General features: G+C 45.3%; 2 protein-coding genes across 2 annotated transcripts; one reads left to right on the plus strand and one right to left on the minus strand.

The window, feature by feature from the left end:
* Positions 1-20,957: 20,957 nt before the first annotated feature.
* Positions 20,958-102,183, plus strand: UNC5A (unc-5 netrin receptor A). Its single transcript, XM_054977739.1, has 16 exons — positions 20,958-21,060; positions 85,740-85,961; positions 88,065-88,208; positions 88,797-88,900; positions 89,355-89,535; positions 90,189-90,356; positions 91,090-91,254; positions 92,679-92,867; positions 94,307-94,606; positions 95,019-95,106; positions 96,932-97,100; positions 98,387-98,620; positions 99,331-99,480; positions 99,971-100,135; positions 101,576-101,754; positions 102,018-102,183. Exons 1-16 carry the CDS (start codon positions 20,958-20,960, stop codon positions 102,181-102,183), a joined length of 2,727 nt encoding a protein of 908 aa, XP_054833714.1.
* Positions 102,184-103,550: 1,367 nt separating this feature from the next.
* On the minus strand, positions 103,551-133,848 carry HK3 (hexokinase 3). The gene is made up of 17 exons (XM_054976370.1): positions 133,212-133,848; positions 127,066-127,205; positions 125,843-125,962; positions 125,369-125,467; positions 124,298-124,397; positions 122,753-122,936; positions 116,288-116,443; positions 110,413-110,646; positions 109,494-109,795; positions 109,005-109,153; positions 108,686-108,805; positions 108,039-108,134; positions 106,877-106,976; positions 106,383-106,566; positions 106,144-106,299; positions 105,249-105,482; positions 103,551-103,695 (listed from the first exon to the last, which is right to left on the minus strand). Exons 1-17 carry the CDS (start codon positions 133,846-133,848, stop codon positions 103,551-103,553), a joined length of 3,156 nt encoding a protein of 1,051 aa, XP_054832345.1.
* Positions 133,849-144,179: the final 10,331 nt, after the last annotated feature.

Raw genomic sequence — 144,179 nt, forward strand, 5'->3', positions numbered from 1 at the left:
GAGTCAGAGGAGGATGACTGACTGACAGCCCTCAGATCCTGAAGAGAAGCAGAGATAACGAGGCTTCCTGAGAAAACTCTCTGCCTAATCCCATCAATGCCTTCCTCTACCTCCCCTCTCCCACTCACCTAAGCAAAGCTATTCAGTACATCTCATAGCCTTCCCATCCATTACTTAACCAGGTCATCAAACAATATTTTTACCTATAGACCATCCCAGATAGTCATATCAAACTCTTCCCAACTTATCGTCCGGACAAGCCACTAAAGTTATTGTTTTGGGAAACAAGACATCAGCATTGCCCCAGGGAATGTTTTCCCCTATAATTGGGCTTCTAGCCATGTGCTCTGTATATGTACATCTTGGTACCCATGCACACAATCCCAATTCATTTGGGATTCTCCTCTCCAGGAAACGCTGGTTGTTTTGCTGCTTCTCCATGGAACTCTTCCTCTCTGAGACTGGTAATTATTGCCCTTCCAACAAAATTGCTTTCCCATTTCCTCAGTTAACTCTGCATATATGCTGTGTGTGTTTTCTGTTTGCTTACTTTTTATTCCTCTGTTAATAAAAAACCCCTTTCCTGTTGAACATCTGCCTGTTTATTTGAGAGTTCTCTAAGGTAACAATCCCCATAGGAGATCTCCTATTTGGGTAACACTTGGATCCTCGTTGCTTCTGAGTAATGAGAAGAGAAACAATGGTAGATAATTTCAGGTAGGTCGACGTGTTGGTCTGCAGAAGGAAAACAGGATTTAAGTCCAGTGGCACCTTAGAGACCAACAAGATTTTCGGAATATGAACTTTCAGAGTCAAAATTCCCTTCTTCAGAGTAGAAGAGAGGAGCTTTGACTCTCAAAAGCTTATACCCTAAAAATGTTGATGCTTTCTAAGGTGCCACAGGACTCAAATCCTGCAATGGTAGATAATGACAATGAATAGTACTTTATGTTTATCTGCTACTCTGCTCCATAGTTTCATGGTCATGGTAATTTCAGACAGGTAGCCATGTTCATCTATAGCAGCAAAATAGAACAAGTCCAGTGGTACCTTAAAGGATTATGCTTATTTCAGTTTATGCTGGAATAAATTTTGTGAATCTTTAAAGTGCCACTGGACTCTTGTTTTAATATGGCCATGCTCAATAACTGAATAAACTGGAAACCTGCCATGGAGCTGTGCCATCTCAGGTCCATCTGGTTCTTGGTGCAGAGACGGGAGTCTCCAGATCTTTTTCTAAATGTGTTGCATCTGCAAACTGCTAATCTTTGTCAAGGAAGCCTCAATGCAAGAAAAGGAGGAGAGAAAGGAAACAAAGTGCCGTCTGATGAGGATGAACAAAATGGCAGCAGAGTGCCAGAAACAGCTGAAAAATAGTATTTTTGTCCCAAAGGTACTTAAAATATAATGTGAGCCCAAGGACAGATTATGTGTTTCCTCACCCTGTCTATTTTTTGCTTCTGGAGGAATGACAAATATCCAGTTTGTGTCCTTTCCCCTCTAGGCATGTAAAAAGTTGTGGGAAGGGGAGACCTCTTACTTTGCTACATTGGTGTTACTCTAACGCCTTCTGAATTCAGGAACACACAGCGCAGTTGGTGCCAGGTTATCCAGCCTATGGCAGCCAGTCTGCCTGTGTTTGAGAGTGAGACTTTTGTTCACACTTATCTCTTGCTAGGCCTTTAAAGAAACTTACACTATAATTAATTTGTTAGTCTTTAAAAAGTGCTGACAGATTCTGTTGTCTTCTTGGTATGAATTTACTGGGGGAATCTCAGTCTTGTGTACTGTTGCCACCAAAGTCAACAAGGACTTAGCAGAGTTAAGAGGAGGGGGACAGAAACAGTGCAAAAAGATTGAGTGGGGAAATGGGGACTCAGAGATGTGGGGGTGCAGAGAGGAGAAAAAGAACACTATGGGAAAACAGAGAGAAACATGGGTGAGACAGGGCACAGAGTGATGTAAAGGGGGCAGCTGAGATATGGAGGTGCAGAAAGGATTGCGAAGGGGGGAAGATACCTCTGGAGCTGCCAATAGAATAGTGCCATTGCATGCAGAGAGAAAAGAGTGAGAGCTGGTAGTGAAGAGTGCTGGGTGAAGTACAAAGTGAAAAGGAGTTAACAGAGCATCTGAAGTTAATATGAATACAGAGGCTGAGTTATTGGAACTGTACACTTCAAGGAGGAAAGGGGAGTCCAAGGAGAGTTAGTGATAAAAACACAATTACAGTAGCAGCCCTTGAAGGGCTGGATGCCTAGTTCAGCCCAGCAAAACCAGAGAAAATCCAGGGGGAAGAAGCTGCCTGATTTTCTTCTGAGAAACTTGCATATCAGCAGATAAAATTTTGTTGACTTTGAGTCAAACATGTAGTTCGAAGTGATTTGTACTTCAAAATTCTCTACATGTAAACCAAAGCGTTCTCAGAATATACAATTGTTTAGTAGACAGAGTTTACCTATGAAGAGATGCCTGTGAGTTCTCGATGCCATTTGCCCCGTAATCTAATATTCTAACTTTTGATGGAATTAATTTTAATACACAGTTCCTCACATTTTGTGCATAATTTGCTGATAACGTACAAATATATTTCTATATGCTTGTATGAGATTTTTTTAAAAGTGCCTGGTTTGCACTGGTTAGTCAATATATGACCATCAGAGTCCATAACTGCATGTTCTGTTTGCATGAAGATGAAAAACATGGCTCCGTGGTAGAACTTCAGCCTCTATGGATGAAGAGCAGCCCTGAAAAAAAGACAGAAGGAGGATTTCCTTCTGAGGATCCACGGCTTGGTAATATTATGACCTTCTGTAACTGTGTGTAAGCCTGCCTCATTTTTTAGCCTTCAGCATTTAATCTAGGACAGAATGTCAGTGAGAATGCATTTTAATGTTGCCTTAAATACCTGATTTTATGTTCTGTTTTCACTGAATAAATATTGTTTTCTTATGGAAGATTATCCATTTTCCCCTTGGAAGTTCAGAAATTATGTTCTAAATCAACAGATGCCTTACATTCCTTGGTTCTTTGTTACTTAAATAATAGAGTTTGAGTTGTTAGATGGTAAGAGTCATCTGCTTTAAATGAAAAAGAGGTACTTAGATATTAAATGTGCTCAGCTCTTCTTTGGCTTTTTCTGAACTTGGAAACTAATATGTGCTGAAGTAGCAGCAGAGGCGTGGAATGAGGGGCCAGCCCTTTAAGGATGGATCAGCCTTGTGTGGAAAACTGCTTAGGTTGAGAGGACATAGGATGAGAGGTGGGGTAGAAATGTTTTCAATAATGAAATGAATCAGCTTCTGGTATGTATTTAATTGCCTTTCCACTTTAATTTGTTAATACTACATCAAGAAATGCTTGGAGCCTGAATTTAGCAAGGACAGAAAAGTGCACAGCATCCAATATTCTCTTTCTAGAAAGTAAGATTTTTCTCTTCCCATCACAGCTCTGTGTATCTCTTGCCCAACAACCTGGCAGGGGATCTGAGCACTTGTAGGCCATGCTACTGAGAACACTAAATTCCAGTCTCTTGACAAGAGATAGTAGCCCCAAGTGGCAGGGATAAGAGTGAAGCAAAAGAAATCTTGAGGAGACTGTCACCTCTCATGGCCCTTAAGAAAGCCAGCAACACAAAACTATGCTGAGTTGACGGGCCCCTGGTTAGATACAGAGCCACTGCAGACACTACAGCCAGCGTCCTCTGCAGCTTTTCAGTAAGAGGGAGAGCCAGGGAAATTGAAAGTGATCTCCCCAATCTGTATTAATTAGAGTCTATTAACTCATCACAGCGCACACAGGCAGCTACACAGGCTGCTTCTCCCATGAACGGAGCTGCCACCATGTCTTGGCAGAGAGGGGAGCTGAGCCAGGAGAAGAGTTCTCGCTGTCGTGCTTAGGACATGACCTTGCCTTCAGGTATCTGTGCCAGGGCATGTGACTTGGATGGGGTGGGCCAGGCAGATCCCATGACCCTGTTGCACGAGACTGAAGGAAAGGATGTGAGAGTGCAATAGGAAAGAAACACAAGAAGAGTTGTGTTGTGAGCATTTTTGTCCTACAAATGTGAGTAATCTATGCTCACAAGGGCATTCCTGGGGAATGATACATGATGGGAAGTGGTAAAATAATAGCAAGTCTGGCTTAGGAACAGCAAATACAAGCCCTGCACATGTGAACTGCTCAGCACATTGACAGAACACAGAGAGGGAGAGCAGGAACAAGCACGCTGGCTCTGCCCCTGCCCCCTCAGGATTGCTGGCTCATGAGTCATAAGCATATCATCTCCACGTGGAGGCAATGTCCGTGTATCGATATGCTCTATTCCCCATGATCAGGGATTCTGTTTTCTGTTCATGGACAGGGAGTGTACATCCGTAGACACCATTCTCATGAGCCAGTGATCACATGGAGGCAAGGAGCAGAGCTAACGCACTCATGCCCTGTCTCTCCCTCTCTCTCTCTGCACATACAGTCAACGTGTGGAGGAGTCGTGTGTAGAGGGTGACAAAGGGACCTTCACAAGTAGTGGCCCATTGCATGTGGAACGGCCTCCTCCTTGAGGCTTGCCTGGCACCTACACTACTGTTTTTGGTATCCAGCCTAAAGGTTTCTTTTTACTCAGACTTTAAATTAAGGGTTGAACTTAAAAAACAAAAAATTGCTTTTAACCTGGAACTGCCTCAGATTTGTTTTAAGCTACTCAGTGTTTTGTGTTCTTATACTCTGGCTGGGTTTTTAATGTTGGGTTTTAATTAATAACTTATGGTGTTTTATGTTTTTATTATTTTTATTTTATAAGCTGCCTCAGGCAGGTTCCCTGGAGAAGCAGTATACAAATTTTATATGCCTGAATAAGGCAAGTGGCTCTGATCAGAAAATGCTGCCTTTGAATCTTGTCCTGAGGTGGCAATTATTGTGCGCTGGAGGCATCAGAGCAACACTACCTGGAAGAGGGGCATAAGGGAACCTTCATAGCCTAGAGAAGAACCAAGTAAAATTTAGGACCCAGCTATTCTTTCTACACTGGAAAGAGCCAAGTTGCTGCTGTTCAGTTCATCATTCTGTGCCTCTTCTGTTTCTTAAGGTCAAAGGGTCCTCTAGAGCAGTAGAAACTCACTGAGAGCCAAACTACAAGTGACGTCTTACACAGGTTGGACACTAGTCGGCTTCCCTCAAGTTTTGATGGGAAATGTAGGTGCCCTGGTTTTACAGCTTGGCTCTCCATTACAGCTGCAAGACCAGGATGCCTACATTTCCCATCAAAACTTGAGGGAAGCCGACTAGTGTCCAACCTGTGTAAGACGTCACTTGTAGTTTGGCTCTGAGGTGCCCTGTTCCGCTATAATGGGGGCGGTGAAACAGTGCTTGCCTTCTTTCCAGTTCAGCTTTGCTGCCTTCCATCCAAGACTGATTTCATTGCCTTTCCCAGCTTCTTGAAAGCCCTAGTGAAGAGTAGCCCTTTTTGTTTCCTGACCCTGTCCCTTCCTAGTGCTTTCTCAAGTGGATAAGAAGAGGGAGAGGCAAAGAGAGTGTGTATGAGCGAGCATGTGGCAAAAAAGAAAAGCACAGGCCATCTCCAGCAACTTGGGCCCTTTCCCCTTCTCCGTGTACAATGGCTTCTGAGAGTTGCTCACAAGGAGTGAAGGGGGGGGGAAGCACCACTGGACCCCTTACTAGTAATGTTAGGAAGATGGTAGGGAAGGATGTTGAGTGAACAGTCTGTAGTTAATTGACCTCTTCTTTGTAAGGAGAACTTTTATTTATTTATTCATTCCCCACTTTCTTGCCAATGGGATAAAGGACACTTTCTCCAAAGTGGCTTACATCATTCTCCTGTTCTTCATTTCATCCTCACAACAATCCTGCAAGGTAGGTTAGCTGAGAGAGAAAGGTCCCTCAGCAAGTTTCCATGTCAGCGTAGTGATTTAAACCTGAGTCTCCCATGCCATGCTGATTCCCTGTGAAGCAGAGAGTATTTAGGAATCAACAAGGATGAAGAAGGGACTTCTAGCATTCTAGCATCAATATTGATTGGCCTGTTCCCAAATGAAATTTAAAAAGTCAGCAAAACTATTTTCTATTAGTAAAGAAATATGCAACTTAACTGTTCCTATAGCTTTTGCGCTGCTTGCTGATAGTTCTGTGCCAACTTGAAAGCTTGCATGCATCAGTGGAAATTGATAAGAACATCATAGCTACCTGTTGAGTTAGACCAAGGAAGGATATAGGCTAGTGAGCCAGGGGCTAGCTCAATGCTCCTGGGACAGTGGCAAGCACAGCATATTTGTCATCAGTGTCTGGCTGTCAGTTATACTTGCTCTGAACAGGGAAAATCCATTTTAAAACAAATGGTAGCTATGGCCCATGAACTTGTCTAGTCCTCTTAAAGCCAGTTAAACGTGTGGTCATCTTTATCATATCTTGTGGGAACGAAGTTAATTTTGCATTGCGTGAAGAAGTGTTTTCTTTGGTTTCTCCAAAAAAAAAATTCTCTTACCTATTTTGTATTTCTTAATTCACAGAACCAACACAGCATCAACTGACTACAATGAGCAAAATCAAACTGAGAGTAAGAGAAGAAAGCCAAAGCCTTTGGGCCAGAGCTGGCATCACTTAAAGCATCAAGTTGCTTTTCCCAACCCAGCCTGCACTTGGATGCTTCTTGTCCCTCACCCACCTGTGCTAGGCCAGCAAGACTGTGCTGCTATCCAGCAGGCTGAGCACAAAGGACTGGTAATGGAGCTGTCAACCTCTGGTGGTGTCTATAGTAGAGAGCAGGCACCCGGCCCCATTAAAAGTAGTGGTAATTATGGTAATGAGATGAGTGTAAAGGTTCCGTTTTCTTGATCAGACACAATGCTGTCTGAAGAAAGGCTCGCTTTACTTTGTGAGCTGGCCTGTTGTCCTAGTGCACTCTTTTTTTTTTTCTTGAATGCTTTAAAGGCTGCCCCTTGCCTCCTAGCCAGGCAGGGTTAGAGGATAAAGCAGAGTGCCAAATCTGCAACAGGGGGCTGGAGGCTGGATTCTTACACTGATATTCCAGCTTGGCATGAAGAGCCTCACCCCAGAGGGATATCCACATAAGGCTGGCACTATTGTGGCATGTCTTTCAAAGCAGAACAATTGCCAGCTTAGAGCCTTGCAGGATTGTGGATAGAAAGCTTTGGTTTTAAGAGTTGCCAAAGCAACAACGATGGGGCCAGACTGAACATGAATTGTTGTCAAGGAACGCCTGACATGTTGGCTGGGCTTTTTCTATCCCTGCCCTTGCAAGGATAGAGGGAGTGACCCAGGCTTAACTCTATGAGTGCTGATGCTCACCAAGCAGGAATATGGGGTGGAGGGGTTAGAAATAAATTGCATTCACTTTTCCTCCAGGTAAATCTTTCTGTGTGAAGTGCCCAAGATTCCATTTGGAAATGGTGTGGTGGCAACATTTGAGTTTCCTTCTGTGGTCTAGATTTTGAGTCAAAAGTCAGATTAAAGTTTCATGGCACAGAAAACTGTTTTGCACCCAAACCTCAGGGTTCTGTGAGAGTCCTGAGCATTTGCAAGTGCTCAAAATTGAATTAAACGCTTGCAAATGAGGGGAACTAGCTGGATTTTGAATCCCTGCAATGTTTTGTTTAAGCACTAATAACAGTCACAGACTTTGGAGGTGTAGGCAAGACTGCTCCTGGGGCCCCTCCCCTCATCCCTGCGTGGGGAGGTTTGGCCAGCTTTATACCAAGCTGGGTGTATTTTTCCTGGCATCAGATTGGCAGCACCAGAAGCCAGAGCTGGAGACCATCCTGATCAGGGAAAAGATAGAATAATAACAGAGGGGGTAACAGATGGAGCGTGTGAGCGCTGGCTGCTTTGGCAAAGGAGAGAGATACCAAGGTACACTGCCCTAAGATAGCCCCACTTTGCAGTTTATGTGCCTGCATGGGAGGGGTGTATGTGCACTGGGTGTCTAATGTTTGCATGCAAAATATACACTTTGGGCATATCTGTGCAATGCTTTGATGAGTGTATCTGCATGCAAAGCCTGTTTCCGTTTGTCCTTTTATGTCCGTATTTAATATGTATGCATTTACAAGGAAATCGGTCTGTTGTCATGTTCCCTGGTGCCCCCTTGTGGAGGAAGAAAGCAGTGGGATTGGGTTTGCCCTCTTCAGCCCTTGTATGCCGCCAGATCTAGGGTGGCTTGAAAGCATAGCTATATGACAACTTGAGGTCCCTCTGGATGACATACTTGCTCAATGTTGTCTGTACTATAGAAGCATCAAGTGCAGGCCAGGCTGTTCTGTTTCGGCTGCCACCTGTGTGCTTTATACAGGAGCTAAGCTGGTGAACAGCTGCATGTTTCCCTCATGGCCTTTTCCTCAACCCAGTTGTCTTTGATGGTGCTTTCTCAAAGGCCAGGCTCAGCTGCACACAGCAGGAGCAGGCCCTGAGGCCTGCGGCCTCCCCCTGTGCACATTCTGTGCTGGAAGATAGCGATCAGCTCAGTTTTCACACTGCCCAGTCTCTTCTGCCTTAGCAGCAACTTTCTCCAAGCAGTCAAAGAACATTGTGCAGGGACTAAAGAGACATCAGAGCCAAGATGGTGGAGTTGGAATGAGGATGCTGTCCTGCAACAAACAGACAAAGCAGGGGACTGTGGATATATGAACAGACAGAAAAGGGATCTTTGGTGCTGATTCGCTGGTTGAAGAAGACTGATGGCCAGATAAGGGCCAAATCTCCCATATGTGAGGAAAATGGTACTTTGCAAAGGGGCAATTGCTTCTAGGTTCTGACCACAGAATATACTGCACTTGAGGGGGGAAGCAGCACTGCCACAAATTCCCACACTTTGCAGTGGCCCTGACCAGCTACAGAATGATGGCCCAGCATGCAATGCAGTGGGCATGGAAAGCTCATGCATGGAGGTTTTTGAAGCCTTTGGTTATGACTGTAATTTATGATGGAGTGTAAGGAAATAGAGAAACAGCAGCACACAGATAGGTGGTTCAACGGCTGTAGAGGTCTGCCTGAACAACATGTTCAGAGAAATGGTTCAGTTGCTTCTGTCCAGCTGCCCCTGGGGACATTCTTGCCATTCTCCCTGTCTAAAAGTTGCATTCTTCCTTGTGTGAGATCACAGTTGTTTCCATAGCAACCTGCAGTGAGCTCATGTGCAGGGGCTGTGACTTCAGCAGGAACAGATGGAGGTAAGAGGAGCAAAACATCCTGTTTTTATGCAAATTCTGTTACTAATACTTTTTTTTTCAAAAATGGAGGATGGCTTGTGCCAAACGAGGCTCCCCCCCCTCATCATGTGCAGCTTGTGTGTGGCATAGGGGGCTGCTACCCACATTGTGGGGGGGTTGTAAACTACTCATCTTCCTCCTTACAAAAACAAATTCTGGGTGGCAACAGTCCCGTCAGGATGAGGCTAAGCAGGACTTCCCTTGCAAGAACTTGGCAGACTGCAACCCATATGTCATATTGCTTATAGCTGGAAACCAGGAGCCCTTTAATGCATCTTTTTAGGGTGGTATTTTTTGCTTTCATGGATCTCAGCTTTATCCCTCCACCTCCGGTCTTTAACTTTGTACAGGTTTCATTCACATTCCAATCTCACAGTTGCTGCTGATCAGATAATTTCAGGAGAGTTTAATAAGCTCCTGTTTATTAAAATCAGATACAAAATCTGTTGCTGACCTGATGTCAGAGATGCTATCCTGGTATCTCAGAGCCAGCTTAGTTTCCCAGCTGTGCACATTTAATTGCCCTCTGTCTAGCAGTGTGTTTAGGGTCATTTCTTCAAAGAAGGTGTCGTTCTCGGGATTTGGTTGTGATTTGAGTTCATCTGTGAGTTCAGGTCTGTTATGTTTCCATATAGCTGGGAGAACAACCTGGGAGTCCCAGTGCTCAGATTGCCACTAGTAAAGGCCAAAGGAGTTCAGGTTAGAGAGATGCATTTGATTCTAGGATTTCCTTGTAGGGCTGGAGAGTGCGAGGAGATCTGCTTGCCTGGTCAGAAGAGCATGAGGAAAGCCCGCCCAGATATCACTGCTTTTGGAGTGACCTCCTCTAAAGCTAGAGTGAAATTTCACACACAGTTGAAAACAGGTAATTTTCAGAAGTGGACCTGGAGATGCTGAGGTGATGGTTTTAATATGAAAATTCAAAATTAGAGAATTTGAGTGAGAGGTTTCTTTGTTTCCATTCTAGACTGAATATGGGAGGGCGCTAATAAATCACAGTCAAGAAGAGCTTGATGCCTTTTTTGGAAGAAGGAGGGTTAGCAAGATTACAAATATATGCTCTCTGGGAGCATTTGGTATTTTAAAGCAGAATAACTGGGTGTTTCAGCTGCCAACGCTACCACAATATACAAGCTAAGCCTCTCAGAAATGAAAATCCAAATGTCAACTTTTGACAGTGAATTTTTAAAAATTATAATTTGATTTCAAACAGTGGAAAACAGTTGCAAATCTCCCCCATGATTTATTTCAGCTCTATCCTCCATTGAACTACAGCAGTAGGGAGAAGATAAGCGCCTCTCACCACTGCTGGTTTCGTTACCCCTTCCTGGTGAATAACCAGCAGCAAATCTTTCTCAACCCCCAGAGACTGACGGGACTCACTGAAGGTGGCGCTCACGGATGAGGCAGCGGGTGGCAGGAATGTGACTCTCGTGCACTCTCACTAAACCCAGAGAGAAACTACACATGATGGTGGACATGGGTCCAACCTGTAGACACCAATGCCATTTTAGAGGAGAATTTAACTATTTAAAAATGGCCATGAGGGCCCGATCCCACAGTGTGGTGACACCATGAGTTCTTGTTCTACTTCCCATGCCTTTTCAAGTGCTGAAACAACCTCCCTTCTAGGCTTACCAGTTGCCCGCCAATCACTGGCAATTGGCAGGAGGTGGCAAACCCCCTGGCAATCGTACACCACTGGTAGGCAATCTGGAAAAGTGTGCACCAGGTACACTCCCAATGAGGCACAACAAAGTCACTTCATGATGTCATCATGCTGGCCATGGGAGTGTTCTTGAGCTTCGCTGGGGCCAATTTTGGCCCCAAGCGGGCCAGAAATTGCCATGTGCAAAGTGTGGGAGCATGCCCATAGCCAGCGTGATGACATCACTTTCCAGAAGTAACATCACCAAACATTTCTGGAAGCGCATGCAACATGCTTCGCGCACATGCAAAGAGGATCCAGCCGGCAAGTCCTGAGTCCCCCACCTCCCACCAGGAGGGTATAGGGGCCTGGGATCTCTATCCCCTTCCAGGATGGCAATTTTTAAATGGCTAAATTATCCTCTAAAATGGTGTCAGAGGCCATGAGTTGGACCTGTGGACTCCATAATGTATAGTTTGGCTCCCAAGAGCACAGACCCACAATGCCCCCAGGCTCCTGGCATTCTCCCCCCTCCCAACAACATTAAGGGTTTGAGTGTCTCTACTCTCTGCTGCAATATTAAAGGAGTAAGAATTCATGCCCAACACCCACAATGATTGGACTAGATCAGATTTCCTCCCAAGTCATACCTCTTGTGCCAGCTAATACTTAGCATAACAAAGAAAGGTTTGATTTCACTCGAAACTTCTGGACAAGAATAAAGTGGATTGGTTACGGGTCTATAGTGGGCTTCTCCCAAAGGAAGAGACAATAGGAATTGTATGGTTAAAGGTGGTGGGGAGAAGCTGGAAAATTCAAGATTAAAAACAAGCCACAGAGAGAAAACACCCTTTCAATTTGAAATTGTGGTTGCCAACCTCCAGGTAGGGCTTGGATTCCTCCCATAATTAAAACTGATCTCCAGATTACAGAGATCAGTTCCCTTGGAGAAAATGGCAGCTCTAGCCTTGGATAATGAACTGTCTGCCAATACATGCCTGTTGAGCTCCCTCTGCCTCTCAAACTCTGCCCTTATCAGGCTCTGCCCCCAAATCTCCAGGAATTTCCCAACCCAGAGTTGGCAATCCTGTTTGACATAGTTGCTGGGCAGGCATCTTTAAAATAAAAAAGGGATGCCATCTCCTTCATTCAGTATATTTATTCTAAAAACCAAATGTAGGCTACAACTGCATTCAGTGTGCTTGGCAATCATTCCACTTTCACTAAATCTTAACCATCTGTTTTCCCCATCACTGCTGATTTCATTTCATTTACACCCCGCTCTCTTCCAGAGAATTCAAGGCGGCTCTCACCTCCCCCCCATAATAGCCCTGTGAAGTAGGTTAGATTTGAAGGTTGTAACTGTCCCAAGCTCAGACAGTGAGCATCAAAGCTGAGCAGAATTTGAACCTGGGTCCCCCCAGCCCACGTTCGATATTCTATCTGCAGGCTGCTACTGTGCTGTAATAATAACTGGATGTGAAATGTGGAGCAGTTACCAACTGGGAAGCTGAGATAAGCCAGTAAACTTTAGAGAGGTTTGGCACTATTGATCCTTTTCTAATTCTTCTTAAGCACTTTGCAAGGCTCTGGGTTGGAGGCAGTTACAATTGTGGTTCCCCAAGCAGTGAAGGCCAGGCTGGTAAAAGCCTTGTGTGTTTAAAAAAATTAAAACTAGCATATGGCAAGTACATAAAGAGGAACAGTGACTCACAAATAAATTCAGTAAACAACTTTCTACAAGCACTCAGCATGACAGGCCTTTCCTCCTTCCCTAATCACACTGTTCTGCTTTACCATTAAGCCATACCAAGGCTTAAACCATACCAAGGAGCCAACTTGTGGTGGGTCAAAGTAGCTGGGACTGGAGTTCTTAAAGAAGAGAGGTCCATCAATGGCTACTAAAGGGAACCACCCTATTCAGAGACAGAATACCTCTCAACACCCGCTCCCAGCCTCCTCCCCTCATCACCACTCATGGGCCTGGTGGGGGGAAAGGTGTGACGACAGGCCTACCGGGGTACCCTCCCCTCATGGCACAATGGCGGCACTCCCAGGAGTCACTCCCAGAAGCAACGTCACCATGCTGGGCTGGGTGCGCACACGCGCCTTGTGCATGCGTGAGAAGAGACTGGAGGAAAGTGCTGAGTATCCCCCTCCCACTGGGTGGCTAAGGGGACCTGGCCAGCCTAGCTATGAGGCAACATCAGCGGAATGCCTTGGCCTCTATGCCCTGTTTGTGAACCCTCCAAGATGATAACTGGTTGGCCACTGTGAAATAGGTTGCTGGACTAGATGGGCTACAGGTCTAATCCAGCAGGGCTCTTCTTATGTTCTTTTTAAATCCACTTCTTTTGCAAGTGGCAATTTCCTTGTGTTGGTTTTTGACCTGGACCTGGGGAGGACCCAAACAAACATAAAACACAGTCTGACCCTGAATCCTCAGAGGAGAGGTCCAAAGTCCTGTGCTAGATCTTAAGGGAACCTGTATCTAACAATTTTAGATGGTTAAGAAAGGCAGCAGCTGTCCCAGTCTTTCCTCACCCCCTTCAGGTCTTGAAGGCATCAGAGCATTTTGCTAATTGTTCATTTCCTGGAGCTACAAATGAAATTAACTCTGCAGAGCACACAGGCACATGGCAAGAAGTAGATCACATCCCATCTCAGTTAGGCTTGCCTTTCCTAGCCTGTTCCTTGTCTACTGAAACGTCTTCTTCCTTATCCCAACTGCCTTGACTTCACATAGTCCATAATAATCTGCCATAGAATTCTTGTGCCGCTTCTTTTACCACCAGCACCACCCTCTACCGAAGCTAAACAGGTAAGACTCCAGCAGGTAGGCCAGGATTAGGCCAGAACAGACTTGTAGATTTTTTTGGTTACTTGGAGAAAACAATGCGGGAGCAGAATAGGAATGTGAGTTTTAGCTGAAGAATGTAAGCTGTTTGTTGTGAGGGTAACTCAGAGGACAACATTTTAGGGGCCCTCATCACTCCGGGGCCTCACGCAGTTGGGCAAGTTCCAAGATTTGTTATTATATGATATTTGGGTTGGGTCTGGGTGGGAGGCAGGCACAGGGAATATTTGTCTGGGGACTGAAGGTGGTTTATTTATTTTATTTATATATGTTGTTTATAGTCCACCTTTCTCACTGAGACGCAAGATGTATTGCACGGTGTGAGTCAGTACAATCAATTGCAGAGACATTTCAATGAATTTTCAATTTGCAAAGATTTGAAAACAAGCAAAAATCCAATACAGAAGTTTTCAGCCTCTTTGGTGGACAAGCTTTCCTGAGAGTTTTCCTTCCCCGTGGATCTTCCTCTACAGTGTCTGAGGGCTTAACTAGACAATACAGGAGAATTCTGTGTCAGGAGATCCTAGAGTTCTTAAAAAGTCTCTTACTGGATATTCAGGGCCCTGATACAGTTTGGAACCATGGCATGAGTGGAGGAGAGTACCCTCCCCACGCCATTTTCCAGATCTAAAAGGGCGCGAGGGACATCATTTGCCATACTGTAAAAATGTACATGAACTGTACTGATAGCACTATATGCCAGTTTTCACAACAGGACAAAGAGCATTCCACTGGAGCCATTTCAGACAGAGAAAGCTTAAAACCCACTGCCTTTGTTCTGTGGTCTTGATCCAGTTTGGGCCTCATGGTACTGTCAGACTGACAGAGCTTCTGGTGTCTTGCCTAGTTACAGCCTTATCTGAAGGACAGTGTCGGGTGTTTTCTAAGGCATAAGATGACCTCACAAAAGGCTCAGTAAATGGGGTGGGAGCACCTGATGCTGCAAAACAGCAGGTATGGACCTGATCTATCCCCTGAAAAACAAAGTGCACACGGTGGTTAGGTGTGGCTCTTGTTTATTTCCAGTGTCTACAATGAATAGTAAAGGTATGATGTTTTGCCAGGATCAGTAGTGAAGACAGGTGGGCTCTATTGTCTATGAGCCTCTATGAGATCTGCTTCTTCTGCTGAGTTATTGCGCCCAGAGTCAGCTAGTCTACTACATAGCGCTTCAAATAGATGTTATAGTGTAACATCAATAAGCTTATCAAAGAAGATATGAGGTAATCTGGGGGTGGCAAGAAGAAAGTGAGATAGAAAACGGCTGTACAGAAACAAAATGCCAAACAATTCCTAACTGAAGACTGATTCTTAATTTATATTAATTCTCACCAGCACACTAAGAGACCTTCTTGCGCAATACCTGTACCAAGGAACTGGATCTTTGCATGAAGGACACCGAGGTCCAAAAGGAAGAAGGCTCCTTCTTGACTCCTAGAAGGACGTTCATGCGGTCCCTTGCATCTTTGCTAAGAAGGAGAGAAAATCCTGAAGACCGGCTCCTCCTGCCCTCTGTGCCCAACTTTACCCACCAAACATCTTTAGCTCCCTATTCAGGACTGCTTTTAGGATAGGAAAAGCATGTGGAGGAGGGGATGGTTAGTAGACGCTCCCACCCATCAGATTGCAAACAAGTCACAATCACCATGACACCTTCCTTTTACCAATGCTAGGAACAGCAGCTGCTGATTTCCCCATTGTACAGAATATTCCTCCCCTCTAAATGGTTGTTGGGGGTGGGGGGGTGGGGGCTGAGAACCAGAGTGGGCTGCAGGAGCAAAACAGAGCTTGATTCATAGGCTTTAGGTGGAAGTGTGCTGTCCCAGCAAGTAGTAATTTAATAAGGGAAAGGGAAATGGAGAAACCCCCAGCTCCCCAAGAACCAGGCTAGTGCTTGTGGCCTATTTGGTACAGTATGCCATAAAGAAAAAGGAAATGAGGTGGTGAGATGATGGTAATTAGCAAGCTCCATCTCATGCAGTGACCTCAGGAAGCCTGACTGTCAAGCTGTTGTGACAGGTCTTCCTGCAGCCGTATGGAATAAGGGTTGGCAGAATGATGAGAGAGAGAGAGAGAGAGAGAGAGAGAGAGAGAGAGAGAACAGCAGTGGGGATCTGCCACTGCATCTGCAGAAGCTTTCTACTGGATCACCTGTTCTGCTGGATCACCCTTGGTTCTGGTAGCTAAGACTTAACACACCACAAACAAGAGAGGGCAGTCCTGCTCTTTGGCAAAGTGCTTTCACCGTCATTCTCCTGTGGCCAGCATCTAGGGAACCGCTTGGGGAGGCAGCCCCATGACTGGTATAAACCAAGTCCTTCTCGCCACTAAGCAGCCTGAATAGCCCAGCTTAGCCTGAGCTTGTTGGAACGTGGGAGCTCAGCAGCATTGGCCACTGACATGGGAGACTACCAAGGAAGACTGTGGTTGTTATCCAGAGGAAGGCGATGGCAAGCCACCTCTGCTTGTCTCTTGCCTGGAATGCCCTATGGATGCGGTTGCCGTGTGCCAGTTGTGACTTGGTGGCATGTTCTTCTTCCTCTTCTCTTGTCGCTGCCAAGGAGGAGCAAGTGCTGCTGGGCAAGCCAAATGTGACATAAGCTATCTCCTTTAGGGTCCTTTATCAGCTGCATGCAAACAGAAGAGGCTCCAGTTGCAGGCAGCCAAGTGGATGTGAATAAATATCCTAAGGAGCGGAGGGGGAAGCAAACAGAACTGAGTTTCTCTCTTGCCAACCACAAGAGAGCTCCAGGGCCGCAAGAAGCCTTGCTGTGGCCACATGAGTTGCACAAGTTGGTTTTGGTTAGGAATTCAAGACCCCTGGAAAACATGTAGTAAAAGTAACAAACATTGGAGAATAGGAGCTAATTTGGGAGCTGGGCAGAGAGAGAGGGTTCTGGGCATGGTGAATGAATACCCCTCAGTGGAACACCCTTTACCTACAGCAACTGTTGGCTAGAGAAATTCTTCTGCAGAAAGGAAAAGATGTGTGATTCTAGCATGTATAAAAAGGTGTTAGTAACTATGATTACAAGCAGTGAAATTTGCCCCCACCAGACAAAGGGACATCCATACACTTCCTCTGTTCTAATCTGCCTAGGGAACACTTCACAGTATGGCTATGTTAACAATGGTTCTTGTGAAACACATTCTTGCTAAGTTCTGCCCTTGCAGCATACATTTCTCTGGCCCCATTCATCCTTAGTCCACTAGGAGGCATTTGCAAAATCTGCAACCGCCCTGGAGTGGCATGATTGCGGTGCCCATGGCTTATGGTGACTTTGCAGTAGTCTGATTTGCTTGGTGGTGCCTGGACTTTTTATATTATTTGGACCAATGTGGTTATAATGTTTTTATTGTATTTTTAACTGTATATCCTGCTGGAAGCCACCCTAAGCCCGCTTGCGGGAAGGGTAGGGTATAAGCTGAACAAAATAAAGAAATAAAAATAAATAACATTTGAAATATTTTGGCAAGGGCTTCAGTGGTAGACAGCCAGCAGCTAAGGGGAGGTGTAGATCTGGAAATGAAAACAAAGGGATTTGGGAATCAATGGGGGAGCACAGCAAGGTGTTCAGAACCCCATTTCATTCTGGTCAGAAGTCCTCCTGACCAAGGATCTTTGGGTCACGAAGCTTTCAGGCCCGCATGCTCATCTTAAACTTTTCCAGTAACAATGACCGCGGGAAACATGTTCTCCCCCCACCCCCCTCAATTTATATACCAAGATTGCCTGCAAGTCAAATCCAACACAGTTTCCCATGAAACAAAGGGCATGCTTGCACTGGCTACAAGGGGAGAAGTGTTTTACTGTGGAAAACGATGCAGAGTTACTCTAGTCTAAGCCCACAGTCTCTCCCTAATGGGGCTAGGCTCAGCCACACTGACCTTCATCCCTTGCTCTTCCATAAACAATCCTTGACCCAAGTGAAAAAAATTAATTTTCTCTGATGCTGGCTGCTTTCACTAACCCCAGGCTTTCTGGCTGCAGGCCAGCAGCTCATTACAGTGAACGCCAAACTGCCCCCTCTTTCACAAGGCAGTGTGTTGCGTGTGCATTTTGCCCCATGTCCCAAGCTGCCTCCGAATTTCTCTGTCAGCAGGGTGGGGATGAGCAGTGGCAGCTCACTCGTGAGCCCATCAGCTGCCACCATTCACTGGCATTGAGGAGATGAGGGGAGCAACTAAACAATGGAAGAAACATGACCTCAAGCAGGCATCAGCTGTGTGTTCACATTTGCTTGATACAGCCCAGTACCTGAAACTCCTCTCCCCAGTCAAAAACATTCAGGGGATGATGAACACCTGCTGGCACATGGCCAAGCATCCCCCTCACCCTCCCATCAGCTCATGTCAGTGTGTGCTGGAAAGGGGGGTTTCTATGGAAACCCCAGTGCTGGACTGTCATATTGTGCTCAGTGCCTCACACAACTGGGGCCTGTGGTTGCCACAGTGGATATCCCCTTGCAGAGCTTCACCCCTTTTTATCTGGCATTTAAACTGTGCACATACATCGCTGGCTGTTTACATGATGCTGAGACCTGAGGTGCCAGAGGTTTGGTGGTACTGCAAAGTGAAAGAAGGTCACACTCAGAGCCATGGGGTGGGGGTGTGCACTCCAGGAAGAGCCTGGAGGGCATGGACATCCCAATGCAGAGAGATGCAATGTGGCAAAATGAGCATGGCATAAGAACATTCTGTAAGAGGTTGTAAGATAGATTTATTCAAAGTTCAAAAACAGACAATTGTGATTTTTTTAAAAAATCCCAGTGCTTATTGGGCCACAGAGGAATTGTGTGCTCTAATACACACACATGTTTAAAATAAGCAGAAGGTTTTTAGGTGGGGTGGTGGTGGCATGAATTGCCTGGTTTTGAACTTTAAATAAATGTGCTCCTTTGAGCAATTACAGCTTGCATTTGTGTTCCATATGGGCATCCCCCCCTGCTTGAAGAGCAGAGGCTGAGAGGGTTGCCTCAGCCTTGCCTTCTTTCATGGCATGTTAGGATTAATGTGCTTCTGATGGCTGCAGCTGGCTGGCACATAACACTGTAAAGGCGACAACTGTAGGGGAGTCTCCTTCTCTGTAAAGTTGGGGCAACAGTTGGGGAGCTGGTAAGCCGTTTGGTGACAAGTCTAAGGAGTTTTTAATGTCAAATTTTGCAGTGCTTCTTTCTTCCAAAGCACAATATTTGTAGGTAGACTTGGCCCACGGTACCAGCATGTGTGCAACACACACAACTCCACCACAAGTGTCAAATTCTAGAACACATAAAGGTGCTGGGTGTGTGTGTGTGTGGCTATCTAAAGAAAAGGACTTGGTACTCATTTCTGGGTGTGCCTTTAGCTTGGTGTGGGTCTGAATGTGCTGGTTGTATGTGGTGGTGTTTTGAGCTCTTGACTATGATTTTGCACATAATGCAGCACTGTGTGTGAGGGTCTTAACTGTGTTAAGAGCATATCTGTTCTGCTTGGTCTGGGCAAGGGTTTGTGGTTGTCTGTGTGGCTTTGTTTATCCATGTTTGTCTGTATAGTGTGTGTGTGTGTGTGTGTGTGTGTGTGTGTGTGTGTGTGTGTGTGTGTGTGTGTGTGTGTGTGTGTGTTTTTGCTTGGTGTGCTTTCCTCCTTGTTCTGTATGCCTAGCCTTTAGATGGGTGGTCTGAACATGTTTGTATTGTTCTGTGTGTTTTGTCTTGTCTTTGTGTCTGTCTTCATGCTTGCTGTATGCCTCTGTGTTGGACGAAGGTTTCTCCTCGCAAGCCCTGCCAAGCCTCCTTGTTTGACCCCAGCACAGCCTCCCACCCCCACCCCGTGGGCTCATTCACACCCTCCGCCCTTCCTCCCCCTCCTCCTCCCCCTGCTGCGGCAGAGCAGAGCAGAGCAGGCAACACAAGAGCACGGGGGTCCCAGGCAGCTCCTCAGGGGACGTTTGTCCAGAACATAAATGCTGATGATTGGCAGCCCCTGCTCCAGACAAGCCCAGGACTGGAGTGGGATCGAGACAACAGCCAGACTGGGTGCCTGACCCCCTGGGAATCCTTGCTCCCCATGCAAGGTGACTGGGGCGCGGGGTGGAGAGTCTTTGAAAAATGTGCCTGTATCTCCCACAGCAGGGGGGTCCCCCTTCCCCCAGCTTTCCCTTTCGTAATGTGTGAATGATAACTAGGTTTCCTCTCAGGAACTATGTGGAGGTGTGATGTCTCTTAAAATACCAGAGATGGCTGGTGTGTGTGTGTGAGAATCGATGCAGGGTAAGGATAGTGGGCTAGAGGGCCGTTAATCTGCCCCGGAGTTCGCCGGGGCGAGTAGCAGACTGACTTTAGCAGCTGGCATCGTGCATGAGGGCAGATTAGAAAGAAGGCGTGTGTGTGTGTCTCCGAACCGCCTGTTGATTTGCCGGGGTTGTAATGCCGGAATCCTGGGCTGTCGGCCTGCTGGTCTGCTCCGGGGTAGCACCTGGGCGGAGAAAGAACCCCCTGTGGCGGAGGTACAAAGCCACAGGGTCGGGCGCTCATGGGTCGGGCGCAGCCGTATATACCCTATCCCCTGCCCCCCAGTCGGGCAATGTTGCCCCCCTCGCTGCAGGCGGCTTTTCCTACCCGGTGGCGCAGCGAGCCGAGCGAGGCAGGTAGGTGTGCGCGGCTCCGCCTGGCGGCTGCGGCTCCTTTTCCCTCCCAGCGGAGGGCTTGTTTGCGTCTCAGGAGCTCGTCAGTCTGGAACCAGCTGTTGCTCCGTCCCTTCCCGCGGCGGATTCCAGTCCGGGTTTTGCAGCCCCTCGCTGGCTCTTTCTTCTTTCTCTTCTGCATTGCCGCGGACAAGGTGCTCGCAGCCAACCCAGCGCTGCCTGGCAGTGAGAAGGAGACGGAGACACACACACACACTCGCGCGCACACGCACACGCACAGTCGCGCCGCGGCGACCGGCCGGCACGGGGGTCTATGCGGCTGCCCGGCGCGCAGCACCAGAGCGGGCTGTCGGGTCGAGCCCGCCTCCCGCCGCCGCTGCCTCCCAGACCGCTTCCCCTCGGAGCCGGCGGCGGGTCCGTCCGGCCATGAGCGTCCGATGGAGCGTGCTGGGAGCCCGAGGCGGGCTGGGGCGCTGAGTGCCTCCGAGGTGCCCTGAGTTGTTGCAGCAGCGCGAAGCAGACTCCAGCTGGGACCTTCCCCCCGGCCGGGTCCCGTCCCGTCGTTGCTGCGATCCTCCCCCCTGCCAAGGGATGGCTCTACGGCAGCGGTTCGGATCCAGTGCCCGCGTGGGCACAGGACTGTGGCATGTCCTGCTGGCTGGCACGATCCTCACTAGCCACATTCAGCCCAATGGTGAGTCACAGCGATTTTCACGCGCGGCGGCGGCGGCAGTCTCCTTGGGCAGCGTCTCTTGCGCTCTGCTCTTGTACCTTCCTTGACGGAGAATTGGAGGGGGGCGGGGGGGGGAGGTTGATAGGGGAACGGTGCTGGAGGTTCAATGGGGAGCGCGGCGCCCAGTGGGGAACTAGCTTTGGCGGAGGGTGCATACTTGGCAGGGGACGTGGAGGCTGGCACAGGCGGCAGGAGATACTGAGGTTCAGCAAAGGGCATTCGATTGGGCAGACGGCGTCACAGTAGGATTGGGCACGAAATGTGCTCTGTGGAGGCAAGGAGCTTGGCAAGGGGGCATCGTGCTCCACGGGGAGCACTTGGCACCCTAAAGTGTATCGGCAAACTTTCCAGCATGGTTGCATCCCCTGCTCTGTCTAAAGGAACCATTAGGCAAAATGCCAGGTGGAACTCTCCCTCTGCCACCCGCTACCTTGGCACTGCCAAGGGCTGTTATTGCAGCAGAAGCCTTTTCTAGGACTCCATCCTGAACTCTCACGTGTGTGTCGAGTAGACCCATTTCTCTTGTTCTTCCACTGAGTCCGTTACCAACTGCAAAAATTGGGGAGGGCTGCATTTGTGCCCCCTCTCCACCCACCCCATGCTTCCTGCTGCTTCTCTTGGTTTTGAAGATCTTTGGCTCATTTTTCTCAGATCTGGATAGCTGGATGAAATAAGGATTTTTGTAGCCAAGGTACAGCACTGCATGACTTCTGGTCTCAGCAGGACAACTGGAACAGCTGCATGTGAACAATGCCGGGTGGGACTTTAGCAACTATTGTATCCAGTTGTCGGTGTGGAAGCATCTGGCCATGTGTGAGGCTAGGGGATGTAGATGTCCATCCTAAATGCCCTGGGTCTGTGATGGGCACCCCAAGATGAGGACTGGAGGTGGGGACAGGGCCTGTGATGTAACGGTGTCTGGTTACTGTGTGCCAAGGACAGGAATACCAGTGTGTGGAGGGGTGCTGCCAATCTACAACTGGATTATCAGAACGACAATGTCTTTCTAGAGGATTGGCTAATCAGTGTTTCACGTTTCTCACCAACAATGACACCCATCACCTGGAAACCATGGGCCAGCTGGGATCAAGAGCAATTCACTCCTCGCAGCAGCAGGGAAGCCTTGATGAAACAAACAATGCAAGTGCCCAGTCCCTGTGAGGCAGAGCAGATCTTTCATTCCCAGAGCAGAGATGTGCAACTGAGGCCCAAAGCCATGGGGACTTTGCCCAAGGTCAATCAGCAGGTCAGTAGCAGAGCAGGGAACAGGAGCCCAATGGCCTGGTACAGTCCCCCCTCTCCTTCCCATCAAGGGCCCAGTGAAACTGACATGGCACACAGGTGTTTCTGAAATTATTCTTAGAGCCACAGGAGCAGAAGGATTGCTAAGCTGCAACCCTAAATTGCTCCGTCATAATGCACCAAACACACATACAAGGTGCGCACGCACACACACAATCATACGTGGACTCACCCATGCACATACACACACTTTGTAGGATCTCTCAAGGATTAAATGGGTCTTTCACAAATGAAGAAGCTGCACATACACAGATTCAAGCATGTCCAAGGAACTCATGCACACATGGTAACAGCACACATGAAAGAGATAACAGACACGTGTGGTGGTTGCATGTACAACAAATGTTCACATAGACCCTCACATTTATACTGCGAATCCCCATGGTAATAACAAATCCTCTCTAGGCAGCATGCCACCAGTCCCTCATGGCCGTACTCTTGTATTCCACAGAGCCACTCAGTTCTGTACATAGGGAGAACATCTGGCAGTAAGGGATATTCCCTCTCCACAAACCAACCCTCCCCAACTGCACAAACAAATCCCCTATTGTATGACCACACAATGATTCTTTTAAAAAACTCCTCATGGCACTGGCAGCTCTGAAGGATGAGGACCTGGTCCTGGCAACAGAGAGGTCTGTGAGTGGACAGGGTTTGCCTTTTCTTTCATCTCTTTCCCACTTGTCTCTATGCCAGACCCCAAAGGGCCAGCCTACTCGCCAACAAAGCTGGTGTGTGTGTGTGTGTTTGAGTCTTCCTGCCTCTGGACACAGCCACAAAAAGGGGACCCATGAGGGGGTCAGTGTTCCCCCAGCATTGCAGATCCCACTGAAGGAAGGCTGTAGAGTGCATTCCCTGTATCTTCAGGGTCTGGCTGGCTATGATGCCTGACTTTCTGGGTGATGGCAGCCTGGTTCAGCTGCCTGGGGGCTGCACAATCATAAAAGGCAGCCAGCTTGTTCCTTGTTGTTCCAAATTCGCAGGAGCTCAGGCTCTTCAACTTATTGTGTGATTCTGGGGAAGAAGGAAGCCACAGTGCCAGACACAGGCAGGCTCAGTGTAGGAACTGAAACAAGCTTTGCAAGAACTGCTTGGCTACCAGCACAATCCTCAGCAGAGTTGCTCCATTTTAAACCCACTGTTGTCAATAGGTTTAGACCAGAGTGACTCTGCAAAGGATTGTGCTATAATCCCCCCTCCCCATTCCTCCCAACTATCACCAGTTCTAGCTTCTGGCTTTCCTCAACCCTCTCCTTTTGGATCCTAGGATTTGAGTCCAGTGGCATGTTGGAGATCAACAAAATTTTCAGGATCTAAGTTGTCGAGAGTCACAGCTCCCTTCTTCAGATATCTTCAGTAGACTATTATGGCTACTTTCCTGAAACTTCCTTTTGGATCCCGTAACCCAAGACTGGGTTTCTCTCCATATGTCCACTACCACCACCACCACCACCACCCCTTCACATTTTGTTCCATGGTGTTCCTCACTCACTCCTTCATGTTACTTTAATCCAAATTTATGACCCTCTGCTCTTTCAGTGCTCAATTCCCACCCCAGTTCTGCTCAGTGTGGGTACACAATGGGTTCCCATAGATGTGCATGTCCCTGTCATTAAGGGCAGATAATTATCATACCCTTGTCCTCTATGTTAATTGATCCAGAATAACTACAACCCTCTGCTTGTGCACTTCAACATAGATCAAAATCCCTTCTGCATGAGCATGCACTGGAAAGGGGAAATAAATTTACCTGTTTGCCTGTATTTAAACAACTCTGATTGTTAATAAAAAGATGGGGGGTGGGATATAAGGTGGTGAAGGAGATTTGTTCTGCATTCATATGGATATTGCGTGTTGTGGCCTTAGGGGAAGGGTACATATAGCCAAAGGAGAATCCCATTGGAAATCTCTCACTGGACAGGAGAGTTTTGTGAAGAAACAGCTGAAGACAAAGGATGCTTCTGAGTTGTGCCTGTGGTGGGATGCAGGAGGTCAGCCATTGTGGGAAAACATCTGGATCCTGTAATTCAAGTGGCACAATACTGGAATGCTTCTTTATTCAGCAGTCAGCACTATGATCTTCTCTGTGTATATACCAGAGGTATATCTGTTCCCTTTGCACCCGTGTACAGCCCCAAGAGCAGCCCTCTGTTCCCTTCCATAAGGTACTCTACAAATCAAGCTGAGTGGAAACAGAACATCCCACTAATGGGCAGGGGAGAAGGGTAAGGTTGTCAGATCAAAAGGCTAGAAGTAAAATAATGTGAAATGAAATGAAAAGGATGTTCTCAAGATGCAGCTTGAAAATGTGAGAATAAGATAGTAAAAGAGCATCCCATTCAATGTCCTTGATTTGCTCTGAACTAAGGGACATTCTTTATAACTGATTTTTTTAAAGTGACATCTGGCAACTTCGGGGAAAATGCATTTCCCTTCTCTCACTCCATGTTATATCCTACATGAAGTTCCCAACAGTGGGGAACCCTTTCAATTATTACCTAGGGGTGCTATAACCAGAAGGATCTTTGAGTCAAGTTCTTTTGTTATTACAGAGCGAGAAGTGGGAGAGGCGATTCTCTGCGTGGAATTTATTTTATTTATAGTCTTCCTTTCTCACTGAGACTCAAGGTGGATTACAACATTTAAAAACAATGCAATAAAAACAGTATAAAACATGCAATAAAACTGTATTACAACCTTAGAACACCATGTAGTAAAAACAAGATAATACATACAATAGAGAAATGCATCACAGCTCTATACCCATTATAAAAGCACCCTCTTGAGCAATTCTAGGGAAGGCAGAGGGATGAAGTTCTGGAAGGAGAAACCTCTATACCACACAGCATGTCCCAAAGTTCTGGAATTATATTAGTTAGAAATCATCCACAAACCAAAGACCTCCTACTGTACAAGTACCCAACAAGCAATCAGATGCTAACCCTGAAAGCTCTTACAGACTACCTCGAAAATATCCAATAAATACTGCAATGAGGGAAGGAGAGAGGGATAGCCCAAGGAAAAACCCCAATTTGCAGTTTGGTTTCACCACATCAGATGCCCCTCACATACTTTATGTAGCACCTCTGTGCTGAAAGGGTATAGCATATACTGCAAGACTTGTATTTAAACAGAAAGTGCCATAACATGGGGGTGGGTGAAGCACACATGCTGCCCAGCTTCCTTCGAGGTTTTCTTTTTTAATGTACTGGATCAATAGATTTCCAAATATGGCACAAAGTCTACCTTTTCCCCATCCACGGGAAAAAACCCCCATCCCCAGAAGTGAAGCTTTCTATCAGCTAGGTGTGTATTAATAGATTTAGAAGCCTTGGTTATGACCATGTGTGTATTATGTATCTTAGTTAGGATGGGACAGAGATTACAATAGGAGATCCATCAAATCTGAATTATAAATATCTCGTATCTTTCCAGTACAGTAGTAAAAAGAGGGGGAAAGCAACCATGCAGTATAATGGATTATACTATCCTAGTATGCTGGCTTTCTGCAGCCTGGATGGGGCCCTTAAGCATTCCAACATCTTGGTGCCTGCTTCTGGCAGACAGAAAAAAAGCATCTATATTACGGTTCTCCTTTTAAAGTGGGGAAAGGAAAGGGGAGTGTAGAGCTAGGCCTTACTTGAGAGGTCTCCAAGTGTCTATGCAAAACACCCAGAGAGGATTTAAGGGCTAGCTGCATGATAGCACCCTTTTATCTCGGATTAATCATGATTACCAACACCACTCTGCCTTTTATTGTGTGTTCCCAAGATGACTTAACATTTGCTATCCACTCTTTGTTGGCATAATTAGAATGGCTAAAACATGGTAACACGATAGATTACATCCTCCCTCTCTTTCGATGCATGTTTAAAGGCACGTTCTACAATTCTGTGCTAATCTATGTCTTTGGTTAGGAACTAATTAACCCAAGTGTTCCTTACCATCATCAACAGGTATGACAATCATATTCCATTCTTGGAGCACTCTTTGGAAGAGAAGGGGAGAATCCATCCCATTTGGGGCTTCTAGATTATAGAGTGGTTGAATAATCTTAAAGTGTATGCAGGATTACATTACATTATCTGTAAACATCGTCTTAAATAACCAGGGGTCATCACAACAGGGATAGGAAAGGACTGTTACCTTTGTGTGTATTTTTTTTAGAGACCTTTGCCATGCTGCATCCACAGCTTATGCTTATACTGCAAAAATGTGCTGGTAAAAAATGTGTTAATAAACCATAAAAATGTAGCAAAACTGTATGAATGACTAGAGGGCTGGGAGCCCCTTCCTTACCAAAGCAGTTCGATCTGTTTAGTCTCTCCAAGAGAAGGGTAAAGGGTGACTTGATCACAATCTCTAAGTACCTACATGGTACGGAAAGCGATTTCTGACAGCAGACGGCTCTTTAATGCAGCAGACAAAGGCATAACGAGAGCCCCTGGCTGAAAGCTGAAGGCAGACAAATTCAGACAAGAAATTAGGTGCAGATAAGCTGTACCCTCTTAGCACAGAAAAGAAAGTAACCATTGGAAAAATCTAGCTAGAGAATTGCCAGAATCACCACTGCTTGTTACAATAAAGCCCTCTTTCACAATAGCTCCTTATGCCAGAGGTATTCATAAGATCTCTTACCCTCACATTCCAAGCAATGTGAACACCAAATGCTGCGGAGTGTCTTTGGGGTGATGTCAGTTGTGTAACTTATGCTAAACTCAGTGTGTCCTCCCCCCTTTTTTTTACTGGGTCATGCTGGTGCCAGATTTAGCACCCCCTCAATAGCATAGTGAAGTAACAAGGTGACAGAGGGGATCCTTTCTTCTGTTCTTGTTCCACAGAGGCAGGCCTAAAAGTAAATTGATAACATGTTAAGAGCTTTGCCTAGTTTATGCAGGAATTCAAAATTGGTACTACTGATGTTACAGTTTCTTGATCTATAACCCTAGGATTTGGTTTTAGGTCAGTAGCTGTGTTGGTGTGCAGTAGAACAGCAAGATTTGAGTCCAGAGGCACCTTAGAGACCAACAAAGCTTTCAGGGTATGAACTTTCGAGAATCAGAGGGATATCAAAAGCTCATACCCTGAAAATCTTGGTGGTGTCTAAGATGCCACTGGACTCAATTCCAAAGGTTTGGATTTACCCGTTTCCAACTAGTTTGGGAAGGAGGTGCTTCAGGACATGCCCTGCTATACAGTCTGCTCAGGCCCCTTCTTGTAACCTATGCTGTTCTGTCCCATGCCATTGGGTGTTTGCCTGTATTACAACTACATGGGCAGATGCAGTGTGGTTCTTTCCTGCCTGGAAGCTTCTGTCCAGTAGAGTGAAGAACAGGTGGGAAAGACCCATGCAATCAGCTCTGTACCCACAAGTGATATTCATACGCATTCCCCAGCAGTATGTTTTTGCCAGTTGATGTGTATGTAAAGGGGCTTCAGGAGACACTCTGCTAGACACTCTCGACTGGTATAGATTTGGCTTTCATTCTCAGTATTTCCTTTGCTACTTGAAACTATATGTAATCTCCATCCCACAGCCACAAACCAGAATAATTCTGATCAGACAGTAGCAGTTACTTTGGGGTTGACCAAAGTATAAAGTTCTTTAAAGCCACCATATGGTCAGTGTAGCCACAAGAGCTTAGCAACAGAACTTCTCTTGGCCTTCTCCCACACAGCCTTGTGACAAAGCCAGCCTAGGACTGGGGCATTTCTGCTTCTCCCAGCTTGATATGAGCTGCTGGACCTCACTTCTTCCACCCAGATCTACAGCACTGGGGTCATTTTGATACTGATATCATTTTTTTACACAGAAATGGACTCCATCTTCCTCAATCCCACAGCTTCATTTGCGCACCAAGCTCCCCACCCTTTCAAATACTAGGTCTCAGGAGATTCAGATATCAAGAGTGGGCCCAGCCACTCTAGGTCAGACCAGACATCCAACATTAAAAGGTATGGGCTTCAGGCAAATGGTCTTGAGGTTTGTTCACACAATTGGTTATTTTAGGATAATAATCCCATATCTTTCTTCCTTCCCTGGAGGATCTTCAGGCAATGAATCAGAAGCCAGTTGAAAGAGAGGCTGGGAGAGGGCACTGGAAAATAAAGATCTCTCAGCTCATTTCTCTTTCAGCTCCAAGATAAGTAATCATGTAACTGTACTGGAGTTTTATTTTATTTATGGCATTTTTAGTTCACTTTTCTTCCAAAGGAACTCAAGGCAGATTGCAGTTTTATGTGTTTCCACATCTTACTTGCAAAGGTTGATGAAGTGCAGAGGTCCTTGTGAACCTAAGTGACCTATGAATGACCTAAGACTGCAGACACACAGGCTGTGGCTCCCACACCCTCTGATTCCTTGTCCAGCGAGACTGCGATGGCTGAGTTAGGACAGTAACACTGATAGTAACACAGATAGTAACCTCTGAAACAATCAAAGGTGTTCATGTACATCTATAGAACTTTGTTAGTATCATTCTGTTAGCCTACATCTGCTGGGATCTCAGTCTGGGGTCCCTTCCATTAATGCTTTACCGATGCTCCCCAACCCGGTCCGTACCGTCCATTGTTCTATAGTTCCAGCTGCATCTGCTGTCCCACTTTGTCATCACTTTTTTGAAGATATGTGAAATGTCTCAGGGTCATATCATTTGAAGATGTGAATATAAGAATGAATTTGCAGATCCACCATCTCTACCATTGGCAAGTCAGATGCCCCTAGCAGTGCCATCTTAAGCAGTTACACTCTAGTAAGTCCACTGAAGTCCATGGGCTTAGAAGGGTGCAATTCTGCTTAGAATTGCCCTGTAGGATGTTCACAGGGAGGGCATAATGGAGATGTGTTTGTCCCCAGCATGCAGGACTTGTCTCTCCATATGGGATTCTGTTCTTAGTTCTCATGGCTGAGCCCCTTTAATAAAATAGCTTCTGTTAAATTGAATCAATCCTTTTTAAGGCATCTAAGCTAATGACCATCACCACATTGTGGCAATGAGTTCCATGAGTTAATTTGATATTGCATGAATGTATTCTTTTGTTTGTCCTTGACATCAATCCATTTAATTGAATGTTCCAAAGTTCTAGCGTTTTGAGCAAGGGTGGGGGAGGGGAAACCTTTATAGCCGCCCTGAGCCCATCTGTGGGGAGGGCGGGGTATAAATCGAATAAAATAAATAATTAAAATATTCATTATCTTCACACTATTCATAATTTTAAAACCTCCATTATGTTCTATGTTAGTAATCTTTCCCCCTAAACTAAAAAGCCCCTGCCATTTTAGTATTTCTTTGTCAGGAAGATGCTCCAATCCTGTGATCATTTCAGTAGCCATTGCTGCCTCTTCTCCAGCTGGGGTGATTAATGCCTTTCACCAAAGTCTCAAAGCCTGCCCTGAGCCCCATGTTCAAACTAAGCAAGCTGCCAGAAATGAGTGGCTATTTCTTCATTATATGCAAATATTTTATTTTATTTGCTTCATTTAGATCCTAGTCCAAGAATTGAATTGCTACACCCTGCTGGCAAATATTGATTGGGATTAATTTTACTCATTATTTCAATTATAAACATGGGGTCATGTGCATGTTCAGCACACAAGCACACACATTCTTACTGCTCAGGTTTATTATGTCTAAGCCTATCACCTTGGTATCTTTCTCTTCTGCCTGTTCAGAAATACCATGTGATACAGACTTCCTGAACCACCATTCAAAATACTGGGGGACAAAAACAAGGTTAAATGCTTCCTGGCATAAAAAACTCTGCACATAAAAAAGAATACAAGTACAAAAAAAGAGTCTCAGTGGCTCAGACCAAAAGTTTCATCTAGCCCAGCATTCTCTTCAATAGCGGCCAGCCAAGCAGCTCTGGGAAACCTGTAAATAAGGTTGCTGACTTTGGCTTGGAAAAACTCATGGAGATTTGGGGGCAGTGCCTGGGGAGGGGAGGAAGCTATGTGGGGATGGAAGGTGATAGTGTCTGGCCTTTGAAGCTGTCATTTCCTCCTGGGGAACTGACCTCTGTAGTCTGAAGAGAACAACAGGCCCCCACCTGGTGTACAGCACCCCTACCTGCAAGCGAGGCATGACTGCAACAGTCTTTTGCGTTGTGCGTTCCCCTGCGACTGGGATCTAAAGGTACGCTGCTTCAGAACATGAGGGAAAAGGTTAGGCTACAGTCCTTCTCTCTAACAAACTGACTTTTCACTGGCATGGAGAGATTTTTTGTTTAATGATGGGAACCATTCACCAATGAGATCCACCATCACCCACCTGCATCCTGAACTGGTATAATCCAAGACAGTTGTGCCACATGTTATTTCTGATCATATAATTCAACTGTGAACTCTTCTCTTGTCTTTCTTGGCCTGAATCAATTCCACTGCTTGAAGGCCCTTTCAAGTGCTAATCCCCTCCTAGTCTAGGCATTTTTTTGGGTTGTTCCTGCATTAAATGACTACTGACAAGGGGATAGTGCTTTGCATAATTGGTGGGTGAGGGATAGCAAGATGTTATCTAAAATTTCCTGGCCTTCTGCTTGCGGGGTGGCTTGACATCAGGATGCTCAGGCAAGCTGGCAATCAGTCCTACTAATGTGACTCTGGTCAGTGGCAAATGCAGCCCCAGGTTAGAATTGGTGTCTAAGGGGTCTCCACTGCCCAGTAGGACTCCTACTACTGATTTTTCTATGATTGGTGGTGTGAGAATCAGGGCAGGTGTGCCAGCACAAGTGGGTCTAGCAAGGTAGATTGCTGTGCTTTCATATGTGTTAGTATACAAGCAGAGAAAAATTAATCTCTGTTGGTTTATGCCAGGGGAGGGACAGTCTGTAGTAGTAGTAGCAGCAGCTTGTGTTTATATCTCTGGGCTTTGGATTAGCATGTGGTGTTTAGTGGCAGCCAGGACAGGGGGCTGGGAGTGACAAATGGAAACAGGGATGTCTTTTGCAGTTTATTAGCAGAATCTACATTCTCTAACCCACGTCATAGCAATCCAGGCACCCTATATTCAGCCATAAATTTTCATTGGATAGGACAGAATCGAACAAAGGGACACTTAGAACATCCCAGATTCATATCTGACCTGTCCACAGAATTACCAAAGAAGGTTGTGTGCAGACAGGATCCTTTCTTTGTGTGCACATATGAGGAAAGCAATGTAGAGGAATCTGTGCCATCTGGCAAGATGCCCTGGTAAAAAGAGACCCCTACTGGACAAGTCTAGACTAATATGTCATGGGGAGCTCCCTTTTTGAAGTGGGCCCCACATCTAAACTTACTGTAGTGTTCAAGACCCGTTTGCAAAGTAACTCTACACCACTTTTCTCCTTCCCAACATAACATGCAGGAATCTCATGTCAGTTAACAAAGAAAATGTTGGGATATAGCAATGTCTTGTGTACCAAGAGTGAAGAAGATCCTGCAGAGCGCAGCATGCTCTAGCTAGACAGGACTGTAGGGGTAGTACTTTCTTTCTCCTTGTCTGTCTGCAGAGCTAGTTTGGTGTAGTGGTTAGAAGTGGCAGGAGTCTAATCTGGAGAACCAATTTTGATTCCCCACTCCTCCTCTTGAAGCCAGCTGGGTGACCTTGTCTTAGTCACAGCTCTTCCAGAGCTCTCTCAGCCCCACCCACCTCACAGGGTGATTATTGTTGTGGGGATAATAATGACATACTTTGTAAACTGCTCTGTGGGTGTTAAGTTGTCCTAGAGTGGTATATAAATTGAATGTTAATATTATATTACTACTACTACTCTCAGGGCATCTTCTCTTTCTTCTCAGAACTCTTGAGAATTCTCTCAACTATCAAAGCAGCTATCTTTAGATCTTCTCTTTCTATCCAGTTTGTTAGTTCCATAAATAAAGCTTTTGTTACTTTGAATCAATTCAGTCTCCTGACCACTGCTTAAGCATGCTGCTAACAGAACATTGATGTTTTATTCTTCTTTAGTATTTATAAATATACAACATTACTGAACAACAGATTGTTTCATGAATATTTCATACATTAAGCAGAGGCAAAATCCTAATTTTATTTACTTCATTTATACCTCCCTCAATGGGGAACCCAAAGCAGTTTACATCATTCTCCTCTCCTCCATTTATCCTCTCAATAATCCTTTGAGGTAGGTTTCACTGGCCCAAGGTCACCAACTAAGCTTCCATGGCAGAGTGGGGACTTGAACCTGGTTTCCCATATCCTAGTGCCACACCACACTGGCTCTGGTGTGCCATCCAGCCTCTTCTCCCAGTTCAATTTCCCCTTCTCCCTGGTTTCATGATTCAGCTGCCAGAAAGTCACAATCCTCTTTGGCATCCTGACCCACCACCTGAAGACTACTGTTTTAGGGTACTTTCACAGGATAGGAGATGAAAAGCTATTTGTGTGCACGTGTGAATGGTGCTTATGCAGGACAGAAAGTGAATGAGAAGCAAGTACATTTGAATTGCAGAAATGAGAAGGGCAAACCAAACTGCGTATAAAAGCAGCCTTAGAAAAGGCTGGCTGGTTTTTTGCTTTGGAACGGAGAGAGAACGAGACACCTGCATGCCGGCCCTGTCGCTGGCCAGAGATTCATTCGAGCTTGACCTGTCCCAGCCACACATAATATATCTACCTGTTTTGGCTGTAAACATTGTTGTGGTTTATAAGACTGTGGACTGAAGCAGATCGAAGAGATGAGGGAAAGTCAGGAAAGGTGCTAATTGCACAAGGACTTTACTGTCAACATTTCCTTACTTTACAAGTCTGCCAGCTGCATGAATGCTCCATCTTCACAGGGTGAGTTTTGTGAAGCAGGTCAGGGAGGGAACAAAGAAAATGTGTCAGGAGCTGGAAGATGACCCACTGGGATCCATGGAGCTGAAGAGCTCTGAAATGAAGACAAGTTTTTGAGATCAAAATTGACCCACATATAGGGAGCAAATGTCTCTTCATCCTACTCTAACCAGTTCAGGCCCCTTATCTGGCATCCCATATAATTAGGCTCCAGGCACAGACAGACATATGTGTGTAGTGAGGGAACTGAGAGCCCTCATCCTCTCTCCCTGATGTGGGGCAAGGCAGAGAACCCACTCCCAGGCACTAGCAGTGGGTGGAGGGAACCGGCAAAGGCTGCCTCTGACTACTGCAGCAGCCCCCTCCTCCTCAAGGCCTGTGTCTCCTCCTCCTCTCCATTCTGCAGCTGGAGGGACCAGGACTCAGGGTGACCTTGAGGCTCCAGCAGGAACGTTATTGAATCCAAGCGTTTGATCCTCAGCTGCAATTAAAGGAGAGGCAGAGAATTTGCTTGGCCTCCCAGAGACATGGACGGCAGCACTCTCCACCGGAGCAGTCACCGTGTTGTGTGTAGCCAGCCGGGAGAGTTTGTGAGGAAGGAAGAGGTGATGGCATGGGGGGGGGGAGTTGGTGCCACAGGAGCTCCCAGCTGAGCAGCCCTTCCTAGCCAGGTTCCCTTCTCTCCCCCAGCCTTGCTAATACTCCTTAACCCCACAGGCAGTTCCTCACTACAACAGCTGTACATGCTCTCTACACAAAATCTTGTTCATTCTTGACTCCTGCTCTGAGCCGACATCCCTTCTGCCCCCTCCTTTCCTCTGTGATTGCAACTGTGTGCTCTGTCTCCCACCCCAGCCCCTCTCCAACTCTGCCGCTGCCCCTAAATCTGGGACAGGTGGAAGTTGCTGTGGCAAGCGGTTGCTGAGGTGAGTGGTTGCCACGGCAGCGTGGATGATGCCTGACGACCGGGAAGCATCTGCCATTAATCAGGGCAATAAGTGGGTCTCTCAAGGCAGGATGCATGGTGCAGATCAGCAATTAGCAAGGGCAGCCTCCCTGTAATGAGCAATTGTGGTAACAAGGGGGAGAGTATAGAGCGGCAGGAGGACGGAATACCCAACAGACCCTTCCCCTCCATTATATGCCAGTATGTGAGGGAGCTGTTAGCTTCTGTGATGAGCTTGTTCAAGCCCAGCAGCCTATTCCCCAATTAGCCCAATGCCCTTTCCACTATGTTGATGTTACCAATGTTGGTTTCAGCCTGGCCTTTTAAGAAGCAGCTTTTAATGTATTCAGTTGTCAACTGGGGAGCTGAGATAAGTTCTCACTGTCTTGGGTGTAGTACATACACAGGGATCCTTCACTCAGACACCATCATGCACCTCTGGTGAACAGGTTCACGCATAGGGATGTTAGATACTGGGGATTTATAGGTTATCCGACTCTTCTTCCCATGCCCAGGCTCCAGTTCTTCATGGTGCCATTCTTGCTACATCCTTTCTGCCCCAGGATTTAGCAACAATTGACCAAGCGTCTGCAGCAACAAGCTCTGCTCCATGCTGCCACCTTCTGAATACCATCAGTCTGCTAGTACCCTTTGTTAGATGCCATCCGTGCTGAGACTTAAGGCTGTGAGGTGGTAATGTGTCTGGGCATTAGACTGTAGGTTATGATTTACATAAATAAACTGCTCCTCCATACAAAAAAATGCCCTTGTCAGAACATGCACTTCTATAGACCTCCTGGTGGTTTCTTGGTTTGATTGGCTTGGCTGGATGTTTACAGACTATCACTGGCACCAACAGGTCAGCATCATGGGATCCTCAAGGAGTAGCAACATCAGCAGTTTCCTGTGTCAAGAGGAATGCCATAGCCAGCAGAGGGCAAAATATCGACATGAACCCAGGAACTGATCTATCCAAGGATACATGGCAATGACGTGAGCTCCTCTTCTCAGGGTCACCTGAGAAGAGTAGAGGAGTTCAGTGCCTGCTATTTTCAGTTCCAAGGACACAGTGGTCACAACCCACCACATATACAGGAGTTTTGTAGCATCTGAAAGACTAACAGAATTTCATTCCTGCCTGTGGTATTGAATAAGAGCCAAAGAAGTGGTTTCCAGTCCACAAAAGGTTACACTGGAATAAAACTGTTCAGCTTTAAGGCAGCATAAGATTCCTGCTTATTTTTACAGCAACAGACAAATACGCCCCTCCTGGAACTGACTACAAAGATAACTTGATACTAGGAAAAAGGGATCTAGCATCACCTTCTCTCTGGATGGAGGAGCATTCAATCATAGCGAGCCCCCATCTACATTCTGAAGTAGTATAGCACAGGCATGGCTGTACCACCTCAGAAAGAACTAGGTCCAAGGAAGTTCAGTGGGAAACAGAAATTGGAGTTGAGCTCCTCATTGGGTGTGAGCATATGATGGATTAGTGGGATGCACTGGGATTCATGGTCTCGGTTCTCTCTGCTATGACCTTGTCCAAAGCCACAGCCTCTGGCTTCCAACTGGCACAGTAAGTCATGGGTGAGCTTTTAATTTGACGGTGCCTGCATGATCTAGTGACTAAGACTATAACTTGGGGAGAATACGCATCTGGCTTCCTATGATATTTAACTTTTGCAGCAATCAGAAGGTGAACTTCCATGGCATGGAGCACAGCATAATTATCTGCTAACTAATGCAGATCAAACTGCTGTTAAATGGGTAGCTACAGGGTTGGGTTCACAAATTAGTCATCCTATGTTCAACAAGCTAAAAATAACTCGATACTACAGGACAGGAGATCAATGGCCTCCTCATTCAGTAACAATGGAAAGATGTGTGGTGTAGTGGCTAGACAGTCATACCTGAGAGACCCAGTTTCAAATCTTCATTCTGCTATGGAAGCTTTCTGGGAGACAGTGAGCTAGTCATACACTGTCAGCCCAACCTACCTCACAGGGTTGTTGTGAGAATAAAATGGAAGAGAGAAGAATGATGTAAGCCACTTTGGGTACCAAATGGGAAGAAAGGCAGGGTAGAAACGAAGTAAGTAATGAATATAAATACCCAGAAATAAGTGCATTAAGTCTGGCATTGTGCCATGGGGTGGGATCTGCTCATTTTAAGGCACGAGTGCCAGGAACTGCTGAACATCCACTCCGTTGGGGGGTTTCTGGGTGGCCTTTTGTAGCCCAACCCAGCCATTTGTTTGTGGCTGGAAGGAAGGGGCCTGGCATAGATCTTCCCAGCCTCTAGTGCTCCCTAATTGCATGTAATGGGAGAAGGGTGTTATCAGCTGAAATACTTAATTAGCTAAATTCCATTGTGATGCAAAACCACCACTGACAAATTCATTTATAACAATCACTGACTTAATCAGCACTTGGCCCGTGCAATTTATTGTGTGTGCAACAGGAGGCTGAGAACCAACTTCACCCTCATGAGCAGAACTCAGCTTGGCTCTCCCAGCCTACTGTCTGGTGGCAAGAAGTGCCACATGAGCCCCGAGAGAACCACATGGACTGTGGAAAGAGGCCCCCAGTTCCTCCAAGTGGCCTGAGAAAGGAAATGAGTGGAGGGAGAAAGGATACTTTGGTTGGGAAACTGGGATTTTATTTATTTAAAACATTTATATGCCATGTTTCTGTCATACATCAAAGCAGTACATTCATATTTTAAATAAATCATAGAGTCAGAGACTGCAACATCAAAGGTGACCACATGACAGACCATGCCTGAAGTGAGGGAAAAGTGGACAGACGCATTCTGATAGAGGATAAGAAACTAACAGTCCCATCCTAAAGAGAGTTATCCCTTTCCATGGAAGTCAATGGACTTAGAAGGATAGACCTCTGCTTAGGATGGCACTATATGTGGACTGAACAATGGGTCTAGGGCATGAATCCAACATGATGTCTGACCAGGGCTTAATTTCTGTTAGGGCTCCAAATAAGTTTTGAATCCCAGAGATTAGTCCTGAGAAATAATAATGCAGAAAAGCATACCTGAGTCTCGTCCCTTCATCAAGTAACCCTAGTTTGTTCCCAGCCACTGAAGAGCAAAGAGCAGAGCTTCCAGGGCATGTGATACATGACATCCAAAGAGGCTTTAGCCTTGGCACCTCTCTTTTTAGAAATTAAGCATCTGGTCAAATCTAATTCCGATCTGGGTGGGCCTCATTCACCCTCAACAGGCAGCTCTTGGGGACCATTCGATGGAAGCAATACACCATGTCCTATCAGTGAGGTTTCTGAATTGAATTTGGCAGGTGTGTTATGTCTGGCCCAACTTATACATGACCTCTGTTATATGGAGGCTACTATAATAATGCTTCCCTGTGGTTAGTTCCCACTCTGAATTGGTGGCATCTAAAAGAGCCAGTTTCTTTGGTAGCCCATGCAGTCTACATAATTGGTGTTTTTTATACATTACCGATACATGGAGGGGGCAGTAACTTACCATCAGCAAACTACCAAGAAGCAGACCTTTGTGGTAACCAAACAACAGAGAAAACGAGTCAATCTGGGCCCCTGGGGAATTTCTTAGTGAAGAAGATTGCAGTGGTTGACGATTCAGAAGCAGTTAACCACGGGGGTTGTTTAGCTTGACATGCCAGAAGATTACTCCAAGCAGAAAGTAAGAGACAGTGAGCTGCTTTTCTGTAAACCTTTTCATGGCTGATACGTCCTCCCACCTCTTTGCTGCTCCTGGCTTCAGACTAGCTGGTGGGCATCATTCCAGTACTGCCAGCCAGGACCTTCTGCCAGATCATTTTGGCCCAGGTGTGATGAATGTGAATTGCGGCTTATGCAGAATCAATGGCATGAAGAGGGCACAGAAGATGTAACAGAAGCCTGTTCAGAGTGTGAGAGGATGAGGGAAACCAAGATGCCTATTGCAGAAAGATGCCATTGCAATGGAAAGAACATATTTTAGAGGTGTCTAATCTTTCCCAAGAAGCCTCAGGGTGTATAATATTCTTTCACATGCTGCTCTTCGCTGAGCTATAGGAAGTTCCAGAACAGCTTTCTGTTGTCTTGTGAGGAAAGAGGATTGGAGATTTGTGATGATCTGTTTATTTACTAGCATACAAGTAGAAGAGGTGGGAAGCAAGCCAGCCAAGCACACAGGCAGTGCTAGTCCCAAAGCCCTCTCAGCAGCCGCAGCACCTGCAGTCTTTCTTCCAGGCTGCTTCTCACCAGCCCCTTTCCAGAATTTCAGCCTATTTACCTTTCTCCCCACATTCAAGAACTATGTCACCTTTCCCCTTAGATCAAAATCCAATGTTTATGTCTATACTCCCACCCCAAAATATAGCTGTGACATTTGTAACTACCCGCACCCTTTCACCTTAGCAAAGCCCAGGCCATGTCAAAATGTGGACTTTGCAAAATGAAATAGCATTATTTCAATGCTACACAAAAGAGAGCCAGGAATGTTTGCTTTCTGTTTTTGCGAGGCAAAGTTCTTATAGCAAGATAATTTCAGAATAAGGCAGGTGCCACAGTGGCTCACCTTTTATCTGCCAGGGCAAACTCGCTTCCTTCTCCCATTTAAGTGAATTTAACATATTTATAGTACCATTCTAGGCAGTCTAAGTGCACAGACTGGAGTAATTCTGCATAAGATTGCACTATTGGAGCACACACTTTAGGCATCTCTTTGTCCCCCCACAATATTCTGATAATCCCATCTGGTACAGTCACCTCAGCATTTATGCAAAAAACTGTAGATCTGCCATCCACATCCTCTCAGAGGGGACTTAGATGAGTGGCTTAGAAGTGGCAGGACTGTGACCTATCTCTGGCTCTTGAATGGCTCAGCCTAAGGCACTGGAGGCTGAGACTCCTGGGTTCTGTCTTAGTTCTGGGGGTGTTTCTTCTGCAAAGATCAGTTACTTGGCTTGTGTCTGTTTTGTAAAGCACGCACAATGCCTTTTTGTTGATGTAAAACTGAGAAATAGCTCCAGAGGTTTGTACAGTGAGGAGTAGATGTCAGGAGCTCCTCAATGACAGGGTGGGATTAAAAATGCAATCGCCAGATATGACACCGGGGATCTTTTTCTGGACGATGTAAAATGAGGAGATGTGTGGAGGGAGTTCCATTTCTGATTTTGTTCATGCTTCAGCCTCTTAACTATGTGAAAGAGCCACCAGCTTCACTGTAGGGAGAACATAAGCATTGCTGGATATATTCCCTCAATAGGTCCCCCACACAGGGCTTTGGAGCAGAAACATGCTCAATTTTTCCTCTGTCTGTGTCTTCCCTACTCCTGGGATCTTCCTCCTTTTTTCTTAAAGGGCATACTTCAGAATATTATCAGCCCCCTTGTACCCCACTATTGAAAGCAGCTTCAAGAGCTAGGGTCATTTCCTAAGGTGCTTCTTCGGTGATCTTGTGTAAGCCAGCCCCTTCTGGTGGCTGCTCAAAAGTCCCCTCCTTCTAGCAGGCTGGTGGCCAGGGTGGGTGGGTAAGTGGAGAATCAGTAAGGCTTAAGACTTTTTAAGCCTAGACAGGAGTGGTAAAACTGCTTCTGGAGTGTACCACTTCATACTGTAGGTAGGGGTACATGTTATAGAATGCATGCACCTTTAAGTAAAACAAGCTCACAAAACTAGCATGTCAGGTCACCAACCTTCAGATGGGGCAGGGCATTCTTTCTGGAATTGCAATCCATCTTCAAATAACTAAGTCCGGTTTCCCTGAACAAAAAAGCAAGCCGCATCAGAGGGTGGCCTCTACTGGCATCACATCCCTGCCGGGCTCCCTCACTTCCCTAAACTTCTCCTACCTCTGCCTTAAATCCCTAGGAATTTCCCAAGCAGGTGCTGGTAACCCTGTGTCAGGAAGAACACAAAGACAGAACCCTTCCCCTAATATCATTGTTTTCCACACAGAGATAAGCATGTGTGTTTTCCCAGGTGCTGCTGCATCTGCCAATACAGCACAGCAGTAATGGGGCTTCCCCATAATTTCAGTATAACAACATAATGTTATACCTATATGTGTAACAGGTTCTATGAATTTCCAGCCTTTATTTTTTTTAAAAAGTAAGCCTCTAGCCTCTTTCATTGCAGACATATGTCTTTCCCCTTATATATATGCAATGAAAGGTGCTAGAGACTTGGGTGTTTCCCACAGGCATACTTACACTGTTTTTGGGAGGTGTATTGAATCCATGAGGATCAGATCTGCTTTGGGCCTCTGTAAGGAGTTGAACCAAAGAGGTGTCTATTTTTTTTCTGCACTATAAAAATGCCACATTTTTGCTGTGGGCTTGTGTTTTGTCAGTTGATGGGCTTAGGAAACTTGGAAGGTTTGGGCTTTGATGCAGTATAGGGCCAGAACAGATGAAAAAGCCTAGTGTGAAAAAGACCTTACTTTTAAAAAAATGAATGCTGGGCTTAGGAAACTTGGAAGGTTTGGGCTTTTAAAATATAATATTGTTGTTTAAAAAAATAGAGATGTACTTCTTACTGTGGAGGTTAGCATGTAGACACAACACAATTTTAGTCCAGTCTTAAAATTTTTGTTAGCCTTATTGCAGCTGATAGGCTGAGGAAACTTGCAGTTTTTTATGCACCAACATTGCAAGGTTGTTGTTCTAAAAATGTTTTTTAAAAAGAAAAACTGGATTAGTTGCTGTTCAGCCAATCAGGAGGACTCCGGGGGCTAAAGGGCAGGGCGAAAGGCAGGGCCAGGGTCAGGCCTCACAAAGCCATCTGCACTTCAAAAAAAGTTGTGGTTTGACTTTGCTAGAGAAAAAATTCAGAGTATGAGTGCAGGGAGAAAAAAACACAGAAAATCCAGGGGGAAATCGATTCTGCAGCTGATGCAGCCTTTCACCATGCAGAATGCAAAACAGTCTGGAGACTGAATCAGGGTATTTTGACGGTGCATGCAGGACTCTGGAGAGAAACTGATGCAGTATAGGGCCAGAACAGATGAAAAAGCCCAGTGTGGAAAAGACCTTACTTTTAAAAAAATGAACGCTGGGTATTCAAAAAAAGAGTTACTTATATTACTTGTAACATTATATTGATATAACAATATCCAGTTGCTGATGAAAATGAAAACAAAAACAGCCTTCCAGTGGCAGGGAGAAGAAATTGCTGCTGTGGGGAAAATGGCTGCCCTGTGGGTGGGAAAATCTAGACTTTCCCACCCGCATGGCAGTCATCCAGGCTTTGACTAATCATTCCCAAAGCTTTGAAACAAAGCAGGTTTGAGAAAGATCAGGAAAAACCCAGGGAAACCCTGGAAAGTGCCCAAATGAACCATGATGCTGTGGGGAGGCAGAAAAAAACCATTTCACAACAACAAACCTGGGGCAAATTACCTGTATGGAAATTGTGCTAATTTTCTACACGGAGGGATTATTTTTAATTGAGGAGCGTTTAAACAGGTGAGCTCTTGTCTGCAGTCTGAAATTATATAATTGCAACACAGTGTTGACCGCGCAGATGAAAAAAAGCTCCCTGGATCAGATATTTCTGTGACTGGCAATGCCATTGCATCCAGAGTAGATTAATACTCCCCACTTCTATCTCTTCAGTCTTCCAAGGATGGTCTCTTTGCCTATCTCATGCCATTATCTGCCTGGTAGCTTGGCATGAATATGCCAGGAAACCATACTTCCTTTTTATTAGGGACATCTGGCTAACACTTTATGCCAGCCAGCTGGGAGAATGAATGACCTATACTACATTCCATCTATCAGTTAGACTCACCTCAAAATATTTGTCACTTTTCAATAAAAAGGTGCTCCCAAAGCAACTTATAAAGTCACAGCAACCATAAAACGCATAGAGCCATACTAAAAACCAAGCAACAAAACCCAGTAATTTACCAGCAACAGGTCAAAACATCACAGCAGCCCAATTAAAATACATTTACAAAAAACCCACAGCCCCACAGACATAGTTAACACTGAGGCCTTCATTGAAAAAGCCTAGAACTTCCTTGCCCCTTTGAGCTTCCTTTTCCCGAAGGCAAATTTGCCGAGGCACCTCCTTTTACTTTGTCTAGAGCCATGGAAAACATTAATCCTTGTGAGAACCTGGCTCAGCCCACTTTCCGGTGGCCGAGACACCGGCCGCAGTGTGCCAGGCAGAGCCCGCCTTTGGCTGCTGACCCACTGGAGCTCTGCCCAGGTAGAATTGGTACTTGACAACTCCAGCTGGCATCTCCCAGTCCTTTAGTGTTTGCCCAGCTGGATGCCCATCAATGTGGCATTCCAGAGTCATTAGCAGTAATGAGCAGGACTTGCTGAGCGTATATGTGTCAGCCCTCTTCTTGTCAGCCATTTATTTATTTATTTACTTCAGTAACACCCCACTTTTCTCCCCAACTGGAACCCAAGGTAGCTTACATAATTCTCCTCTCCTTCATTTTATCTTTACAACAACCCTCTGATGTAGGTTAGGTGGATAGCATGTGACTGGCCCAAAGTCACCCAGCAAGCTTCCACAACAGAGTGGGGATTTGAAACTGGGCCTCCCAGATTCTAGTCTGACACTCTAACCACTGCTCCACCCTGGCTCTCATGTGGCTATGTGGACTGCTCTCCGTAGGTGTTCTGTCCTGGACGAGTGTTATCATGAATATGTTGTGGAATCTGATTCTGCAAATGTTACAGACACCTGTTGGCTAGCGCTCATGGCAAACTGCATTGCTTGTGACTCTATTTCCTACCCCTTATCAAGACGTTTTTTAATACTTGTAAATGGACAGTTTAGAGAAGGAATGGTCACCACTGTACAACTGCAGTGGGAGCAGTTATCTAGCCCTTTAAATATGGTACACACCAGCATGGTTATTCCTTTTTTCTGCACCAGTACTCATTATTACATGACACAATTGGTTCTCCACGCCCTTTCCCATTTAGAGTTGCATTCTGGAGCACATTTCCCACTTGCCTAGAGAATGGCCGTCTCCTCTCCAATCCATTATGTTTGCATGCGATAGCGCATTGTTGGCTTTGGATCAGCACTAATGTCCCACTAATAGTAAAATGCAAAACTGGTAGTTGTCTGGGAAGCCTCTAAATTCTGCACAAGACAAGTTCAGGGTGCTTAGTGTCTTCCTCTCAGTTTGTGCCACACCCTTATCTAGATTACGTGCATCAACGAGAAAGGGAAGGATCTGTATGTGGAGTATTTTGTTGGGGAAAGGAGCAGATTTCTCACTTCTCCCAGCCCTAGGATTCTAGGCTTAGCACATATTATGCAAAACAAGATATTTATGCAAATATCCTTAATTAGAATCACTTGCTCAATTGGCATACTTTATTCTTAGCCAAATATTTGAGTATTAGGAGAATTTGCAGGGGTGCGATGGCAGGGAACAATGCATGGGTTGGTGGCAGTAGGGGAACCAAATTGGAGACCACCAAGGAGGAACAGGTGACCAGGCAAAGTGCAGGTGCCAGGAAAAGAGCAATGGCATCCCCCCACTGCTCTGATCCAGAAATATGTTAGAGGTGAAGAACCCTGGCATGTTCAGAGGCTGGCAGGTTCCTCTGAGCATAGTGGGACAGCATGTGCTTATGTGAATCCTCTGCGTGCATCAGAATGCACAAAAGTCTTTATCTGAAGGTTGTTGCCTACCAATTTTCAAATATTTTTTCCACTACGAGAGCTAGTCATACTTCTTCAAAAAAACAATTGAATATATCAGAAATCCACATTATGCACCAGGCACCACACCGAATTCTCTGCCTACAACCTAATAGGAGGGAAAGCTCTACTTACAGTGGATCACAAACTGAACAAAACCAGTAAACTTCATTTAGAATTGTACTAACCACAGAATTAAGATGGTGTTATAGAAATATCAGTCTGCTTGGCACTGGATAGATTGCAGCTGAAGTACTCAGAGTCCTGTTTCAGCTCCCATGATGTAGACAAACTAGGGAAAGTTCAAAGGAGGGTCACTAAGATGATAAACAGTTGAGAATGCAAGACATATGGGGAAAGGTTGAAAGAATGGAGGATATTCAGCTTACAGAGAAAAGAAGATTAAGAACATGATAACGGTCTTCAAATATTTAAAAGGCTGCTACAAAGAAGATGAGAAATCATTGCTTTCTCTCACTAGTGAAAGCAGGACAACAGAAAATGGATTTAAGATGCAAGAAGGTAGATTTTAAGTCAAATATTAAGGGAAATGCCTTACTGTATGAAATATTGAGCACTTGAAAATCTGGAGGGAACCAAGGCAAGGAAAGTCATGGAACTGCCATCACTTGTGTGTTGGCAAGAGAAACACCAGTCAAAGATGGCTTACTGGAATTAGGGTTGCCAAATGTGCATCACTCTGTATTTTGAAATCCTTTATCCTAAAATAGGAACAGTCCTTATTTCAAAACCCCTCCCCAGCTCTTTGGGGAAGAAGCCCCACCAATCCAGAAGCTCCCTTCTTTTCTAGACTGGGATCTGACACTTGGGTTCTCCTTCAGCATGCTGACAGTTAGCTGGATACTATCCATGGTAGTACTATACATACTACCATGGGATTCAGTTTAATGATTCTGTTTAATCTCTATGTTATGTGCAGTGGAGAGGGGAGGAAGTGTTTCTTATCTGCTGTAGTAAAGTGGCTAAGATACTGACAGCCAAGCTACAGGTGAAACTAGGGATCTGTGACTGGATAGCCAGATGTACAAGTTTGTGGCAAAAAAACTACAAGAGTGGTGTGTCTAGTGGTTAGAGTGTCAGACTAGGATCTGGGAGCTCCAGGTTCTAACCCCGTCACACACATACTCTCTCTCTTGTAGCCTAGCCTCCCTCACAGGGTATGAGCTTTTGAGAGTCAAAGCTCCCTTCATCAGATATTTGTATTCAACGAATGGAGTTTTTATTCTTGAACGTTCATACCTTGGAAATCTAGTTGGCCTTTAAGGTGCTACTGGGCCCGAATCTTGCTCTTCTGCTACAGACCAACACAGCTACCCACCTGAAACTGTAAAAACGATTCATCTAGAAACTATCATGAGTTAAAGGAGTGCATAGCTAGCTGCAAAACCTATGCTGTTTTAAGTAAAATAAAATGTAGATACTCCCTAAACACATTTGTTGGGCTTTTAACTCTGCCTTCTGGCACATGGTAGAAAGCACCATGAGGGTTTTTTTTCTTTCTTTCTTTTAAAAAATCACTATTAGCACGCATCTTACACCATCGCTCCACGGAGAGGGCGTGTGTCTCATTTCAACCCCAATCCGTTTCGTATACGCACTGATACCTTCGCCGTCGCACGCAGATACGCAAAGAGAAGTGTTCGCTCGCAGACTCACGTCCAGAGGCGCTCGCAAGCTGTAAGGACACGCGGGCCTCCCGCGGAGGGGCGGGGTGTCTGGCGCTCCAAGCCCCGCCCTCCCAGCGACTTGGCCCACAGCCCCCCTCGTCTCGTTCCTGCAGGGATAACGCCAAAGTTTCCTCGTTTAGGAAGCGCCATCAGAAGCAATTATTGCTTTAATTACCTGCTGTCGGCGCGGGCCGGGAAGGTTGTAAAGTGCGCTAAAATCTTTCATTGTAATGGAGTGTCAGCCCCGCGGCGGGGACTCGATTTATACGGCTCCAGATGGTATCTTTAACGCCGCCGTGAAAACCCGCTGACTCGAAAGGGACCCCCTGGGAGTGGGAGGGCGGGCTAGTGCCTGGCGAGGGTGGCCCTAGCAGATAGTAGAGTCCAGGGGCGGAGTGGCCTCCGAATGAGAAGATCCTAGTTGTAGTAAGGGGATTACTAAGGGGGAGACACGACCCAAAAGAAAGGGTTGGACGAGGAGGAGGAACTCGGGATTCTTTATTTTCCAACTCTTTGGCTTTCACCTTAACCCTAGATACATGTATGTTGCATCAATGGTAGTTAATCATCGGTGAGCCAAATGCACTGTCAATATGCTCAGAGTTATTCCTTTATTACTCAGTCAGTTTCCAGGTTAGGTCCTGCGCTACAAATAGGTTCTGCGGTTATCTTTTGTCATTATAGTTATACCAGTAATCTGAAAACTAAAGAGAGAGGTCCTGTTCTAACAGGGAGCTTTGATGCACAAAAGTCTCCAACAGTGTAGAGAGCACTCTCCCATAAGTGCCACCCAAGCGTTTGTCTACAACACCTGCTGAACTCTTATTCTCCCAAACAGGCATGTTGATTCTGTTGGTGGATACCAGAAATTTGGCCAGAATGTGGCTGTCTATGGGCTGTTAGCAGGATGTCTCCTAGGAGACTTTAGTTCATACCCCCTTGCACAAGTTGCTCTCTAGACTTAAAAAGTACCATTATGCCCCCCCCCCATAGCATCCTGAGGAATGGCAGGAGCTGTAGCTATGAGTAGAGGAATATAGGGCTGACCCCACCAGAAGATGCTTCCTTCTGGCAATCTTTTTTTAGATGACAGAAGTTACATTCCTCTTACTAGAGCGCAAGATAGGCAAGATGAACTCTTTCACAAAATGTGAAAGTATATTTTACTAAAAGTGTATTTTACTAAATAGGTATGTGTCAGGCCATTTCTGGCTGTATTAAAAATAACCTTTGCACATGAGTGGGAAAACTACAGACCTTGCTAAACTACAAATCTAAATGTGGACTGTATCTCATGATGGATTCTTTGGTTCTTGAGCCTGAGGCAAAATAGGTAAATTGGTAATGTGCTTCATTTTCATCCCACCCTCTGTTGATGTAAGAACATGCCATTTTTTGTAGTTACTCCATCCTTTCCCTCGGATCCTTTTCCTACTTCATTTCAGCTATCCAATGAAGAGCTCTGTGTAGCTCAAATGTTTGCATACACTAAGGTATGTTAAAACAGACCATTTTATGGGTTGTTGGGGGTTTTCCGGGCTGTATTGCCGTGGTCTTGGCATTGTAGTTCCTGACCCCACCCCTCCTGAGTAGATACAAATGACCTACATCTTTTCCACACTGTGACACTGAGAGATCTCTGTCTTTTGGTGCTACACCTCTGAAGATGCCAGCCACAGCTGCTGGCGAAACGTCAGGAACTACAATGCCAAGACCACGGCAATACAGCCCGGAAAACCCCCAACAACCATCGTTCTCCGGCCGTGAAAGCCTTCGACAGACCATTTTATGTATTCAGTATTTTCCTCCTAGGAAACCCAGCTCTTGGATGCTTGGATTCATTCTGTTGGTTTATTATTTGTGAATCACTATTGTCAAAGAACAGTGGTATCTTATCTAATCAATTCTTTATAAACAGGTTTCCACAGATCTTTTAAATGCAGTTATTGAGAATTTACAGATCAGTCTTTGAAGCTAGTGACTCTGTTATCTTTGTACCTTCAGATTTCAGTTAAAGCAACTGAAAAGTATCAGGCAATGCAATTTTCCACATAACTGTGTCCCTGATTTAGCAACTGCAGCACATGCCACCCAATAAACAATTTTCCCATCAACACCAATAAACAGCTATCTGCCCCCCCCCCCATTGTTGCCAGATGCTGATTTTTGAAAATCCTCCAACTAAAATATGAGCAGTTGCATTTGGAGATCTACCGGTTCTGTGTCAGCCTCATGTCTAACTGTTTTGACATTACCTTAAAAAATGAACCTACAGAAGCTTGAAAGTTATTTTTTTTAATAACAAGCTTTGTACCCTATACCCCCCCCTCACTACATACCAGGTGCAAGTGGAGAAATATAACAGACATTCAGATATCCTGTGTAATCCTAAACTGAGTTTCACCTTACCAATCCCTCTGAATGCAGATAACTTAGAAGAGTGTAAGTCTGTTTAGGATTGCACAGCCGATATTTTGACAATGTATTTTCCTCCCCCCAAAGCCCTTCCTTCCCCGCCTCCCATTAAATATAGCAACGGTAACATTTATCTTCCGTTTGGGCTCAGCCCAGAACCTGCTTTCAGTGCCTGGACTGTGTGTGTGGGGGGGGGGGGTGAGGTACGGGAGGAAATTAGAGAGCAAAGTGCCTCTGAGCATAAACAGAGCGCCTTTCCCTTCCCTGTCTCCATATGATCAGAAGTTACCCAGATGGCTTGACTTGCAAAGACAGCTTACTGAGGGGATGGTGGAAAGACATGCTCTCTCTTCAGAAATTAAGCACCAGTTGAAGTTCTTGTTAATTAAAATCTTTTAAAAGAAAAAATGCCAACGGGGACCCTCACTTTCCAGTTTCTACAGAGCCTGCAAAGTTAACGGCGCGCCCCCGTCCGGCTGGTAAGGCAGGCCAGGCGAGGCCGGGCGGGCGCAGACCCCGCCCCCTGGGCTCGCCGCTGGACGGTTGCGCTTCCTTCCACCCCATCACTCTTCCGCCGCCTGACGCTCCGGCAAGCTAATAGATTCCCCCGTGCTTGTTAGGGGGCGATTAATTAAAGCGTCTCGCCCGCGGGGCTGTCCCCGCGAGGGTGCTAGCGGGAATGGGCTGCCAGGAGAGCGTGCGAGAGATCTGGGACCGACGGGGAGGGGGAAAGGCTGGGGAGTGAGTGGCAGCCCCCGCTCCCCTCGCCCCCCTCCCTGCCCTCGCCCCTGGGGAGGCTGTGGCTGCGCTAATGGGCTTCCCAGCTCCAGTGTCGCCGCTTCCTTCTACCTGTCTGTGCGCATCGCATCAGCCTCTTTCTCCAAGTCGGGAGGGGGAAGGCGCGAGGGCTGCTGCTGTGTGTGTTTCGCAAGTGGCATCGGAATCTTGCTGAGTCTCCAGTTCCTAGCAAACTGCGAGACTCTCCCGTTGACTTCCAATATTTTTGGAAATCGACGTGGCAAGGAGCGACCTGCTTAATAATTCAGGGCGGGGAGAAGCGTCTTTTATCGAGGGAGTCAGTTGCTCCTTCTTTCGCGTCAGGGGCTCCGCGAGTCGGGACGCCTTAGCACGGACCCCTGAACCGAGGGCTCCCGCCTTGGCAGGCAGGAGGCGAGAAAAGCAAAACGGGGAAAGAGCGACTGCTGGCCTGGGGCGCAGGCGGGGTTTCGAGCCTGTTCTGCGGAGCTCCCCCCCCCCCCCCCGGCTCTCTCTCAAGCTGGTCGGCGCGGCCTAAAGTCTCCGGACAACAGGAGACAGAACCGCGCAGCGCCGGCAAACGGGCGCGGAGCCTCTCTCTTCCCCTTCCCTCGCGCTCACAAACATGGCGCTGTGCAGCCACGTGCCTGTCTAGGCCGGGCGGGGGTGGGGCAGTATTTGTTCTCAGTGGTGGCTGGGGGGAAGGTCGAGGGAGGAACGTTTTCTAATAGAGTGTATACTGTGGAAGCCGTCTCTGGCACACGGGAGAGTTTCAGATGGGCTGCCGTGTTGGTCTGCAGTAGCAGAGCAAGATTGGAGTCCAGTAGCACCTTAAAGACCAACTAGATCTCCAGGTTATGACAATCAAACTCTCTTTCTTTCTGCTTAGTCATAGATGAGGAAGTGCCCCCCAAGGACAATTAAGAGGACAACTCCACACTTCCCATTGGCCTAGTTAAGCGCAACAACTGGAACCACAAAAACTCTCTGGGAAGCAAGCATGTTTGCGCCTCTTTCTCCCACCTCTAATGCATGTTGTATGTTTGGGCTGGAAATACTTGAGCCCTTCCAGAACCTCCTGGACTGCTCTGGTAGCCAAACAGCCCAGCACTTTCTCAGCCATTGTGAAAAATGGGGAAGGAGCTCCCCCTGCCTAGCAGATAGTGAAGGTGGAAACAGGGCCAATTGTTAATAGGTGAAAGTGGGTAGGAGAACAAACTGCAATCTGGGAGTAGAAACTTAATATAGAACTTTCAGAGATGGGTGAATTATTTATCCTGGTTTTCCTCCAAGGAGCTCAGGTGATAATATGAAGTTTATCCCACCTTGTCCTTATAACAACTCTATGAGATAGATGGGGTTGAGAGACTTAGAGCTGAGTGGGTATTAAAAGAAGGCTGATGACCAAGTTCAGGCCCCACTGAGAAATGCACAAGGAAAGGAGCAAGCTGGCAACTCCAGCAAGGGACAGCCACCTGGAGGAGTCTGGGGAATATTGGAAAGGGCTCATTGGGGCTCAACAAACCAGTGAAGAAAGGTAAAATTAGCAAGGAACTTCAGGAACTGATGGGGGGATAGAGGATTTTCAACAAGGCCAACAGAAAAGAGTTGGCAGCAACATCGAGCTTCTTACAGGTATGAAGCATCCTATAAGACTGAGATTCTGTGCACATTAAATAATATTGTTCCAGGGACAAGGGGCCTCAAAGTGTTTGCACAGACCATCAGGTATATATTTTGGTGCATGACAGAGCAAGGGTAAAGATCACACCTGAGGTACATGCAGGACAAAGAATGTATTTAGTAACTTCTGGAAAAGTGCCTAATGCACTTGTTTTCTTGAGCATGTTTGGCATTAGGACAGCCATGTGTGTAATTTGTGCTTCAGTTTGTGGTTAGCCTGAATGTATTTGCCTGTTTTTTCTCTCTCATATCTTTTTAAAAATCATACATTCATTTATTCTGTGTCTCCCCTTGTGTGCACTCTATGGCTTTCCCCTTTGGTGTGTGGCTTAATGGTCTCTTTCATCTGCAGCATCCTATAAGACTGAGATTCTGTGCACATTAAATAATATTGTTCCAGGGACAAGGGGCCTCAAAGTGTTTGCACAGACCATCAGGTATATATTTTGGTGCATGACAGAGCAAGGGTAAAGATCACACCTGAGGTACATGCAGGACAAAGAATGTATTTAGTAACTTCTGGAAAAGTGCCTAATGCACTTGTTTTCTTGAGCATGTTTGGCATTAGGACAGCCATGTGTGTAATTTGTGCTTCAGTTTGTGGTTAGCCTGAATGTATTTGCCTGTTTTTTCTCTCTCATATCTTTTTAAAAATCATACATTCATTTATTCTGTGTCTCCCCTTGTGTGCACTCTATGGCTTTCCCCTTTGGTGTGTGGCTTAATGGTCTCTTTCATCTGCAGTACCCCATTTCCTGCTTCTTAAGTGGGCAGGGTCTCAGTACAAGGTCTGTACTGAGTTACATTCTTTTCTGGCACTCTCATGGATTTCCACAACTCTCCTCCTTGAAAATTTGGTCTGTTTGCATGGGGAGGGGGCATTGAAAGAATTTCCCAACCTATTGATTTATTTTCACATAATCTCAAACATACTACTTGTGAATCCAGCTAGGTTCATTTCTTATCGCTTATGGAGCTTGTATGGATCATGCAGTTTTTCAGAATTTTCTGAAGCTTCAAATGCCACATGACATCCCACATGGTTTTAAGGTCTTGCTTCCTTACTTGCTACCTGGATTTGTCAGCCCGTGTGCCCTTGCACCAGGGGAATCAATTTCAAGGCAATCAATACAGATTGTGAACCTCAGCTGGGAACAGCTCCTTTCATCCATCCACTTTTGGCTCCTAGAAACTGGTGTCTGCACAGTTTTCTGCATTCTCAATTGTGCTTTAATGATGAACTGCAAACAGATTGAGCCAAGTTCCATGGAGGGATAGCTTGGAAGCCTCTTTGCCTGATGCTCAGCCAGCATGCCTGAGCCATAACCTAAAGGGACATTCCCTCTGTGTACTCTTGGCTGGACTCGCTGTGTGTGTCCAGTTGGCTGCTTCCATTGACAGTGGAGCTGTTGTGTGCTGGGGATCTGGAGGGCTCAGCAAGCCACTTAGTGGACAATAGCCCAATCACACAGATACAGTGTGGAGACGCATGCTGCCAGCCCCAATGAGCCTGTTGGGGGACAATAGCCCTCCAGTAAAGAGCCATGCCAGACAGACCTCTTCTCTCAGTGAAAATGTTTTTTCACAGACAGCTTCAGAGCATAACAGAAATGGATGGAGTCTTAAATAAAGGTTGCACCAGACAGCACGTTGGGAACATGGAAGCAGTAGCTCTTTCACTAGCTTAAACCTCAATTATGTGGACTGAGGCCAAGAGTTCCTTAGACAGTCAGAGGAGGCATGGAGCAATCCAGCACCATGGATAGCTCAGAGTACAATTAATAGTACAAACAAGGATCACTAAACTATGAAGGAGGTTCTGTGCCAACTGACTACACAGTGGCTGCCTAGGATAGCCCTATGGGAGAGACTGAGCTGAATATGGTTTAGGTGAATGAGGAGGCTGTAAGAATCTGAATCAGTTGTAGCCTGGAATTCGTTGAAACATAGGAGGCAGTCAGTGTGTGGCAGCCTGAAAATCTTGCAGCATCAGTGAACCCTTTCACACTCTTATCCATGCTCAGAACAGTTGCCACCCCCATCCTCACTCTGATGAGGGAAATCATAATTTTAAGCAGTCATAGAGGATTCTAGGAGATTGAACCAAGTGTTGTTGGATGTGTCATGAATGAGTAGTAGTGAGAATGAACTGTTTAAAGGAATGATTCCGGAAACTGGGTTTGGAAAAGCAGCTCTATGACAAGGGCTATGGGAAATCAGCATGTATGCGATTCCATTGCACAAGTGTAGACATTGGTGTTAGGCACAGAATTCTGAGAGTCTAAGCTTTATTTTTAAAAGGATCAAGTTTCTAGTCCTTAAGCCTGCAAAGATAGGTTTGAAAGTGCACGGGTGATGCTTTGTGAACTCAGGAATTTTTTATGTCAACAGAGAGTAAAGTTTCATTGCCCTGTATTGCTACTTGCCTCTCCTCATGACCAGAAGAAACAGAATAAATGATCCAAAATAAATATATCCAAATTTGTGGATGCACTGACACACACTGCAAAATCTAGCATTTCTAGGTACAGAGCTAGAGCTACCATGGGCTAGATTTTTAATGTTTCCTCAATATACATACACCCTCCATTTAAAAAAATGTGTAGTGTATGTACAGCCCTGCCTATGAACTACATGGTAGGTTGATGAAAAATGTTTTGCTGCCATGACAATGTGTTACTACTTGGAAATCTCCTCCTGGGAAATTTTTTAAAAAGTATTTTGCTTATATGGCCTTGTGACACAGGCAACATGGCCTCTTTCTGGACCTGAATGATGGCAACTTGGACACAAGGGAATAACAGGATCTATTTGATGGCAAACTCTCTACTACTCCCCCTCCATCCAGACCCTCCCCCCCCCACTGGCTCCTAGAACAGGGATGATTGCTAGCATCCCCTCTTATCCATTGCATCAATCGTAGTGTACTAGGAAGTGTCTGTCCATTCATAAACGGAACATTCCTGCAGTGGTTAATTAGGCTCAGCAGCCAAGGCTAGCAGTGTGTTCCAGGCCTGATCTTTTGTTAACAAAGTCTGAGGGGACTGTAACTGTGGAGTGAGTGATGGCCATGTGCCTTCAGGTTATGGAATTTAGACATGCTGCTGCAACCACCGCCATCAACTTCAGGGACAGACTTTAGAGGAGCCAGAGAGCCAGCTCTTCTTTGAATATGTAAAATTCTAAATATGCCATGTGTTTCTGCTTGCAGCTCCTCCTCCTACAGCATCACTGTGGACAGATGCAGCACCACCAGACATCATTGAGGCTGGGGGACAGATGAAAGGGGAGGAGAGGAAATTTTGCTATCAATTGGATCCTGTTATTCCTTCATGCCCAAATTACCGTCACTTTGTCCCAGAGAGAAAGGAAGTACACCGGTGCTTTGGGAAAGGGAGGAAGGTTGGATACGCAATGGCTTAACCAACCTTTTCTCCCCATGTTGCCATTCTTCTGTGAAAGGGTGTGTTGTGTGCCCAGGTATACACATGCAAGTAGTCCCAGAACATTATGGCAAGAGGGAAAAAGTTCCTCCACTATCTAGGTCAGATCAGAGTTCCATGCAGAGCAGCATAACCAGGGTGTCACTTGCAGCAGAAAAGTCTTGATAAATGGCTTGTGTCAGAGTTACTCAGCTCCATGTGCTTACATTGTCACCCAAGTGGACATGTTAGCCCAGGATGCTAATCTCACCCATCGGAATAAAGCCCAGCAAGCAGCCAGGACCTGTCTGCTTCCAGCAGCCTCACATGCCAGGATCTTTGGGCTGCAAACTTCACCTTTCTTCCTTCTGGAGAAATATGAAACTTCTTAGAGCTTACTTAGGGAACATCCCAGGAGGCTCTTCTGGTGAGCTTTGACCACACATACTGACAGCCCTTTGTATTCTCAGGCCAAGGGTGGCTGGCGACTAGTTTGTGCAAAGCTTGTTTTGTTGACAGCTCTGTATGTGTTCGGGATATTCATCTTGGTTTCTGTCTGGGAAACTCGGTGCCAGAGTCCCATGCTCTCTCAGAGAGGGAGGCTGCATGTTATGAACTCCCCACCGCAGCAGTAGTCCAGTTTGCTCATATTCCTTTATTTCAGCTTACATGACTGGATAAGCCAATGAATTCAACCATTCCTGCTCAGACTATGGGAGAGCGTCCAGTCTGACTCTTTATGAATATTGTACTTCTATGGATGGTGCTAAGCTCCAAAGGGACAGTATTCTGTGACATACCTATTATGGGAAGGGGGAGAGAAAAGTAGATAATGAATCTAACCCAGTGCAGTCTTTGGCACATGAGCAGAGTAATAGCTGAATTTTCAGCCCATATTTTCTCCGAAGAAACCCATTGGCAGGTTTAGCTGATGGCTTAGAGTAATATGAGAAGGGTATTTTGGTTCTGGAGCACCAGATGTATTTCTGGAATAATGAATATTTGTGAATATTGCTTAAGATGTGTTTCCAGATCTGGAGTTTCCTGGGGTCTGAGTCCAGAGTTTAGCATAAGGCAAGGGCCTTCATTACATTGTCCCCAGGGATGTGTCTGCATTGGATGAAGAGATGTGTTCTGAAGCTCTTTGTTTATCAAGCATGTGCGGGCCCAGTTTGAAGAGAAGTATGGCACACAGAGGGAGGGGGCTTCGACCCCACTCCTGCCCATCATTTTCCTGACCTGAAGTGTTCCTAGAGGATGTGTTTGCCCAGCTAGAGGCTGCTCGTATATAGATGATACACCTGTTTAATGCTTCCACAACAGCGTGGAACTTCAGAACATGCTTCTCCACCCAACCCAAGGCCATCTCCACGGAAAACATAACATAGTTAGGCTTGAGCAGGGAACCTGGAAATCCCTGGTTCAGATCTTGCCTCTGGAATGACATCACTACGAGGCCTTTGGCAAGCCACACACTCGGTCACAGCTTGCAGTGGGGGTTATAAAGATAATGATGCTGGCCTGTTTTACATTGTCATCATAAAGGCTATTGAAACCGTTGCTGTGAAATTACTTGAACTCTCCAAACAGTAGTTAGTGTGTATGTGAGTGGTTCTATAAGGCTGTGTATAGGAGCATCCAATCGCTGTGGGGGCCACCATACAACATGAGGTATGAAGAGGCAGCCACCCCGTACTATTGAGGACAACTGTGCCAGCGCTTCTATACAGGCATCAGTGGATTGTGGAGACCTTCTGTAGGGGTAGAGGGGGCATTATTTTGGGGCTGGGTTGACTGCTGTGTTAGATAAATGTGCATCTGGTTTGTTAACTCTTATGGCTGCAGCTCACTGGGGCCCAGCTGATGTAAAGTAATAAGCCAATGCAGCCTCTGGGTCTGAAGCCCATCCATCCATCCATCACCCTTGCTCTTCCTCACCTCCAGTCCCTTCTAAATGCTTCACATGGGCTCGTTGAGAGCTGGCTGTTGTGCTGGCGACAGGAGGGGTTGTTTCTAAGGTTCTGCAGCAACACTGATGGCATTGTGGTTTCTGTCTGAACTGTTGCTATGTGCTACCCCCCAATTCCACTAGCTCAGTCGTTCATTGTGACTTGGTGAGTTGTTTGACCTTGCCTGTCTTTCACTTGCCCTTCTGTGGGAGGAGACAGGAGCACTCCTAGAAAGAAAACAGCCGCCCTTCTTCAGCAGGCAGGGGGAGCTACTTCGAGAGGCACTCATTCACATCCACACACACACTGTGCCATGATAGGGAGAGTCTCCTTCCTTTGATAGCCAAGGGATCTTTATTTCTATCAGAAGAGCTCTCTTGGTGTGTTTGCATGCACATGTGTGCACCTGGCAGCGCCTTCCCACAGTGTGTAACTGCACATAATATTCATTCCTCTCACAATGCATCCATTTCCCTAAATGAGCTCACACTCTGGCTGGCAGTTCCCTCCCCATATTGGGGCTGTAATAACTAAGCAGGCTGGGAAGAGGTGAGCTTTCTGATACTTGTCTCCTTTGTAAAGATACATAACATTACCATTGATAGAACAGTCATGCTCTGCACTTGACCTGGCAGGCAGGTCTCTGGCAGGCACTGGGGCTGCCATTCCTTTGCCATCAGCAGGGCACAAGCTGAGTCCTTGCATCCTGAACATCCTCTCCATTCCTCTGAAGACTGGATCTCTGCCCACCAGGGTCAGCATAGCACCCACAATACTTATGGCTTGTCTACTTTTCCTTGGAATTAGTAGGAGAGGGGCTGTTAGTGACACCATGACATTAAGGTGAGCTGATCCAGAGAAGTGCACACATTCAGAGCACATGGTGTGTCCTTTTCCATGTACCTGGTCTGTCCCTCTGCAATGCTGCCAGTTCTTTTGTGAAGCAACCCAGAGAGACAAGCCAAGTACACCACTGTCACCCTTCTGGTTTGCTTTCCCTGGCAAGATGCACAGGAGGAGGAGGGGTGGCGCCAGCTGCACCCTGCGGTGGTGGCTTTGTGACAGCTGCCTCACCAGAGTGGCAGACAATACTGCACGCCTACTTAGATCACGCCGATGCCAACCCAGACTTCGTTCTGGAGCTAACCGATAGACCACCAGTCTGCCAGCTCAAGAACAGGCAGAAGGCCAGGCTGGCTCTGCAGACCACAGCTACAGAAGTAGAGGCGCATAAGGAAGGGGAGACAGCGAGCTGGAGAGGCAAGCTAAGGGCTTGGAGAAAGAGCTGCTGGCTGCCCCAAACTACCTGCTGGTCTTTGTATTTTGGAAGTTACTTTGGACCCAGAAAAAGCCCACACAGAGATGGGAATCGGGTTTGGTGGTGATCCCATCCTGTGAGGCCTGTCAGTCTTGAGAGCCAATAAATGGTCTTTCTGGAGAGCTGAAAGGAGACGAGTCTGGAACAAAAATGTACAAAGGCACAGAAGGTGCAGAGAGACGGGGGAGAAGCAGGGAGCAAACAGACATTACAGGATGTACCAGTAGAGTAGACTCTGAGCTACAGAATGACCAGAAGCTAACGCTAACCCCTACCTCTATTCACTGTGATTTTTGAACACGCACACACCCCCAATAATTAATATAGGGTTACTTTGCCTCCTTGGACTTAGACGATACGCTCAAATCTGGTTTTGTCCCTAGCAGTGAGAGGCTAGCAACCTCTTTTCGCCGTGATGCGTAGAGCAAATTCAGGTGATGCCTGGTGCAGGCAGCCAACAAATAATCTAAGAAAACCTTAGTGTCACTATGAAGGTGGCAGTGAGCCTGCTGAACATGTGTGTGTGCAAACCCTTATACACACTTCACTGAGCCCCTAACCCTGGAATCCTCAGCAGCAGATACATCGAGGCTCCTGTAGTCTCATTGGTGGTAGAGAACACCATCAAGTCATAGCTGATTTATGGTAACCCCCACTGGGGTTTTCAAGGCAAGAGACTAACAGAGGTGGTTTGCCATTGCCTGCCTCTGCATAGCAATCCTGGACTTCATGGGAGGTCTCCCATCCAATTACTAACCAAGTCCAACCCTGCTTAGCTTCTGAGATCTGACAAGAGTGAGCTTGCCTAGGCTATCCATGCCGTATTCTCACTGCTCATGTCAAAAGAAGTGCATACATAAAAGTGGCTTTATACAGAGTTAATAGCAGTGCCTGCTTCATGCTCAGGGTGATGATACAAGTTAACACTAGGTAAAATCATTCACTCTCATGAAGAGGGGGAAGGGGCAAGCAAGGTGGATTTGAGGAAATAAGTTTCTTTTAGATCTGCTATTATATGCTTATAGGATACTTTGTTCAGAAGTACAGATACCCTAGTTCAAAATCCCTGCCTATCTAGGGGCAGCTGAAGAATTTGGGACAACAGAGGAAGAATGGTCTTTGGCAGCCCTTCAATCCATTATGTCATCTGTTTACCCATTTTATGCCTGCTATTTAACACTATCTCTTGCTTTTGAGATAATGCAGTTAAATTATCTCAAAAGCAAGATAATACAAAATGAAAAACTTCTCAAAATGGCTGATGTGGTAAGGGCGCGAATGACAGGACATGGTCCACGCAGTGTGCAAGGTGAAGCATAGACAAGATGTGTATTGGAAGGATGTACATCTGTTATTTGGGAATCTGGTCCAGCTAGTTGCAGTTAAATTGTGGTCAAAATGTTCTGAGCCTTGCTATTTGGAGATTTTGTAAAATATCTTAATGGTTTTGCTATAAAAGACAGGTTTGCTACTAGGAGAGGTTGAAACAATGGGTGCTTCAATAAAAAAATAAGGCTCTCCCTTTTCCTGGCAGAAGGATCCTGTCAAGATAAGCTAGCATTAAGATGGATTGGCTATATGATCATTGTTGTATTTTATTCTCATCTGCTTGTCTAAAAGAACCACATATTTGTATAGCTAGGCAAAAGCAATTTTGTTGTCTGGTAACCAGAGCTGGCTCAAAAGGTGATGAATTTATACCGAGGAGATGAAGTTTGGAAGATGCGCTTTCCCCAAATTTGCATGTTAATTGAGCCTTACTGCAATGAATTGTGTAAGATGAACTAGTGCCATCAATTAGGGAGGGAGGAGCAATCCCCAGCCTGAATGAATTTCAAAAAAGACAGTCGTGGGATGCCTTTTTATTAGGACACATCAAAATACCATAAACAGCAAGCATTTTAGTGCTCCTAAACTCTCTGTCAGGCTGGATTTCAGTACAAAATAAAGGATGGGGAGAGATGCCTCTTCTCCTGAACACCTTCCGACCTGGGGGAGGGGGCACATTGTATTGAATATCCAGCCTGGTGAAGAGATCTGAGAAACTTAAAGCTTGCTGCATTTGTGGTACTTTGCTTGGTCCCAATAAAAAGGCACTCGACAACTGTTTTTGGAATTTTTCAATGCACCAGCATGGCTACCTAAAATCTAAGAACAGTGGAGTATCTTAACAAGTAGAAGAGCACTTTTAATGGGAAAATCAGCCCATCTCTGTCCTTTCCGTGATTTCCTCAATTCCTCCTCCAATACCCACTTATGAAAAAAATGTGACATTTTGGCAAATGCACTTACCTAAAATTTACATATTAATTTAAGTTTTAAATCATTCGGTAATTAGTTTTAATATCCACCTGGCCTAGTGCCAAAAGTGGATGCAGACACAGCATGGGTTGTGATGTTACCAGCCTCAGCTCTGCATATATTCCTTTAAAAATTTTAAAAAATTCACAACATTATAACCAGAGTTTTGCAATGAACTTTGACCTCTGACTGTTTTGTCTGATACTTTTGATATCACAAGTCCCTTGTGTGTCTGTCTTAGAGCCCAGTATATAGCTAGGATGTGTTGAATCAGCAGATAGGTCTTTGGTTTGTCTGTCTCTCAGTGCATTACATTTGTGAAGTGAACTGTTGTCTATTATGTTTGCCTCTGGAAGATCCCTGCATTCTGACCTCATTTTTAGATGCCTTGTTTCATTGCTGACTTCTGTATCAGTGTGATCCAGAATATGGGTGAAGGGAGAGAGCACAAAGATTTTTTTCCAGTTCTGAACAAAAAGGGGCCTAAATTTCTGTTGGGGGTTATACAGACATTCGTTCCTCAAACTTGGTTTTACAGAGGCCTCTTATATAAAAGAAAACGTAAATGGTGGTGGCGACAGTGCCATTTTACACCACACACAAAAATAAATTTGGTTTGCTTTACACTCATCAGGGAGCTTCTGTCAGTCCCGGCCCTTTGATAAGTGTAGCTGGCTGATATTTGTATTTGCAAACCCTGTGTTTGGTACATTCACACTATACATTTTTAGATTCACACTTGAGACATCTCAGCACACACCTAAACAACATAATGTGTGAAAGGGGTCTCAGCCTCAGGTAATTTAGTTCCTCTGTTACACTTCCCTTTTACAGGCAACCTTCTCCCATCAGGCTGAAATGTGATAGAGCTGGCTTGGTAAGACTTTTATCTCCTTTTCAACCTGCGACCTTTATGGAAAAGAGTTAGTTTTCTGAGTTACCCAAATGATTTTAATTTCTCTAATACAGATTTGTTCACTGATCAACTTTGAATTATAACACCCATATAGCTCTGTCTTCCATTATGACTGTATTTGTATCCTGTTATCTTTAGAAATAATAGTACTATCTGGGTACTCTACCTGACAAGTCTTTCTACATACAGGAGGATGCTCAAGTGTAGGGAGATGCAATGTTAGCTGGGAAGCGTAGCTTCACCTCTCTACAGAAGGGTAGTTTAAAAAGACAGAGCTGGCTGAGATCCTTCCTCAGAGGTTTGATAATTTCATCTTCTACTCCTGAGGGCACTGTCAATGAAATTAAACCCTCTGAGGAGGGATCTTAGCCAGCTCTGTCTTTTTAAACTACCCTCCTGTAGAGAGGTGAAACCACACTTCCCGGCTAACGTTGAGTCTCCCTAAACTTGAGCATCCTCCTGTCAGATGTCTCATGTAGAGAGACAAGTTAACCTTCTCAGAAGAAATGGTCCCTAGTTTCAGAACTATCTTTGCCCCCAGAGTGAAACTTTGCCCCCAGAGCATATGAAAATAATAATAAATATGCTATCTTGGAGCATAAGCTGATTATCTGTTCCTTACCACCAAGTAAGGCAGTCTGGCAAATACATTTACAAAAGGTACTAGCCTACTTGCCTAAATATAGCTATAGTATGAATCCTGGCCCCAGTCATCATGCACCAAGGCCTAATTTGGCTGTAGTAACTTCCCTTAGCCTCAGACAGAGAGAGGTAGAGGCTTGGTGCTACTCTAATTCTCCCCCTCTCCCCTAACTCTACTCACGTCTGATCTGAGATTCAGAGCTGGTGTGTCCTTCTTGGCCTCCTCCCTCAGGCCTTTTGAAGGACCTAGAAGGCCTGGGGCATGCCCAGGGGAGGGGGGCTCCCTGTATCCCAGAGCTTTATGGGGGTGTGGCCCAGCTTGGGAGGTAGAAATAGTGCTTCCTGAGCAACGTCTGCCCCCCATGCCCCCAGGATGGAGTTTTCCAAAAGATGATTATTAGACAGCTGGCTGTTAATTGACCAGCTGTCAGTGGGTGCCTGATTCTTAAAGGGACAGCTGCCATTGATCAGTTGGCTGGTGTGCAGTTCTTTATAAGGTGCTTCAGTGAACCCACTAGGTCGGTAGCTGCTGGGTTTGACCATGTCTGGGCTTGAGAAGGGGTGTGTGCACGTGCATATGCTGCTGTCTCCCCCAACAGCTATTTTAGTCTTTTATGGTACATAAATAGTATGGGTATGTGTGTCTGTCTGTGTCCTAAATCAGTTGTTTTTCTTTTCCAAAGTCTTCTTTGCCTGGAAGCAATTCTTACCACAGAAAAGTAAGTGATTGTTTGAATGCGCAACCAGCTTTTGTGCTGATCTAGGCTTAACCATGCTACCCTAAACAGAGTTATAAACTTCTAAGCCCATTGATTTCAAGGGTATAACTTTGCTTAGGACTGCACTGTAATGTTTCCAGAGCAAGGGGCATGATTACAGGCCTGAGGTGCTGCATCTCACCTTTTAGAAATGAAGCCTTGGCTATAGCCCTTAGTGCCAGCTCCATGACAAGGCACATATTCTACTCCTGACTCCAAATTCAGCTCCTGGCACCTTTCCCTCCACCTGCCTCGCAAGCCTGCCTTCACTCCCCCATCCCAGTGGCAATGTGCTGACAGGGAACGCGTGCCTGACACCTTGGGGATTTAGCAACAGGGCAGAGTGCCAGGGAAAAGACAGGCCTGACTTATGTCAGCCTAGAAAGGAAAAAAGTAGATATGTTATCTGGTTAAAAAAACAACATGCCGTGCACATGAGGAGACATCCTCCAAACACCATGAGGTGTATTTACTGCATCCTCAGTGTCTTGCCTATCTGGAGCAACTATCATGGTAGAATTGTTGGATAGCAATTTTGCCCAAGTCATTACAGTGGTGGACAGCCTCCCTCAGTCCTGGGTCTCTTGACCATATTTTGGGAGTTTTATTCATTTCAGTGTTCACAGAAACCTAACTGAGACGTCCCTTCTCCATCTTCTTCCTTCAGTGTCACTCAGGACTAACAAGAGGTAAGTTGAAACCTTCCTATAGCTGAATTATTAGGACAACTAACTGTTAAGTGCCAAGCAGAGTGAGGTGATGCCCCACTACAAAGAGAGACTTGGGCATGGGTTGGTCTCATCTCTTATTCTCTGGGAATAGGGTCAGGGTATGGTGAACCTCTGCATTGTGTTGGCCAGTGAACAGAGTGAGTGGAAAGGCCCTCAGGTAAGTGCTGGTGATTCTTCATGGATTGGTTCATTGATGATATAACTTGAGTGCCAGGCCCAGATCTGGAGTTGATGCAAAGACACAGCAAATTGAAACTCAGCAGTAGTGTCTAATTTGCACACTATTTGCAGCTCCTGAGAGGACTGGATTGCATTTATGTGGTTTGTAGAGCACAGTTTAATTTCTAATCAGAAAGGCTGAAGCCTTTAGAAATTGCATCTCCTGACCTTGAATCCCTCCCTTCTAATTTTTAATTGGGGGGGGGGGCTGGTTGTAGATATGCAGTGGTGATGGAAAGGTATTTTGCATATGCTCAAAGTCACGCCTGTATCATGGCATATATTTTTACATTCCTTCTGTAAACAGTGCATTGGATTTTCAAAAATCCAGTGCATTTCCAGCTTCTTCCACTCCCAACAAATCCAATTAGTTTGTACATTTGCAGCCAAGCTCAGTCCCTAACTTTCACCCCACGTTGCCTTCCTGTCATACAACAAGTGCTACCCTGCCATCTTGGAGATTCTTCTTGCATTTTGGCTTCTGTCTCCTTTGTTTGGTGTTTGGGGCAGAGGCAGCTGGAACCCCATGTAATGCTTAAAGACATCACTTTCTTCATTCAACTCTGCTGGGAGGGATAATTGATACTAAAGCCCTGGTTAATGCACTGGCTTTGCTGGGGGATTTATCGCCGCCGATAGCGTCTCCTGCTCCCAATTACCCATTTAGCTGCCGAGATAACAGGCTGCTCAATCAGCCCCATCCCCATGGTTATATACTGCAGCTCAATGCTCATAAATACTGTCCAGGCACAGCTGGAAGCATCTCCTTGCAGGATCTTGGTGGGAGCTGCTGGAGTAATGCCTTCATGCTGTCTGGCTCCTGCCTCCCTTCCACCTGGCTCAGCCCTTGTCCTCCAGCAAGCCCTGCCCCTACCCCCCTTTTCTGCCTCTTGTCTGGGAAATATAGCTCTGATCCATCACCTAGGTGACTTCAAAAGTGTTGAGCTTGTTTCCATGACAATCCTGAGGCAGGTGAATGGGGCAGCAAAGGCAAGAGAGTGGCTGTATGGCAATCTGAGCTGTCCTTCCCCTATCCCACAATTGCTGTTAATATGTGGGCCAGCCTTGAGGATGCCAGCCTTTTAGTACTGGGAAGCCTGTGGTATACATTATCAGAGCATATATTGCCTGGGATTTCTTAAGGCAATTGTGCTGGAGCAAGCCTGCGTTCATGTGATATAGGACCCCATTCCCATTTCTTGTTCCCTGAATGCATTAGGCAGCATCAGCTCCATAATCTGGAATATGGGAATAATAATATGGTGCCATATTACAGGGTTGTTGAAAGGATTACTTTAGTTAGAAACTCTCTAAAGTACTACTCTGCAAATGCTCTCTATTTCTAGCTCTCCCTTCCTTGAAGGAGCTCAGACGAGTGTGCACGGTTCTCACTTCTCTATGTCACCTGCACAATGACCCGTTGAGGCTGAGAGAAAGTGACTGACTCAAGGATAGTACTCAAAATGTACTTAGCTAGGATTCATTGTTTTTCTGAGTAAATACTAGAGGCATACTCCTCTTACAGTCCCAAAAGTGTACTTGGACAGTATATAAGAACTTTCTGTCCGTGGAAGTCGATGGCATCTCCAGATTTCTGTATTTTGGGTGTTCCACCTGATTGGAAGGAATAAGTTCTGAGCAGTAATTCATACATAAACACAACAGGCACCCTCCCTGGAAAGTGGGTAATCCTGCTCCATTTCTATATTAGGAATGATTAAGTCATTCCTAATAATAGTCAATCATTCCTGCTGCATAGAGTAGGTAGAATCATCCTCCTGAGTGGTGGCTGATGGGCAGAAATGGACATCAGGCCAAACCTCATGAGGAGATGCAACAGGCAGCCTCTTAGGTGAGTGGAGACTGTTGGCCCTTGGGAGGCATTAAAGTTAGAATTGATTAATTTTTTTCATGGGAATTACTGTGTTGAATGTAAGTATTATTGGTACTCCTATGTAATGTTCCAAAGGGCATCTTCAGTGGCCCCTTGGCCACATTCCAGCTTCTTTTTCCTTCTGCCCCAGAAAATACCGGACAGAAAGCAGAATCATTTGCAGAAGAAGGGGCTGGATTGTAGATGTGTGCCCAATGTTCATTTCCATACCAGCACTGAGTGGTACAAATGGACCAGTTCACTATTACAGCCATTAGGGTAATGGAAGGCAGCAGCTCTGTGATGCTGCAGCAACCTGGCATCCACTTTGCTCCTCGCCTCTGCCTCCTTGCAGTCCCCCTTCTTCCCCTCCCAGCCACATGCATCCCCAGCTATTAAAGGGGTTGGGAAGATAATGAGCTGACAGGGAAACACAGAATCAAGGCAGCCCCCAAGCTCCCTTGAGTCCTTGAGAGAAACAAGATGGTAATTACAGGGACAGGGGGCAATTAAATGGGTTGAGGGCTAATTAGTGCCGTCAGCTGGGGGGCTGCCACAAGGGATTTCCTTCACCAGCCCTGCAGAGATGGATACTCTTAGACTAGTTTGCTAGAGGCATTGCAGGGGGAAGAGGTGCTTCACTTCCTAGTGTTCAAAAGTCCAGATCTTGGGGAACTTCCAACCTTAGTGGTCTTACTTCTGGGATAACCTTAGGCTATGCTCATATTTCCCCAAGTTAATCTTGGCATGCACATACTGGCTTGGACCTTAGCATGCATGTGGATAGGATGGGTGGGCATATATATGCAAGCACTTTGTGTGCAACAGTGAGCATATGAACTCATGGAATATATATGTGGGGAGGCTCTTTTCAGAAGAATGTGTGTACAATATATGGGGTATGATAGGGTCGTGAGCATGGGGGTATTATACGTCTCTGAGTGGAGAAACCATATACTAGATCCAGGGTTGCATAGTGGTTAGTCTGCTGGATTAGAACCAGGTGGGGCTGAGTTCAGATCCTCACAGTCATGAAGGTTGCTTGGAACCATGAGCCAGTCACTCTTTCTCAACCTGACCTCCCTCAGAGGGATATTGGGAGGAGAGAGTGAGGAGGGGAGAGCCATGTGTACTCTTAGATATTTGGAATAAGGTCTGGATAAAAACACACTAGAGGGATAAGTCTGTGCTGTTGGGTTGTGGGGATCAGCTTACATGCCATGAACTGAACAATTCATTGAATTCTAGGGGAAATCTACCAGGTGCAATGGTACTTGTGCTTTACTGAGCTCGGAGACTGACCCCAGAATGGGAAAGGTTGTTAGGCTCAAGCATCCCAGACTTTTCAATTCCATGGGTTCTGCTTGGAGGTCCAGGATGGAGTGAGAGGCACCCCAGATGTCACCCTGCCACCAATGGAGGGGGGGAGTAAGGGTGATTCCATTCCCCCAGTAACTGTGAGAAGAGATGTTGCTGAAATTAGGAGGTTGGCAGGTGTGAATACTGCAGTTATTTCCTGCGTAAGTACCAGAGGGTAAGTAAATTTAGCCATGATAAAATGAAGGATCATCGGCTACAAATTCAGAGGAGCATTATCACCTGGGGGGTTCCCTAATTTTGTACTAAATTCTTTAATGGGAATAAATTATGTCAATTCTGCTTCATTTGTGAGATTTATTTCATTTACATGCTTTACACAATATGTATCTTTGTTGTCCTAGTTTTGAAGCTACTGTAACAAAAAAAAGAGAGAAAACAAACAAACCCCACACCCCACCACCCCTAGCAGAATTATGCCATGACTATCTTTTCCTGTTCAAACGGCATGTGAAGAAGCCACCTGAGCTGTCAGAGTCCATTTGATCTTTTTGTACCTCCTTATCTTCTATATTAAACATACACCCAGATTTTGCCCCAAATTCGCCTAGAATTCAGTAATCAACTGCTGTCTAGGAAATCTCAAACCTTTGGGTAGGTGTAGCCAGCAATAAGTGGGAACATAGGGACTCAGAAGGGTGCTTAGAAGGGTGATTGAGACTGCATTGTTATACTGACTGTTGTTGTTTCAGTGTTGTCCTAAGAACACTTTCTTAGGAGTAAGCCCCCTTGACTAGGATTGAATGAAATTCTGAGTAGACCTGCTTAGGATTGCTTACTCAAAATACTACTCTGGTCTATTCAATAGGGTTTACTCCCAGGAAAGAGTTCTTAGAGTAGTACTGCTAGTTTTCAGTACTACTGAAATATTAAATTGACTGTTTGGAGATAATTTGATATTCTTTTTCTGTAATGGCCAAGGAAGGAGAATGTAGGATAGTCTCATCTTTTGAAAGCAAAGGATTGGGGTGGTAACACTTTCGTTGCACTTTGAAAACCCAGAGCCTTTCCAGGACATTAAAAAAGGAAGGTTTATCCCTAGCGCTATATATTTGTGTCAGCCCTGATCTAGCATCCGTAGCATGATAATTCATCCTCACATAATAGATCAGGGCAGTATTCTTGCCACAGTTTGCCACTTGTTTTTGTTAAGGAGCACTCCAGCGCTGGCTTCACACAGCAGGGGAGCATGCAGGCAGCAAGGAAACTAGAAAAAATAGCTTCGTGTAAAGGTTCCTGAAATGGCAGTAAAGGGAGGGGGGCAAGGGGCAGCGTTCTTCTTGAATGTTGTTACTTTAAAAAAAACTAGCACTGGATGAGCACAGCAACATTTCTGCAGCACATCAGGGGAACACACAGCCAACAAAGGCATAAAAAGACATGTTTAAAATAGAAGCTGACAAACCGATGCCATCGTTATAAGGACTGGGTCTTCTGTTGCTCGTCACTTATGCTGTCACAGGCACTCTCTGCAGTGAAAGGACTGGATCTAAAGGGCCATATTCTCCTGTGCAAACCTGACTGAGAATGACAATCTTTTCTAGGTACCTTCAGAGGTAGGAAGGGTGGCTGCTGCAGCCAGGGCCTTTTCTGTGGTGGTACCCCAGCTTTTGAAAATCCCTCCCTGGGCTGTTTTGCTAGTAGCCATTGCTCGTAGGATCTCTGAGGTGCCAAGTTAAATGCACCCTGAGATTTTCATGCTAACTAATTTTTTATGGTTTCTGGTGGGTAGCCATGTTGGTCTACAGCAGAAGAGCAAGATTCTAGTCCAGTAACACCTTAAAAACCAACAAGATTTTCCAGGGTATAAGCTTTTCAGAGTCAAGTGCTCTTCTTCAGATAGGTATCTGATGATGGGGCTGGACTCTGAAAAGATTATAGCTGTACATCTTGTTAACCTTTATGGGTTTTTATTGGTGCTTCTAAGTCTAAAATTTTGAATTTTTATTGTTGACTATTTTTATTCTAGTTTTAGCAATGTTTTAAAGTGTTGCAAACTACCATGGAATTTTACCAGGGGAAAATAGTGTGTAAACATTCAAAACCAGAAAGTTAATGTGATGTAGTGGTAAGGGTGTCAGACTAGGATTTTGGAGACCTGGGTTTTAATCTCCAGTCTGCCAGGGAAACTAACTGGGTGACCTTGGGCCAGTCACAGTTGGTCAGCCTAGCCTACCTCACAGGGTTGTTGTGAAGAGAAAGAGGAGAATGATGACTGATGTAACCCACTTTGAGTCCCCATTGAGAAGAAAGGTGGAGTATAAATGAAGTAAATAAGGTGTAAAACTGGCATCTGTGGTAAGAAACTCCTTCGGGTGACTAGAAAGGGGAGTGTTCTATAAAATGGAAGGTTTTATTGATTTTGTGTTTCAGACCCTTGATATACCTCAAATGAGTAGCACAGATAATGGTGAGGTCAGCCTCCCCTCCTCTCTCTTTTTTACCCATCTTGCCTCTCTAGGTCACAATGCTACCATGTCAGTAAAAGCTGCAGCTGTCAGATTTCCAATCAGGCTAATTTCCTCAGAGCCAGTTCCCACATGCTCCCTGGCCAGAGTCCCCAGCTATCCAACCTTCCCTTGCCTACCCACTTTCTTCTTGCTGACAGTGCACATTTAGCTTTCCAGGTTTGCTCCAGTTCTTCTTTCTTTCTACCTGTATCCCCATCCTTCAGGGCCCCACCAGATGATGGGTGTTTTGTGTATGGAATGCCTTGATTTTAAATTTCAATTACCAGGCATGTGGGGGGTTTGGTTTGGATTGGGACCGTGATATAAGTGAAAGGGGGTGTTTCCTGCTTGCTATTTTCCTGATCAAAATGGCCCTGAGGAGCTACTATTTGGCCTGTTAGGGAAACATACAACTGTCTCATTGGAGCAAATAACAGCCTCCAAGGCCATTTCAGATTGGGGAAATGGCATAGGGGAAACCTTAAAGCTCCTCCCGCTTTACCTCATGAGGATCCCAGTCTGAATCAGGCCACCGCATACCTGGAAATTGGATATTTAAAAATACTGGGCAGTCCAGTTACCGAACTTGCAGCGTATTGCTTATAATATCCTCAGTTACCCACAAAACCCACAGCCTACTTTCCCTCCACGTCTTTTCCCCTTAACTAACCTCCCTAACACTCTTTCATACAAATCTATCTTGATGTTCAGCAGGGACAGTGGTTCTGGGGACCTGGTCAAAGTCAGGGATGGAGACCCAGAACCACTGGGTGTGGTGGGCAGAGTGGTACACACCATTATAGCTGATTGGCACTGGCTGTTGCCAGGCCAGACAAAACATGACAACTGCTGTGAGTTGGGTTGGAGTGCACATGGAACCCTACATCAGGGCACATAGAGCCTCTCATAGCTGATATGGCTCAGAAGAATGGCAAGGGAAAGAAAACTGAAGCTTCTCCTTCCCACGTGCAGTGCTCCCAAGCTTGAAGTGCTTGGGAACATTCGTTCCATGGCATTGTGTCTGCCTGTAAGTTGGACAAGGCACCCCAGCTTGACTTGTGGCAGATGTCTTGTGAGCCACCCATCCATGACTCTAGAGGTTCTAGAGCTGTGGCCCTGGGGGTTCCAGGACAGCTCAGCTGTAGAGGTGTTAGAGCCCCCCTGCAGTTGATTGGCATCTGGCACGAGTGAGGCCACCACCCCCAGCTTCAAAGCCTCTGAGGTTGTTGGTGGCCTCACTCAGGCAGAGCAGCAAGCAGCTGCAGGGCAATGGGAGGCCCTCCAATCGCCCTACAGCTGAACTGTCGTGATGCCACCACAGCAGCAACTTGTGGCAGTGGATTCAGGAAAACTGCTGGAAGAGTGGTCAGGGGCCCTCTGTTCGAATTCCAGGATAACTGCCCTGAATGCTCCGTGGCTAAGACCGCCTCTGAGGTTAAGCACTATGAAGTTCCTTCAGAGTCTCCTCTTTGAGCCCCTTCTAGCCTCAGTGCCCTGATCCAGTCCTTTTCCTCAAGCTTCATTCTCTACCTACTCTTCCTTGAGGCTCCTTTTCTCAGTCAACTGCCTCTTCCAACCCTCTCTTCTGCCTTCTTGCCTCTGGGCTCCCTGTGTTTTTGATTCCCTCCTTACTGAGACCACTTCACCACCAGCTAGGTTCCACACTCCCAGCTAAACTGACAATTTTCCTTACTGGAACTGGACTGCAAACTGTTTTGTTTGTTTGTTTTGTTCCCTGAGCAACTAATTAGATATTCCAAGTCACCCCACCAGTTCCAATAGAATCTACACGGTGCAGCACCATGACATGAGAATAAGGTGGTAAAATTCTGAGGTGGTAGAGTGGCCTGTATGTCTTCAGACTGCTGAAGAGCAATCACTTTTTGAAAGCTCCCTTGCAAAAAATAAGTCACTGAAAGTAGAGCTAGAACAGCAGGGTGAACATTGCGTTATGCTAAACATTTCTCTCTGATGTGCTAGTTTCCTCCACCCTACACTGAATGTTTAAAACTAGGGGAGCATTTAATGTGGGCCCTTCCACTTACAATCTGAAATGAAACATTCCATTCGGCCACCTTAGGATTTTACCATTTATTCCACTGCAGGTATGGACCAGACCTCAGTCAATGAGGGTCATGGATATAATCTATCACAAGCATAATTCAACAGAGATGAGCTGGCAGAGAAGAAAGTGCCATTTTTTTCTGTTGGCAAAATACATACCTGGCGGTCTGCCATTTGACCGCAGCAATGCAGTTTCTCTGCAAATCATTCCTGACTTGTCCAGCATCTGATTGTCCTCCCTTCCTCCCTCCTGCCCTGCAAATTTTGCCAATAGCTCTCAATCCTGACCTTTCCACATCTTTTCAGAAGTCCAGCTGTGTGACCTCATATACACAGCACTGCAAATATTCATCCTATAAACCTTTTCTATCAACAGCGGCTTACGTACAACATTCAGTGCCACCAACATACCCAGTATCACACCAACTTGTAGCTTTCTTACCTTCCATTTCTGGGTTCCATCATGTGCTCTCTCTCTCTCTCTCTCTCTCTCTCTCTCTCTCTCTCTCTCTCTCTCTCTCTCTCTCATACACACACACACACACACACACACACACCTGCTATCCCAATTCTCAACCCCATATAGCCTCCAATTCCAGAACTTCTCCTAGCAGGGACTATTGCTTGTGCTTCTGTGCTAGATTGTGTGCTTTAGTTTTTGTGACAAAACTGAATGCCCAATTTTAGAGGCTGCTAAATTCACTTCACATGGTGGGATTAAAAGCACAGGGCTCTGCAGACACACTCTTGCATTGCCAGGTGCTGTTTCCACATGCCAAACGCAGGAAGCCTTTGGCTGGTGAGTGGAAGGAAAGGGACACATTGCGCTTTATTGCCATAATGAGTTGGGAAGGGGGAGTAAATGGAATAAATAAAGCTGTTTCCAATAAGATGCTGTTTCTGCCTGTAGGTAAGTAGTCCAGCAGTTGGCGGATTGGGCAGATGCACAGGATATGTTTGTGTAGGACGAGAGGAGGCTGCGTAATTCAGGATTACTGTCATGGAGTTCAAAGTATGAATGGCGTGACTATCAGCTAAACTACATGCACATTTGGCAGAACAATTGCAATGCACTTGGATTTTTGTTTCATATCTCTTTCAGTGGCTGGCCTACAGTACTGTGTATGTTCTCATGTGCATAGATGGTCCATGGTTTGTTGTGAATGTGCAATTTTTGGTATGTTGCAACTCAGTGTGTATAGGTAAAGAATACAGCGCAATATATTGTCGAAGGCTTTCATGGCCGGAGAACGATGGTTGTTGTGGGTTTTCCGGGCTGTATTGCCGTGGTCTTGGCATTGTAGTTCCTGACGTTTCGCCAGCAGCTGTGGCTGGCATCTTCAGAGGTGTAGCACCAAAAGACAGAGATCTCTCAGTGTCACAATGACACTGAGAGATCTCTGTCTTTTGGTGCTACACCTCTGAAGATGCCAGCCACAGCTGCTGGCGAAACGTCAGGAACTACAATGCCAAGACCACGGCTATACAGCCCGGAAAATCCACAACAAACATCAATGTGAATTATGTGTATCTGTGTGCAAATACATGAAGCAGCATGCTTGTCTCCAGTGTATATTTTATTGCAGGATTGTCTAACAGGCAGATATGCACACCCTTCTCTGTGTGCAAGCACTTGTGTGCTAGTGTTTGTTGGATCCAGATGCCCCATGGCTGAGCTGCAGGCAGCAGAGCTGGGGGCTGGGGTGGGGGTGAGGAAATGAGAGTTGTTAAATCGGTGAATTATGAAATGCCTTTATATCCAGGACAGGGGTTTTAATTAAATTAATTGCCAGCAACGCTGTAAAAGTGCTGAGGGGTAATAACCGGAGCGTTATGGCGCCGTTTATCTTCCCCACGTAAATTAGCTGCAGCACCTTACTCCACTAGGCAGCCAGACGTGAGTAGGGTGCAATGCCTAGCTGGATTGCTCCCCAGGAGCTGCAGGAAGCAGGGGAAGTCCTCCAGCCCTTGCCTTCTTCTCTCCTCAGCTGTAGTGAGTGGTCTGTGTCAGCACACATCTGGCTGATATGGGACCTGTGGATGGAAGACTGACTCAGCAAGGGAGTGATGCACAGTGCCCTCTTCTGGTGAAAAATCACACCACAGAGATAATTCTTTGGGTTATCTGCCTGATCGGAGAAAGGTGATGAGAGGGACAGTTCGATGGCTGTAAGGACTTGGAGGCAGTAGGCCTGAAATTCTGTATGCATCATTAAGAGTCCAATTTTGGCTCTTGTCAGGGATATCTCAGAGAACATTATTATTTGAAGTAGTCTGTGTAGGAAAGAGGGGGAGGTCTTTCTGGTCCCAAACCTCAAAAACTGAACCTTCCTATGTTGTGGCATCCTCAGTTCAGAACATACATGGGGAGGGAATGATGCAGGGTGATGGAAGTGCTTGGCCTTGCTTTTTTTTGCTTTTCTGCAAGAGTCTTTATTGTCCTCTCCCTCTCACCTGATCCTGACAACTCTCTTGCATGCTTAGAATAGAGGACACCACACCGGTGGGAGCTGAGGCATTTCTGCTGTCACCGACACTGGTCAGAAGCCAAAGTGCTAAATTCTGCCCCCTTAACCAAAGCCTCCTGTTACCTCTGAGACCAATGGGACACTTAGAGAGGGTTGTCATAGGGCTGCATGGACCAAATTGCATCAAGGGCCAGACCCATTGTCTTTGCTTGATCAAAAACAAAGCTAAGCCATCATTGGAGACTGGAGCTGGCCCTTTTACATTATCCTAGCAGTTCAAAAATAATTTCCACTTACTCACAAATGATTCTATATTTAATCCTCTCTCAGATGAACATAAAATGCCAGTTTCTACATCTCTGCAATTTCTCAGTTTAGCAAGCCAATCTTTCAGCAGACTTCTATGCCTTAGCAATGATGGTTTTTGCTGCTGTCAAAAGGTTTAATAAACAATTCCTATACTCTTGGCATGCTGCACTCAAAAACCCACACAGCATTTGTACTTTCTGAGAGGGGCCTCTGTAGTTATTTCTGTCATGGACCAGACCTTCCCTCACAAAACCACAATTCCCACATTTAATATCTCCCCAGTGACTAAAGCTTGGTTTGGGGTTCCTTTTTTCTTATCTGACCTGGAAACAAGTGTGAACTGGAGGCAGAGTACGGTTGCCTACCTCCAGGTGGAGCCTAGTGATTTCCTGGCATTACAATTTATCTCTAGTCGACAGAGATCAGTTCCCCTGGTAAAAATGGCTGCTTTGGAGGGTGGACTCTAAGGCATTATACCCCACTGAGGTCCCTCCCCTCTCAAAGCCCACCTTTGCCAGACACAACCCCCAAACAGTCCAGAAATTTTCCTAACCAAAGCTGGCAACTCTAAGATAGATAAACACAGTTTACTTTGGCCTCTGAGGGATAATGCTTGATGGACACCACAATTACAACTGTGTTCTCGTATTAAAATTAAAACAGGGTGTCAGACTAGGATCTGGAAAACCCAGGCTTAAATCCCCATTCTGCCATGGAAGCTCGCTGGGTGACCTTGGGCCAGCCATACACTCTCAGCCTGCCTTGCTAAGAATAAATATATCCAGGGCTTTTTTTCTGGGAAAAGAGGTGGTGGAACTCAGTGGGTTGCCCTAGGAGAAAATGGTCACATGGCTGGTGGCCCCACCCCCTGATCTCTAGACAGAAGGGAGTTGAGACTGCCCTACGCGCCGCTGAGGGCAATCTAAACTCCCCTCTGTCTGGAGACCAGGGGGCGGGGCCACCAGCCATGTGACCATTTTCAAGAGGTTCCGGAACTCCGTTCCCCTGCGTTCCCCCTGAAAAAAAGCCCTGAATATATCTAAATTTAGCTCCTCCCCCCCCAATGAACCCCACATTTTCCATCTCACATAAATGTGAATATGTTTACACTTATCCCCTAGTTTCTGTATCATTGATTTTGCCCTTGAGTAGATTTTTACTTTTTGGAAGGGATTTCTTTTCAGAATGGAATGGTAATAGGAAAAGGGATGGGGGTGACTGGGCACAGGAAGCTTGTAGAGGTAGAGACTTGTGAATCATATTGGTGTGAGCTGCGCTGTTCTATTCTGCACAACTGAGAAGCAGCTCTCTCTTTTAGGCCCTAAGGTGGCCTGTCTTTTAAGGAAGACAACTAGGAACAAATGGCCAATCATCTAGAATCCAGCTGCCTGGGATGTAGCTGAAGGTAGCCCTTCTTCCTGAAGTGGCCTGGGTCTTTTCAGCTTCTCCAGGAAGAGCTTCTGTGAGAACTACTGAAAGGAGCAGGTTGGCATTTGGCTGGCAGAGTGTTTGTATTTTAGCAGTGATTTTTGTGGACTCCCACTACATGCCTATTTGCTAGCTTCTGCCCCAGTGTGATACCTGCTCTGTTATCCAAATAGCCAGTATCCTAATTAGTTGGGGGAATTAGCTTAAAGGAGTCAAAGCAAGAGGGGGATAACTGGGATTCTCAAAATAAACCAGCCAGATGTTTAGCCGGAAAGGTTTTTTATTAAAAGAGAAATAAAAGGGCAAATATACAAAAATCACACACAGCACACATACGAGGATAACTAAGAGGAAATCAGGGAGGGGGAGAAAGCAGTTTCTGGAAGGCTATAGTAACCATCTTGAGGACAGACTAGGTCTGCAGAGGCAGCAGCAATCTGACCAATGTTTCATGGAGAAGAAAAGGAGGCCCAAATGGATTTGGGGGTATATGTATGGATCCAAACACACACACTGGTGGCTAGAGATTCTAGATATAGGGTAAAATGGCCTCTGGGGTGAGCTGATGTATTCGCCCCCAAAACAATAACTTGATGGGTTTTTCAGAGGTGGATAATGAAGTGGGAGAGTCTTGATGGTGGACTATAGGTGTAAATGGTACTTGATGACTATGCAAGTACTGATGGGAAAAGCTGCCAGGTTTGATGAATAGCATTAGGTGGTGCTTAATCAGGGTAAATGGATCAAGATGGGTAGCCATGTTTGTCTGTCTATACAGTAGAAAAGAGCAAGAGCCCAGTAGCACCTATAAGACTAACAAAATTTGTGATAGGGTATAAGTCACAGCTCACATCTTCGGATCCAAGGTAAATGGGTGAGGGAAAGTGAGGCTGGGCATGGATGAATTAGTCAAGAGGTTCTTGGAAGACTCATTGTCCTAAATTAGGCATCTTTCTGGGCATGGAGGGGGGTCTTTAGTTAGTCGGCCATTCTGACTCTCCTTCTAAAATATTTCCCAGGCTCTTACTTGGCTGGCATGCATTTTGTTTCATTTCAAGCCTGGTAGTGCCTTGTGCTTCTGCTATTTGAGGCAGGGTGTTTATGATTTCATATCTATAAACTGCCCCTCAGTGGGAGGAGGGGTCTAACTGCAAACAGGTCAACCAACAGAGCCATAGAGCCTTAGAAGGGACCTTGGAGATAATCTAATCCCCTCCCCCTCCCCAGTCAGTTCAGGAATATGCAGCTACAGCATTCCTGACAGATCTGTATCTGGCCAGTGCCTAAAACCCTCGAGTGCAGAAGAGTCTGCCACCTCTTGACACAGTCTGTTCCACTGTTGAACAACTCCCACCACTAGGAAGTTTCTCCTAACATTTAACTGAAATCTACTTCCATATAATTTCCACCCATTAGTCCTACCCTCTAGGGGCACAAGACAACCTATTCAGTTATCTTCTACGTGACAGCCCTTCAGATATATGAAGACATCAGTCATGTCACCCCTTAGTCTCCTCTTCTCTGAGCTCTTTCAACCTTTCCTCATACTGATTGGTTTCCAGACCTCTCACCATCTTGGTTGTCCTTCTCTGGAAGTACTCTGTGTTTGTAAGCAATCAGATTATTACATCACAGTTCACCCACATTTTCCAAAGAAAATGGTTCTGTAAAGGCATGAACTTCCCATTGCCTTGAACTTCCCATTGTGAGGGAGAGAAGCATTCGTGGTTATGCAGGACACTAATGCTACCACCAGACATATTCTTCCCACACCCATGCACACAAACTATGTTTCCTAGTAGTCTTTTCTGTGAGATTTTCCCAGCAATTGTCTAAAAGTATTCAGGATTTTCTCCACAATCATAAGGTCAAGAAACTTGATTGTTAAAGCCAGCTGTTAAGCAGAGAAGCCAGTTTGGTATAGTGGTTAAGAGCGTGGGACTCTAATCTGGAGAGCCGGGTTTGATTCCCCACTCCTCCACTTGAAGCCAGCTGGGTGACCTTGGGCTAGTCACAGTTCTCTGGAGCTCTCTCAGCCCCACCCACCTCACAGGGTGTTTTGTTGTGGGGATAATAATGACATATTTTGTAAACCACTCTGAGTGGGCATTTTGTCCTGAAGGGCGGTATATAAATCGAATGTTGTTGTTGTTGTTAGAACCTCAGCATATCCAGTTTTGCCCCAGATACCAACCCCAATGAATTCAAGGATGTGTATAGTACACAGCTTTGGCCCTAGTGTTGCAGTTTTGAATGAGTCTGAACAGAGGGCACCAGGTGTGCATTCCAGGAGTCAACATAGTTAACCACAAAGAGAGCTTACCTGAGCATCCACATAGAGACCATTGGAAAAGCCCATCACTGAGAAAATGTTACCAGTTCCCAACCAGTTAAGTCAAAGGTAGGAACATCCACGAGACAGAATCAAGAATTTGAGTGGGAGGCCCTGTGTTTGTATCTCTCTGCGTGCATGCACACGATGAGGGATGTAGGGGAGGATTAACCAATTGCTAGGCATGAGGTAAGTAAGATACTTCTTCAGCTCCAAACTACTTTATTCCAAGAGGAAGATCTAGGCAATGCAGAAAATGAATCTTGCTTTTCCCCCCAAGGAAAAACATTGAAAGACAAAAGGCTCGGTTTTTCAGCTTTCAAATCATAGAAGATGCTGGGATCTTGTGAACCTTCTCAGCTATGGCAGAATATCCCACCCCTACAGCATATCTGCCAGATACTTGTTATCCAGTCTTTCCTTGAAAATTGCCAAAGAAAGAGATTTCACAGCCTGCCTAAACATCTTGTTCCTAGGAACATGTAATGTAATAACGGATTCTGTGACCTGCCCAGCTAGATGTGACTTGTATATCTCTCTGGAACTTCTAGTGTGGTGGTACAAATTAACTTAGAAAGGAGAAACTGATTTCAGGTGTATATGTTATGTTCAGAAGAACACTACTAATAGAACCTCTGCTCTGTGTTCAGGCAAGGGTTCCCCAAGTACCAGATGCTCTGGACAAACAACCCGGGAGGACTACCCCTCTGGATATATCCTTCATGCCCTGCTTATAAACTTCTAGGAAGCCAAAGCTGCTGGGATGGATAGACATTTAGCAAGATGCAACAGGGCTTTTCTGATGTCCATAAAACCCTAAGGGAATGTGCATTATATTCAGGTGGCATTTATTAATTGCCATAGGTCTCTTGATTGCTTTAGGGGTAGATTCCTATTGACTTCAAGTTGACAGCCTGTGGCTGCTGTTTAGCTACCTCCAAGTAAACGTAACATTTGCTTCATGGGGCAACAGCCAAGGCACAGTCAAGTGATCGTTAAAAAGGACCTGTGCGTGCCAGGTGTAATGTGTACTGAATGCAAGAATGTGGAGGTGTGTGTTGGGTTCATACAAAGGCATACAGTGAATGTATGCAGAATTTGGGGTGTGGGGATAATTCAGGAATCATGAAAGTGAGAAATGGAACAAATGAGAAATGCAAATTGAGAGGTTGTGTCTTGGAGGGATACATACACTTGAGGAGCACGAGGGACTGCCTAGAGTGACTTGAGCATGAAAGGGGTGAGAGAACACATGAGCAGGCTGGTAGGAAAGAAGCACTGAAACGTATTCAGGTGACTCAGGGATGTTTGCATTGCACACGGAAGGAATCTGGCATGGAGAACATGTAGGAAGGGAGCCTGTAGGTGGATCGAAGGTATTGGAAGCTTGTCAGGAGTGTGAGGGAAATCACTCTGCTGTCAGGCTTCCAATACCTTCTGGAGCATGTGGAGATTCTGGCAGGAGGGGAGCATGTGGGAAGTTTGCAGGTGAGGACAATATATGAGGGAAGCTTGCAGGAAACAAGCTGGTGGGTGTGGAGCATGTGGGGAGCAGGGTGTGTGGGGAGCAGGTGGAAAGTGTGCAGGTAGGCGGGGAGCATGCTCAGCGTTAATTCCCCTGCATTCCATTCTGTTTAATTGCTTATTAAATTCTAAGCAGCCAATTATCAGCAGCAATTACAGCTCCGCGCAGTGACACAATCGCTGCTTTAGTATTTGTTAATCAAATGCTTATTTAGGACTCAGCTTTATTAGCTGTTGCTGGAGGGAGAGCCCAGTCCCTGAAGCTGGGAGAAGTGAACTTCAGTGCCCTTCCGCCCCAGGTCCTTGAGTCTTTTGCCCTCTGTGGTGTGGCCAGACTCCGCTCTCAGTTGGGCCCTGAAACCCTCCTCCCGTTGGACTGTGCCCCTGAGAGAGACCGATCAGAGCCCCCCGTAACTAGCAAGGCAGTAGTGAGCAAAGTGTCCAGGGGCCAGGAATGGGATTATTTGTTCACTCATGGGTTGCCTGCATGCCTGTGAGACTCAGATGTTCATAACAGGGAGCAAGAGCCTCTGGGCTCTTGGCAGAAAAGAACAGCCCCTGCCTTCCACGTAGCCAAAGGCATGACTGAACCTTCACCTTGAATGCTGCTGCCGCTTTGCCTAGAGGAAGAGATCTCTCTTCTTTCAATCACATTCAGGTAGGCTACAGTAGAGGGCAGGGAAATTGTTCCATCCAAGAGGCAGGAGGAGAAAAGTACAAACGTTGTTAACTAATTGGCTCTATTCTCACAATGAGTGGTCCAATAATTACACCTGTTTTATCCAGTTGGACATGTGAGGAATCATGCTGGATGTGAACAAGAGTTGGACAAAGTGTGGGGTGAGCGTGTCTTAGTGTGGAGTGTATTTAGGTGGAAAGATCCTATGGAATTAGTGCATAGAGTATTCAGTAATATTATGTAAATTTTATTAGCAGACATGATATATTTGTGAAGTGTTTACTGTTTTTCTGAAGCAATGTGACCCAGTGATTAGAATCAGCTGTTATTAAATAGCTTTATGCATGATCAACATGTCAATATATTTGTGTGTGCATGCGTGTGTGTGTGCCTTTAAGAATACATTGAAGGATGAATATAGTGTCTTTTCAGTGATCTCTGAAATGTAATAAGCAAAACTATCACCATGCATTGTTATCCTTCTTTGTACTTCCTAGCTCCAAAATAGCTTTCAAAATAAGTTCAAATCCCATCAGTATTATAGAAGATCCAGATTTAAAAAATACTTTTGGGACTCACATAAAGTGTCTACAGTCAGAATCACTGGTCTGGTGTTTTAGTTACTGCAAGAAAGAAAACCATAAAGCCACTGTAAAATACAAAATATCTGCTTGCTTTGCATAAGACTGGAAGGGAAAGTTGTAGTTATGTTCCTTTAAAACAAAATTGTCATAGGAAAAATTGACTTCTATAGGTATGTATAACCTGCAGAGCAGTGTGCCTTTCACAAGATCACCAGATCTTCATCCAGAGATTGTGGCTGTCCTTCTTAAACCTTGAAGCACTAGTGGAGATGCATCCACTAAAGCATTATCCCTGATGCTCCACAGACCACCCCCCTGCTCATCCCCCTTTCCTGCCTCAGCATGGAGAGTATAGATATAACATAACATGTAAATTGGAGCTTAGTGGGTTGCTTACTCACAAGCTTTCTTCTGCCTTTTCATTGCCAGGACAGTTTTTGACCAATCATTTCAGCAATGAATGAATAGTATTCCCTACATCTTTAAGAAATTTCACTCTGCTGTTGCAGCCATCAGATCTGAATACAGAAAGCATGGCTACACTTTGAGCAAATGAAATGCAAGACTTCATATACAGCATAAGTAGGTGTCTCTTTTGTCAACAGTAGGTAGAACTAGTGGCTGCAGTGCAACCTCAGATCAGGTGCTCTGAAGCTCTGCTGATTATAGTTGGACTCAAGGCGACTCAGACTGGGCTGAACCATGCATGACATCAGCCTGTATAGGGCCATTCGGCTCAGCGATTTGAAACCTTCCTCCATCCTATGAAGCCTTCCTCTAACAAGTGGCTCTTCTGCTTACAGAGGCTCTTTAGGCAGAAAGGTGCCCTACTTTGCTGAGTAGAGTGGCAGGATACAGGTGGCTTTTTCTGGGTCCACCTCAGACCAGATGTGCACTTGGAGTTCCATGTTCCAAGCTCCCAGCAATGTTTGAATCTTAATTTTAATTACAAGGGGCCTGATTCAGATCAGGACTATGGCATGCTAGGAGATGGGGTTTCAGTCTGCGCTGTTTTCTTGACCTGTAACAGTCCCAGGGAGTAGCTAGTTACCCTGGTGGTGAAACCTATATATTCTGATGTAACGTAAGTTTCCCCAGCAGAGCAAATGGTGGCTCCCCAGTGTCATTTCAGGTTGGACAAATGGCAAAGGCTTTGAAGCCTCCTGACCCCATGCACAGTGGTTCTGATCCTGACAAGGTTCAATAAACGTCAGGAGCTCCCAGTTCAGAACTCCCAGTATGTCTGGTGTGACAAGACCCCCAGGGCAAACTTAGGGTTATGCACTGTGGGTGTGACTGTAACTGTTCACCGGATTGGCACCAGTTTACATGTGCTGTGCTGTCTTACCATGATGTTTCTGTGAAGCTATGCCATGGATCTAGTATATGCCTTGAGAAGTCTGTATTTCTACCATCCCGCTGACCAATCCTAGCTGATGCAGTGCAGATGGGATGAAGAAGCAAATGCATCCTCTAAGGGGTGACTCTGCTGAAGTGTGTGGGGACAGTGGGCTTCTAAGGAGGGGGGAAGGAGCTCACAAATGCCTGTAAATTTAGTCCTCCTTCACACATTCATCCAGTGGCATGGAAGCCACCCCTGAGGAGGATGTGGGAATAGACCAGCTGCCCAGGCCTTAGTCCACCTGATTGGTACTTGCTCTCCCATCAGGATGCTGTTTGGGTAGGAACTGCTCACCCAGTCAGCTTCATGCACTGGACTGGAGTATTCTCCCATACTCTCATCTGGCATGAGGTCACACCATGCCACATGAGAAGGAAGTGGCTCTGATGCTACTGAGTATGTGTGCATAAAAGTGGGCCAGAGATTCCAGGCCAAAAATAGCTCAACGGAGACTTGGAAACTGCAGACGTGTCATGAGCTATTCTCTGTCTGGCACACAATAGGAAGTGTGGTGGCAGAAGCTGATCGTACAGTTGCAGCAGGTGTGGGACTCAAAGGTCCTGGGGATTAACCTTGAATTAGGCAGAAAAAACTACCAGACAGGCTCAATGCCATAAGGTTGGGCAAAGCAGTGGCCAAAAGGGGAGAGGCTAATGAGTCGGGTAACCAGGTGCAGGAGAGGGCGAGATTCCCACGCTTTTAACTCTTATGTCCAAGAGGGAATTTCTGCAGGTGCATTTGGGACCTTATAATGCTGCAGGTGTAAGAAAAGCCGCATCTTCAGAAAATCTCCTCCTATAGAACTATTCAAAGTAAGGAAGACCTCACCTCTGTTCCCTCTTGCCTTTGGAGAAATGAGAAGCAGCAATTCCATCAGAGGCAAGGTTGAAATGGGAGGCAGTGCCAGTGAGTGATGTAGATGGGGAGAAGTGCCAGCTGCTGGGGTTAGGCAGACAGGTGTGTGTGTGCATGTGTGCGTGTGTGCATGGTGGCTAGAAAAACAGCAGGAACGTTGGCGCTTGGCCACATGAAGTTCTCGTGCACTGCTCAGGCTTTGAAATACTGCCCTCCCCCTTCTCTAGGCTTTGTAGACAAGCAGTCACTGCAAGAGGCAGCGGCAGTCTCGGCAATCAGATCCTGCCCTCCGCTGGGGTTAAGCTGGAGCTTGGCAGTGCCTGGTGCGGCGGTGCTGCCCTGCAGAGTGCTGCAAGGGAGAGGAGGGGCAGAGGGGAGGGAGCAGGATAAGCTCAGTGTGGCATGACGAGACGAGGCCCCCGGAGAAGTGAGCTATGTCCCTTATTGGTCACACTACATTTCTTTTTCATTAGCAGTTAAATGCAGACATGAGGGATCGGCACAGGTTCACTGGGCACATGCCGTGCAGCGTTTCCTGCCGTGATGGATTAGACCCGGTGGAGGCTGGAAGGGGGAGCCTGTTGTCAGCAGCCCCAGCTGTGCAAGCCTGTCACAAGGGGCACAGTTTGACGTCTCAGGAACAAGAAGGAAGGAGCAGTCTGGGAGGGTGGGAGAACGGAGACTTTGCTTCAGGGTTCAGGAGGACTAGGGCACAGGAGGATGTATCTTGGGGAGGGGGCAGAGACGGTGCACCATATAACTGTGCCTACCAAATAGGGCCAATTCCTATTGTCCAGTCACTTTTACCTGTTACTAGAATATTTTCCACATACATACATTTGTATGGTTAAAATAGCAGTTTTTTTTATTTCGACATAGATCCAAAAAAATTGTCCATATCTGCTGAATTTCAAACATTTGGAAATTACAATACCTCGTAGTGTAATTTGCATAAAAATGTACCAATGTGGGGTATCTCAATGATATAATGCATATTGCAGACTGTAAGGCAACCAATAGATAGGCTCCCACAGATTATTTCTGTTTACAGAGAAGAGAGACTCTGTTTCACCTAGTCTCTCTTCTGACTCCCCCTTCATGCTTTTCCTGAGGTTTTCTAGCCCCTCAGAAACAGAATTGGGGGAGGGGCAATTTGGGGATGTAGCAGGAGGGAGAGGTAAGGAGGTAACACTCTTTCCAACAGTGGCAGTTTTCAGCAGGATCCAAGCCATCATTTTGAAGTTAAGTCTTCTGGAATTTTTCAGTGATCGACATGTTTGCCAAACCTTAGTGAAGTGGTCTGACACTCCTGCAAAACCCCTTTCACATTTATTGTTATTTATTTTATAACCTGCCCCATCCAAAGGCCCCAGGAAAGGTAACAATATGCTATTTGATCACCAAACTGCCCAAAATACTGCTTAAACTCCATTGCACCCTATCCTATGCCATCAAAAGCTGATGGAAAACAGTACACATATTTTTTACCTGACTAATATTGGAGGATATGTGCCTGTCTCCAGGGCAACGGAGAGAATGGTTCTAACTCACCATAACTGGAGCTACATCTGATTACTGCTTAGCACCAGATTGTACTTTCGACTTTTGAGCTGTGGAAAGCTGTATTTGAAGGCTTAAAGCATAGAGGTGGATGTTTGAGTCTGAGTATCTGCCCTGGGATTCTCATCTGGCAGTAACACCAAAGGCTGGCCATCAAGCAGTGTAATCCACAAGCCCCGACAAGAGACTCTCAGGACTTTGGCAGGCTGAGCACAAGAAAAGGATTCCAGGTTCATCATCTAGGAAGGTGCTGGGGGTCCAGCTTACCCCTCAAACACCCCAACAAAAAATTGCACATATTGCCTTTGGGTTATATTTCTATCTTGGGGTAGAAAATGTCCCCAAATACCCAAAATGTTTGTGATGATGGAAGGCATTGTGCTTAGCAATACCAAAACATCCAGAGTCTCAAGGTACACTTTCACATGAGGCAGAATGTTTCCTTTGAGTGTATGTGCCCACTTTCCTTTTGGATAATAAGTAATTCGCACCAGTCTTGCTCCTTTTTAAAGCTTTAATTTTTATTTCATTTTGAACAAACAAAATACATGTTTTGCACCCAAGATCTTTAAAAAAAACTAACAAACTGTCCCAAATATTTAAAGAGTTTTAACCAAGTTTTGGTAGGGGGAGGAGGTGATCACAGTTATAGAGCATACTGTCATACTACTAACCATTGACATTATGAGACCTTATATACACAACCTTTTTTTGCAGGAAATGTAAGCACCAGTAGTACGTTGTTAATTCTAGCGAGGAGTACATTTGCAACTAAGTATCACAGTAATTATTAGCAGGAGCTAAAAGCACTGTTGCACGTTAGACAACAGTTCTACATTTCAGGTTACTTACATGCCCTCCATAGTAAGAGAGAAATACATACAACCAATTACCACTTCTGTTCCACCACCTATGCTATTCACTTCTTGTGATGGGCAACTATTGCCTATATTTTTGGTATGTACACTACCATGGCTTAATATGGTACTTGATTGTAATTTTCTTCATGGGCTCCACTGGAAGGGTTGCTGACATTTTCTGTTGATCTCCTAAAATCTTAAGACTTACCAGTAAATGTCAACTACCATGAATTTTTGACATTTATGATGACATATATATATAAATAACCTATGGTGCTTGTCTTTTTTTTTAAATTTTATTGGTGAGTATAAATTCCAAATTTAATACATACATTCCCTTAATATCTAATTGACCCTATCCCCCACCCTTTTCCTCCCCCCTCCCTATCGACTTCCAACAGCTTTCCAACCCTTAACCCCTCTTATTACTTAAATCTATTCATTTATACTTTCCTACCACATATAATCCTAATATCCCTTACTCTAAGCACATTCTAATTTTTTTCAGATATTCTATCAAATATATCACATATACTATCTATATAGTATACATCTATCAAATATACTATCAGTATAGTATAATATACATCTTATACCCCTCAATATAGAAGACCAGCATAATGTAATATAATATATAACAAGGATCTTAATTTGAACATATTCTATTTCTTTTAAACGTATATTCTATCAGATATACTACTGTCAATATAATATGTATCATAAAACCCTTACTGTGTGCCATGCCACCAATGTAGCACAGCACACAACACAGTATAACACAGTCACATAATATAATATACAATCTGATCCACTGACATAATCTATTATATATAATATGCCCCATTAGTATATCTATTTAGCTACTCTCATTGTCATGTATTCTGAATAAAATTCCCCTAACCCTTATACTAGCTTATCTTAGATTATTGTTACATTTCCCCTAAATGGCCTGTGGTGCTTGTCATTGATCCTTACTATAGGTGGTATTTGGTTGCATTTATGAGGCTTCAGGACAAGAAGTTCAGGCATGACCATCACATGTTGGCTGCGGAGACAACAGCATGGTTGAGAGCTCTTGCTTCAGTTGCTTTCATTAATGTTATGGACCAATTAACTGTGTAATTAGCCAAATATCCCTAAAGAGCAGAAACTGTTCTGATTACAGGAAAGCAGAGTTGAACTTTATTCTTTAATTTCCGTAGGTTAGTCTTAAAGAACTCTGAGCCTGGTCAGAAGAGCAAAAGCACAATCTAACTCTGGGGAGTTGAATGGAGACCACTGCAATCTCCGATGCCATGGTGGACATCCATTTCTTCAAGCCCGGAATGAACTTTTGTCACTGCCCATGTGCTTGTTTCTAATCACATCCTTTCTGCCCATCCTGCCCAGGTGCCCAACAGAGTGCCACAGTGCCCATCCCTGCACCAGGATCCACTTCAGACCTGCTCCCTCACTTCCTGCTAGAACCAGAGGATGTTTACATTGTCAAGAACAAACCAGTGACACTGGCCTGCAAGGCCACACCTGCCACCCAGATCTACTTCAAATGCAATGGTGAATGGGTGCACCAGGGAGATCACATTATACAGCGGAGCATGGACAAAAGCACTGGTGAGTGTTGGGAGGGGACTCAAGAGAGAGAGATTTGTTCCTTATGGCCCAAGTGACTGACAGGCAGTTTCTCTTCAGTGTGAATGTAGCCTGACAGTACAATCCTAAACAGAGTTACACCCTTCAAAGCCATTGACTTCAAGGGCATATCTCTGCTTAGGACTACACTGTGAATTAGGAGGGTCTCATGGGACACAGCTACATTACAAATCACTATGGTGTTTATATCAGTTTAACTCTCATGGCTTTTGCTAAAGACTGCTGAGAATGTTAGTTCTGAGAGTTCCTTGTTAAAATCAGCTAGCCCTGCTGTTAGAACTACAGTTCCCAGGGGAGAGGGAAATAGTATGAAACCCATTGAAGTCTGCAGTGAAGAATATGCCCATAGAGTTCTGATCATTCCGTTCATACCCACTGAGGGGCTCACCAGACTGCTCAACAGCCACTTTCTGTAATGCAATAAAGTGGTTCTCTCCCCTCCTCACACTGGGCATTTGTCTGTTCTTTCAGTAATACATCTATTGCCAGTTAGGCACCAGAATATCATCCTAGCCTGAATCAGATCTAAATTGTAGGTGGAGGATTTCCAAAAGAATTGAGGTGGTACTCTCCTCATTAGACACCTTATGAGATCTTCTGCGAAAGAGGGTCAGAGGTGGGCCTGTACTTCAGTGGCTGGGAAGCATCTACTTTGGGAGGTTCTTTTCTGTGGTAAGGGAGGGATGCTGCTGCTGGTGCTGTACTCTGTTTAAAAACAATAGAAGTCAAAATTCTAAACAAAGAAAAGCTAAATTCTGCATTCTCCATGGATTATGCACACAATCAGGTTTGCATAATTTCTTCTGCAATTTGTGCATAATTTATTTTGATTTTGTTTGGCAAAGAGGAGGGGGAAGGAGACTTGCAGAGTGCTGAAGCCTCACCTTCCAGTGGCTGGAATTGAAGCTGCCCCCCTGACTTCTTCCCTAGATGTTGCCTACACACTCCCAATATTATTTTCATAACCACGAGGGCCAGAAACTTTTTTTTAAAAAATGTAAGCTGAGATTCTCCAGAAGCTGAATTCTGCACCCTCTACCACATTCTATGAAAAATGAAATCCTGCTCTCAACCACATTCTACACTCTGCTGCATTTCTTCAAAATTGCGTCCTGTCCTCAGCCCTGCCGAGAGTGCCTCCGCCCACTGAATCCCCCCCCCCGGCATTTGTCTGGAATCTAATTATAGCAAATCGGGTGACATTAGCTGAGGTATGGAAACCACAAACAGTTCCAGCAAAAAAAAAACACATTGATTAGGCAGAGTTTGTGATAAGTATGGACAAGATCACAACTATAAATATGTGCAGTCACAAAAATATGGGTATATGACAAATGGTTACAGTCTTGGTCTCCATCTGGTTTGGGAATTTTTAAAATATCCATTTAATATGGTAAAGAAGGAGGCGTTAGGATTATTTAATTATATACTATAGCTATTTGTCCTTTCTTTTTCTTCCCTCCTTGAATAATAATATTCTGATACATATATAATACCCTGACCTGGGAAGCCCAGGCTAGCCTGATGTCATCACATCTTGGAAGTCAGCCTTGGTTAGTAATTAGATGGGAGACCCCCAGCAAAGACCAGGATTGCAGAGGCAGGCAATGGCAAGTCTCTTGCCATGAAAACCCAACCAGGGGTCGCCTTAAGTCAGCTATGACTTGAAGGTAATCTCCACTCCACATATATGGCAGCAGAATTTTCTGTAAATTCAGTTTATTGGTGTGTGTGTGTGTATGAGAGAGTGTGTGTGTGTGTGCGTGCACGCGCTATGTATTAAGGGGGGGAGGTGGCATTATACAGCCCAGTCTCGTCAGATCTTAGAAGCTAAGCAGAGTTGATACTTGAATGGGAGACCACCAAGGAAGGCCCTGCAGAGGAAGGCAATGGCAAATCACTTTGGTTTCTCACTTGCTTTGAAAGCTCCTTGCTGGGGTTGCCATAAGTCGGTTGTGACTTGACAACACATGTACACAGACACACACATGTACTTAAGTATTTGTTAGGACTTTTTTGTAATGGGAATAAAAATTACTTCTTTGCCCCCTGATGTTTCGGTAGGTCTGCCCCTCATGGAGGTAAGGATTGACATCTCACGGCAGCAGGTGGAGAAGATCTTTGGCCTGGAGGAGTACTGGTGCCAATGTGTCGCCTGGAGCTCTTCTGGCACCACCAAGAGCCAGAAGGCCTATGTGCGCATTGCTTGTGAGTGATATTCTGTCCACCCAGGAGACTGAGGCTGTGCCAGTGACCCATTTAGGATCCCAGATTATCCACCATCTCTCTTCTCAAGACACACCATCATTTCCCCCCCTACCTACCATCTCACCAATAGCTCTTTAGTGCTTTGATGGGTATTTAGAAATGCCGTAAGGTGGATCCTATAAGTAGGCTTTTTTAATTCAACAAATCTTTTTAATAATAATAATATTTGATTTCTATACCGCACGTCAGGACAACTTAATGCCCACTCAGAGTAGCTTGCAAAGTGTGTTATGATTATCCCCACAACAATCCCCCTGTGAGGTGGGTGGGGCTGAGCTATGGAAGAGATGTGACTGACCCAAGGTCACCCAGCTGGCTTCAAGTGGAGGAGCGGGGAAAATCAAACCTGGCTCTCCAGCTTAGAGACCTGCCACTTTTAACCACAACACCAAACTGGCTCCCATTGTGTGACCCATTGAGCACTGGTACTGGCATGCAGCGGGCAAGTCATTATCAATAGTATTACTGGCCTAGCATGATGGGGGGCCTTGATGTCATAATAGCACAGCAAGTCTGTCTTCTTTTTAGATCTGCGGAAGAACTTTGAACAAGAGCCAGTGGCCAAAGAGGTTTCTATCGAGCAGGGGATTGTGCTTCCCTGCCGCCCTCCAGAGGGGATCCCACCAGCTGAAGTGAGTACCAGCCCTGCATGCTTATTCCTGGGCAACATGAGGAGGCCAAGAGGTAGCCATTGAATGGCTACCTCATAGCCCATGAAGCCTGCCTCTTGCAATATATCCCAAGCAGTTTGAACAGACCCCCAACTTGGAGCCACATCCCACTGACCTTCACTCTGCCACCCCAAGTGCTTGCTTCTGATCTAAGCTGGGTTCATGGTAACCCTTTCCCATTCATACTCACCGCCGCTTGATTGACTCCAGCTCATCTCTCTGCAGAGCTCATTAACTCACATTCTGGAGCTTCCCTAGGCTGCCCTGGTGCTGACTGGCCTGTCAATCTCTGTCCCTCACTAGGTCAGTACCAGAACGTGTTTCCCTGAGACACATTGCAGCTATGAGTCCTTACAGGCTCCTGTGCAGCCTGACCCACGAGTCCTGTCCCATATGTGGCTTGTGTCTCCCCCAGGTTGAGTGGCTGCGCAATGAAGAGCTTGTGGACCCAGCTTTGGACCCTAATTTCTACATCACCCTGGAGCATAGCCTGGTGGTGAAGCAGGCCCGCCTAGCTGACACGGGCAACTACACCTGTGTGGCCAAGAATATTGTGGCCCGGCGTCGCAGTTCACCTGCTGCTGTCACTGTCTATGGTAGGGGCCTGCCTGGGTGTAGGGGGTCCCGTGGGGAACAGCACTCTTCTCAATAGTGCCCTTGGGAGGGGGACAAGTAGGGATCCAGTGCTTTTGATTAATTTTACCTTACCCATCCCTATAGAGCCCCAGCACCCTGGGTTCAGCCATAGATCAGAGGGGAAGAAATGTTGCGTATTGAAAGGAGTAACCCAGCTGCTTTTGGAGTATGGACAAATATAGATATATTCCCTATCTTGAAGTGAAATCTGATCTCAGGGAGACTCATGAATCGAAAGAGCGATGGGGGGGAGGGAACGTTGGCTTCCAAAATCACTGAGGAGTGAGTGATGCTTCTGCAGAATCCCATGGGGGAAAGCTGCATGACCCTCCCCGTTCCTCCAAGTGTTTGCCCCTCTGCTTGTGACTCCTGCTGCATACCCCCATGTTTTCCTGTGTATTTCCCCCCAAGCTGTACATAAACTCAATCACACTATTGAAATTTTCTTAGAACCAGCAGTGTTGCCCTGAGACACCCAAAGGGCTCAGGTTCCCATCTCAGGCTCAGAAGCACCGTACTCCCAAAGGGGGTGCTTTCCCCTTTCGGCCATTGCCCCCCCCCCCATTGGGCACAGTTGTTGGGAGCTCTAGTTGATGCTGTCCCTTCCCCCCAGTGAATGGTGGCTGGTCGACGTGGACGGACTGGTCAGCCTGCAGTACCAGCTGTGGACGGGGCTGGCAGAAGCGGAGCCGGAGCTGCACCAACCCAACGCCACTCAACGGGGGGGCCTTCTGTGAGGGCCAGAATGTCCAGAAAAGTTCTTGCGCCACCCTGTGCCCAGGTACTGCCCTGCCACTGCGGTGCACCTGCTCCCCTGGCTCTGTTTTGCTGTAGTCACACTCTTAAGCACTTAACCAGTACCGTCCCTGTAACAGCTGAGAAATGTTTAGAAAACCAGCTCAGAGGCTGTGACACACTTTTCTGCTGTCCTTCACCAAAGTGCATAGTCCTCTTTCCTGTTTCTGTCCTGGGCTCACCCTTCACACAGCTCTGCTTAAGCATTCCTCCACCCCCCCCCCCAACCATCCCAATCTTTGCCTTTCCCCAAAGCAATCCTGCTGACTTTGCAGTGAATCTGGAATGGTGTGAATGCCTGAGGCTCCTTTTTTTTGCTGTCTCCAGCTCTGTTTGAACCCTCAGCTCTGTGAGAAACTGGCCTTTGCCTAGCCCTCCTCCTCCTCTTGGCTCTACCTGTCTTCCCTAACCCATCCATGTGTCTGTTGTTTGTCCTTTTCCATCTCTGAGCCCTTTGTGTGAGGGAAGGACCCTTCCCCTTGTCCTGTTAAGATGGTCTTGATGCTCAGCTGTGGGTCAGCCATAAACTCTGGGGACCCTACCCCTCTTCTCGGGCACAGCCTAGCATCCTCCTGACCCTTAATGCTGCAACTAGTATTTGGATAGGGATGCTTGAGGATTGTGTTTGGTGCGGGTATAATTCACTGCAAGAAGAAGAATACATCTGAGCTAGCATTTTGGTTACTAAGCCTTTGTACTGCCCACCTCCTGTCCAACAGTGCCTGGTGGTTGGTCAGCCTGGAGCCTGTGGTCAGTGTGTGGAGCAGACTGTACTCATTGGCGTAGTCGCGAGTGCTCTGATCCAGCACCCCGGAATGGTGGGGACGAGTGCCAAGGGCCTGAACTGGAGACCCGCAACTGCACTAGTGAGCTGTGTACTCATGGTGAGTCCTTGCCACTTCTTGCCATCATGGAGGACAGAGGGTTTTGTAGTTGGAGATGGTGGGGCATGGCTTGGATCCTGAAGGGCCTTTTCTGGCTGGCCCAGGGGTCTCTTGTTGAGTTCCTTTTGTGTGAGATGTGAGAGAAGTGAGGCCTGTCTGCTTCACTTTGCCCATCTGCCTGCCCAGGAACTAGCCACTGTCTGCCTGGCACAAATGGAATAGCTGCTCCCTGGTCTGGCATCACCATGTACTGATAGACAGCAAAGCAGGGACCAACCTTGCCACAACACCCCCTCCCCAGACTGTGTAGCCTGTGTGCATTCCCAGGAGGAGATGCCCAGAATTCTCTCCCAAAACATCAGGCCTCTGCACCCAGGACTCATGACTGGTACAGGTCATCCCAGCAAGGTCTGTGCCCTCCAGGCAGCAGAGTTCTGTGGCAGCATAACTATGTGGGAGAATGAGTGACAGGTCCCATCCTGGCTCATTATCTATCTTAGCCTTGTTAGACATCCTATGGGTTTTCTCTTCTTTTTACATCAAATTAACTATTCACACAGCTGAAATGAAGCAATGCCCCCTTACCCTCCTCCTGAATGTACCCAGCCTCACAGATTGGCCCAGCTGGCAGTTCATGAGAATTGGAAGGGGATTCAGAGTGACACTAGGGCAGTTTTGCTTCATATAACACACGCACACACTCACACGCTCTTTCCTTCTCCCTCATGTGCAAATGCCTGTCCTGCACATATTCTGTTGCATTAAGCAGGAACTATGTGCACTTGGCCAGCTTAACACACACAACAAATGTGTCTTTGACACATAACACCCCTGAAGGCTTGTGTGTGTGCGTGCATGCACACACACACACCTTGCCCTGTACATCAGCCTGCTGTCTATTACATTGATCTGTCCTTGCCAAAGACGAATTCAGATCGTTGGTTGTTGGGGGTTTTCCGGGCTGTATTGCCGTGGTCTTGGCATTGTAGTTCCTGACGTTTCGCCAGCAGCTGTGGCTGGCATCTTCAGAGGTGTAGCACCAAAAGACAGAGATCTCTCAGAGAGAGAGATCTCTGTCTTTTGGTGCTACACCTCTGAAGATGCCAGCCACAGCTGCTGGCGAAACGTCAGGAACTACAATGCCAAGACCACGGCAATACAGCCCGGAAAACCCCCAACAACCATCGTTCTCCGGCCGTGAAAGCCTTCGACAATACACCAATTCAGATCCCTCTCCTGTGTTATGGCAATTTGGGTCAAGGAGTTTTCAATTTTTTTACTTGCTCAACATGGATGAGCATGATGGAAGATGAAGAGTAATCACTAGCCCCTCAGAAGTGTTGCAATGGGAAACTATCATTATTATTTTCAAGGCGATGGTTGCCTTAGACTACACCTCTGTTGTCTCCTGCTTCCTTTCTTAGGAACTGGTGGCTCTGAAGATGTTGCTTTATATGTGGGCCTGATTGCTGTGGCTGTCTGCCTGGTGCTGCTGCTCCTGGTGGTAACACTTGTGTATTGCCGCAAGAAAGAAGGCCTTGATTCTGATGTGGCTGACTCTTCTATTCTCACTGCTGGCTTCCAGCCAGTCAGCATCAAGCCCACCAAAGCAGGTAAGCATTACCCTGGTCTTGACACATCACAGCAGATGTTTCTCTGCTAGTTCTCACACTTCTCTGCTGTCATATATGAGTGTGAGAAGCAATAGGGTAAGCAATCTCCTTGGAACCACATTTGGACTTGGGTGGGATTGCCAGCTCTCTTGGCTGAGGTTGCCAGTTCTCAGCCTACAGATGGTGTTTGTCTCTTTCAACATTTCACTGCACTGCCAAAGGTTGAGGCCACTGTTCCTTCCTCACTACTGGAAAGTAGGACTTCCAGGTCAAAACTCAAATATGGTGCCTGTTGCTCCACAACTACTGAACCTCAGTCCCGTTGCTCTTCATGTCTCATGTTTCCTGCAACCTCACACATGAATCAAAACATGACACCAACCAGGTAGTGGATAAGGAAGGAATATTTCCTAATTATCCTACTCCCACCACCTACCCACACATACACTTGAGGCTTTTAAATCATTCTGAATTCATTCATGAAGCAAATTTTCCATTAATCAGGAAACATCCCATATGTAGTCCATCCTGGAATGGTAGACGGAAGACCTTATGGAACATCTATGCCACAATGACTGTCAGTAGCTACCAGTGACTGACACTTAGACACAAAGGGAGCCAATCACAGTATGCAGTGGACATCAGTAAAACCAAATGTTCCATGGGCCTTTGAAATATCCCCAAAAAAGCACAATAAAATGCTATTTGTAAGTAATCACATCTCCCAACATGACCACTCCATTTCTGATATTTTGAAGCAATTCATGAGACCCTCTACATCTAGGTGTCGCTTGAATAAACATCATTTGATCAGTCCCTTGGCTCCTCATTACCTCATGATGCAAAATCTTAAACTCATCTCCAGGGACATCTTGTTGGCCACTGGGTGAAAAGGGATTCTGGGCTAGGCAGACCACTGATCTGATCTAGCAAGGCAGCTCTTCTTTGTCTTTGCACACTGATGTGCGAACTGAGCAAGCAATGAGGTGTTACAGTGACAGCTGTGTCGTGAAGCTACATTCGGGTGGCACAACTGGGTCGTGTGAATCAGCTTATAATCCTTACTCTAAAAGGAAGGTTATGCTACACCTTTAAAAGATGTCCCTGAGAAATAAAATGCATAACCTTATTAAATACACAAAGCAATGGTTTGAACAGAGATCTTTATTTCTTGGGTCATTGCAGCAGTCTGTTACCCCTGCTGGTTAACGTATTTTATGCAACATTGTCTGATGAGATAAATGTTTTGTGATTAGGCTGCTACCTACCTTAAGTGACTCAAAATATCTGCATTTGCATCTATAAAGTAATCTGGCTCTGTATGTAGAGCTCAGAATGAAGTCCCTTTTCCAGCCTGGAGAAGAATTTTGTACAGCTTGAAATAGTGTACATGATTTTACTAGCACAATTGGTAAGGTATTGTCTCTCCTTCCACACAGATAACTCCCACTTGCTCACTATCCAGCCTGACTTGAGCACCACCACCATGACCTACCAGGGCTCACTGTGCCCACGTCAGGACGGACCCAGCAAGTTCCAGCTTGGCAATGGGCACCTGCTGAGCCCCCTGGGCAGTGGACGTCACACCTTACACCATAGCTCACCCAGTGCTGATCCAGTGGACTTTGTTTCACGATTCTCTACCCAAAGTTTCTTCCGCTCCTTGCCCAGGGGTGGTGCCAACATGGCATATGGAACCTTCAACTTCCTGGGTGGACGCCTAATGATACCCAACACAGGTGAGGTTGGAGGGCAGGAAAAGAACAGAGCTGGGGATGGGGGAAAGTAGTCTTAGTAAAGAAACATGAAGCTTTTTTAAAAGTCCCTTCTGGACCAGCACTCACATCCACACATCCATGAGGAAGAACTTCCTTGAGATCTTTAGGGACAGGGATACTTTTGTGAGTAAACTCAATCTACCAAGCATGTAACATTCCCCTCTGGAAAAGCTTGAACCTCCCAGACCAGAATTAGGGCTTTTAAAGGAGAAATCATCCCATTTTCTTTATTCTACTGCACAGTTCCTATTTCAATGGTCCACTTGCCTCAGAGAGCATGGGATATTCCTTTCAAACCTGGGGCCACAAGGAGGTCTGTCTCCAGTCTGTGTATCTTGTGATCCTGAGCAGTAACAACGTCTCTGTCTTTTAGGTGTCAGCTTACTCATCCCACCTGATGCCATCCCTCGAGGGAAGATCTATGAAATCTACCTGACACTACACAAGCAGGAAGATGTGAGGTATTTCCCCCAACCTCTAAAAATCTCCATGAATATTACTAGGGGCCTAGTTTGAGACCACAATATGTATACATCCCCTCGTTCTACCATAACATCACAGCTCATTGTGAATCTCACAGGTGTCTGTACCTGGTTTTAGAGGACTTTGAGGACCTCTGTCCCTACAGATGATATATAACTTGTTCCTGCTGACCTGCCCCCAGAGAGGCACATGCAAAACTGGCTTGTGCTCCTGAAACTGATGTGACTGAATGGCTCCAAATTGATCATATCATCATGTTTGTTGTTAACTGTAGTCATAAACTTCTACCTAGCACATTTATAGGATGGATGTTGGCAAACACTCTTAGCATATACCTCTGAGATACATATCTCCCGACTTCCTTCAAAGAGTTTGAAACTCTTATCAGGTGCCTTCTTGACTGAATTGTTTTAAGCAAGAGGATTCCTTTGTTAGTTTACAAGTACAGAGGCTACAAAGCCAGCATCCCACCCCTGAGCATACTACGTGAAAGTAAGTCCTATGATTATCATTGGGAAACATTTTCACGTAATAATCAGGGCTGACATATAGGAAGTCAGTATACTTTGGAGGCACTGTGGGCTCCAGCCTGGGTTACTTATTCCATTTCAGAAATAAAATGAACTTTTTGAAATTATATGGAAGGGGCCTCATGTTACAAGTTTCTACCAGGCTCAGAGAAATTTTCCTTGGGCCTGGAACAGGACTGGCATACCCAGCAAATCGTAGAAACCAGTACACAATTCCTAGGCAACTTTCCCAGAACCCCCATTATATTCTAAAATTTTATTAAACTCATTTCTCTGATGAATGTTTGTGTCCTGGCCCTTGACAGCCTGGTCTTTTTTCCATCCTACAGCTTAGGACTGCATGAACTAACAAATGGAGAAAGCATGCTTCTGTCATGGCACATTTAGTGTCGAGAATCCCTTTGGTGCTGGCTGGGTAGGGAGGTGGTAGATTTAATTAGGATGTCTGAAAGACAGTTGGCTGGGCCAGATCACCATGGAAAACAGCCTTGCTAGTGACACTGGCAGGATTGTCATCCAGGAAGGACCTTGCCAGACTACCCCAGTCAGCCTCGCAGGAAAACAGCTCAGTCAGACAACCAGTCAGACAACCAGCTAGTAATCTTCTATGGAACTCCCCTGCTGGGCATGTTGAAAGGTTTTTCTATTTTCTGCAGGGAAAAGAAAAGGCGTGTCCATGCCAGCTGTTTCTCTGGCTGTATTCTCAAAAAAATTCCTGGGCTTCCACCTTGCAGAACTCCCCAACAATAATTGGGTGCTGTACCTACAGTAGGGCATTTTCACTATTACCAAGATTATTATATCTTCATCAAATTCTGAGACATTTGCTGAAGTTTACTAGCTCATAATTTCTGAATCAAGACAAATCTTTGTTTGGATTATGAGCTGTACCTGCTGACCTTAATGCCATCTTGTTCCCCATGGAGATACAGATTTTGCTACCTCTGTGCCCAGTGGAAAGGAAAGCAAACAGCTGATGAGAACAGAGAAACCCATCCATAGACTGCTTTTTATACAGTTTCTCCACCAGCTCTTGTGGAAGTGGGTCTCAGGTCTCAGCTGATGTATGGTGTCCCTGTGAGGTTTTTAAGGCAAGAGACATTCAATAGTGGGCTGCCATTGCCTGCCTCTGTATAGCAACTCTGGACTTCCATGGTAGTCTCCTATTAAAGTATAACCAGGGCTGATTCTGCTTAGCTTCCAAGATCTGATGAGATTAGGCTAACCTGGGCTATCACGGTCAGGGCAGTTCATTCTTACCTCTTCTATTAAGGTTGCCCCTGGCTGGCTGCCAGACCCTGCTGAGTCCCATTGTCAGTTGTGGCCCTCCCGGGGTGCTGCTCACCAGACCTGTCATTCTAGCCATGGATCATTGTGTGGAGCCAAACCCTGAGACCTGGAGCCTGCGCCTCAAGAAACAGTCCTGTGAGGGCACATGGGAGGTGAGTGCTTGGCTGCAGAGGATCTCAAAGCAATTCAAGGACTTGAACAAGACTGTATGCCCCCTATGTTTAACAAGCCCCTCTACATATTTGTTACTAAGGTAACTCAAATTCTAGGACTTGTTTAAATTACTTTAATTCACATATTTTGCATAATATATCGTTTTTGCTAGTCATGGGATAGGGAACTAAAGTTCTATTCCTTAGAAGCACTGGAAATCTGACTTGGCCATCCTGCTCTGACTACTGAAATTTCCCCAAGTGTTGTCCACATACTTGCATTTATCTTTGCTGTCTTAAACAATGAAAGCTGACTGCTCCAAAAAGCCAAATTATGCACCAGTACTACTCTCTGTGCATCTTTTCTGCAATTTTGCAATAACACAAAACACTCACAGCCCTTCTTTAGTATGAATGGGATCTAGAGTATTTTGTACTCTCCCATGCAAGCAGGTACATTTGGGATCCTGGAAGGAGGAGACACTGGGGCTATGGCCTACAGGCAAGGGCCTTGTCCAAACATTGCTGGAGGCATCTAGAGACCCACAGCTCTAAAGTTCATCCTTGTCCACACATATCAACAATGCTATCCTTACACCACCTATGCCAGTTCATGTACATTGTGTACTAGCATGGTGTAGTGGTTAGAATGTTGGGCTAGGCACAGACAGATTTAAAAGGGAATTAGATTCACAGAAGATAGGTCTATCAGTGGCTACTAGCCATGGTCAATAAAAGGAACCTCCACTTTCAGAGACTGTAAACCTCCAAATACCAGTGCCAGGAGGAAACATCAGGGGAGGGCTTCAGCCTCTATGCCCAGTCACTGGCCCTCCAGAATAATTGGTTGGCCATTGTGTGAGACAGAATGTTGAACTAGATGGACCAATGGTCTGATCCAGCAAGCTTCTTCTTATGTTATGTTTTTATGATCTTGTAGACCCAGGTTCAAGCCCCTGTTCTGCTATGAAGCTAGTCACTCGCAGTATCACCTACCTCACAGGGTTTTTATGAAGCTAAAATGGAGAGGGAAATAGCCCTGAGTTCCTTGAGGGAAGGGCAGGATAAAAATGCATGCCATTCTTGCTGACTGCATCAATTTAAATATACTGGTCAACATTCCTCCTCTGCCACCTCTGTGCCTGACATATTAATACACACTGGATCTGTCTTGTTCATTTGGTTCTTTTGCTATCTTGCCCATTCTGCATGGTCAAACTATTTCTGTGCTCACTATTCCAACATATGCTGATTGGAGTTGTTTTTTAATCTTGCCATTTTCTCAGGATGTGTTGCACCTAGGTGAGCCAGTGCCCTCAGAACTCTACCACTGCCAGCTGGAAGCTCAGGCTTGTTACATCTTCACAGAGCAACTAGGCCGCTTTGCCTTAGTGGGGGAATCCCTCAGCATGGCTGCCTCAAAACGCCTCAAATTGGTCCTCTTCGCGCCCACTACTTGCAGTGGGCTGGAGTATGATGTCCGTGTGTATTGCCTCAGTGATACCCGGGATGCTCTCAAGGTACTAGCACCAAGGCTGAAATGCCATCCTTGCAAAATGGTAATCAGTTTTGGGAACTGCAAACTCTCCTACAAATTTCATGACTGTACTAGTGCAAAGTACTCCTTGCTGTCCCAATAATCCATTATTTGTTCAAGGACACTGTCTTAGGATCTGTTGAATACCATACACTAATGTCTGAGTAAGGCATCTGTGCATTCACCACTTCAACAACACTGACTATATATTCAATATACTGCCCTTTTTAGCTCCAAACTACACAGGTTGTGACAGGCAGCCTTCCAAAAAGGCAAATAATGTTCCCTGGGGCTATTTGGGATACAGGGGGCTGAAGCCCCAAATCAGGCCCTGCAGCTCTTGTAAAATAAGTTCCCAACAGTTGTCATCTGGCTACAGGGTATGTGAAATTTATAGTTTGGATCTTCAGAACTATGAAACCACAACTACAGGATCCCTAACCTCACCTCACAGAGGCCTCCTGCTCTCTCTGCCATGACTTGACAATATTATTACATCACGTCAACATCTGTCATTCAGAAATTTTACAACAGCAACACAGGCCAGACCCCTGCCTTTCCAGAGTTCACACTTCATACTGTGACTTAGCAGTAGTGGGACCTGTAGTTGGTGGTGGCCTCCAGGAATGGGCATTAATGGTTCTGGGAGCTCAATCACTTCCCTCTTTGCTCCTTATGTTCATGTCACCACAGGAAGTAGTACAAATAGAGAAGCAGATGGGGGGACAGCTGATCGGTGCACCACGGATCCTGCACTTCAAGGACAGTTACCATAATTTGCGCCTCTCCATCCATGATGTGCCCAGCTCACTGTGGAAAAGCAAGCTCCTTGTCAGCTATCAGGCAAGTGTGCTCACTAGTTCAGGGAAGGCTCTGCACCTGGGACAGGATGAGGCAGTATCTGGGCCCTTTGCCTGCAAGGCCTCCTGCCAATCTGTGCCAAATCCATTTAGTCCTTTGTTGTGCCATGATGCACCCTTTGTCGCAGGGCCAAGAATACGACGTCTGAGTGCTGCCAGGTACTTTTTGCCAAATACCAGTCTGTACAATGCGGGGGCCGGGGGGGAGGTGCATTGTATAGCCCAATCTTATCAGATCTCAGAAGCTAAGCAGGGTCAGAACTTTGGTGGGTGACCACCAAGGAAGACACGTGTGCACAAGCATGCGCACACGCACGCACACAGAAAGAGAGGGGGCTTGTAAGTTACCCAACACTGTGTTTGGTCTCCTTCCTTCTCCACTGGCACTTGCTCATCTGGCAGAAGTCAAGTTCTGCATCACCTGTTAGGAAAGCAGCACAGCCAGCCCTGAGCCCAGGATTCTCTCTCCACAGGAGGTTCCCTTCTATCACCTCTGGAGTGGGCTGCAGCCCTATCTGCACTGCACCTTCACACTGGAGCGACTCAGCACTAGCACTTGCCAGCTGGCTTGCAAAATCTGGATCTGGCAGGTTGAGGGCGACGGGCAGAGCTTCAATATTGACTTCAACATCGCTAAGGTGAGGGCAAGGGCATAAGGATAGGGATGCTGGCAAGATGACAGCTGGGATACCCTTTGCATTGGGATGGAACTCCTCCTGAGCTGGATAGACTCTTGTGAAGGGTGCAGTTTCACACAGGACCCTCTAAGCCCAACAGTTCCAAATGCATCATATGAGTCTGCAGTTAGTAGGCTGGGCACTGTCCCATGAGGCTCCTAATGAGACCCAAAAGATGAAGAGGAGGGTTCAGCTCTGTCAGGAGGGCTTTCCTTGTTATGCAGGGCTTTCATTTCAGCACACAGGTCCTGCTGCTCTCCCACCTGCAGCAGTCCAAAGCCAGAGCTGAATGTATATTCTGCTTCTCGGGACACTCAGAAAAAGCACCAAATGTTAAAGGAGTGCAGAATTCAACATGAGCTTTGAAGACTTAGGCAGGGGCTGAATAAATCTTCCACTAATTGTTGGGCAGGTGTTCAGTGCTGTGTATAGCTCCTTGCCCCCCCGCCCATGACTAACAACTATGGGAAATAGTTTATACATACAAAATGCAGAATGAATGCATAAAACAAGCCAGTTTTCTTCGTGCACAGAATGCGCCCTAGTCACAGTATCTGTTTCTCTTGGCACAATATTTTAATCTTTTATTGCAGAGTCCCCCTAAAGCCCTACATAGTGCTTCTCTTTAAGCAAAAGGCCCCACCTCTTCACCCCACAGATTGCCCTCTTTCCCACCCATGTTTCTTCCTTTTCTCTCCCATGTGTCTGTGCTCTACTTCTCTCAGTGGGACACCAGCACCATCTCTTTAAATGTCAGTGTAATATATTTACAACTCATGGACTACAAGAAAAATTAATGAAAGCAACTTTTAGATGAAAACAAACTAGATAGAAAGGCAGATGCTCTGGGGAGGGAATGGCAGCATTTGAGATCTGAATCACATATGGCTTTTTTCACATCCCTGTCACCCCTCCCCAATCAGGAAGTAAAAGTCATTAATGTGTAGATGTAGCCTACAGAAAAAGGACTTTTGTCATACCTCTTACCTATCCTATACATACTAGCTGAGAAAAGAGAAGAAAAAATATGGTCTGTGTAATGACACAGACCATATCATGGAAATAGACTTGCAGTCCATGCTGGGCTCCCTGGACTCCATTAAAGTGTACACATTCTCGTTTGGCCCCTGATTTACGAAATATATTTGTTGTTATCTTCAGTTAAACTGAAGATAACCTAAACACTTTAACTTCAGTTAAACTGAAATATGCAAATAGAGATACCCTCCTGAGAAGTATCTCTGAGGAAATCACCTTGTTCTCAAGGGGCATCCACGCCACTTAGAAAGAAAGAGCTGTGGGTTGCAGACACCCTGTTAACACACTCAGCCCTCTTTTCATCTCAGAGCTTTCATTGTGAGGGTTCCATATGCATTTCAATTGCTGCTGTCCTCTTTCCAGGATGCACGGTTCTCAGACTGGCTGCCCCCAGATCATGAGGCTGGCTCTCCTGCCCTGGTGGGCCCCAGTGCCTTCAAGATCCCTTTCCTCATTCGCCAGAAGATCATAAGTAGCCTGGATGCACCAGGAGTCCGTGGAGCTGACTGGAGAGCATTAGCCCAGAAGCTGCACCTCGACAGGTAAAAAGGTCCTCTGGGTAAGCCACAGTTAGCACAGGCTATAGGGTGGGTGAATTTTGCTTCAGCAGAAACAGGTAGTCTGGGCTGAGTAGAGTTGAGTAGAAGTTTATGCATGAAGATCTGTGACCACAGTTTTTTTCCCTGTGCCATTCCCAAACACTATGAGCAGGCAGGAATAAGACAGCAGGTACTTCAACTGGTATTAAGGGTTTAGTGACTACTTGGGTTGTCTTCTGTTGCTGATAACATCCCTCTCTCCACAGCCATCTCAGCTTCTTTGCTTCGAAACCCAGCCCAACAGCCATGATCTTGAACTTATGGGAGGCACGTCACTTTCCCAACGGGAACCTCAATCAGCTGGCTGCTGCTGTGGCCGAGGTGGGCAAGCAAGATAGCTCCCTCTTCATGGTTTCAGAGGCCGAGTGCTAAGGCACTCAGAGGGACAGCACAGGCCTTAGCTGACAGGGGCCATCTCCATCTGAAGGGGGCAATGTTCCTGCTTCGAAGACGTCTGTGCACCCCTGTCTGAGGCATACTGGCCTCATGTCCTCTGTTTCTTGTGCCAAATACAGCCAGAAGGCAAACACACTGGCTCAGGTTCCAGCAGCCATGGCAAATGCTACTGAATGCTTACCCCGCTGCTACTGAGAGCGCTTTGGGACTGGCTGAGAGAGGCCTGGCCCTTCTGCCTGATTAGGCTAGCAATGGATTCTGATACGCTAGCGGGAATTGGTCATGTGCTCAGAGCCCTCTTCTTCCATAGTGTGGAGGGAAGGGCAAGGGGAGACAGCTGGCCTAGCACCCATTCTGAGTGACCAGGACAAAAAGGTAAGCTTGCTGCTGGAGCTGAGGTGTCTGTACCCTTTCCACTACTGCCGCCCAGGACGCCCCATGCTACAATACAGTGTGCGGGGGGTAGGGGTGGGCAGGGAGATGGCACAGGTCACTTCCAGAGCCATCTCTCTATATTTTTACTCCAGCCCAGAAAAGACTCAGCCACAGAGGGCAGCCCAGAGGGATTAGTGGTCTGCAGACACTGGGAACCACAGAGGGACAAGGGAGAAACAGGAAATGCAGGCAGAGGGCAGCCCCAGGACAAGGGTGGTGCTGTGCTGGGCAACTGGATCTGTGCCTCCTTAATTGTTGCCCAGTGTATATGCAAAGGGAATTGTGAGTGTGCGTGGCAGTCCAATCCGTGCAGTGAACGTGTGCTGGACCAGCAGGTTCATGCAGTATTGTGTAAAGATCGTTTTTTATTCTGTATTCAAGTGCATTCAAGTATTTACACTTGGCCTTATGTACATATAAGCGTCCCGCACAGGGTTTTAGCGGGCATGAATGTAAATAAATTATATATATATATATTGCTACATAGGGCTTCTTGCATCTGTGTCCACATCAAGCCAACAGAAGCACCATAAGATCTGCTGCCAGTCAGAGACATTCCTGAGAGCCCTGTAGCTGTTGAAGTGTCCAGCATGAACAGGCCACTTCTGTTTTAGCCCTCCTGGACAGACTTGCCTTTGGCTGTTTGGGAATGATCGCTTAAGGCTCTAAGTGGTAGCAGAGTTTGATATATTGTTTTCTATTATATTTATGAAGCTTGAGCATAAAACAGTGGAACTTGAAGAGTTGAAATGCTATTACCATCATAACTTGCCTTTTCTGCAATTTTTCTACAACAACCTCAAAAAAAATGACACTGCCTCAGGGATGGGACCTGACAGGAAATGATGTATGATCCTGTTTATTGGGAGGTGTTTGTAAGGCACCCGCACACACACAAAAAGCCTTGGCTAAGTGAGCTGTTGCTTGTTTTTGAGGCTGGCCACAGCAGCAATCAGTGCAGCCCCCTTCCCCGAGCCATCTTCTGAAAGCAAGAATTTGACTTGGCATTTTGGAGCTAGAAGAGCCACTGTCTCCTGAACCTGTCTGGCAAATCTGAGGAGAGAAAGGGAGAATCACTTTGAGCTGGAGAAACCCACTTTCAGCCCAGCACTGCACACTCCAGAAGAACACAGGTCCTGGCAACATGCTCCCTTGAAAGAGAAGTTCTTGCTGCTCATTCATCTTTCCCACCCTCAAACCAGAGATAATGTTCGTCTTAGGTCCAATTCCTCTTAGGCCTAAACTATGCAAATTATACCCAATTTGATTCACATTCCCCGCAGCTAGACAGCAGCAATGGGGAGCTTATTTCTCAAGTGCTGTGAGGCCCAATTTGGATCAGGACTAGGGCAAGGAGGGGCTACTGTCTCCCTCCATACCTGTGCTGGTTTTCTGACCCAAAAAAGTTCCATGAAGCGTAAGCTGCCCTGTTGTGGGGCTGCTCATGCACTAAATATTGCACACGTAGCCCCTCCGTGAGGCAAGAATGTCCTTGTGCTGTTTCAGGTAGGGGAAATAATACAGGGGGAAGCTGAAACCAGTCCCTGCCCCTCGCAGTCCTGATCCAAGTTGGACCCTGCAGCACTTAGGAAACACGTTCCCTGCAGCTGCCATCTGGCTGTGAGGGATGCAAGCTGGGCGCCCTCTAGCTGCAGGAAAATGCAAATCAGATTGGGTATAGTTTGTATACTTTGGACCTAAGAGGAATTGAACCTAAGACAAATGTTATCTCTGGTTTGAATAAAAGCTAAGAATGTAGGTTGGACCTTAAAGATGTAGGAGAGCACTATAAAAAGACCCAGGCTGCATCCACATGGGAAGACTTTTCTGTGTTCCATCCATTACTCCTGCGAATTTGCAGGGCAATGAGTATCCACATATCAGTTGTGCTTGCCCCAACTTCCTGCAGCCACCATTCCCCCACCCACCCATCCCCACATGGCATCAATGGGCTTTTGCAGAATTTTTAAATATGTTGGCCATTATTATTTTTTAAAAGATTCTGAAAAAGGCCCTTGGTAGCATGAGGAAGGACAGGAATAGTGGCCAGGGGTGGGAGGGGGGGCATGAGGGCAAGGAAAATGGTGCTGATGTGGACAGGTCTTGCAAAAATGTGCATCCTCCCATCCACACAGTGTGCAAAAGCACTGCAGTATTTTTGAAAAGATCATACTAATCCTGGTTTGGGAAAAATTGCAGTAGCAAAGTAAGAGAAAACACAGAAAGTGTACTACTACTGGAGGATGGCATTGTGTGAATGTCCCCCCCCCTCCAAAAAAACCCATTCCAGTTTAGACATAAAACTGGAGCAAAACTTCTGTGCGGAAGCAGCCCCAGTCCCCACATAAAAACATACGCTGCCAATGGATTATATCTCATTACAGCATAAGTGCTATCCTTTTTGCTAGCTCTCATGATTGCTCCAGCAATTGGAAACCAGTCCTGGTGTAGTTTCTTCCCATACACTGCAAGTTCATTGCTACTCTCTCTGCCTATCTTGGACATGTCACTCAATGAGCAACCAAGATTCCCATTCCCTTCAGTGGAATGTGTTGGACTAAACCTCTTATTTGCTGTACAGACTTGATGTAGCAAAAGCAACTTACTGAGGGTGCATCTTGTACAGAGTCCCATCCACACCAACTGTCACCTCCAGCTTCTCCAACTGCCGGTTCTCTCGGATCTTATCCACAACAGCAGCCACTCCAGCTCCACACATTTTGGCGGCACGGGTGGACACGGCTTCACACACATCCTTCACCAACAGGGTTTCTTCTGCAGATATTATGAATCCCTTCTCTTCCAAAGCAGCCCGCATCACTTGCTGGCCTTGGCTACCACTGTCAGGACATTTGAATTAGTGATGTAGGCCTTTCCCTTCCTTACCATCGGCATCAGCAAGGAGGCTTTGGCTTGCCCTTTACAAAGTTTGTCCCTCTTTCAGATGCACTCATCTTAAAAGAATCATTTCTCCCCACCATGGGTCTGTGTGATTGAATGTGACCCAGTGAAAAAAAAAAATTCTGCACAAGCCAACAGGAAAGTTCACAATCTGATGTCCAGAAATAAAACCCCCAAGCCTGATGTTAAGGAAATCAACATTCTATATCATAGACACACAATCAGATTTGTGTGTGTCATAATAAATATTCATGTTCTATAACATCAACAACATATATGCAACTGTGCCTGTTTTCAATAAATTGGCTCAATTTGCATGCTAGTAGAATTTGGAACCAAAAAGTAATGATGTAGATAAAATGCTAGATGAGGCAAAGTGGGGATATGGACAGGATACCTCAGTTCAAGGGCAAGGGATCAACAGATAACTGAACAGGGCAGAGACATACCACATCCTGAACAATGGAGCGTTTTGCATTGACATTCTAAGAATTCCTTAATTCTCAGAACCTGGATCTGGCTGCACCAGAACCCAGATTCACATGGATTCCACAAAAAATGTTAAGATTATTTGTATAAGCCCAATAGAACCCTACTTACTCAGCAATGGTGGTTATTAATTTGGTGGAGAAGAGGTCTTTGGTCTTAAGCACAGATATCTGTCGGCCTTGAAACAAGATCTTGCGGGCTGATAGATCCAGCAGGATATAGCGCACAATCTCACCCAAGTACATGCCACTGATGAGCTTCTCATACCTTTGGGAAGGAGGTTGATTAGTACCACAAAGGGAGACTCTGGGGGTGATGCCTTGGCCTATTCAGCCAAGATACAAACTTACCTCTGTTGGCCAGAGTTGATAGATCCTGCATCCACTTTCTTGTCATAGGGTGTCATCAAGTATTCAAGGCAGCCATCATCCCCAAATGCCCCCCATTCCATGTTGATACACATTCTTCCCTCCTCACCCTCCACAGTCCCCACATTCTGCATTTCTTCCATATAGCAAGCATTTGTACCCGTTCCTAAGATAAAATGGTGGAATTTAGTTAGTACTGAAAATGGACCATCCTACTTATATCCTACTCTAAGCTACTCTGGGGCCAACCCTGGAGCTCACTTAGATTTCTGTTGGAGAGAAAGGTGTATCTGTTGGGAAGCAGTGCTCTGCAGGAACCCAGCCTCTGGCCATAAACCCCAGAAGGGAGCAAGGGACTAAAAAAAAGTAGAGTGAAAGAAGGGTATCTGCATTTGGGAAGATTTTCCCTTGGATTTAAAAGAGAATATCAAATATAATTGCCATGTCCACCCAAAGCTGCCCCTACCCCACCTTACCAACAATGAGGCCCATCTCACACTTGGGATCCACATAGGCACATGACATCATGGTTCCCACAGTGTCATTCACTATGGCAATCACGTCTAGATCAAAGTGCTGGGAAGAGAGAGGGAGGGAGAGACAGAGAGCAGCAAGATGTGTTACCAGGCAACACAATTCCCTGTCACCACAGCAACCAATGTAGACCCACAGGCCCTGTCTCCTGGGAAATAGCACCCCTCTTCCATCTGTGTATCCCTGGGGCCATCAGCCTGGTTAGAACTTTCACACTCTGTCCTGTTACCCAGTTGGTATGGTCAAAGGACACAATAGCTATTGTTCTGTTTTCCACCCTGCCACTGGGATAGGTAGTGAGTGGCCCATCAGATAGTAGCCTGGAAAAAAAATCCTGGAAAATGGGGAAGGCTTGGTATTAAACAAGCTGCCAAGGATCTAAAGCATGGCAATGCATGAATAACACTAATACAGCAGACTCTTTCCAAGCTTGTGACATATACAAGTTCCTTCAGCTAGGGCTGCCAACAGACCTGGAGAAAAAAAAAGTCTTATCCTTTTAATAGTGGCTTCGTGTGTGGAGATAGGCAGCTGATGCTTTTCATGGCATGGAGGTAAATAACATCACCTGCTAAACAACATCCCATTAAGGGGGAGGACACTTTTTCTCCAGGTAGTGGGCAACCCTGCTTTCAACCTAAAATCAGCCTCCTAAGTTTCCCTTTTCCTGCTCTTTACTCTCTATACAAGACACATAGCTTCTACCAGACAACAGAAGTAGGTCTAGCCCCATTCCTACCTAGTACATATTGGCACACCCGCACACCCTGTGCATTAAACTAACCAGAAATCATTATACTAGACCATGCTGAGAACGTGGAGCTACACCTTATGCACATACATATGCAACTAAAGCATATGACAGCTTATTCTAGGGAAAAGCTTCCCTTTGGGAAGGGACAATTTGGGGCAAAGGAGCCACAGAGAGGGCAGAAGATTTCCTTAATTTCCCAATCCACTGCAGTGGTGTAATAAATGGTGCCTGAAAAGCTGATTTGCCAAGCAGGGAGAAAAGCAGATCATGTTTGTACAGTTTATACTAAACCCTAATCTCTGCCAAATCGATCTATGCTGCAAAGTCCCTTCTCTGGCTCCCACACATACCTTTTGACGTTTTACTGCCTCCCGCAGCAACTGCACAACATCTTTTCCTACACAGCCTAAAGCACTGAAGCCCTTGGTCCATCGCAACAAGATGCCCTATGAGATCAAGAGACAAGGAATTTTGCAGCAGGTATTTTGTGCTCTTATTGCTCTAAGTGGCTCATTCCCAGCCCCCATGCGCCCTATGCTTGGCACCAATTATACTGCAATCCGTAGGGGCACTGCCTATGGGAAAGTACAGGCAGGACTGTGTGCAATCTCCACTACATACGAATATAAAAATTATGTGCTCCCTGTACCTTCTGAGTTTTCAGTAACTTATAATGTGCCAGTACTAAATTCTGTAGAGTTTCTGTGCTTGCTCAGAAGTGCGGCATATACACAGCCTATGCACAGGCTGCAGGCTGCAATTGGTGGAGTGATGTCCTGGGGGTTCATTGTTAATAGTGACATTGTCAACGTTAGTTGGATTTCACAGTTTTAGAAGTTATACAGTTGTCTTAGGCAATTCTCTGAACATGGGTTTCCCATTTCCATTTTGGAAATGGTGTTACAAACTACATCAGGTTCATTCCTCTGCCTCCCCACCCTGCCCCCTCCAAATGAAACTTCCTACCACTAAGATCACATCCTTTGTTGTTACATACCTTGTCCAGGCCTATTTGATTGCAGGGAAAGGAGAAAGTGAAACCCAGTGGCAATGTCTGACCTTTCACGCCATGCTTGAGCTGGAAATCCACTATGCAGCTAACAATGTGATCAAAGAGCTGCAGAAATTAAAGTGGTTGATTTGAGTCTTATATGAGGTAGAAACAAATTAGAGAGGATATTATGTCACTTATAAATGGAATGGTCCCAACTGACACAGAATCACCCATCCCACAGCCACCAACATCATACAAAAGACCACAAGATAGAGGTTCATTCCGCCTAATCATAAAATCTTGTCCCCTCCCCTTCACCTACCTCTACATCATTACTCTGGGCCACTTCTGTCGGAATGGTATAAATCTCACTGGTCATGCAGACACCACCCTCCTGTTGGCTTTTCACCTGCACCAGCAGCACTCGGAAATTGGTTCCACCCAGATCCAGGGCCAGGAAATCACCTCTCTCTACAAATAGCAGGAATCAGAGCTTGAGGGCAAGTAACTATTCCTCATAAATAATACTAGTTTCAGGTCAACACATTTGTGTCTTATTTTGCCCTCTTATCTTGGGCTCTACTAGGATAGCTTTCAAAGAAAAGAATCCCATATACCCTCTCGTGGTAATGTGATACCTTTTTCAATGAGAGGAAAAGAATAGCACCAGCCACAGATCAAATAAGACCTGGCCACTGGAAAGTTCTCTCCTGACTCAACACAATTTATCCAAGACAGCACCATCCACTTGAACTGTTCAAAGCTCCTACCCTGGTACAAGGTCCCACCATTCCGTCCCCTGCCCCCTCACCTGAGCCATCAGGCAAATTACGGACAAAAGAGGGCAACATGCGGACACTGGCTATATTGTGTGTCTCCTTTGACAGGCCCTTCTCCATCTCCTGTCTCAGCTGGTTCCGTATTTTTGCAAGGTCCGCTGTAGAAAGTTGCAAGGGTGCCAGGATTGAAGATATCTGCTGTTGCTGGCTTTTAAGCCTCAAGGCTGCAGCTGCCACCAGGGCAGCCCCTGTAGTACTGCCTTCAGATGTGACAAAGGTAACTTTACACTCCGGAATTAGGAATTTCAATGTCTTCTGTACTTCTTCACGATACCTGGAGGGAGAAAAAAATAACAAGGACATTGAAACTGTGCAAATGGAAGGAGAGTGGGGTCTTGGTCCAATGCATCTCTTATGTTTTACCCTCTCTACACCTATCACATTTGCAAAAAGTTTAAAATGAACCTTTTGCTCCTGTCTATATTGTTAACCATTAAAAAAAAAACCTGAACCCACTTCCTGAAATCCCAGCCTCCTAAACCAGATTGTTGAAACAGCCCTCTTATCTTGGAACAGCCCAACGAATTGGGAATTGACAAGCGCTGGGAGACAACCTGAGATGGATACATTTGTTGTATGGGTATGCATACATTACTGTTCTAGAAATGGTCATACAGAAGAAGAAGGGTAAGACAGGCCTAGTGAGTTTATAGAAAGAAACAGGCTATGTTGTCTAATGGTCTAAGATGAAGAGGGATATTTAAATAGGTAAGTCATCAAACATGAGAACACTAGAAAAGCTGGGCCAATTAATCCAAATCAGGATAAAGTTTGGTCCATTGATCAGCACAAAGAAGGAAGTCACCACTATTGGAACTGTTGGCCCTGTGGTCTGAGAAATGGTGGGGTGGGTGAGCCTCTTAGATAGGTGAGTTTCATGCAACTCCTTACTGTGTCTGACCCCTGTACACGGCCCCAGATACAGCTACACTGATATCCAGAAGCGGCTGGTTTTGAGAAGTACGAATATGAGTGATGATGGCAGCCAGTCCAGCAGCACATAGGTTGGCAGAGCGGATGAATGCATTTTGGCAGATTTGCTGCACGTGGAAACAGTCTTGGTTGCTCGGCACCAATCCATGGCGAGTCAGGAAGTTCTTGGTTTTGGTCAGGCCCACCTTTTCACTGTAATTTAAAAAGACATGGATTAAAGAGGGAAGAGGCATAGAACAATGGCCACCCAAAGCCACAAAAAACACCTCCTCCATCCTCTGGGCAGGCTTCAGCCTCTCACACTGAAAACAGCTCTCAAGAGATGCTCATATGTTCATGAGAATACACTGCAGCTCACTCAAAATCCCATGTGTTTAGCAGATCTGCAGTACAACAAAATGCATTAGTCTGTAGTAATAGGGGCATTACATCTACGGACTGTCAAGTATGTAGATATTTAGGGCCAGCCTTTAGTGTCATGCAGCAAAGATTGTCATAGGTCAATTGAGCATCTTATAAAATACAGTATTTTTTTTAAAAAAATTGCATTTGCAATGAGTTTCCTTTTAATAGTAGAATTATATAAAAGATTTTTTAAATTTCTTCTGTTCTAATGAATCTAACTCATTCATTAGATACTTCCACCATATCCCTTCAAAACTATTATTCACCAGAACTTTTCCTTTTATACTTGTTCAGTTGAGTAGCTTTTATTTATTTGCTTCATTTATACCGCACCTTTTTGTTCAATGGCTTACGCAATTCTCTCTTTCTCTATTTTATCCTCACCCTGTGAGATTGGACAGGCTGAGTGTGTGTGACTGGCCCAAGGTCACCCAGTGAACATCCATGGTGGAATGAGGATTCAAACTTGGGTCTTCCAGATCCTAGTCTAACACTCTTTACTACCCTACACTGGCTTTTTCTTGGTACTTTCCCAGTTGCACGATATTCTTTCTAGATATTAGTTTCTATGGCTGTGTGAATGCATCATGAGTTTATATAGAAGCACAGGTATCTGACATCATATTTTTGAACTCTTTCTTAACAGTCCCTCCATCTTGGTTTTCCTTTCTTTTCAGCTGTGAGCTTTTAGGATTTGTTGCCAGCCACTCCAAATGGTACTAAGTAGTCCTTAACCCAAAATAGTTTGGTTTTCAGTCTCAGATTCTATGCAGCATGAGCAGAACTCTGCTGCATAAACAGCAACTTTCATGCCTCCTACCTCCCATTGCAGTCTTTGTTTCACTCTAGAATTGTGCACCCATGGGTCAATAGGCTCCCAGGAACATTAAAGGGGTCAAAAGAAGGGACTGCAGTGACAGGAGGGAATTGGCAAAATATCTTCCCCCTCTTATGTGGCCAGGGCTGGCGCCACCATTGAGGCAGTGAGGTGGGCACCGTGGGTGCCACGGGGCTGGAGGGGGAGCTGGAGGGGTTGCCGGTGGTGGAGGCACGTGCCATGGAGCTGGCATGCCTGGCCTGCAGCTGCTGCTGCAGCCAGTGAACCCCATGCCGCCGCTGCCGCCGCCGCCACTGCTGCCGCCACCACATGCCCCTGGCCGGGTGCAGCAGCCATGGGCCAGGCACGGCAGGCAGCTGGGGCAGCATGCAGAGTGCAGGCAGCCTCCTTGCGCCACCCCAGCCACCCACCAGCCAATGGGCCCGGCTTTGCTGCGTGATGACATCATCGTGCAGTCCAGGGGTGCGCGCGCACGCTGCTCATGCATGCACGGGAGGGTGGCCACAGGTGCCAGAAACCCTGGCGCCGGCGGTGTATGTGGCAGAAATGCCTAGTAAGAGCAGAAGGATCCAAGCCGTTATCTTAAACTATTATTAGGGCAACAAGGGAAGGGAGGAAGGAATATTCATCTTTATCTATGTAAAAACTAACCCTGCATGCTTTTTTAATTTTAAAGATGTCAACGATTATTGCTGTGTAATTATGGTTGTGGGATCATCAGTGTCACATTTAGATTTTTAAAGATTTTTTAAAACCTTCCATTTTGTCACAATTTGTTACTCTGGTCAAGCTGCACACAGACAGCCCATAAGATCTGTATTGTGGAGTTTCTGTGTGTGTATTTAGAGATTATCACATCATACAGAGAAGTAGGGTGCTTAAGAAGGTGAGACAAGGAGGCTAAAGAAAAGATGGAAGCAAAGAGAAACTGAAAATAACCAGGACTTGGAGACAGGAAAGAGATGAGACGGAATAGAACTACAAACAGGTCAAACGGGTTTATGTGATGAAGGACACACAAGGGAAAACAAGGGAGGATACCTGCTGGCAGTAAGTTAAAAGTACTAAGTGATTGTTTAGGTGAAGCAATATATAACATTTAAACCTAGCCAAATCTTCACTCTCCTTTCACCACATACGATGGGAGATGTATTATATGAATGACCTCTAAATGCCTGTTTTATTCAGAGATCTTTTTCTCACATATTTGGCAGTGTTTGTAGCCCTGTTCACATTACAATGAACACGCATACACTCTGCACATATATGTGTATGTCTGTTTGTGAGAAGGAGCCAGTGTGTGTTCACTTTACAAATGAAACTTGTGACCAGTAGCTGGTTAAATGCATTATTCAGCCAGAAAATCAGCTGTACATGGATATAACATGAGAACTGTTCAATGCATATATAAAGAAAATCAAGAGTACACTGTACACAGATTTTATTTATGCATAATCTGCTTTTCTAACTGAGACTAAAGGTAGATAACACAGTTTAAGTCAATATGATCAATAACTGGAACATTCAATAAGCAATACAATCAGGGAAGGATAGCAGAAATGTGAAAAGTAGCAGAAATCTGATGCAGAACTGAAAGGAAAATGCTGAAACAAAGAATAAGCAGATTGATATGACATATTAAAAGTGTAGAACTATCCAGTAGGAGCAGGGCTCATTTTGAGGGGGAGTGCGCAGGAATGCAGTTCCGGCTGTTCCCCAGAGGTCACATGACAGGTGGCCAGGCCCACCTGACTCAGCCATTTTGGGCCCATTTCGGCCTGGACTGGGGCTGAAACGGCCCAGATCGGGCCTCTGATGGGTGGTGGATCACTCTCCCACTCAGCAGCGGCCCGATCCTGACCATTTTCAGCCCCTTTTTGCCATTTTGGGCCCAATTTCGAGCTTGAATGGCCAGGATTGGGTTCAAAACAGCCAGGATAGGTGATGACAGGGGGTGTGGCATATGCAAATCAGTTATGCCAATGACACACTTCTGGTGCTGTCAAGGGGCATGGCATATGCTAATGAGTTATGCTAATGAGTTATGCTATTGAGCTCCTCCAGCTCTTTTCCTATGAAATGACCCCTGAGTAGGAGCATACTTGCAGCAACAAAAGTACACAATAGTATACTATAGACTGTACACAGTAATATACGAATCCCTCAACACATCTCTCTGAACCATTTCTTTACAGCACAGTACTGTTATCTGTGAAAGAAGGCCCTCCTGAATAATTATGTTTTGCACAGTTTGCAGAAAGCCAAGAGAATGGGAGTTTTCTTGACCTCTTCAAGCAGGGAACTCCATAAGGTGGGGGCCACTTCAGAGAAGCATGTGTACAGACAGCTGTTGAATTTCCCATCTATAGGCTGGCACCTGCAGAAGGCCTGGCTCAGATGAGTGAAGCTGTCATGGGGGAGCATAGGGAGACAGGTGGTCCCGTAGATATGAGGGACCAAGGCCATGAAGGACTTTGTTTGTGATAGCCAAAACCTTGAACTGAGCCTGGTAACTGATGGGTAGTCAACAGAGTGAATGCAGAATGGGAGTAATATCCATGATCCATCTAGCTTCTGATTAAAACCAAACTGCTGTGTTCTGGACCAACTGGTGTCTCCAAGTTAATTTTGGAGGAAGACCTATGTTCAGCACATTACAGTAGTTAAGTCTTGATGTTACCATGCTGTGGATCCAAGTGGCCAGATCAGCCATGTCAAGGTAGGGAGCTAGACTGAGTTTTTAGAAGGCAATTTTTGCAGTTTCATTAACTTGCATTTCTAGCTGCAGTGTTGGATCCAGTATAACTCCACGGCTCTTAACTGAGTCTGCAAAGGTCAACTGAAATCCATCAAAAGTGAGTAGCACAATGTCTTTTGAGATCTCTGCCTTCCAGCATCACTTCTTTCTTGTCTACGTTCAATTTCAATTTGTTTATTTTCAGCCAGTTGACCACAGCAGTCAGGCAGTTACTGAGGGCCTCTATTGCATCACACAGGAATTTGGATAGAGAGATATAGAGCTGGGTGTCATCTGCATATTGATGACATCCAATTCCATAGCTATAATTATTTCTCCTAAAGGCTTTGTATAGAGGTTGAATAAAATGGAGGACAGGATTTTGCCCTATGTAACCCTCAAGATAATTCTACCCTGAAGATAGCTGATCTCCAGTAGCGATCCTTTGAGTCCATCCCATGCACATCCCAGACCCCTACTTCTGCCTCCTGATGCCTCAGCGGGATTTCATGATCTACTGTTTTAAAGAGTGCAGATAGATCCAGGAGGAACAACAAAGGAGCATGGATTTTATCTACATTCAGATGAGGGTCATCCAAAAAAGCCACTTGAGCAATTTCCCTTCCGTGGCCCAACCTGAAACCAGACTGTAAAGGGTCCAGAACACCAGTTATCCAAGAAGACTTGGAATTGGTCTGCTCTTGCTCTCTCAATCACTTTGCCTAGAAAGGGCAGATTAGAGACTGGGAGATAATGGGCCACCTCATTTTGGTCTAGGGATGGTTTTTTAAGTAGCGGGTGGATAACAGCTCCTTTGAGTGACTAGGGGAAGGTGCCTTGAGTTAATGACTGATTTATTATACATCTCAAGGGTTCATTTATAAGCTTCATAGCCTTTACAGATGACAGGATCCTGTCAATATCCATCACTGTAACTGGGTCAAAATGGTCCATAAGCAAACCCAATGGTGCGTGAAGCATTTCTTCCACCTTGCTTAATTTACATCCAGCATCCAGATCAGAGTATATTTGTGCTATTTTGTCAGCAAAAAACCTTGTGAAGGTGTTGCAGCTAACAGGCTGTTCTTGAGCAGTAAAGAGTTAAATTTAGGACTCAGAAGGACTTAAGATACTTTGAACAGCTGGGATGGTCGTGAACCAGCTGATGCAATGATTGCAGAGAAATAATGTATCTTTGCTGCTATGACCCCTGTTATAGGTCTTCCAATGGGCTCTATAACAAGCGTTATGTATATGTGTTCACTGTAACTTGTGAACAGGGCTGATTCCCACAGTTAACTCTTGAAGGCCAATTCCCAAGTTACAAAGTCCTTATGGCATCTGAGATAACTTTGAATCACCCATTTACTGGGAATTCCATGCTTTCCAAGTGCAGTCAAATTTCATCCCCCTCCCCCCCGATGGTGTTTTCCTGACCTGAAGTGGCCCCGGGGAGCTACTATTTGCCCCACTGAGAAACTTACATATAACGATGGCTACACATAAGTTTGGCTCAATGGGGCAAACAACGGTTCCTGAGGGCTGTTTCAGGTTGGGAAAACAGCACTAGGTGGGAGGGAGGAGGCTGAAGAGCTTTCTCCACATACACTGTGGGGCTGATCTGGACTGGGTCCATATGTGCCTTGGAACCACAGGATTCCCAGTGCTTATGTGATCTAAAAGCCTCATGGCAGCCATAAGAATTTTGTAACATGTGAATTGTCCCAAATTCATCTACTTGAGCTTTTCATCATTGGTCACAAGCATTTCTCCTATGTATTATGTCACCCTACTACTGAGGAGGAAAGGAAAGCAGTCCTATATTCTAAGACTGGCTTGAACAACCTACTTACTCTATGATATCCAAAAAATCTTGGAACTTCAGCATCCCTTTGACCAGCAAGGTTGGACTCAGGACCCCACTGAAGAGCTCACCCTTCTCAGAAAGAGTAGCCAGAATAATGCGGACAATCTCACACAGGTACATACGACCAACCAGCTTATCAAATCTGGTGACAATAAGACAAAGGACAATCAGTGTACAAAGAGCAGAAGAAGCAGAGCTAGAACAAGAGCAGTGAAGATCCATTCTGGGTGACTGGGAGATAACTGTAGCCAAGCTATTCTATCCTAAGAGGAAGCATGGATGCTTCATAGAACATTGTCATAGATGCAGAGGAGTTAGCTGTGTTAGTCTGTGGTAGCAAAATCAAAAAGAGTCCAGTAGCCCCTTTGTATCATGCATCTGATGAAGAGAATTTGATTCTCGAAAGCTTATGCTACAATAAAATTGGTTAGTCTTAAAGGTGCTACTGGACTCTTTTTGATCATAGAACATTGTTGCTAGAAAAGACAATTACTGCAAATCATAGCCCAAAATGACACCCCAGCAGGGACAGATATGTGGAGCATCCTAGTGCTTGCATGGGATCCTGAGACTAGCTACAATTTTATAGCTCCAGGGTGCCAAAAGTCCTGAACATTGTCAAAACTCTGAATGGATTAGCAACACAAATTAGAGAAAAAAATCATAATATTTAGAAACCAATGGAAGAACATTTTAATATCCCTGGACATACTATTACAGACTTGAAAGTCACTGTTCTACAAAAAAATGTCAAAAGGAATACACAAGCTGGAAGCGCTGAATTAGAACTCATAAAAAATTAAACACTATAAGTCATCCCAACTTAAGCAGAAACTTGGATTTCCTCAGCCACTACAATATCTAATAGCTCTACAGGACACACGTTTGGGGAATTTTAATTTGCTGTTCTTAACATATTTTATCAGACTACAACTTTGTACCAATATCAGTTTAACCATTTATCAATATCCAATAATCAATATCATTTAAACCCTTTGCTTATCAATTTGAGCCCCTGAGGTCTCCCACCATCCAGTATGTGTAACTGCTAATTCTGCAGATTTATGACTAGATATAGTACACCTGCCTTTTCTATAGCAACTCTTCCCATTTGCCCTTATACTAAGATTTACACTTGAAAGGCTAATAGCATAATTCACACCATGCCAGTTCCCCCAGCCCCACACCTGCCCTATAAAAATTCCCCAGCATGGTTTTCCATCACGTATCTATTTGACAAAGTGGTCTGTGGCTACAAAAGCTCACATTAAAATTAATGTTGTTAGTCTTTTAGGTACCCCTAGGTTTTTGCTTTATTATGAATACTAATTAAGCAGAGAGACAATGTAGCTTTGATTAATGGCTGGAGATGCAACTCCAGCTGACAAATCGCTCTGGATAAGGAAGGATTGTGAGTTTACGCACTTGTGCTCTGTTTGACAGCTCTGCTGAAGGTCTTACTGCCCAGGTTTGTCCTGGGTGGCAACTGGAAATTTGGGGCTTCTGGAGATGGGGAGAAAACATCTACTCACAGCTACGATTGGAGTTCAAAGGCAAGCCTACCCTCAAGTCTTAAATCTAAAAACTTCCAACTCTATGACACAATTATTTACTGTGTGGTGAGATAATACTTTGCTTTCCTGGACTTTTCCTTCCCCCCCCCCCCAACCTTTCCTTTTAACTGAGATAAGAAGATCAATTAAGCTATTAAACTACTTATGAGAAGGAAAGATTTAATGGACTAAGGGAACCAAAAAGCTTATTGTTTGTTTTTCTCTGTAATTTATGAATTTGTATTGGGAGAAAGTGTTTTGGCCGGACTGGTTAAAATAAAACTGCATAGTAGAAGTTAAGGTTGAAGTAATGACCTTGAAACTTGGGATTGGAATGTAAACAAAGTTGATAGTAAACAACACTATTTGTAAAAAGGCTTCATAGAGAAACAAAGCCATCTAGCAGAAAATTTCTCAAGGTACAAGAAAACAATCTACTTCTACATAGATTTGATGCAAAAACTCTTTGATCAACTAGGTGATAAATTAGATTCACTTGAAAAGAAAACAGATAATTTTATGAAATTTAAAACTGAGCAAATTAAAAATATTGGTGCTGTTTTTTTTTAAAAAAACCCTCTGAAGAGGTAAAGAAGTTGAACAATCAACTGGAGATCCTGGACAGCAGAACAGCAGTGTTTGATAGAGAGTTGGAGATCAGAAAATAAACATCTACTGATGGGCCCGGGCCCCAGGGAGGCTAGACTGGCCTCGACCAAAGCCAGGGCCTTCTCAGTACAACGTACAAGAAAGACTTAGAAGAGTTTTCAGAAGATTCTCAATGGCCCTCATTGGAACAGAAAGATGAGGAAGAACAAGAAGATGTGGACTCTGATAATAATTAAAACTCAAGTATGGATTACAAATGCATAACATGGAATATAAATGGGCTGAATGCTCCTCAGAATCGACAGATTTTTTTCATTATTTGTAAGAATTAAGAGCTGACATCATTTGCTTACAAGAAACTCATAAAAAAGACATCAAGTATTTGGATTACAAAATTTGGGGGGAGGTAGATTTGTCTCTTCAGATAATAAAAAGAAAGATGGGGTGGTATTTTATCTAAAGCCAGCACTGAAGACAGAATTTGTAATATCTGACAATCATGATAGATGTTCTGACAATCATGTGGGGGTGGAGGTGACATTAAATGGGAGCAAAATTTTGATGTTGGGAATCTATGCACCAAATGAGGAAAAGAGGAGGTTCTACAAATATCTTTGGGGAAAACTGATGGATTTGCCCTATGAAAATTGTTGGCTGATGGGTGATTGGAATAGTGTAGTTTATCCACAAATAGATAGGTGCTCTGAGAAAAACATAAAAGATATTCAAGGCAAATTACCAAAGGTTTGTTTTGACATGGGTTTGATGGATGTTTGGAGATGATAAAATGGGGATTCAAGAGAATATACATTCTATTCTGAGAAACATAAATCTTGTCATGTATAGATATGCTCTGGGTATTGAAAAATTTGGTGACCAAAATTGTGAAAGTGGAGATATTGCTGAAGTCCTTTTCAGACCCTAAACCTACAAGCGTAAGTTATAGAACCAAATCTAATACATTTAGGTGGCAACTAAATGAATCTTTACTACAGAAAGAGGCAATTGTAGAGGACTATAAAAAAAAGGCTGAAAGAAATTTTTGAATTAAATTTGAACAAGGGTGCAAATTTGAGAATTTGGGATGCAAGAAATGTATTTATAAGAGGCCATTTCATATGTCATAACTTGGAATTAAAGGGGAAAAAAGGAAAAATGCAAAGTATTCTACAAGAAATTTAAAAAAGAAGGAAGAATTTAAGACTGTGCTGGGGAATGTTAAGGTTCAACAAGAGATAAAATACTTGCAACAACAGCTATCATTGTTAACAATAAGGGATTTAGAGAAAAAAACTGAATTATGCTAAGCAGAGAAATTTTGAATTTGCTAATAAACCAGAAAGGCGGTTGACCTATAGACTGAGAAAAGAGAGAAAGAAAAAATATATTTTAAAATTGCAAGATGGGAATACTATGCTAACAGAAAATGGGACCATCCAAAAGACCCTTTTAAAGTATTATTCAAACTTGTACAGAAGACACGATATTTCTTTAAAGAAATTAAATGATTATTTAACAAAACAGAAGCTAGCTAAAATTATGGAGGAACAACAACAGGTAATGAACAGCCCAATAACAACTCAAGAAGTGGTGGAAATAATTACAAAGTTGAAAACTGGGAAGTCACCAGGTCCTGATGGACTATCTGGCCAATATTATAAATGCTTTGAATATGAGATCTTAGTACTCTTGTAAAATACAAAGAATTCAATTTTATTGGGAGGAAAGATGGCAGAGACTTGGAAAGATGCTAACATTATACTGATACCCAAAGAAGGGCAGGATTTGACACTAGCAAAAAACTATAGACCTATATCATTGCTGAATAATGACTACAAACTATTTACCACAATTTTAGCAGAAAGACTTAAGTATATTCTCAAAGACTTTATTTATGAAGATCAAAGTCGTTTCTTACCCAAAAGACAGTTGAAAGACAATGTCAGAATTGTACTGGATATAGTGGAATATTTGGATAAACACAATGAAAAACAAGCAGCTCTAATTTTCTTGGATGCTGAGAAGGCCTTTGACAATTTGAATTGGATTTACCTGTTTGAAGTTTTATAAAAGATGGATTTTGGGGAGAATTTTATAAAATGGGTGAAATCAATCCACACTTCACAGAATGCTAAAATTATTGTTAATGGAGAATTAACTAAACCATGTGAGATTCAAAAAGGAACACGTCAAGGATGTCCATTGTCACAGCTCCTTTTCATTTTGGTGTTGGAGGTTTGGAATATAGGCATTAGACAGGAGGAAAGAATTAGAGGCACAGAAAATTTAAAAAGAGTCATACAAATTAAGAACCTTCGCAGATGATTTAGTTTTAATTCTGGAAGACCCATTAAAGGGAATTGAAATATTGATAGAGAAGTTGACAGCATTTGGAACTCTAATACAACCAGGGCACCTCCTCAAACAAGCAAGCAAACACACCAACTACCACAAGGCGGCATTTGTAACTCTGGCAAGTTTCAAAATAAATGAACAGAAAACAAAAAATGTTAATGAAAAACATGGATACTAAAAAAACAGGATGAATTAATGAAAATAACAGGTTTTAAGGTTGAAAAAATAATGCTGATGAAGATGATCTGTATGCTATTTCATAATTATTTCGAAATAATTATGTTAAGACATGGAAATAAATTAAAAAATGGGATAGAGTACAATTGTCCTTGTTGGAGAGAATATCAGTTATCTATTTTACCTAGGATGTTATTTCTCTTCCAGACAATACTTCAGATGTACCATTTAAACAGCGGCAAAAGGATATTTCAACATTTATTTGGCAAGGGAAAAAACCAAGAGTTAAATATAAAATTTTACAAGATACGAAGGAGAGAGGTGGCCTAGTTTTACCGGACTTAAAGGTGCATTATGCTGCCACATGTCTAATGTGGATGAAGGAATGGATGCTTCTGAGAAATGAGAGGCTCTTCACATTGGAAGGTCATGACCTGAGATTTGGATGATAAAGTAAAGGTCAATATAGACTTTAAAAATAATTATATTAGGAGAGCCATCTTGAGAATTTGGAATAAATACCAACTGAGATGATCACAGAAGACATCGCTTTGGATTTCAACACAGGAAACATTTTATAGAAGTGAAATGACTACTAAACTGGGATGGCTGACTTATGGAGACTTCCTAGAATTCTCACAAGGAGATTGTAAATTGAAGACAAGAGAAGATTTAATAGCTAAATGTTATAAATGTCAATTGTTTTTCTATGCCCAACCTCTAGAAAAGTTTAAATTAGATAAAACATTATAAGGCATTGGTTACAAAAAGACAAGAGTTTGAAAAAGAGCTTTGTACAAATGACGACCACGTTATTTCCAAAATGTACAAACTTTTGTTGAAATTTGAAACAGAAGAATGGGTGAAAGATTTATGGTAAAATGGGCTTAAAATTGGGTAAAATATACAAATGGACCAATGGGAAAATATGTGGGTAAAGGGGCTCAAATTCACTTTGAGTTCCACATTTAAAGAGAATTTCTATAAAATGATGTATCATTTTATGGTGGTATATGTCTCCTGATAAATTAGCAAAAATAAGTAAAGGTATGTCAAACAAATGTTGGAAATGTGAGCCACATGAAGGAACACCTTTGGTGGACTTGTCCTAAAGCAAAAAAATTTTGGTCACAAATTCATACGATAATACAAAAAATATTGAAAATCAATATACAATTTAAACCAGAAACCTTTTCGTTGGGACTAACAGTAGGAAAATAAACATGGTATCTTTTTATATATATGAACACGGCAGCTAGGCTTTTATATGCACAAAAATGGAAAAGTACAGTATTGCCTTCAATTGAGGACTGGATTATGAAAATGACGCAGAGATGGCTAAGCTTACAGCCCTGATCATAAAACATTGTCTACCAACTGGAACCCCTTATTGACTTTCTGTGTGAGACGAGGAAAAATGAACTGATGATTTGTGGTTTTGATTTCTAAGAAGATAAATTTGGGGAAAATAAATAGAAGGGGAGCAGTATTGAAAAGGTAAATTTTGGAGATATTAAAACTGAAAGTATAATGTTTGTTAAAATATGATAGGTGTGGTAGAGAAAATTGGAAAATAAAATGTATCATTTTCCTGTTATTTTCAATCTTTGTTCGTTGTCTTTCTTTGTATTCTTTTTTCTTTACCCTTTTCTTCTCTCTCTCTGCCCTTTTTATTGGGCTTTTAATCTTATTAATAATATAAAAAGTATTCCTAAAAAAAACCCCCAAAACACTATCCTCCTTTCACAGTGACCCACCTGCTAATGCCTTGATTAAAAGACTCTTTATCCATTAACTGGTCAAACTCTGTCAGTATGTCATCCAGCTCACCAGCATCCCCAAAAGTGCCCCATTCAGTGTTTATGCACATGCACCCCACTTTGTTCTCCACGCTTGCTATGTTCTCAGCTTCTTCCATGTAGCAACAGTTTGTGCCATCATCTACCGCATATAGGAAGACAAAAGCAGGGGAAAGAACCCAAAACAGAAGAAATTGCCAGTTTAGTAAAACACTGAACAGCTCAATTGTTAGAAAATTAAACTAAGTACTTTGCTTCTTTTAAAAACTTAGCGGCTTCCCTGCAATATAAGGCACTGAGTTGGGGGTGGTGGTGGAAAGAGAACTTCGGGTTTCTGGGAGCAACTTAATGTTTTTCAAGGCCCTTGGGAGCTACCAGTCACAAAATGGTGGCTCAGCGGATGCAGCCAGCCACAAAACGGTGTTCTGCATGAACATTACACTGTTTCAGAGCAGGTCTGTAGTGCTCAGAAATCTTTCCTTTGCTGTTTTTCTAAAGCAAGCCACCATCACCCTAAATTGTAACATGCCCTGCATGGGAAAAATATACAGCAATGTATGTTTTCTCTGGAAGAGGCAAATAGCAGCTTTGATACAAGGCGAAAGAATCAATAATATGCTCCTTTCTCTCTCAGGCTCAGAGCAAGGATAAGTGTGTGCACACATGAAGGAGGCAGAGGAGAGGTGGATGGGAAAGGGTGCTGATGTTGTCATTTTCCCATCCAAGGTCCATGTATGCCTGTGCCTCCTTCTCCATGCATGAAAGAGAAAAGAAGCTGCTGTGTTAGCTTTAAAGAGAATGATTTAGAAAGTGGTTATAGCAACACTGGAAAAGGATAGAGATAGGGTTGAAATCCACAGTGCATTTAGGGGGCAGAGTCTGGAACCCTGTAGGATTTTGCAAAAACTCTAGGGTAATGCAAATCCCTGAGCATCCCATGGCATCCCTTCCAGTTTTCAGCGGAAATGACATCAGTGCACTGGTGCAATGCCTGTGCATGCCCACATTCCCTCCCCCCCATTTCCACCCACTAGTGCTTTATGCCCTGGTGGGAAATGCAAGGGATTAGCGGAACAGTGGGAGTCCTGGTAACTCTAGGTGGAGAGCTACTTTTAAATTCTTGGAAAGTGACTGGTCACTCCCAAGTAATCATCTAGCCACACCTGCAGCCCATTTATGCCATAATTCTATTTCTGACAATAGTTAGTGTTTACCATTTAGATGAAATGAAAGATCTTATGCCTGTACAAAATAATCCTCAATCTCAATAGCCAGGAGATGAATTGTTAGTCCTGTGGCATGGCTATATGCAACCTCAAAACTGGCAGTGCATTATTGCCTAAGCTGCCTTTATGGACACAGTCCAATATTCTTCTAACCTAGCAAAATCTCAGAAGAATAAGCCAGCTTCCTGACATAAAGTATAAAGTACGGCATGTATGAACTATCCGGGTCAACAGCACAACTATCAAGCACCCAACTCCATGCAAATGTCTTGCTCACCTATCATCAGTCCAATCTCACAGGGCTGTTCTTCACATATGCAGCTCACCATGACTCCCACAGTGTTATTCAGCACAGCAATGACCTCAACGCTGTAGTTCTGGAGTAATCGGGAAAAAAGATCAAAGTGACTCTGCTTCTGTCTTCTCTCTCTTTCTGTGACCATTTCCACGCCAGTTATTTGCCAGGGCTTTTATGCTGTTGGGGGGTGGATCTTTTTATGCTTCCCCACAGCATTATGGTACAATTGTACACCTCCCAGGTTTTCCCCAGGTTTTCTAAGATGTTTCCCAGACCTGCTTTGCTGTGAAGTTTTGAGAAAGATCGCAGCCAAGCCTGGACGGGTGCTGTGCCGTATTGATGGGAAAGTTTGGATTTTCCTAGTCTTATTTTTTAATTGCCAACTGAATATTGTTATAACAACATTATAACAACCTGTTTATCAGGGTCTTTGAATTCCATCATTCATTTAAAAAGAAAAAGAAGTCTCTATTCCCTTTTATTGCAGAGACATAAGAGGAGAGGCAAAGAGGCTAGAGACTTACTAGGATTGCCAGCCTCTAGGTGGGACCTGACAGTCTCCTGAAATTATAGATTTCCAGACTACATTGGTCAGTTCTCATTGAGGAAATAGCTGCTTTGAAGAGTGGACTCTATGGCATTCTACCTTGAGGAGGTTCCTCCCCTCCTCACATCCCACCTTCCCCAAGCTCCACCTCCAAGTCTCCAGGAATTTCACAACCCCAAGATGGTAATGCTAATATTTACTTTAAAAAATGAAATATAGGAATTTAAAGAAGTTGATACACACATTATTATAACATTGTAATGATATAATTATATTCCATTTCTGATTTTGTTTCTTAAAACCTACAAAAGACCTGGCTGCATTAGGCAGAGGGAGGATGATCACTTCCATAGGCCGGGGACAGAGAAACTACAGGGAAACTTGCCATATTTGCCACTGAGCTGTGACAGCAACTACAGATGCAACAGGGGAAATGTGCAATACTGTCCCAGTGTGGAAAACATATCTCTGTCACACACATGTGCACTCACACTATTCCTCACCTTGCAATGTTCTTTTAAAGCTGTTTGAAGCAGCTGTGCCACATCCTCACCCACAACACCTGCATATTGGAAATCCTTTGCCCATTTAATCAGCTTACACTAAAGGAAAGCAAGACATGTAGTTATCAGAGAGTATTACAGCATTTCCAGTGAGCCTCTGTGAAGCCAGCCCTTCTTCCTACAATCATCCCTTTTTAGGATGTAACACTGTAGAGAGAGGCCAAGACTGAAGAATACCAACCCTTTCCTCAGATCCACCTCTTTACTTAGCAACTTTTTCAGGTCAGGTGTTGCTTGGAGTCAGTCCCTTCCCTCCTTCCCATTAAGCCACTGGACAATGTCTTGTGTATTTGCACTGGATCGGCCTTACCGTATTATTTGGATTCCCCTCCCAAGAAATGTACAACATCACGACCCCACCCTTACCCCCATATATCCACACACAGTCTGATGTACAGCTAGTGCAGTATTCACCTGATTCAGTGAACTATGCTGGCAATGAAAGGGGAAAGAGAAGCCCAGTGGGAAGTATTTCTCAGTGGTATGAAGGTCTTCCAAAAATCTGGCTAGGCACTTGGCCAAGTATTCAAAAAGCTGGAAAATCAAAGAGGGAATTATGAATATGATGCATCATCGTTACCTCCTTCAACATGGCAGTTGGTTCACCTCAAGGCATGTGATCAGATTTTCAGGTATCTCCTTGCTACCAGTACAAAGTTTTTTTTTAAAGAAGCTTTTTATTGGATAGATTGAGAACAAACATAAAACAAAAATATACATTTCACTATTCCTTCTCCTATTGAGTACAAATTTATCCCCAACCCACCCTTTCCCTCCCCCCCATCAGACCTCCAACAGCACTTATGCCCTATAATTCATACATTGTTCCCTCTAGTTCTATTATTTTCCATAATCTTCAAAGGTAAAGTTACAATCAATACTAAACTACCAGTACAAAGTTGACAACTTTACCAGTAGTGAAACTGCCAAGAATCATCTAGCATGATTTTCTGTGCCATCTTTCACCTCCATTATTATTTATTTTTTAAAACCCCATTGTACATAAAATAAGACAGGGCCCAATCCAAAGGAAGTTCATCACACTTAATCTCCATTGAAATACAAACTTGCAGATCACAGTTTACAACCCGTTAATTTTCATGAGAGTTCAGCAAAGTAGAGCTAACTGTCTTTGAATTGGCTTCAGACGCCTTGTTCACAAGCTTACAGTAAGGAATAACATGCAATTTTAGCTCAAAAACAGCTGGAGTGGGGCTGATTTGGCTTGGGGTCACAGCACTGGAACAAGGTGGGGAAGTTGCAGTGTGGCATCTGTTAGAAGAAGGGACTGGCAATGTCTCTTGCTCGGGCCTTTAGGACTGCCAGCAGAGAAGAAGGAAGGCAACAACTAGTCAGTTAGATAGATAGGCTGCTATCTGTCTCCTTCCTGCCAGGGGAACTTCCTTCCTTCCCTTCTCTCCCCTCCTCTCTTTCTTCTTCCCTGCACACACCAGGAGAGGCAGCATGAGAGAGATGATCCTGAGAGAGATGGCATACTTTCAGTCTAAAGCCATCCTAGCTAGTTAGATCAGTTACTAGTTCTTTTTCTCCACTAAACTTAAAAGAGGGAGACCAGAGGTACAGCATGATTATAAAAACAAATGGAACAGATTAAGTGAGCTCAAGGGTAACTGTACCTTGCCATTGCTTAGCTCTGCCGAGACCGGAAAGGACTGCATTTTCAACTGGGCTTTCTGCTTCTCTTCACCACTCAGGTTCAACAGCAAGACATCCACCTGAGTTTGGGACAGCCCTAGACCCAGAAAATGGCCTCTCTCTGCAAAAAAGATCTGAACATAAGGATTGCCAGTCTCCAGGTGGGGCTTGGAGTTCTCCTAGAATTACAACTTTATCTTCAGACTACAGAGATCAGTTCCCCTGGAGAAAATGGCTCTTTTGAAGGGGTGGACTTTATGGCATCATGTCCCTACTGAGTGACATCATCATGCCCCACCAGAAGTGAGCCTGATGTGCATTTTTCTAGGTTGCCTGCTGATGGCGGGTGACCTCCAGAGGGCTTGCCACCTCCTGCCAATCGTCTGTGATCAGTGGGCAATGGGACAGACCCCACCAGCGGGCAACTGGAAAGCCTGCTGTACCTTAAACTCCACCTTCCCCAAGCCCCACCCCCAGATCTCCAGAAATTTCCAATCAGGAGTCAGTAATCCTAGAACAAGACTACCATACCTCATTCATCCCCAGGGTTGCTATTTAGCCCAGGTAAAAATTGATGGATTCATTGTTTTCCAGGATTTATTTGTTTGCTTAGCACAGTATCTTTATTAATCAATGGAGTAATTTTAAATTTGAACATATATTAAATTTTTATGCATAATAATACAGATTAATTTTCTTATCTGAAAAAAAGATTAACACTACCTGTTGTCCAGGAGTTCAGCACAGACATATGATAATCAGACGAAGTGTCTCATAATCGTAATTTAAAGTTCAGCTCTCCCTCTCCCAAAAAAAATCTCTTTGGAAAAAGAACTCTACACATGCTCAAGACACAGACACTCAACTCCTGGTACTAAGATTTTTGGCCCCACGCCCCCATGCACTGTTCAAGCCCTGTATGCTCAGCCGAGCACATCATACAGACAACCTAGCACATTGTATGCCAGCCAGGCACATCATATGCCCAGCCAAGCACATCATATGCGCAACAAGGGACAGTGCAGGCCTCGAGCAGGAGCAGTGTTTGGCCTCAGTGGAGGTAGCTGGCCTTTGCAGGTCAGCTGCCTGGGGTGGCCGAATGGCCCACTACCACAGCTCAGGCACCGGGGGAGTAGGCCCTGGAGAACAAAGGGGCCTCAGCCCCTTTTATTGGGCCCTGTGGACTAACTATGGGCCCGTGCCCTTTAGGGCCTTGCCATGAGGAAACACAGCCATGCCACTGGGCGATCATTTGATACTGGCCACCAGGGAGAGGATCCTATGGGGAAATGTGTTGATGTCTTTACTCTTCTCTTCAGGGAACTGGAGAAGAAGGATAAAGAGGACTTGGAGGAGCGTGATAAAAAGCGCCTTAAGCGCCGGAGGGTCGATCGGACCTGGGCCAACTGGCTGCCTGGTCTCCTAATATATACAAGGGTCATTGCCAGGGCCCAGCTATGGAGGGTGGCATCCTTGCTCCAGTATATGGACATTATTTACAGGGGGTATTCAGACTTCGTCGGGGGGGCTTGGATGCAATATGACGAGGAATTTAGAATGTATGCAGCCCTTAACCCAGCCATGCCTTGGGATTAGGTGCATCAGCAGCTGTGGCTGCAAGTCATATCTCCAGCTCAGCCAAACACTGGTGATCGCTCGGACAGTGGTCATTTGGTGCACCGCCCTTCTATGAGCACTGGTGGTTATGGGGGGCAGAGGCCCACTGCAAATAATGGCTCCCGCGGCCCCGCGGGGCAGTCAGTTCAACCTCAGCTGCTTTGCTGGGAGTTCATCTCCCAAAGGGTATGCAGCAGAAAAGGCTGTCGTTTCGGGCACGAATGCCGCAAATGCAGAGGTCCCCACCTTTTCACCACATTCAAGAGACAGAAGTCACTCACCAAAAGGGCAGGGACCCCTCCCAGCAACCTGGCAAAGGGCCCCAGCCTGAGGGTCCTTGATGCCCTACTACAGCACTACCCTAGGTGAACTGATGCCCGGTTTCTGTTGCAGGGTTTCAGGGTCGTGTTCTGTATCCCATTCCAGGGCCCCAGATCCTCCTTCATGTCATCCAACCTACATTCGGTGGTTGGCTGGGAGGGGGTTGTCTGGGCTACGATTGCCAGGGAATGTGCAGAGGGAAGAGTGCTGGGGATGTTCCCCTCCCCACCAGTCCCAAATTTGTGAGTCTCACCACTAAGGGTGCTCCCTAAGAAAGTGGCTGGTGAGTTCCAGCTAATTCATCACCTCTCATACCCAAAAGGGGGGTCAGTAAATGATGTTATATTGGAGCATTTGTGCATGGTCCATTATACTTCCTTTGACCAAGCGGTCCAGCTTGTGAGAAAGTGTGGAGTCGGGGTGGAGTTGGCAAAATGCGACATTACGCCAGCATTCCGTCTTCCGCCAGTCCATCCCAAAGATTTTGAACTATTGGGTTTTGCATTCGAGGGCCAGTTTTACATGGACAGGGCGTTCCCTATGGGTTGCTCGATTTCATGCGCAGCATTTGAGCATTTCAGCTCCTTTCTTGAGTGGGCCCTGTGGCAGCAGCAGCAGTGCCGTGATATGGCGCATTATTTAGATTATTTTCTTTTTATGGGACCAGCAGGTTCAGGGCAGTGTGCCAGGCTCCTGGAGGGTTTTGTTAACCTTACCTGGGAGTTGGGAGTCCCCCTGGCCCATGAAAAGATGGAGGGCCCATCTCAGGTTTTGACCTTCCTGGGGATCGAGCTGGACATTGTCCACCAAACATCAAGATTGCCAGTGGAGAAGCTAAGGGACCTCAGGTCCAGGTTGGAAAATGCATCAGGCAACCACAAAGTATCATTAGTAGAACTACAGCAGTTGGTGGGCCATCTGAATTTTGCAGAGCATTTCTGAGATGCTTGTGTGATGCAATGGGCACACTCAGGCTCCTGCACCATTGCCTGCGGATCAACACAGGTCTGGGAAGAATTCTTAGGCTCCTATAACAGAGTTTCGGAGGGAGGACCTGTTACTAGAAGGGGAGCTTCAAGTCTCCTCTGATGCATCAGGGGTCAGTGGCTTTGGGGTGTTTTTCCATGGCCATTGGTGTGTGGCAAAGTGGCCAGCAGAGTGGTTAGCAGAGGGTCTATGCAGAGACCTTACTTTTCTTGAATTTTTCCCATTCATAGTAGCTGTTCAGCTATGAGTGGAGGAGCTAGCAAACCATTCAGTGCATTTTTGGTGCAATAATCTGGCAGTGGTCCATGTAGTCCATGTAGTCTCCCTCTCCTCCAAATCACCCAGGGTGATGAGGCTAGTCTGGATATTTACTCTTAGGGGCCTGCACCTTAATATTATGTTTACAGCCAGGCATGTCCCAGGTGTTAACAATGGAGTGGCAGATGCTCTGTCTCACCTGCAGATGGACCAGTTTCATCAGCTTGCCCCCGAGGCCAACTTGCTGCCAGCCCAGATGCCCCAGGACCTTTGGCAGATTGGCAGGCCGAGACTTGCAGCTGCAATTGCCCTAAGCTGCAATTGCCCTAAGCACCCAGAGGGCCTACGATAGGGCGGTCCTGCAGTTTACAGGGTTCAGGTACCAGGTAAGTCTCCACCAGTTGTGGCCTTTCCCTGTTGAGCACCTGATGCAGTTCTGCGTCACCCAGAGAGGTAAGAGGCTGGCAGTCAAGTACATCTGGGGCCAGCTGGCAGCACTGGGGCCTGGCAGACAACATCAGGAACTTCCGCATTTGAAAGATGCTGCAGGGATGGGCCCAGGGGGCAATGGCACCCAAAGATCAGAGATAGCCTATCTCACCCAAAATGGGCCATGGTCTGTGGCTCTAAGTACAAAGAGGGCCTATTTCATGCTGCCTTCCTCACTGCATTCTTCGAGGCGCTCAGGGTCAACGAGCTGGTTGCCATGTCACGGAGGGACGAGTCGAACAGGGCCTTGCAGGCCAGGGATGTCAAGTTTAAAGGGGAACAAGTAGTGATAACCATCCGGTGCTCGAAGACCAACCAGAAGCAGAGGAGTATGGAGGTCACATTGGGCCTATGTACGGAGAGGGACTTGTGCCCAGTCCTCGCCCTTAGAGGCTATATCGAGGTTCATGGCGAGGAACAAGGGGTCCTATTTTGCCATGCAGACGGGCTCCACTGACCAGGTACTAGTTCTGGGCAGTCACGGATTGTGCCTTCTCCAAGCTGGGCATAGCAAATGTCAAATTCGGTACCCATTCTTTCTGCATCGGGGCAGCATCCACAGCAGCAGCCATGGGATATCCAGGTCCGTGATCCAGAGGGTAGGGCGGTGGCGCTCCTCTGCCTATCAGACTTATGTTTGCTCCTTGAATCCCTTGAATCAGGGGAACACTGCCTAACACTATTTTCTTTTAGGTGGGGTGGCCGACAAGAGAGGTCCCATATCCTCATCGGCCACAGCATGATTTTCTGGGCAGTGCACCAGGCAAAGAGGATGCAGATTGGGTCCCAGCTTGGCCTGAGCCAGTGGACCACCATTGAATGGCAAGGCAGAAGAGGCTTAAGGTAGACAGGACTGCTGCCGCTCTTGTTCGAACGGAGGGGTCCACCACCCCAGATCCTGGTTGTACACCTGGGAGGCAATGGCCTTATGAAGGGTAAGGCCCTTTCCTTGCAGGCGTGGGCAGACTTGCAGGAGATAGGCAAGCACTGGCCTGGCGTCCTAATAATCTGGTCGGCAATGCTTCTGCACTGCGTCTGGCAGGAAGCATTGGACCCCACAACAATAGAGAAGGCAAGGTGAAAGGCTAACAGAGACTTCTTTAAAGCCTTGACTAGCGGGTTGGGAATTTATCTGCCCCATCCGCAAATCAGGGCCCAATTTGCAGACTTCTACCGAGGGGATGGAGTGCATCTTTCAGTGAAGGGGAATGAGATATTCTTGCAGGACCTGCGGCAAGGGCTCAGGGTGGCTTTAGGCCACCTGTGGGGCACAAAGTCCTAAGCAGAGGTTTGGCCCTTGCAGTGGCAGGTTAGAAGTAGGGGGGAAAGCAGAGGGGCAGCGAGCACCCATGGGATATTCCCATTGGTGGGGAATTGGGGTCTGTCAAGAGCAGTTGGCAGCCTCGTGAGGACAAACACTTGGTGGGAAACCCCTGGACAAGCCAGTCCTCCCCCCAGCTTTGCAGCCAGGGGGGAGTTTTAAGAGAGAACCACATCACCTGGCCAGGCCAGGACACAACCATACGAGGGATGGCTCGCACCTGGGGCAGAAGGTGTCTCACCAAGACAGGTCAGGGCAGAGGTCCAAGGATGACCCCAGAGCCTGATCTGTACCGCCAGTTAGCTCCTTGCCACAGTTGCAAATTATTTTATTATTATTCAATAAAACAGCCCTTTATATCCCAATTCTGGTGTCTGTCTCTTCATTCCGGGGGGGGGGGCAATGCGGCACTCCCCATCCACAGCAGCAGCTGCTTGGCTCGGGGGCTGGGATTTGCCTCCCCGGAGGACGGGGAGGCAGACAAGGCTTCCCATGCATCCAGGTATGCTGGGATGGGTGACAAGAGAGGCCTCATAAGGCCACTCTGCCCACCCAGCAGCCATTCGCGCCTCGTGAGCAGCCCACCCACCTTACCCTATTTCAGTGCAGGTTAGCCAGTCATTGTTTATCAGGGCCAGGTAAGAATTTTTCTCCCGTTCCATGATTGGCATTTGTGGGGGGGAGTTTCTGGCCTACCTTGCACTGGAAATACGGAGGAGGCAATTGGCTGTAGGGGGGTCGTTTAGCCACTCTCCAGGCAGGTTAGAAGTAGGGGAGAAAGCAGTGGGGTGGTGAGGACCCGTGGCATATCCCCATTGGTGGGGAATTGGGGTCTGTCAGGAGCAGCTGGCAGCCTTGCAATACAGTTGCGAGGACAGACACCCGGTGGAAAATCCCTAGACAAGCCAGTCCTCCCCCCAGCTTTGCAGCCAGGGGTGGGGAGTTTTAAGGGGGAACCACATCACCTGACCAGGCCAGGACAGTGGGGGGGGGGCAAACATAAACTCCCGCTCTTGCCTGTGCATCAAGTGGTATGAAAGGCACCACTTAGTGGTCTTTTAAAAGTTGGCAACCCTTGAGTAGGCAACAGTTGTGGGGACCAATGTCAGGTCGACCCTTACGAAACACACTTACCAGTGCCATTGGGCAAGGTGCAAACAAAAGTGGGCACCATGGGTAAAGAACCAGCTCCATCTTGAACCTTCTTTTTTAGGCCCTTCTCCAGGACTACCTGTATGGAGTCTTTTATTTGCAGGAGCTGCTTCTTGGATAGGCGGAAGGCCTGCATATGTTTCTGGATCTGGTCAGGAAAGGAAGAAAAATTAGAACGGTGAGGGACTAGCCTCTGAGCATCAAACGAGTCCTGGGATCCTGAGCTTAGATTTTGGTCTGCCGTTGAAATGGACAGAAATGAAGCCATGAGATGGGTCTTTTGCTTGGGAACCGGAAGCAACTCCCTAGAGGATGGTGATGTTCTTGACATGGAAAAACTCAGAAACGAACTGGTGACTTCACATTCTGGCTTGTAAGCAGAGCTGGAGTCCTTCAGAGTTTGGCCTTGATCTGCTGTCTCAAAGTGCCTCTGCTTAATGGAAAGAGTAGAAGAGGACTGGGAAGCTGGACCTGAAGATGACATGGTATGTAGCAGAAAGGAAATTTTAGGAGTGTCCTGGGAAGCTGGACCCAAAACTGACACTGCATCTGCTGCAAAGCTGGACCCTGGCTTGGGAGAAGGGTCTTTATAAGTTGAGCCTTGGTCTGCACCTGACATGTTGTCAAACATAAGTGGCCTTTTTTGTCATATCATTGAGCTGTGAAGAGTATGAGATGACAATAATGAAGAGACAGGCCAGAATGTGGCATTCAAAGATGATTCAGATTAGAGGTAGGGCAGAAAATGAGGCAGACTGCGGGGAACAGAGTCAGGAGGACAAGACGATGACAATAATAAGGATCAGTGTCAGTCATGAGGAATATTTGGCCAAGGGGTTGAGGAAACAAGGTGCAGCAGGGAGAGTTGAAAGCAGAAAAGTAAAAGCAGAGGAGGAAGGAAAGAGTGTGGACTGGACAGTGAGAGAGCTGAGTGCAGTGGGGGAGGGGCAAAGAAGTGTTTAACTCAGAAGACAGTTGGAAGTAGAATGGAAGGAGGGGCTGAGAACCAAGTCTGGGGTGAGGGGAGAACAGCGTATGCAGGCAAGTCAGTACAGCCAAGCCACAGGAATTATAGGCCTCTAGGGGAAAGGATTATGTGGCCCTGTAATAGATTCTAATAAACCCTCTATTTAATTTCCTTTCCCTACCAAAGAAATAGGGTATATTCTTGAAGTTCCATTTCCAATTTTTTCTCACATTCCTAAAAATTGTACATTTCTGACACTTCGGGTAGTCTGAATAAGTACCAGCTGTTTCACTGAATCAAATCAATAGTTTTTTATTTAAAAAAATTAATGAAGAGGGCCGTATTTTTTAGGTGTCTATAAATATATTATCCAACCACTCCTTTTGTATGGTCTGCCCTGTTGCCCTGCCAGTGTCCAAAGCAAGGCAGTATATATATGATATAGGACAGTGAAGAATGCATCTAGGTAAATAGTTTCGAGACAACAGGCCTTATGATTGTTGGGAAAAGGGCATTCTTGCTAAACAGGTCCATGTTTTCACTCGTGAGTTGCACACAGATCATGCAGATCTCAGCTGGCTAGAAAGAAGAAATCTCACCCCTGCCCCACGATACAGGCTCTGAGAAAAACATGTCTGCTGGGAGACATTCTTCTTGGAGGTTATCAGAGCTGAAGCACTGGCCATGGAGCCTATAAGGAAATGACTGGATTGAATTGTTCCATGCTAGAAAAATTACCTTATAGAAACAGTCAACAAAACAATTCTAGATGTAGATGGCCAATTCAGATAAACCTGCCAGGACTCTTGTAATGAGTGATCATGTCATATGCCAAATCCTAGGCTCATGGGCCAAGGGGCTGATACCCACACATTTTCCATCTTTGGGGATGTGAGCTGAAAGTGACAAATCACGTTCTCATGTAGCCATTTCTAGGTGCCTCTCCTTTTAAATATAGGGTGCCTGATATCACTTTTATGGACGGCCGCGGGTGTCATCCTGTATCTCATCCCCATGACTCGCACCCAGCGGGAGTGCAAAGCTTCACACCTGAATGAAGCACAGGGGAGCTACAATTATCCACTGCTGTATCCACATGCTGCAATTAGCAGCAAATGCAAAACACATCGAGACAGAGTCACACTGCTATGCACGCCCCAGGATACAGATAGTGCCTAGCCAGGCAGAATTATCCAGTTGTACTGTTGAAGGGTGATCTGGCTTATTACAGGCTGTTATTAGGTAGTTTTCTATCATAACTAGCCAATTATAAGGAGGTGATATATTTAAAAAGCTGCAGGTATAAGTATGTGTTTCCTATTACTTAGCCCTTACCTAAGGGTCATAATTACTTGTGCTGCCTATTCATTATTGTGTAGCACAGATTAGTTATCTCCTAACATATTTGACCCTTTTGTACACAAAGCAAAATTGTGTAAAAAACGGTCAACTATCACCAGAGCCCATTGTAATATAGCTCTAGCAGCTCTAGCAATGGGTGCTGGGCCAAGCCGCCCTGCACTGCAGCGGGCTGGGCGGCCTTGTGTAGAAGCGTACTGCCAGGCCGGGCCAGGCTGGGCTGTGCTGCAACAGGCCAGGCTGCACTGCAATCGGCCGGGCTTAGGGTTGCCAAGTCTAGGTTGTGAAATTCCTGGAAATTTTGGGGGTGGAGCCTGGAAAGGGTGCAGTTTGGGGAGGGGAGGGGCCTCAGTGGAATACCATATATGCCAGTATCCCCCACAAAGATGGGCCTCAAGCTTTCAGGAATACCAATGTAACCACAACACATTTGGCCACCAGGCTTGCCACTTTGTACTCACCCACAACTATTTCTGGCTTGAGAACAGCCTTCAAATTAATAGCACTACTTTGGGTACCTGCATGGTTCCACAATATGTCAACATATTCATGGCTGATTTAAAGCAAGACTTCATCAGCACCTGTTTCCTCATGGCATTATTCTACTTGGGATTAACTGATGACACTTTATTATCCGGAATCAAAGGGAAGAAGGCACTCAAGAAATTTAACCAGCAAACAAGAGGGGAAGTCTCCAACCTACATCCAAAGACAAGAGAAACCCAGTCCAATGAGACCCAAAAAAATATATCTACAAGTAACCAAAGTAACAATACAATGTCTTTTTATAAAGTGCAGGTGCTGTAAATGCAAAATAGATCATACATATATATATATATATATATTATAACAGGCTTCTTTCTATCACTAGGATAAGCACCCCTGAAAATTAGCTAATAGGTATAACCAATGGTCCAATATGTAGTAACGTATATCAGGTAAGTACAAAAATAAACATATAAGGTATGTTCACACAATATAGTCCTTTTTAACCGATGCAATCTTTTTGCTTATTTCCTTTGCAGGCAAATAACCGTTATGAAGGACCAAGTTTCATCCGACGGGAAGCATTGATCCGGGAGAGTTAGCAACAAGTACGCTAGCAACTAAAACATCCTGTTTCACGAAGCTTCTTCACAAGCCATATTCAAATTGCACATCCGTACATAATAATCTATTCAAATGCATTGGTAATATTTCTGGTACAGTTCTGGAAAGACATTGTATTGTTACTTTGGTTACTTGTAGATATATTTTTGGGGGGTTGCTTGGACTGGGTTCCTCTTGTCTTTGGACTCAAAAAATTTAATCAGGAATTCAACATCTCACCATCCACATGAACCTGAACCAATCCATGCAGCGGTTTCACTTTTTAGATATCACTGTGAAACTATAACTATCTCGTATCAGGAGACTATGACTGCTACACATATTGCCACACTGGCAGCTACCATTTATAACACACTGCAAATTCTATTATTTATAGCTAGGCCATACAATATTAATGAATTTGGTCCAGTTCCTTGGACAGAAATGCATACCTAAAGGATTAATAGCAGGTATTCATAAAACAACAATATTCACCCAATGAAATGGGGGGGGGGGGAATTGAACAAGGCCAGGCTGGTACTCAACAGACTACTATGTGATAGGTCTCAAAGAATAAGTGCTGGAACATTACTTCCTGTTGCCTCCAGCTGCCAACTAGCTGTTCCAACATATCATCAGTGGTCTATTCTAGTCAATAGTACTTCTCTTACATAGGCCTTGTGTGGTAAACCTTTGCTTAATTACAGACAGTCCTTTAACTTCATCCAATTACTCACTAAGAACAATACACCACTCAGTAGAAACAAAAGCACCAGGACAAGACTTTGCAATGAGCCCAGTTGCAATCTTTCACCCCATATCTACATAGGAAACATTATTACAGGATCTAATAAAGTTAGCCATACCATCAGAGGCTCATTCATCAATGTGATACATCCAGTCATCTGTCAACAATGCTTTTTGGCTGTTGATGTAGAACAAAAAGTTAGTCACCATGCAAAAGAATAAATGGGCATAAGCTGAACAAAAACAGTGGCCCCATTCAAAAACCTGTGGGAGAACATTTCAGTCTTCCAGAACTCTGCTGCTGCATTGAAAATCAGCGTTCTCCAACAAAAGAATTCCAAAGGGAGACTCCAACAGGAAATTGTTGAATTAGAATTCATCAATAGGTTTAATAACATTAGCTAGGAACTCAAAAAGTCTGATAATTTTCTCAATCTCTCTATAGGTGTTAAATTATTTAACATAACTAAGTAGTCCATATCACCATTTACAGATATTGCTAATGGTCTCTGTGGTTACCTGTGGTTTCAGTCTTGCATAGGAATATCAAATTAAGCCATTTACCTCCATTGTCCTGCTTTGTGGCTAACAGTACTATACTAAACTGAGATATATCCTTCTAAGCCCATTGTCTTCAATGAATGTAGAAGAGTATAACTCTGTTTAAAATTGCTCCAGAAAATGGCACCAGAGGGGGAAGAGGTATTCCTCTTCCTTCCAAGCTGCAGTTCCAATTTAAATCACGACTGTGCAGTGATTTTTCATGGAGGTACCATTGAGGACTCACAGCTGTAGTGTGACTCTAAATCCCAGTCCCTGTGGTGACCTTGTGTAAAATATACTGTGTAGCCTGGCCCTTAGGATTGCACTGCAAGTGAGTTCTGAGCTGGAATCTCACCTGACAAATGCTCACTCTGGTTTTAAAAAAGCCACTATTGCCTCTGCCACACTTCTGCAATATGAAGGTAATATCATTGCTGGACTTTACAAGGATAGCATGTGTGAAACACTTTAAACACTGAAATGTGCTGTTTGAATACTAAATGGTAATATTATTATATAATAGTAAAAGATATTTCACATTCTTTCCAGAAAGAGAAAAAAGGATCTGGCCCTACTATGAATGTCGAAAAACACAGGTGTTGCCATTTATATGAAAGGAAAATGGAACAGTTAGCAACAGTCTAATCCTAAGTGAAGCATACACAGAGGCACACATAATATACATCTATTTTCTCTACTACAGCTAAAAGAAACAGAGGGAAAACACTTCTGACTGGGAAAATGGAACAGGTGGAGTTAAACCACTCTAGCACATGAGTCCCGATAGGTGCTTTTGGCTATCCAATTTCATGTCTGGGGATCAAAATTCCAATCCCCAACAACCTATCTGTTTTGGCCCTGAGATTATTCCAAGTAGGAGATCTTGGGCAGAAATCTCCAACTAGAAACAGGCAATAGTTTATTTCAGACAGCTGAAGGGCAGCTGAAGGAGAGACTGCTGGTCCTGTTGTGTTTCTGTATTGTTTCAAAACTTTGAATAACCAGAGTCAACAGCAGGATATAGGATATAAACAGGATTTATATCAATATTTTACATTGAGCATTTACATCATGAAGATTCCAATTCATGAGTTCAAAAGTACTGAAAGTTGTCACCAAAATTAATTTATAATTGAGGTTGCTGGGCAATGGACAAACTGAATATTTACTTTTTTGACTGTCCTATGTTCCAGAATTTAAGGGAAAAGGCTAATACCTATCTGGAATATACATTATAATTACTCTGTGCTTTAAAATATTGTAATTTGGGTGAAAGGAAGCTGGAAAGATTCAGACTGCAGACTGAAGCTGAACCCTACAAAGACGAGGTCCTATACTTGGGTCGTGGGGTGATGGATATGGGGATCCGGCTCCCAGTTTTTGATGGGGCACTGCTGGTGCCTATCCCATCTGTCAGGAGTCTTGGCATGACATTGGACTCCTCTTTGTCAATGGAGGCCCAGATCATGGCAGTTGCCCAGTCTGCCTTTTTCCATCGTCGGCAAGCCAGGCAGCTTGCCCCCTATCTTTCAGCTCATGACTAGACATGGGCACGAACAGAGAAAGAAAAACCCGAACATGGTGTTTGTTGTTCATTGCCATCCACGAAAAACAAACAACGAACACTGACAAACATGAACTGATCACGAACATGTTTGTTGTTCATGGGGGCCAGCAGGCTCTCCTCCAGCCATCAAGATCCCTACCACACCACTCTGAGAAACCCTACCTGAGCAGGCAGCAGGAAATGTACCAATAATAAATAATAGCTTGGCCCCAGAGCCAGGCAGCAGCCCTGGAACCTGAAGGGGTTGATCCTTACTGCACCATTCCCAGAAACCTTACTTGAGCAGGCAGCAGGAAAGGTACTAGTAATAAATAATAGCTTGGCCCAGAGCCTGGCAGCAGACCTGGTACTTGAAAAGGTAGATCCCTATCCCACCACACACAAGGAAAATTCAAGCTCCAATGCACTCTCCCTGTCTCTTTCTCAAAATGCCAACAGCAACTGTCTCTCCCTCACTGTTTGCAAAACCAGAGCTGGGAACCCCCCTCCCTCCTGCTCTTTGCTTCCATGTAATAAATTTGGAGCTCCACACTTGAAAGGAAGACATGCCTATCAAACTAAATTGGACTTAGATTGGGATTTCCAGGGCAACGGCAGGAGTTCAGACAGAGTTCAGGCAGTCCCTGCCTCTGGTTGCCAAGGGAATTGATTGCAGGTTCCAGATTGTTTGGCTTGACAAACAGCAACGAACAGCAACGAATGAGGCTTGCAACAACCACCTGTTCATTTAGAATGGGGCCTCACAAACAGCTTGTTCGTGAACAGGTGATTGGGCTGTTCGTGGCTTTTTTTTGTTTGTATTGCTGTTCGTATCCATCTTTACTCATGATCTAGCGAAAGTGATCCATGTAACCGTCACCTCCAGATTGGACTACTGTAACTCACTCTATACAGGGCTTCCCTTGGGCCTGACCTGGAAATTGCAGCAGGTCCAGAACGCTGCTGCTTGGGTCCTGACAGGTATCCCATACAGGGCTTATGTGACTCCCATTCTGCAGCAGTTACACTGGCGCCCCGTGGAGTTCCAGATCAGGTTCAAGGGTTTGGTCTTACTCTTAACCTATAAAGCCCTAAATGGACTGGGACCAACATACCTGAGGGATCGCCTCTCCCCATATGTACCCCGGAGGGCACTTAGATCAGCACAAAATCATCTATTGGAGGTCCCGGGCCCCAGGGAGGCTCAACCGGCCTTGAGCAGGGCCAGGGTGTTTTCAGTACTGGCCTCAACCTGGTGGAACTCTCTGTTGGAGGGTACTCATGCCTGCCAAGACCTTGTGTCCTTTTGGTGGGCCTGCAAGACAGAGATGTTTCACTAGGAGTATGGTTGAGGCCGGCACTTAGATCTGCTGAATTAGCCTCCCTTCTGGTCTCCTATTAGCAGGAGGCCATACAATTAGTATTAGTATTAGTATTAGTATTAGTATTAGTATTAGTATTAGTATTAGTATTAGTATTAGTATTAGTATTAGTATTAGTATTAGTATTAGTATTAGTATTAGTATGTATCTAATTTTGCTTATACTGCTGTGAAATTGAAGTCTCTTAGAAATTAAACCTACAGTATTTATTTTTATTATCTTAATTGTTCTAAGCAGAATACGCATATCATGTCCCTATATTCTTGATTTATTTGCTATAAATTATGATGTTCAATAAACATTTGGAAACAAAGCCTTTCTCAAACAACTTTCAACTCCAGTTACAGTATTTACTCAAATGTAAGATTAGGGTCTTTTTTACCAGTCTGCCATCAAAAGAGGGGGCAGGATCATCTTACATTCATATACAAGTTAGTATTATGTTCAAGAATATATTTTGTGAGTATATAGGATCATCTTCCTTTCAAGTAAATATGTTGCAGAATTTCCAAGTAGTCTATTGTCAGGTTGTTGGAAATGATTGATCACAAAATGGCAGCCAGCTAAGGAAAAAAAGATTATATGGGTTTTTTTCATCTGCTTTACAAATGCCACCTTTACATATTACATATTAGGAATTTACAGATGCTACTTTTACACTGGACCACCTACTCTGGTAAATGCTGGTGAATTATAATGGAATCCTGTATTTGTACTGCACTAGGTTATTCTGCCTTAGGAAAGCAGTTCTAAGCCATTGCCCAGGCTATTTTCTTCCACCGTCTTTCAGCAATTGTTCGGTTTGTTGTCATTTCTGTAGAAAATTGTCTTTTACACTTTTTAAAAAAAGGTCTCATGGAAAAGTATGCAGTTGCACAAAATTCATTGAGAAATATTACACTAAAAATCCAACCAAAACCTGAGAGCACAAACTAAGTGAAAAGTAGCTTTGATGGGTATGTCTGGTGGTGGCATTTACAGACCACAGAAGAAAAACCAACACATGGCAATTTTTATCCCACTCTTCAAGGAGCTCATCATGGCACTATACATTATTCTTCCCTCTTCTATTTTATCCTCACACAACTGTGTGACAACTGACAAGGATTAGACAGAGAAGGTGACTGCCCCAAACTCACTCAATAAGCCTCATCATGACTAAGTTGGAACGTGCAGTCAGGTTTCCCCAATACTATTCTGGCCCTCTAACCACTACACCACACAGGCCCCAAGAACTATGGATTCTGTCTCCACAAATCTGAATACTTGGTTTTAATGAGAAAAATGTTTTAATGAGGACATTTGCCCTTCTGCCAAGCAACACAGCCTGAATTGTGCAAACCATTTCCAACAGCACTTTAGCCAGTTTCTAGATGTTTTAGTATAATGAAGATGGTTTATATCGTCCATGATTTCAGACATTTTACATTGTCGGAATAGAACTCTTACAATGCAGCCCTAAGCAGAGTTATACATTTCAAAATCCACTTAAGTTAATAGAATTAGAATTAAAATTCTAGGGTTAGAATTCAGATTAGAATTACTTCATTTATAGCCTGCCTTTCTCACTGAGACTCAAGGTGGATTACAGAGTATAAAAAAGTACAATCAAATATCATGAGACATATAGTAAGCCAGTATTTCCCAACCCGTGGGTTGGAACCCAAAAGTGAGTCACAAAGCCTCTGAAAGTGGATCGCAGTCCAGCCATCCCTAATGGCAGGTTTTGCCCTTTGCACCCTTCTCTTTCTCTCTTCTCCTTCCTTCCTAGCTTCTCACATTCTCACCTTTCCTTCCCCCTTTGTAACAATAATAAGGGGGAGAAAGCTGTCTGGCAACTAGTAACATTATGGTAGTCAGTGGAAGAAGTGGGGGAGGAAGGCTGGAGAGTATGTGGGAACTGTTCAATGCATGAAAGCACGAGAGGAAGAGAGAAAGAGGTGTGTGAAAAGATAACTTTGTCTTAGCATTGCTCCTTAGCAGACCAACCACTTGCCCCAACCCCTGAAGTGTCTCACTGCCCTCTACCTGCTGTTGGAGATATACTGCACTGAGCCACTTGCTACCCACCTCTTTGCCCCCATCTGCCATCTTCCTTCATCTTCTCAGCTCAGCCCCCCCCCCCCCCCCCCGCCACCCACCTTTTCAATCTCTTGGACCGTTCTTGGATGGGTCACCATACAAAGTAAATTTGGACTTGTAGGTCACCTGACTCAAAATCTAGGGAACTAGGAGTGTGCATAACAGAAAAAAGAGCCAAAATACACACAGAAATCATATGTTTGGCTAGTTAAAGTGACTTCTGGAATGGCGGAACAAAATTGGGAAACAAGGCTGCAATGACACCCCCCCTCCCCCGCTGAAAAGTGTATCTGTTTTGTTTTGGTTCTTACCTGTGCAGCGGCCACACAAGCAGGCCAGACAGTGGTGGGCCATCTGGCAGCATCATTTTCCTTAACAGCAAGCCTGCCTGCACTCATCATGCAACCAATTGGATCCAAAGCGGAGAGACTGAACCCTTAGATTTAACCCCATTGGCAAGAAGGGGATGTACGCGGCACGCATTAGTGCATTTTTTCTTCAATGCTTCCTGGGTAATTGCATTGAGTGGCTCATAGGGATTGAATCGCAAAAGGTTTGCTTTGCACTGGGGAAGGAAGCAGCAGGTGGCATGGTGCCATTGGTGCCAGCTTCACCATCGCTATCCCTTTCTGTGTGCTTTTACACACAATGCAAGGACAGACCAGAGGTGTATCTAAACAGGGAGTCCTGGTCTGCTGCAAAACAGATTAGGGTGAGCAGGATTTGCCCCTCATTGTGGAAGTGAAACTACAAGGCACAGAGAAACACAGCATAACAGCAGGACTCAAAGGTAATAATTTATTGGCTTTGTCACTAAAGCAGAATTTTAAAAAAAAAAAATGCTGTGCTGTGCCGGTTGGCAATGGAACGCTATTCTGCTTGTGTGCTGTGCTGGTGCCACTTTGCCAATAAGTATCCCACCATTGTGTGCACCTGACAACACTCACCTTCTTTGGGGTGCATTGTTGTATCAGTTTTCATGTGCTTGAGGAGAAACTCATTGCATCAGTGGGTTTCTGGAAAATGTGTTTTTTGGTTAAGCACAAATAGAGACTAATTTCCCCAGCTGTCATCCACCCCTTGAAAAGAACAGTGTATGCATGCTCAGCTGCCCTGTGCAACACTCACCTTGATGTGCACCTTCCCCAAGCATTCCTCTGGATCCATAAACATGGAACCCTGCTGTTGCAAGCTTTTAAAATCTGTGAGTCAATGGTGCAATTTTGGCACTGTTG

Source organism: Eublepharis macularius, chromosome 4, assembly GCF_028583425.1.
Source record: "Eublepharis macularius isolate TG4126 chromosome 4, MPM_Emac_v1.0, whole genome shotgun sequence".
Taxonomy (NCBI): domain Eukaryota; kingdom Metazoa; phylum Chordata; class Lepidosauria; order Squamata; family Eublepharidae; genus Eublepharis; species Eublepharis macularius.

Coding starts and splice junctions, on each gene's coding strand:
- UNC5A (XM_054977739.1), top strand. CDS start 20,958: ATGGCTCTACGGCAGCGGTTCGGATCCAGTGCCCGCGTGGGCACAGGA. Junction 88,901..89,354: donor AGGGGATCCCACCAGCTGAA/GTGAGTACCAGC, acceptor TGTCTCCCCCAG/GTTGAGTGGCTGCGCAATGA. Junction 100,136..101,575: donor TTGACTTCAACATCGCTAAG/GTGAGGGCAAGG, acceptor TCCTCTTTCCAG/GATGCACGGTTCTCAGACTG.
- HK3 (XM_054976370.1), bottom strand. CDS start 133,848: ATGTCAGGTGCAGACCAAGGCTCAACTTATAAAGACCCTTCTCCCAAG. Junction 127,206..133,211: donor CACCTTGCCCAATGGCACTG/GTAAGTGTGTTT, acceptor TCTTTTTTGCAG/AGAGAGGCCATTTTCTGGGT. Junction 106,567..106,876: donor TGAGATGGGCCTCATTGTTG/GTAAGGTGGGGT, acceptor ATTTTATCTTAG/GAACGGGTACAAATGCTTGC.